This window comes from Spermophilus citellus (genome assembly GCF_964194105.1).
Source record: "Spermophilus citellus genome assembly, chromosome: 13".
Lineage (NCBI taxonomy): Eukaryota > Metazoa > Chordata > Mammalia > Rodentia > Sciuridae > Spermophilus > Spermophilus citellus.
This window is the reverse complement of record NC_138193.1, coordinates 84,498,733-84,642,911: the sequence shown is the minus strand read 5'-3', so window position 1 is coordinate 84,642,911 and position 144,179 is coordinate 84,498,733. Positions and strand designations below refer to the sequence as shown.

General features: G+C 37.7%; 2 protein-coding genes across 2 annotated transcripts in view; one reads left to right on the top strand and one right to left on the bottom strand.

Moving 5' to 3' along the window:
* Positions 1-48,352, top strand: part of TMEM178A (transmembrane protein 178A) — a 60,690-nt gene extending 12,338 nt beyond the window's left edge. Inside the window, exons 2-4 of the mRNA XM_081264963.1 lie at positions 34,498-34,611; positions 37,834-37,971; positions 47,637-48,352. Coding sequence (XP_081121089.1) covers positions 34,498-34,611; positions 37,834-37,971; positions 47,637-47,878 — 494 coding nt within the window. The 3' untranslated portion in view covers positions 47,879-48,352. The remainder of the gene's footprint in view (positions 1-34,497; positions 34,612-37,833; positions 37,972-47,636) is intronic.
* A 19,831-nt stretch (positions 48,353-68,183) lies between these two features.
* Positions 68,184-111,709, bottom strand: THUMPD2 (THUMP domain 2 tRNA and snRNA guanosine methyltransferase). Its single transcript, XM_081264955.1, has 10 exons — positions 111,565-111,709; positions 104,124-104,259; positions 102,436-102,848; positions 101,410-101,487; positions 98,552-98,604; positions 92,810-92,897; positions 85,684-85,755; positions 85,095-85,209; positions 75,614-75,722; positions 68,184-69,226 (listed from the first exon to the last, which is right to left on the bottom strand). Exons 1-10 carry the CDS (start codon positions 111,688-111,690, stop codon positions 68,902-68,904), a joined length of 1,515 nt encoding a protein of 504 aa, XP_081121081.1. The 5' UTR covers positions 111,691-111,709; the 3' UTR covers positions 68,184-68,901.
* Positions 111,710-144,179: the final 32,470 nt, after the last annotated feature.

Here is a 144,179-nt window from a genome sequence, read left to right as displayed (position 1 = left end):
GAAAAAAGGATAGGAAGGCCGGGAAGGAGACAGGAAGGAACAAGACATTTGGCGGGTCTTTGGGGAACAATCTCTATACGATCTTATTTTCTTAAATACCCATTAGATACATTTAACTTTCTAAATTACAGTATTACCATGTCTTTCCTTTGACTAAAACTCTCTGATGGGTTCTCCAATAAGCTAAACATAGAATTACCAAAACCCTCAGCAGTTCCACTTGTAGATATACACCCAAATAAATTAAAAATGGATACTTAAATAAAAACTTTACATAACTCTTCACAACCGTACTATTCACAATAGCCCAAAGGGGAAACAACCCAGATGTCCATCAGCTGAGGAATGGATAAAGAAAATGTGTATGTCCATATACTTTTATTCCTTTATATGGTGGAACCTTGAAAGCATGCTGAGTGAAAGAACTCAGGCTCAAAAGCCCACATATTGAATTATTTCATTTATATGAAATATCCAGAATAGACAAACACAGAAAACAGGGATGGGGAAATAGGAAGTGATTGCTTAGTGGGTATGGGGTTTTTCTTTTAGGTATGAAAATGTATAGGAAAGAGGTAGTAGGATTCGATCACACAAGGTACTAAATATCATGAGTTGTATGCTTGAAAATGGTTAAAATGATAAACCACAATAACAACAACAAAAGACCCCCAAAACTCTTTTCCCACTGCCCAAAGCTTCAAGTCTAAATTTCTTTGGTTTTAAAAAGCTTTTGCCAGGGCTGGAGTTGTAGCTCAGTGGTAAAGTGCTCGACTAGCATGTGTGAGGCACTGAGTTCAATATTCAGCATCACATAAAAGTAAATAAATAAAATAAAGGTATGGTGTCCATTTACAACAAACAAACTTGCCATGAGGCTCTAGCTACCTTGCTGGTTACATGTCCGGCCTTTCTCCATGAAATCTAGGGTCAGGCTACTTTAGGCCATTTGCTGTTTCCTCTGTAAACTGTGCCCTTTCATGTTTCTGTGTCATTGCATATCCTGTTTTTTCTGCCTGAAATACCATCCTCTCTTGTCCATCTGCACAGTGTCTGCTTTTCCTTGAAAGCTTAGGGCCATTGTTATTCCTTTTCTAGCTTTTTCTTGAATCTACCCTCATTTCCTGCAGAATTAATTGCTTTATAGTAGTTTGGTCTTATCCACAGTTTTGCTTCCATGGTCAACTGCAGTCTAAAAATATTAAGTGGAAAATCCAATAAATAAATAATTCATAAATTTAAGTTGTGCACCATTCTGAAAAGTGTAACGAAACCCTGCACCCTCCTGCTCTGTACTGCTCAGCATGTGACTCATCCCCTGGACCAGTAAAACCGTACTATGCTACCTACCTGTTGGTCACCTAGTACCCTTTGTTATCAGACTGACTTGCAGTAGTATCTTGCTTGATGCTTGGGTTCAAGTAATCCTTATTTTACTTGATAATGACCTCAAAGCGCAATAGTAGTGATGCTGGTAATTTTATTACAGTATATCATGGTTGCTTTGCTTTATTATTGTCGTTAAACTCTTATTTGCCTAATTCATAAAATAAACTTTATGAAAGCTTTCTATGTGTGGGATAAAAACATGGTATATGCAAGAGTCAGTACCATTCACAGTTTCAGAAATCTACTGAGGGTTTTGAACCTCATTGTGTGTTATATATCTCTCTATTATAGTAATGTGTACACTGTACTGTAGTTTATTTCCTTGTCTATTTTACTCCCTACCTTAAGACCAAGAATATTTGATGCCATGCTCAGTACTTGGCACATGGAGATCTATTCATAGAAGGGCTATTAAAAAAATTGCATTTGATTGATTCAAATCACAATCATATTGGATCCATTTCTTTCTTACCTACTTCAGAGTTTTAATCCGATTCAAGGACAAGGAGAAGGGAGAATTATTCTGTCTTCAAAGACTAAGACACTAAAAATTCAAAGAAGACAAAGTACTTGGCATTAAAAAATAGTAGTAGATGTTAAAAAAAAAACAAAAAGATGAAAATTAGCATTCCTTGTATGCTTTTACCTCCCAAGGACTCAAAGTTATTAGTATAAAATTAAGAGAGCTTTTTTATGAGGGTTTTCCTCATAAAATGCTCTTAATCTTTATCAGAGAGATTATAATTGTTATTCAGATTTTCTTGTCTTTCTGCTTATCTCTAGGAAGTCCCACTGTCAGGAAGTGTTTCTTTGTCTTCTTTCTTCCACAGGAGCCAGTAGGGTGGTTTTCAAATCATTGGAACTCAATATACTGGTAGTATTTTACCAAGTTCATTTTATGCATGTCCTGTACAGTTTTGGCTTATTAAATATTTTTTTTTCAAGAAGATTCTTGCAAGTCCAACTATATACTTTCCTTTACCAGGAAGCAGAATGGCTGAATGAATTTGAAAGACTCTTGTTTGCTGCCCTTCATTAAGCTCTTAGCTGTTTTGCTGCTGTCAGACCTGTTGGTAGGTAGGTTTCTGTGTGCTGAGAAAAGCCTGTAGTCACGTGGGGTGCAAGAGTGCTCTTGAGGCTCTTCAGGCAGAGGTGGCTCTTCAAGAGATGAGGGGCTTTGCTGGCATTTTGAAGTGAGATTCCTCTAGCAAGTTTATTTTGTGGTTTATGGAGGTAATAGGAGTCAGGATATTTGGGGGCATTTCTTCACTCTGCTCTTAACTAGCCTGGGTGACTATGGGCAAGTCACCTCTTCAGATCTTGATTTTTCTCATTTGTAAATTTAGAGGTTGAACTAGTGTAACCTGTTAGACCTCTTGCAGCATTAACCAACTATAATGATAACATGCCCAGAAAACAGCAGCCTAATTAACTCGGCAATGTGGCAGACTAAGAAAGGTCACTTTTCTCCAGAAGTAGTTAAATGTTAGGACAACCCAAATTTAAGGGCCATTTCCTGTTTCCAAGTTGTTCATCCACATAGCTTTCTTCTGCTCTTTTGCATGTGGCTTGCTTTTTTATCACCGACTTTCTTTTTCATCTCCTGAGAGTTTTAAAGGAGATGTAAAAACCGTCTGTATTATTTCAGGAATTCTATGTGGTGGGAGCAATCTTTGCCATTTGGTTGAAAGAACTGGACTATATATTTTTCTTTTTAGTTTCATGGGGAATTGGTATTAATAAGGCATATCTGGTTTTAGAAAATGGAATTAGAGTTTGTAATGGACAGCAGAGCAGAATTCCCTTTAGAAAATTGCATAGTATGTATGATTTAAATTTTGCTTATTCCTTTCAGATGTCTTTGAAAAACTTTTGAAAAGATTTTTGATGAAAGAAAAAAATCTGCTTTTTTTTTATTACTACAGGAAAAACTTCTAGGTTGATTTCCTTCTTTGCCCAATGAAAGTATTTAATACTTCAATCCACATGAATTCAACGAGAAGCCCATAATTATGTTTCATTTTGTTCAAAAGTTTTAGAGATGTCCTTTTTGAATTTAATAATCCACGGTGTTAAATACCTGGAAGTTGTATTTGATCACTTTCATTTATATTATGAATATTGGTTATTCATTTCATTTCCTTCCTTTCTTCTTTGAATGATATTCTAGGTTGCTTGCCAAATATTGAAATAGGCATGATTGTTAATTTCACGGAAAGCCCTATTTAAAAAACTTGAACATGATGTGTTGACCCCAAATTTTCTCCTTTGTACAAATGAAAGGACGTTGGTGGGTATCCTGCTTTAGTCGACATGGCAATGATCACAATGGCCGATCTGCTCAGCTTCTGATGCTCCACAGGACCATTTGTTCCCTTCTATCTTTCCATACTGGGCAGACATTAGTTAGACAAGCCCATCTTCTGTGGCATCTGATCCAGTCTGGCTGGTTCTTATTGACATGGTCACAGTATGACTTCCAGTCATTTGCATTTTGGTTATATGGAAGACTTAGAGGATTTTCTAAGAGAAGAAAAATAAACCTCTTCAAAACACATTAACAAAACTGCACTGAAGAATGGTGGGGAAGATGGGGGAGAGACTTCCAGGAAGGATGAAGGGAAGAGCCATTACCTATTGGTCTGAACTTTGGATTCCCCATTTGGGAAAGTGTTTGTTAGGATACACACATTTTTTTTTCATTTGATTGGGTTTTTGTTTGTTTGTTTGTTTGTTTTTGTTTTTCCTTTTACAAACTGTAACATTAGGAAAGAGGCTTATAAAATCCATAGATTATTAACTAGAAAACTGAAATTATTCTGTAGCATCTGTGTGATGAGAAATACGTGACTCATGAAATGTAAGAAAATGCACCTTAAGTTTACACAGCAACTTCCTTTCACATAACTCAAAGCAGTTTTTACAAAGAGAAAAAGGAGAAAGGTATTCTGACCAATCTTGTGTTTGGGGAGCAAAACAGTGGAGCTGCTGTTTGTATGTGGTGGGGGTTTCTATTTGGCACAGAGTGGGCAGATCAGGAACCCTGGGAACTGGGGGCTGGTGGCCTGGTCCTGGCTCTCTTGCACCTTACTGAACATTGGCAAATCATTTCAACTTCTCTAGACCTCAGTTTCTCAGTTTTTTTAAAGTGAAGGGTGGAACTTCATACTTTCTCTGAGTTTTTCAAATTATTACGTTTTATGATTTATGCAGAACATCAGGAAATAATGGATGAGTTTTTCAGATAGCTAAAGTCTACCTTTATGTGGGTCAAAGCTTGTTTTTATCTAATTGGATGGATATATTTATTCCGTACATGATGCATATTTCTGCTTTCTGAAACAGCACTAAATTTAACTTTTGCTTAATGACTCAAGGTTTCATTATGAACTATGATGTAATGTGCCCTGAGTGAGCATAGCAGTGTGTAAGAACTCTGTGCCTTAAAACTAATCGACACTCTCTACTCTCCGTTAAAAAAAAAAATGTGCTTGTTCTGATTTGTGTGTGTGTACTTGTTAAGCATTATTTCCTTCTGCTTCTATGTCTGCCTATATCTGTCCCTTTTTATATTCCACTAATGGACTAAAAACAGGGGACCATTGATATTAGGTCTGAAGTTAGGGCAAGTAGTCGTAAATGACATCTCAGGAGCTACCCCTGTGAGTTAAGACTTTGGAACTTCATTGTCCCAGAGGCCTTTGGGGGTATTCTTCTGTGGTGCAGACATACAGTATCAAGGTATATGGCGCTTCCTGTTTACAGAATGATGTAAAGTGTGTGACTATACTTTGTAGAAAATACTTTGGAGAAAATAAAGATGAGAGTAGAGCAAGAATGGCATAGTCCCAGGGACCACAAGATGGCTCAGAAATATAAAGAGGTCATGCAGAGGGCAGATCCTCGGGGTCTGTGAGAGTGTCCAGATAATTGACAGGCATGACTAGATCTCATTTATAGGGCATCCCGAACAGTTATCCTGCAGAGTCCTGGCTTGCCTGTCACCACCTTCTTAAAGTAGATACCAGGGGATTGATAGTGGCAAAGGTTAAACTAGGATCCATGGATGCAGAACTTCTAATTCATCATTGTCAATTGATCCTTAGGACTACTTGCAGTGGAGTAGGAAAATTTAAATTGGTTACTCATTTTCTGTGTATTTACAAATAAAATCCACTTTATTAGCTTGCAAACTACAGTATCGTCCATTTCAGCATAAATTTGGAAGCTGACTAATTTGCACTTGTTTTATCTGAAAAGCTGGCAATTTTGGGAAACCTCCTTCCTCCTCCATCTTCCCTCCCCATGGTCTCACCTCACCCATCCAACAAGGAAGCCAAGAATGTTATTTTAGGCTATGAAAGCCCTATTAAAAATATTGAGTTTCTGTATACTTTTCTGAAATTTAAAATAAACAAAAATAGGGCCAGTCTAATGCCAGACTCTTTTTGTTGCATTTTCTGGGTGCCAGAGGAAGATAAGCAATGTGCCCTGCAGTCAGACCTGGTGCTGTGTTGAGACCACATTTTCCCTATCTGAGAGGACCATAGGTGTCCATCCTGGGCAGGGTAGAGCCTGGAATCACTAATAATACCTGTGGCTGCAGCTGCTTTTAGGGTTATGTTTTTGTAGTTTGTGAAGTTGATGAGGTAGTTGGGAAAAAGCCACACGGCCATCAGCCATCAGAGAAGTAGAATGGTATATACTGCTTATTTTTGCACGGAAGCTATGCATCTCATGGTTATGTGCACTTGGGGTAACTTTTGCCTGTCCTTTGACACAATCAGTGTGGATGTGATGGCCACAGCATGGAGGCAACCTCTGTTTTCTTCCCTTGCAAAGCTGGCTTCCTTCTCACTTCTAGAAAAATACCACCTTAATGGAGCTTAGGATCCTGGAATTATAGTCCCTGTAGCAGTGTAGCTAGCTGGCTTTATTTATCTAAGGATTGGGATTGACTTCGTCTTTATTGATTTAGGCTGATAATCATGCAGTCTATTGGGCTGTTTCTAATTATTTTGGCTATCTTAATTATTGGATTGTGCATGATCTGTTCTGTTCAAATAATTTCTCAGCAAAAAGAATTGAACCAGCAGAAGAGTGCATGTGTCTACCTAATCCCTATCTGCTTCTGCCTCCAGCCCTTTGTGTCATGTTAAATGAATCATTTTGCTTTCCTGTTTTTCATTTTCCTCTCTCTGAGCATAGAGGGAATGATATTTATCCTGTGCTTAAGATTTAGGGTCACTAAATATCAAAATGTAAATTGATGTTATCAGTTTGATAGGACCTTCCTGCTGATTTCGTGTAGTTTAAGTATTTCTTTCTGATTATGAACTTTCAATAAATATATGCTTAGAGTAGAAATTGCAGAAAGCAATTTTCCACACTATAGAAGAACACAAAAATCATCTATAACCCCTAACTTAGTTGTATAAATTTGCTAAAAGATCTGTTTTCATTTAGTCTTTATTCACATCTGTATACAAATATTTGAGATACAATGAAATTTGCTGCTTTGGATTCAATAGTAAAACACAAGAATTCTCCATATTTAATCATTTTTAATATTTTTATATGTGTATTTTAATGTTTGTAGTCATCTAGTTAACTATCTTTCCAACTCCTATATATCCTCATATCCCTTATTTACCAGGTAGACAGAATCATCTGCCTAAAATAAACTTGATCTTATAATTTCCTTGTTTAAATCATCTGTGGTGCCTGAGAACTTGGTGCATGGGGCCTTGTACTGCAGGGGAGGAGTGCTTCCTGTTTGGCCTCTGTGTACCCTTCCTTCTATCTTGTTATTTCTCGACGCTCCATCTTAGCATGTTTTGCTCTGGCAATACCCAACGTCTTATTGGTTCCTATAAACACCCTTTGTTTGCACCCTCTGCATTTGCAATTCCTCTGTCTGGAATGCCCATTCCTTCCCAGTACCACCCCAGACCTGGCTGCCTGGCTCAGGAGGGCTTCCCCAACATCCCTTCCCTGGGAACTGTTTCCTGCTGGCAGTTCTGAGACAGCCTGTTTGTATCTCTATCACTTAAATTTACTGCTGTCCTCACCTACTCCTCTTTGCACTCTGCTTGTTTGCTAAAAAATCAATTCTGATCATGTCTTCCCCTATTTTACAACCTGGGGAGACTTCCACTGAGGCTTATGATAGAGACCAAGTCTCAATGCAGAATTCAGATCTTCCTTGGTTTAGCCTCCCCCTTTCTTTCTAGCAGCATCTTTCATGATGCCCCTCACTTACTCTCTGCACCTGGTCCTGCAGGCCTTCTCATTCCAGGAGTGAGTCTCCACCAAGAAGCCCTAATTTATAATCTTCCTTCTGCCCTGCGAGGACAATCCTGCCCCTCCTTGGGACCTCAGCCTTCTCTGCCTTTCTCTAATCCTCATGGCTCAGGCACCCTATTCTATGATCACAGAATGCAGTGGCTTCTCCTCTATGCCAGAGTTGTAATTTGACATCTTTTTGCCCTATCATTTCAAGAATGCCTGTGTCCTTCCTAAGACTCTAAATTCTGCGAGGGAGGGCTTGTATTTGTTTTCATTCGGTTCACAGGTAGGATTGAACTGGGGGAAATCACAGGTTCCAACAGCTGAGGTTAGATAAGTTCTGCAACCCATTGGGCTGGATAAGATTAATTAAATTAGATGGAACCAAGTAGGGAAAGGCAGGAAATATGGATAAAGAGGATATTGTGCATAAGAAGTGCCTGGACTCTTACAGTCCTTGGAATACCTGATAGGATCAATATTATCAGCCCCCTTTTATCGATTGAATAAGACTCAGAGAATTATTTTGCTGGAGGTCATGAAGCTAATGGGTAGCAGGGCCATCATTCAATGTTAAACCAACCTTCAGAACAGGGAGATGAAGTGGAATGAAGAACTTGTCCAGGCTGTGTTTTAGGACACAGTCTGTAGCTCTCATGTTGGTTTCCTGTCTGAGGCAAACATGTTGGTAGCTGGTCAGCCTGTTGTGGGTCTTAAACTATCCAGGCAGTGAAGTGGAATGACCAGCAGCAGCTGTGAGTGCCTGCAGAGGCTGATTTTTGCCTCTGCACACCTGTGTTCCTTGTGCCTAATGGTACTCTCCAGATATTTTTCGTAGGAGCAGCTTCTGACCTGGGTAGGGTGTCTGAGTCCTCAGAGAGCACTGGGCTGAGTCCTGAGCAGTAAGTCGCCAGGTGTTCCTACTTGTAAAACTCAGGTGCTTCTGAGCCACGCAAGAAAACAGAAGTGAGCTCTAGGCTTCCAGCCCAGGCCTCTTAAGCTACCCCCCTAGGAGGCAGGAGAACCATGGGATGTCCTAGAATATAGGATATCTTGCCTCAGGCTTTGAAAAACAAACAGATTCAAAACAGAAGTCTTCTGTTAAAAGAATAATCCATACAGAATGTTGCCAGGAAGGTTTTTTTTTTTAATGTCTTCAGAATTTTCTTAAATTAGGTTTTTCTTTTAATTACCTACTTATCCTTCAGAAACTTGGAGCAGTCCCATTCCTTATCAACATATTCCTTGTCAATTATGCACAGGCTTGAGCTGATGGTGCCGGGGGTGATGCTGAAGTACAAGGCAGCTGGAAATTTTTCCCCTTGGGTTGAGTGGAGTGATAGGAATGCTGATGTGCTGCAGCTCTAGGCAGACACTTCCACTAAGGGGAGAGCCAGACCCAGCACAGTGCCCGGGGCAGGGTGCGAATGGATAGCTGGGGCTGATCCTATGGCTACTTACTGTGTCCCAAGGGGCCAAGGACCTAGCTGCTGAAAGGCAGGGTGAATGGGGGGCTGGGTGCTAACCTTCGATTTTTGTATCTTGGTAAACTCTGCTTATTCACTGATTCTTAGCACTGAATCCTCCAATAGCTAATTTAAGAGACGCTTAACAAAACTGTCTATTGGCACTTTTCCTCTCTGCCTGATTAGTTATGTCAGTGTGCTGTTTGATGTAAAATTAAGGGTGGTAACATTATGTGGGCATGCTCTGTGGAGATGTAGGCTGAAAGGCAAGGGTGTGTGTGGGTGGTGTGGGGTAGGAAGCAGTGAGTGTGGTCTGGACTGTTTGCAAGTTATCTTGTCCTCTTTGTCCTTCTACTAAGCATTCAGTATGCCCTTGTTAGTACTAGATATGATTAAGATAGGTGGTAGACAGAAAGAGAAATAGTTCCCTTCATGCTGTCATTGGAACAGTTCAAAAATACATTTATTTTTCAGGCTTATGCACCTGATGGCTACTTGGACTGTTTGAAGTATGCAGCAGGTGGGTAATTCTGGAAGGGGGAAACATGGGGAATTCAGTGTAGAGTGTGCAGCTGTGGGGATGGGGCCACCTCCCCCATGGATAGAGACATTCCCACCTGGAGATGTCATTTCCACTTGCTCACCAGGTTTTCCAACCCTCACATTAGAGGTGAAGCCCATCCCCACCCCTGATCAGGGGTCTTATGTGTCTGGGGCTCTGGAGCTACAGAGACGTGAAGTTCCTTCCCCTGCAGGCCCTTCTTCCCCACACCACTTCCCAGACCTTATTCCTTCCTAGTCACTTCTGTGTTCCTTCTTTTCTTTCCCCTCAGCCCTAGTTAGGTGTCTAGTCCTTGAAAACCTGCTCAGCTAGCAGAGAAAGATGTCTTTGGACCATGGTTTGGAAAGGTGCCTTCAGACAGCGGTTTTGTTCCTGCTTCAGTGTGAGTGGAGGGCAGCCTCAGTGTATGGGGACAAGGGCAAGGGGGATAGGAATGTATTGATTGAGATCAGGATGAAAGCAGTGTGGCTGTCAGTGCAGGCCCACGTGCTCTGTCCTGGTCTGCTTAAGTGCATTAGTTAGGTATGACCAGATGGAGTCATTGTTCTTATCAAGACAAAGTCAAGATTCCTATCTGACAGTCTGTTTCAGGTGTCTAGGTCCTAGGTCTAAGAGTTAGTTTTGGAGGTAGATGACAATTCAGTCCCAGTTCTTTCACTTGCTAGTGTGAGTCTTTAGGCAGATTATTTAATCTCTCTGAGCCTCAGTTTCCTCCTCTGTGGAACAGAGGTAGTGATAGAACCTATCACATGGAGGAAATGTGAGTGAAGCTCCTAGCGTGGAGCCTGGCATACAGTAAGCCCCAGGAGGTTATGACTCATCACTGTTTAGTTATGTGGCCTTGGGAAAGCCTCTTAAGTGTTCTGTCCCTTATTGTCCTTATCTGTGAAAGGGAAAAAAATGTCTGCCTTATGTAACTAACATGGATGGTGCGAAGCACTTGGAACAAAGCACATCATGCTCTATAATAAATAAAAGTAGGGTCATCATTTTCCTATAAGTAAACTACTGCAATTCTGGGGGTCTCAAAAGTGTGCTTATCTGGCTGCTGATTGCTGCAGTGATGTGGAGACGTCTGCAGAGCTGTTGGAGGAGCAGGAACACATGGGAAATGGTGATAAAGCTGCCAAAGATAGAGGACCCTTTCCTGATTGTCATTTCCTGCTGCTGCCACTAATGGCTTTGGGATTTGGCTTCTTTCTACCATCAGGCTCTTGACATTGGAAGGTGGGGAATGTCATCCTCAGCTGTCGTTGGAGCACATCCTTGATAATGAAACCAATTTGTAGCTTTTATAGCCCCTTTGCTTCTTTGTCTCTGGCACCTACCAGGCTGTCCCTGAGAGGGTGGACTGAAGTAAAAGGAATGGAAATTCAGGTTTCTGTTTTGCTTGGTCCTTGCTTAGAAAAAGCTGAAAATATAATTTTAAATCAATTTATATTATTTTTTTTAAATCGCTTTCAATAGTCCATAAAAGTCCAGGTGTACAACTTTATCAATTATAAAGCCAGCTATCTAGCAGTCTCTTTTTAAAAAATTTTTGATGGACACATAGTGATTGTAGATATTTATAGGATAAAGTGTGACATTTTAATACATGTTTACAATGTGTAATGATCAGAAGGGGTAATCAGTATGTCTGTCACCTCAGATAGTTATCATTTTTTTGTGGTAGGAGCATTCAAAATATTCATTCACCCTCCCTACTAGCTATTTTGAAATAATTAGTTATTGTCAACCATAGTTATACTACTATGCTACACAGAACATTAGAAAGTATTCCGCCTATCTAAGAGCTCCTCTCTACCTACAAACCATGCTTTCCTCCTACTCTCCACACCCTTCTCAGGCTTTAGTAAACTCTCTCTTTAGATCCCGAAGACCAGCTTTAAAGGACTCCTTGTTCCCATCTATCTTGATGTGTATCAGTGACACAACCTATCATAAATCCAGCAGCCCATCTGGTGAAGAGGACATGAGAACGTTGTTCACCATAGCAAATATGTTTGCGTTTTTTTTTCATAGTCTGAACAAAGCTATTGCCCTTGTCAGTATTTTCATAAATTAGCTGTACTAAATGTCACCTTCCTAATCTCCATATACAGTAGTTACTAGTCATTTCAGGGTTCATTTCATAAAGGGAAATAAACTTTTCAAAGCGTAGCACAATTAGAAGAATTCTACCACGACACTTGGAAAGGACAAAGGGTACAGGGTTTTTAAGGATAATTTGCCCAGGAACATTGCCAGATTCTAAAATGTACAGCCTTTCTCTAGCAAGTTGTGGTCCTGAATATTTGAGAAATTTGCTAGTGCTATCAGTGTTTACTGTTCATCACAAGGCAAGTAAGAGATCTCTTTCTCCCTCCATCTCTTTTTCCTTCCCTTCAGAGTTCTGGGTTAGTTTCACTTTGTTAGTTCTTAGTTTTCGTGGTTCCATATTCTAGATTCAGAAAGTAGGTGCTCAGTTTGAAAGATTATTGAAAAATAAGGTTTGTTGAATGAATGAGCCATTATTACATTCATTTAATGAGTGAAGAATAAATGGTAAGTGATTGATGAATACAAAAGGTAATGGTTGGTGCAAAGACCAAAAGTAGAATGGTAGTTGCCAGGGAGAGAGGATGGGTGAATAGGGAGGTTTTGTTTAATAAGTTTTTTTTCTTTTTTCTTTCTGTACTGGGAACTGAAGCCAGAATCATATGGACAGCCCTTTATACTTTTTGTTTTGAGACAGGGTCTCACTAAGTCATTTAGGGCCTCACTAAGTTGCTGAGGCTGGCTTTGAACCTGTGCTCCTCCTGCCTCAGCCTCCTGAGCAGCTGGGATTACAGGTGTGAGCCACTGCACCCAACAGGTAGAAATTCAGTTTTGCAAGATGAAAAGAATCTAGAGATGGATGGTGGTGATGGCTATATAAGAATAAAATGTACCTAATACCACTGAACTTTATACTTGGGATTGGCTAAGAGAGTGATATCAACAAGATGGCAGAATAAGAGATTCTGACCCCAGTGCCCTGACAAAAATATTGGTTTTGACAAACACCCTTAACCAGCAGTACCTCTGGAATTCAGTGGACCTCTGAGCAAAGAATAATCAGAATAGATGCATCAGAGAAGGTAATAAGAGCAGTTTCATTTTACCCATGCTGCCTATTCTTCAATGTGGCATAGATTGGTGTCGAGAAAGAAGAGTGTAGTGGATGCCCAGATTCCACAACTTCAGAAGACATTGCTTGGGTCTCAGTTCTGCTTCACTCCACCCAGATCACTGAGGGTATCAGCATGGCTGAGTGGCCTTGTGGGGAGGAATCTAGGTGCAGGGAAAAGAAGAAGAGGCTTATAACACGAATGTTGCATGAATCTGCATGAATCTCAAAATCTGGCCACAGATTCTACTAACTCTGTATTCCATCAAGAGGCCTACCCACAAGTCCTATATTATGCCTCACTGCAGTCTTCCTCCTCAACACAACTAGCTGTTGCATGCCCCCAGAACGCTGTGCATATCCTTGAGTTGGTGTACACAAGCCTGTAATGATGATGTGCTCCTGCAGATACCACATGGATATTAGTAGCCAGCTCAACTCTGTGGAATAACAGAAAGTACACAGCTTTGAACACTTAAAGAAAATAAATGGAATCTCTCAGCACTTGGACTAACTCTGTGGAACTGAAAAGTTGCCAAAAATCCTAAGATTTCCCTTGCAAGATAAAATGAGTGGAAAACAAATAAAAATAAATAAAATAAAATGAATGGAATGGGGCAAGAGTGTTTGTAGGAAAGTTCTGAGATCTCTCTCTCTAGCTGGTTAGGGTCATTTTCCTCTGAAGTCAGTCAGTAAAGACTGGAGGAAGGCACTGCTTCTTCAGATCTGAAGACAGCAGCACAAGTGTTCAGGGAACATGAAGAATGAAGGAAATATAACACCACTGAAGGAATAAAATAAACTTCCAGCAGCTAATCCCAAAGAAATAGCGATCAATGAACTGCCTAACAAATAATTTAAAAAAATATTTTAAAGAAGCTCAATGATTTACAAAAGCTCAGTGATTTACAACAGACAAATGAACAAAATGATGAGTTCAACAAAGAGATAAAAAATAAATAAAAGAGAACCAAGCAAATGCTAGAGCTGTAGAATATAACGACTGGAACGACAAACTCAATAGAGCATTTCACAATAGAGGAAAAAGAGAAAAAGAAAGAGTGAAGAATTCCAATGTGACTTTTGTGACACCATCAAAGAAAATAATACATGCATTATGGAAGTTCTACAAGGAACAGAGAAAGGGACAGAAAGCTTATTTGAAGAAATAACAATGGAAAACTTTCAAAATCTGGAGTGGGAAATGAACACTTAGATCTATGATGCCTAAAGAACTCCTAATAGACTAAACACCAAGATTTCTTCTCTGAGACACATTATAATCAAATTGTCAAAAGTCAAAGACAAAAAGAAAAATTTGAAAGTAGCAGTCAACAAGCAACTCATTGCAAACAGGGAAGCCTCCAGAACACTATCAGTGGATGTCTCAGCAGAATCCTTGCAGGCCAGGGGAAAGGGGGATGATATATTAAAAGTGCTAGAAGACAAATATGATCAACCAATAATACTTGACCTGGCAAAGCAGTCCTTCAGAAATGAAGGAGAAATAAAGACTTTCCTAGACAAACAAAAGCTCAGGGAATTCATCATCATTAAATCTGCCTTATAAGATATGCTGAAGAGAGCTCCCCAAGTTGAATAAAAGGATGCTAATAAGTGACATGAAAACATGTGAAAAGGGCTGGGTTTGTAGTTCAGTGGTAGAGCGCTTGCCTAGCAAGTGTGAGATCCTGGGTTTGATCCTCAGCACCACATAAAGATAAATAAATAAAATAAAGATATTAAAGGGCAGCAGAATACAACAGACACTAGTATGGCAGTATGTAAAAACGCGGATGTGTAACGGATGTGATTCTGCAGTCTGTATGTGGGGTAAAAATGGGAGTTCATAATCCACTTGAATCAAATGTATGAAATATGATATGTCAAGAGCTTTGTAATGTTTTGAACAACTAATAATAATAAAAATAAATAAATAATAAAATAAGTAAAAAATAAAGATATTATATTAATCTATAACTACAAAAAATATTTTTAAAAACCTTAAAAATATATAGCTTACTAATAAACGTAACTCTATAGTCAAATTCAGAATATTGTTATGATGATGTATAAATTACTTTTAACACAGTATAAGTGTTTATAGATAAAATTTTTATAAATAACTATAGCTACCATGGTTTATTAATGGATATATGTTATAAAAAGATGTAAATCATGACATTAGAAATATACAATGTACGTGAGGGAGGGAGAATTAAGAATTTTTGTATCTAATTGAATTTAAGTTGTTATCAGTTTAAAACAGTCTTTTATAAGATGTTTTATGTAGACCTATGATAATCACAAAGAAAAAAGTCTTCACAAAAGATAAATAGAGAGGAATAAAAGCATAACACCACAGAAGATCATGAAGTGACAAAGGAAGACCCCAAGAGAGGAAAAAAATGGGGGGGGGGGCGACAAAGGAATTACAAAACAATCAGAAGACAAGATCCTGTGATAAGCTGCCTACAAGAAACTCCTGTTAGTTTTAAGAATGTACACAAAGGGATGGGAAAAGATATTCTATTCAAATTGTAATCAGAAGAGGTGATTATAATTACATCAGATAAAAAAACTTTAAGGAAAAACTGTCATAAGAGACAAAGAAGGTCATTATATAATGATAAAGGGGTTTGTTCATAAAGAAGGTACAGCAATAGTAAATATATATGCACCAAACATTGGTACCTCTATGTATATATTCACAGAATTGAAGGGAGAAATAGACAGCAATTGAGTACAATATGAGTAGGAGACTCAAATACTACACATGGACCATTGAATAGATTATACAAAGAAAAATCCCTAAGGAAATAGTTGACCTGAGGAACACTAGAGACCAAATGGACCCAATTGACAGATACAGAATATTCCATCCAACAGTAGCAGAATACAAGTTCTTCTGAAGCATGCATGGAACATACTCAAGGATGGATTATGGAGTTGGGGATATGGAGCAATGGCAGAGCATATGCCTAGCAAGTTACCAAAGCCCTGGGTTCAATGCTCAGCACCAAAACCACAAGCAATCAAAATCCAGAAAAAAAAACAAACAGAAATAAATACAACTCAAGGAAACCAGGATAGATTATATGACAAAACAAGTCAACAAGTTTAAGAAGATAGAATCATATCAAGTATCTTTTCTGACCCAAATGGTAAGAAACTAGAAGTTAATAACAGGAAATTGGAAAATTTACCAAAAAAGTTTTAGGATGCAAAACCAACATACAAAAATCATTTGCATTTCTCTACACTAACAATGAATTATCTGAAACAGAAATTAAGGAAACAATTCCTTAAAGATAATTAAGCATGAAATAATAATAAAGTCTTAGGAATAAATTTAGCCAAAGAGGTAAAATATCTGTACATTACAAACTACAAAAATTTTAAACTTGATGAAAGAAATTGAAGAAGACACAAATATGTGAAAACATGTCCCATGTTTATGGATTAAAAGAATTTGTGGGGGCTGTGGTTATAGCTCAGTGGCAGAGGCGCATCTGGCACGTGTGAGGCACTGGGTTTGATCCTTAGCACTGCATACATATAAACAAATAAATAAAGGCCTTCTGTCCATCTACAACTACAAAAAAAATTAAAATAAATTTTTTAAAAAAGAATTTATAGTGTTGAAATGTTCTTACTACCCAAAGCAATCTACAAATTCAATGCAATTCCAGTAAAATTCCAATGACATTTCTCATAGAGATACCCCCCCAAAAATCTAAAATTCATATGGAACCACGAAAGATCCTGAGTAACCAAGGAAGTCTTGAGAAGGAGAAACAAAGGTGAAGACATCACACTTTCTGATTTCAAATTATATTACAAAGCAATAGTAATCAAAAGAGTGTGGCACTGGTATGGAAACACACAGACCAATGGAACACAATAAAGAACACTGAAGTAGCCAGGCACGGTGTGCACACTTGTAATCCCAGTGGCTCTAGAGGCTAAGGCAGGAGAATTGCAAGTTCAAAGCCAGCCTTAGCAACAGTGAGGTGCTAAGAAACTCAGTGAGACCCTGTCTCTAAATAAAATACAAAATAGGGCTGAGGATGTGGCTCAGTGTTTGAGTGTCCCTGAGTTCAATTCCTGATACAAAATAAACAAACAAAATCTAAAACTCTGAAGTAGCTACATATATGTGGTTAATTAATATTTGACAAGGGTGCCTCGAATATGCAATGTGGAAAAAAATAGTTTCTTCGTAAATGATGTTGGAAAAACTGGATATCTATGTGCAAAAGAATGAAACTAAACACTTATACCATACACATAAATCAACTCAAAGTACATGAAAGATTTAAATATAAGACCCCAAGCTGTAAAATTCTAGAAGAAAACAGTCAAAACCCTTCTTGATACTGGTCTTGGTAATGGAGCAGGAGAAAATTTTGCTAACCATATATTTAATACGGTTAATATTCAAAATATTTAAGGCACTTATATAACAGTTAAAAAAGAGATAGAACAAATAAAAAATGAGCAAAGGAACTTACTAGGCATATTCCCAAAGAAGACATACAAATGATTATATATATGTTTACACACACACACACACACACACACACACACAAACAGATATGAAAAAGTGGTCAATCTCACTAATCATCAGGATAATGCAAACCAAAACCACAATGAGATGCAATCTCTTACCTGTTAGGGTGGCTATTACCAACAAAAAATAAGTGCTGGTGAGGAAATTTTTTACATACCACAATGATGGTATTGTTGGTGGGAATGTATATTGCAATAGCCACTATGAAATCAATCTGGAAGTTTCTCAAAAAATTGAAAATAATATTGTCATATGATCTAGTAATTCCACTTCTGGGTATTTGTTCAAAGGAGTTGAAATCAGGATTGTGGAGACATATCTACATCCTCGTATTCTTAGCAGCATTTCTCACAATAGCCAAAATATAAAAACAATGTAAATATCCATCTACAAATGAATGGAGGAAGAAAAGTGTGATTAAACATAAAATTGAGTATTATTCTGCCTTAAATCCTGCCATTTGCAACATCCTGGGTAGACTCCACAGACATTATGCCAAGTGAAGTAAGTCAGTGGATAAAGAGGAATACAGAACTGCATGATCTCATATGTGGAATCCCAAATAGCCAAGCTCATAGAAACAGAGAGAGAGAGAGGTGGGCTGGGAGTAGAGAATGGTGTTAACCAGGGCCTGAAAGCTGGGGGGAAATGGGGAGATAGAATGTTGGTCCAAGGTTCAGCTATGCAAGATACATAAATTCTGGAGACCTGATGTACAGCATGATGACCACAGGTAACAGTACTTTATTATATATTTGAAATTTGCTAACAGAATAGATCCTAAATGGTCTCACTACAGGCACACTCAAAAACAAAAACATGTAATGTTTTGAACAACTAATAATAAAAATTAAAAAAAAAAAACAAAAACAAAACAAAAGCTCTGTGTTAATTAACTTGATTATGGCGATTATTCCAATGTATGCATATATCAAGTTATCAAGTTGTACACCTTCAGTATACTCAATAAAAAGGATAGTAAATTTTATGTTACGTATATTTTACCACAATAAGAAAAATGGGGGGAAAAAGATAGTGATTGTGATTTGGCCGCTTAGTTCCTCCCGAATGCTGGAGCTGAGGATTAAAATGCCAAAAAGTACTGCAGTCCCGAGGTTACAGTTTACTTGTGCTACTTGTAGAGAGGTTGGGAAGAGGGAGTGGATGGAAACCAACATTTTTAAAGCACCAAACACGCACCAAGCAGGGAGTTAGGACACTTTGTATGTATTGTTTCATTTGATCCTCATGACAGTTCTGGGAGATGGGGTGATCACCCATTTTACCGATGAGGAAACCAAGCTCCAATCAATACAGGCTGAGTTTATTGCTCTTAGTCACACAGTTGATTGTCCTGAAGCTAATATTCTGGATTACATTATTACATGCCGCTTATTATACACTCATTTTAAATGCAGAGAAAAAAAAGAATGCCTTGTCAGGCTTCTTGCAATATTTGGGAGCACACAGGCTTAACGTTACCATTTTTAACACATTCATTGACATTCACACTAATTGAAAAGTCATAATGGAGAAGTTAGCTTCCCACCTGGACTGAATATCTTCCTTTGAATCCAGGAGATTTTTAAGTTCAGGTTGCATACAATAACTTTAGATCCGGTACTATTAATAAAGCTTTAGTTGTGACTGTCTTGAATGTCTCTGAAGGTAGTATGTTGTAACCAGAACAAGAGTAACCAGCAGTGACCATTGGCTGTCCTGGTAACATGGTATCTCTGGAAAGGCAAAGGCCACGGTGTGTTTCAGTTGAGCATCCACTGAGTTAATGGGTATGTGCAGTTTCACATGAGGCAGTGGTTCAGGGAGCAAGGTAGGGCGGGTGTGTCTGTTCTTGTCTACATGTGTCTTCTTTCCAGTGGTAAGATCATGTCCCCCTTTCTCACCATGGTAACTCTGAGATGTAGAATAAAGAGTAGGCATTGTCTCCTCATTGTGGTTCTTTTGTCTCCTACTAGAGAAGGAAGATAAAGGAAAGGAGGAGATTAGAAAGGGAGAGAGAATCAGAGAGTACATAACTGGGGCTAAAATTCCACACAAGCCACATAAAATCATATCCCATCTTGAGCCACAAATCATAAATACCAACCATACCAGTGAAGCCACTGGCTGTATGCCATGATGGTTCTGAGAAGCCGAGATTTCTTGGTGTTAAAATTCTAAGTATCTCATTACTTTTTATTGTTAGAAACAACATAGCAGCAACATTCAAGGAGATTTCAAAATCATTTCAGGAAACCAGTAACCACACACTACCCTAACCCAGGATAGTTTCCACTTTTGCACAAGATCTTCCTTGTTTGGAATGTTGTTGTTTCTGGTTGGCTCCATTGCCATTTTTGTTTTGTTTTGTTTTGTTTTAATTTCCTTGTGATGACATTTACTGTCTCTGGCATTTTTGAATCTGTCTGACTTGTCATTGAAATCTCCCTCTTTGCCTCAAGAGATCACATGTATGTAGTTTAAGGAACTTCATCCAAATCTGTCTTTAAGAAATAGTCTAGTTGTCTGGGTTTGCTTAGATTAAAAAGCAGCAGTAGTAATGATAATAATAATGGAAGCCAACACTAACAATATAAGATTGTTTTACTTAATCCTCCTGTGAGGCAAATGGGCTATCACTGTCTACCTATTACAGATGAGGAAACTGGTGCTCAGAGAATTTAAGTAACTTGCCACGGGCGCCATTAGCAGGTGAATGGTGAACCCAAAATGCATATGGCCATCTTGCTCCAGAGAGTGTTGAATGAACCCACATATAATTCCATAGCTACCAAGTTGGTTCTTCATAAATACAAACAAATAATTAAGAGGAACAGGAGAGTATATTATGGAGAGAGAACCTAAACAAAGAATAATTTTCCCATCTCTCAGATCCTTCCTTTATTAAACATCTCCACTCTCAGTTGCTTTCACTTTCACTGGAGGCTTATTCAACTTCATCCAAACACCTCCTCTCTGATACAATGGCCACCAATCTCTTGGGACTTTGAGTCCTTGAAGTGAGGCTTGTCTGAAAGAAGATTTACTGTAAGCAGAACACAAACACCAGACTCAGATTTTGAGTACTACTCAGACCATAGTATGAAAAACAAAGTATCTCATTAATAATTTTTGAAGTATTGATTGTGTGTTAAAATATTAAATGTTAAAAATTAAATATTAAATATATAAAATTTTATATTTATACATGTTTACACATAAAATATTAAAACCTCCCATTTACTTTTAATGTGACTATTAGAAAATTTAAAATTTTATACGACTTACATTATAGTTCCACCAGACAGTGCAGCTCAGGTTTACTAGTCTTGTATCTCCTTCCTTTAAATAGTGTGGACTCCATAGATTTGTCCTCCAGGGCTTTACTTTGGGACTGGTTTTGGCCATTGGAGGCTCTAAAAGTCAGTGTTAAGTCACTAAGCTTACTGTACTTGGTTTATTTATTTAAGTGAGGGTTCAATAAAGGAGGAGATAAGGAAAATATTTTCTTTTGTCTGCTTAGTGCCTGATTTGCTCTGAAATTAAATCTCTCCAACTAGAACATGGTTGCTGCCCTGCCCTGTGACCTTGATCTTTCCTTTTAAAGTAGGCTGCATGCTGGCAGAGCCGGCAAGAAAAACAACTCTTTATTCAGCCCATGGGCCAGTTATGGAATTCCGAGGTTCCCTTAAAATGTTTTAGGAAACAGTGCAGACGGCCACCGACCCCTTCTGCTAGAGGACTCCTGGAAGCATCAGTTGTCATCACCTGTTTTGGACCTGTCTCTCAAATGTCACATACCAAGGAGAAGTCACTCCTCCTCTCCCAAGGTACTTGGGTGCTTAATTGGGAGGCAGACTTTTTGATCTCTTAGGAAATGGCAGACTGACTACAAGAGCCGGGTTGTGAAGCTCAAGTTGAGACTTGAATATAAAACCCAAGAAAAGAGTGATCTGCGAGGACTCTGGAGTTTCAGGAGGACTTTTCCGAGACAGTGGGTATGGAGGGCTCAGTAGGTTTGGAGATGTTTCAAGGTGAGGGTTGGAGGGGCAGGGACTCACAGAAGTGGGCTTGACACTTCCATGGGACACTTTTGAGAAGGGCAGAGATAACCCTTAGGAACCAGTCCCAGGTAACTACAAGTGAGGTGGGGGTGCACACAGATGAGAAGTGTTAGTGTCCGGGTTTGATTCAAGGAGAACCCTCTCCTATCTGCTTGGACAGAGACAGATGACCAAGATGGCCTGACAGAGCCACATAGTGAGACCCCAGTCTTAGGTTCTGCTCTGAGGGCCCACGAGTGACTTTCTCACCTTTGGGTCATCAAACTTTGAAAGCTGGCACCTTGGCAAAGCATTAAAGCTATTTAATAAACAATTATGTAGCATTTGCACGTGCCAGGCACTTTGTTTTCAAATGAATACATAATTCTATCACGGCAAGTAAAACTGTTTTTTTCACTTGTAGTCCTTAATTTAAAGCAACCTAAGTTCATGATACTTTAAAAGGCAGGTAGATATAGCAAAAATCTTCATATTTCATTTTACTGATGGGCAGTGGAGGCCCCAGGTTTTCACAACAGCAGATTATGGAGCAGTGGCATAGGGGTGGTTAAAGGCTAAGAGAGTGGCTAGGTCAGCTGGTGATTTTTTTTTTTCCAGAGTGAGGCAATGGCCGTCTTGCACTGAGGTGGCGAGAATAGAGAGAAAAAATGAGAGCTAATAGTTGGGCCTTTGCTATACAGGTGTGTTCATCACTCCGTACACTTGGGTTAAACTGATGGCCATTGAGATTACAGACTTCTGATATGTGGCAAGGATTCTGTAATGAATGTGGGCAGCTGCCAAGAGGCCACTCAGAATCCAGACCTCTATGGAGTGCTTACAGTAGGCCACATCTGTGCTGAGTCCTGCCTTGCCTCCTTCATCCCTCGCAATAACTTCATGAGGTATCCAACACAATTTCCCCTCTTTTACAAATAAGGGAACCCAGGCTCACAGAGGTGGAATAATTTGCCAGAAGTCACACATCTGCAGTTCAAACCCACATCTGTCTGACTGCAAGGCCTTAAAGCGTCACATACACTGCCTCATCTTTGATGGATAATAATGACTTTTTATAGCATCTTCTGCAGCTTCTTCTGTTTCTCCCTCATTGACTCTTCAGTGTGGGTTTCTATGATTTATCTTGGAACTAAAACATCTCTTAGCATTGGAAACAACAGAAATTCACTGAAAGCTCTATTCCTCACCCCTGTGCAACACACATTTATGTATCTTATTCGGTGGTTTATATCATCATTAAAGTGGTTCTACTTGGCCCTTTAAGAAGCTAATTAATCACTAAATATAGACCACAACTTGTTCTTTTCAATCCTCTGCATATTTCTTCCCCCCATTGTGTGATGCCATCTGGTGCTATGAGCTCATGCTTTTTTGTGTTCCTTTTCAGAGAGCCAGATTCACTGCTATCTAAACCCAGAAAGCCGGGTTAATTTCAAAGTTTGCATGTGTGGCTTTGAAAACATTGCGTCTAGTGCCTCCTTGTGGATTTTCACAGCATCGCTCCTTAACAGCACTGCGCGAGCTTCTGTCCCTACCCCAGATACACTTGTCTTTTTATCCAAAGGACCCACTTTTTCCTTGGCAAGCCATCAAGTAGCATCTGGCCTTTTCCTGTGTGATTTTTGTCAGGTTTCATTTTGTCAGTTCAATGTGTGTGCTGTAGGAAGCCAAACCCTAATGATACGCTTTCCTCTTCAAAATCTCTCTGACTTTCTGCTACGACAGGGGAACAACTGTTTAAGATCAAGGACATAAAAAAGCTAATGGCTGGTTTCTGACACTGCTGCTGATCCATCCTTCACCCCCTCTCTCTCTTCTAATTCTGTTGAAGTCTCTCATCATCTTTCCAGGGAGTGGCGCACTAGGACCCTAGGACTTCTTTTTTCCCCCAAATGTAGCTGAGGAGCTTACTATCAAAAATCCCCATTTCCAGGATCTTTGAGCACTGCTTGTTGCTGTCTAGGTCTGACTGCAGGCTAAATCTGGTCACTCCCCTTACCAACTTTCTCTTCTCACTTTAGAATTCTTGGTTTAGCCCCAGATCCCAGTGGGGGAGGAAAGGCCATTTGGTGATGTATGCACTACTTACCTCATTCCTGGCACATGCAGGCTCCCCTGAGAAGAAGGACAGGACCCGTCCAGCTGCCGCCTTCTCCCTGCTGTACTCCCTGCCTGCTGGGATTCTGCCTGTTACCAGCAAGAGGCAGAGGAGGAGATGGGACCTGGGGAAATTTGCGATGATTTGAAATGGGCCACACATTTCCTAGCGCAGAAGTTGTTCTAAGGCCAGGTCCTTTGAGTGTGAGAGAGCCATCTCTTCTCCCGCCACACCTCATCTCTAGCATGAAGTAGCTTCTGCCAGATGCAGGTACAGTGAAGCCATTACGTCAGCCATGGAGCCAGTCACATCTCAAGTAACAGATACAGGGGTTTTGGGTAATATACAGACAGAACTCCGATTAGGTTTCAGATTTGTTTCCAAATGAGCATATGTTGATGCTAAGCTGGAAGAATTGGCATTTTTTTAACTTCAAATTAATGTATATTTTTAGAACTACAGTTTTAGCTACCTATAGAATTAACATATGTTTCTACAAGGTTGAGAATTTCTACCTTTCCTGAGTGAGTAGTGTACAAAGTTTGGATTAAAGCTAGGTTTCCATATTGTACCATGGTCTTAGACTAATTACTGAACCTCCCTGAGCTTCGGATTTTTTTGTTTAGTAGAAGTAATAATACCTTTCATATTTAGCTCTAAGGCTCATCACAAGTATTATATGATCTTGTCAAATGTTCTTTCAGAGCATTGACATGATCAGGTGATTTCTGTCTTCTATTGATAGGGTGTATTGCTTAATTGATTTTATTATATTGAACCAATCTTGCATTCCTGAGATAAATTCTACTTGATCTTGATGTAAAACTCTTTTCTAAAATCATTTTTAGAGTTGGGGTTGTGGCGCAGTGGTAGAGAGGTCACCTGTCACACGTGAGGCACTGGGTTCAATCCTGAGTGCCATATAAAAATAAATAAATAAAATAAAGGTATTGTATCCATCTACAACTAAAAAAAATATTTTTTAAAAAATCATTTTTAATTGGCACATTATATCATACATAATAGTGGTATTCATTATGCCATATTTGTACATGCACATAATATTATTTGATCAATCTTATTCCCCAGTACGTGCCCTTTCCCTCCACTCATTCTTCCCTGTTTCAGTTGTTCTCCTTTACTGATCTCCATTATTATTAGTAGTATTAGTATTTTAGTTTATGCACTATAATTTTATATAAGCAGGATTCATTGGGTTATATTCACACATGGACATAGCATAATTTGGTAGATTTTGTTCCCCAGTATTTTCCCAGTTCTCCTTTTTTTTTTCTTTCTTTCATTCCTCTTCCTCTACTCCATTGGTCTCCTTTCTGTTTTTGTGAGAACGCTTTTTTCTTTCTTTCTTTTTTTTACCTCTCTCTATAGCTTTCACATATGAGAGAAAATATTCAAACCTAGACTTTCTGAGTCTGGCTTATTTCACTTAGCCTGATGTTCCCCAGTTCCACCCATTTACTAACAAATTACATAATTCATTGTTATTCATGGTTGAGTAAAGTTCCATTGTGTATATGGACCTTTTTTTTTTTTAATGCATTTGTTGTTGACAGACACCTAGCTTGGTCCCATAACTTGGCTATTGTGAGTTGCACTGCTATAAACATTTGTGTGCAGGTATCACTATAGTATAATGATATTGGTTCTTTTGGATGGATAATAAAGGGGTGGGATAACTAGGTCATATGTGGGGTGAGGGTGGTCCATTCCTAGTCTTTTGAGAAATCTCCATACTGCTCTTCAAAAGGTTATATTAGTTTGCAGTCCACTAACAATGCATGAGTTTACCTCTTTCCTCAAATCCTCACCAGCATTTATAGTTATTTGTATATATATATTTTTGTACTGGGACTGAACCCAGGGGTGCTTAACCACTGAGCCATGTCCCCAGCCCCCTGTTTTTATATTTTATCTGGAGACAAGATCTCACTAAATTGCTGAGTCTGGCTTTGAACTTGTGATCCTCCTACCTCAGCCTTTGGAGCCACTGGGATTATAGGTATATGCCACCATGAGCAGCTCATTATTTGTATTCTTTCTGATTGCCATTCTAACTGTAGTGAGATGAAATCTCAGTGTAATTTTGATTTGCATTTCCCCAGTAGCTAAAAGTATTGAACATTTAAAAAAAATTTTTAGATGTTGATGGACCTTTATTTCATTCATTTATTTATTTATGTGCAGGGCTGAGAATCGAACACAGTGTCTTACACATGCAAGGTAAATGCTCTGCCACTGGGCCACAACCCCAACCCTTGAACATTTTTTCATATATTTGTTGGCTATTTGTAAATCTTCTTTTGAGAAATTGCCTATTTATTGACTGAATTATTTGGTTTTTCTTTTGATGTTAAATTTTTATGTATTCTGGATATTAAACTCCTACTGGAAGAGTAGTTGGCAAAGATTTTGGTAGATTGCATCACCATTCTTTTTGATTCTCTGAATTAAAAAAAAAATTTCCCTCTCTTTTCTTTTCTTCTACATTTCATTCCTTGCTCAAAAAATGTATTTTTCAATCTTCACGTGTTTTTATGGTTTATATAATCTTTCTTGCTGTTGATTTCTAACTTAATTCTATTATGATCTGATAAGATGCAAGAAATTATATTGCTTTTTAAATTATTCTTTTGTTTTGTTAAATCTTGCTTTGTGTCCTAAAATATGATCTATTTTGGAGAAAGGCTGCATGCATTACTAAGAAGTAAGTGAAGTCAGGAGTTGTTGGATAAAATATTTTAAAGATGTCTGTTAGGTCTATTATATTTATAGACTTTTTTAGGTCTGAAGTGTTTTATTCATTTTATGTCTGGATGACTTACCTATTGAAATCACCCAGTATTATCGTATAATGATTATCTGAGTCTTTGTCTAGAAGGGTTTGTTTTATGTAATTAGGTGCACCAGAATTTGGCACATGGATCTCTACTATAGTTATGACTTCTTGTTGTATTGTTTCCTTTGCCAATATAAGGTGATCTTCCTTGTCTCTTTTGATTCATTTTTTAAAATCTGCTTTGTCAAATCTGAAAATAGCTACTCCTGCTTGTTTTTGGACTCCATTGGCATGCAATATCCTTTTCCATCCTTTTACTTTCAGTGTGTGGATGTCTTTACTCATAAGACGAATCTCTTGCAAATAGCATATACACTCTTGTTGTGTTTTAATTCACTGTGCCTATGCTTTTTAATTGAAGGGATGAGACTGTTTATATTCAGAATTATTATTATTATTATTATTATTATTATTATTATTATTATTATTATTATTGGTACTGAGATTTAGTTCAGAGGCACTCAAACACTGAGCCACACCCCAGCCCTATTTTTGTATTTTATTTAGAAACAGGGTTTCACTGAATTGCTAAGTGCCTCACCATTGCTACAAGCTGCCTTTGAACTCACAATCCTCCTGACTCAGCCTCTTAAGCCTCTGGGATTACAGGTGTGCACCACTGCACCCGGCTTCAGAATTATTATAGAAAGATGATTATTATTTCTTGGCATTTTGATTATTTTATACATTAAATCAGTCTTAATTTTTATTTGCTTAACTGATTTTTTTTTCTAGTGAGCTTTATTCATCCAGAAGCTTAGGGGTTTGTTTTTTAAGTTTTTCTGTATATATTATTTAACTGTTTTCTGTAGTGCTGACTTTTTGGTCACAAATTCTTTTAGCTTATCCTTATCTTGGAAATATTTTATTTTTCCTTTGATTCTGATGGCTAGCTTTGCTGGATGTAGAAATCTTGTTTGGCAGTTCTTTTGTTTTAGAGCTTAGATTTTCTTATTCAAAACCCTCCTAGATTTTAGAGTCTGAGCTGAGAAATCAGTAATAATCCTTATTGGTTTATCTATAAATGTGACCTGATATTTTTCTCATGAGGCTTTTAATAATCTTTCCTTATTCTTTATTTTGGGCATTTTGATTATGATATATCTTGAAGAGAGTCTTTTCTTTTTTTTTTTTTTTTGTTGTTGTTGTTGTTGTTGTACTGGGGATTGAACCCAGGGCCTTGTGCGTGTGAGGCAAGCACTCTAACAACTGAGCTATATGCCCAGCCCTTGAAGAGCTTCTTTTTTATTATTGTTTACTTGGAGTTCTACATAATCCAATATGTAGATGTCCACCTCATTTCTAAGTTTTCTGCTATTATTTCACTGGAAAGGTTCTTAATAACATTAGCCTCTACTTCCATGCCCTCTTTAATGCCAATGACTTTAGTCTCTTAATGCCCCAGAATTCTTGTATATTCTGACTATAGTCTTTTATTTATTTTTCCTTTACTATGTACTGAGTGTTCAGATTGTACAATTCTTTTTAAATGTTTGCCAGTATTTTGTTAAGGATTTTTGTGTGTATATTCATAAAGAATATTTTGTAATTTTCTTGTGATGCCTTTGGTTTTCATATTAGGGGAATGCTAACTCCATATTATGAGTTAGGAGCTAAGTATTCCCTCCTCCCCTCTCCTCCCCTCCCCTCCCCTCCCCTCCCCTCCCTCCCCCCCTCTCTCTCTCTCTCTCTCTCTCTCTCTCTCTCTCTCTCTCTCTCTCTCATATATGTAATATATGTATATATAATTTTTTAATTAAAATTTTTTGGAGGAATCTGTGAAAGACTGTTAAGTCTTCTTCAAATATTTGGTAAAACTGACCAGCAAAGTCATCTGGTCTTGGACTTTTCCTTGTGGGAAATTTTTTTACTAAGTTAATTACTAACTCAATCTCTTGACATATATGTAAGATTTTCTATTGCTTCTTGAGTCAGTCTTGGAGTTTGTGTCTTTCTAGGAATATGCTATTTCCTCTGTCTTGTCTAATTTATTGGCATATAATTTTTTTGTGGTTTTTCCTTATATTTCTTTTTATTTCTGTAAGTTTGTTAGTAATAGCGATACTGCTGGTTATCAGTGACGAGTTCTGTTCCCTCCCATGTTGAAGTTTGAACATTAGAGAAGCAAACGGAGGCAAGCATATAAAGCAGGGTTTACTTAAAAAGGGGTGACAGACTTCTCCCAGGAGGGAGGAGGGGGCCATAGCTGGTATCCTGGTATCCCCAGAAGAGAAGTGCTCTACCCTTTTTATATGTCCTAGGCTTCCTTTGTTCTGGAGCCATCTCCCCCTTATCTTTCTCCTTCCTAGGTCCAGGAATGCTTGTGGGGTGGCCTTAGGTGGGAAACAGGTGGGCTGAAAGGGGAAGGGCCGGATGGACCAGCCCAGAACACATTCATTAGTAACCTTATAGCTCCCTGTAGGGAGGGGCAATTCCTGCGGACAGGTTAACCTTAGCAACGAGTTGGAGTAGGGACAGTTTCTTGATAAGGGTGGAGGAAGGGCTCTGAAGTAATTAACATTTCAGTCCCTCAGGGGACAGTCTTCGACTTGGTGGAATCACTCAAAATTGGCCTCTTTGATCTGACCTGACTCGGTTCACCTATCTATACTGACTGCCTGTCTAATTCTTGCTTCAGTAGCTTCTGTTTTATTCCTGATTTTAGTAACTTGAATCTTCCCTCTTTTTAAAGCTAAAGCTGGTCTTGGTGGTGCATGACTGCAATCCCAGTGGCTAAAGTGACTGAGGCAGGAGGATTGCTAGTTCAAAGCCAACCTTAGCAACTTAGTGAGATCCTGTCTCAAAATAAAATATAAAAAGGGATGGGAATGTGACTCGGTGGTTAAGCCCACCAGGGTTCAATCCCAGGTACCAAAAAAAAAAAAAAAAGGTCTAGCTAAAAATTTGTCCGTTTTATTAATCTTCTCAAAGACCAAGTTTTTGGTTTGTTTACTTTCTCTATATTTCCATTCTTTATTTCATTTATCTCTAATTTTATACTGTATCTATTTCTGCTCTGTGTTTGGTTTGCTCTTCCTTCCTAGTTTCTTAAGGTAGAAAGGTAGGTTATTAATTTGAGATATTTTGTAACATAAATTTCCCTCTAAGCTCTCTATTTAAACTTAGAACAATACTTGAACAATACTATAAATTTAGTATTGTGTTAGCTTCTTGTCACTGTGACTAACAAGAACAACTTAGAGGAGGGAACATTGTTTTGGTTCAGTTTCAGAGGTTAAGTCCATGTTCATCCAACTTCATAGTTCTGAGTGCAAGGTGAGGCAGATATCATGGCAGAAGGACATGGCAGAGGAAAATTGCTTAGCTCATGACAGCTAGAAGCAGAAAGAGCTTGAAGGCAAGGAGCCAGGGATAATAGTTAGCAAGGGCACATCTCTGCTGAACTACTTCCTCCAGCCATGCCCTACCTGCCATTGATTCACTCAAATTATTAATGCATCAGATGGATTAATCCACTGGTTGAGTTGTAGTTCTCATAATCTAATCATTCCACTTCTGAACATTCCTGCATTATCTTATGCATGAGTTTTCAAAGGCACACCTCATATTTAGATATAAAAAGTATGTTGTGATTTTGTTTTCATTAATCCCAACGTGTTTTCTAATTTTCTCATGATTTCTTTGACTCATTGATTATTTAAGAGTGTATTACTTATTATACACAAATTTGTGAATTTTCTGATCTTCCTTCTGCTATTGATTCCTAATTTCCGTGAACTGTGGTGAGAGAACATACTTTATATGAATTTAATTTAATACTTTTAAATTTATTGATTTTTTAACCCTAATATATGGTCTGTGCTGGAGAATATTCTATGTGCATTTGAGCAGAATGCATATTTTGATGTTGTTAGGTAGAGTGTTCTATAATGTCTGTTGCATCTAGTGGTTTATAGAGTTGTTTACATCTTCTGTTTCCTTGTTGAATTTTGGTTGTCCTGCCATCATTGAAAGTAGGTTAGTGAATTCTTCAACTACTTTGTTGGTTGAATTATCTGGTTCTTCTTTCAATTCTGTCAGTTTTTGCTTTTTGTATTTTGGTGCTTTATTGGTAGGTACTTATATGTTTATAATTATTATTTCTTCTTAATGTAGTGATCCTTTTATCATTTTAAAATGTCTCTCTTATCTTCTGTAATAGTTTTTGCCTGAAATCTGTTTTGTCTGATATTAGAATAACCATTCCATCTCTCTTTTGGTTACTATTTCCATGGTATATATTTTCCTATTCTTTTACTTTCAATCTATTTGTGTGTTATTTAAGTCTAAAGTATATATTGTGGACACTAAATAGTTGGATCATGTTGTTTTATCCGTGATGCCCATCTCTATCTTTTGATTGGTATTATAATCTATTTACATTTAATGTAATTCCTGAAGGTAGGATTTGTATCTACCAGTTTGCTCTTTGTTTTCTATATGCCTTATGACTTTTGTTTCTCACTTTCTCCATTACTGTCTTATTTTGTGTTAAATGAAAGTTTTCTAAAGTGCCATTTTAATTACCTTTTATATATTTGTCATCATTGTTAATTTCCAAGTAGTGAACCTATTAATTAGAACTGACATCTTAATTTTTAACAACTTAGTTTGGATTAATACCAAATAAATTTCAATTGTATATAAAAACTTTGCTCCTATATAGTGCCATTCCCTCTCCCCTCCTTTGTACTATTGTCATACAAATTCAATGTTTATACATTGTATGTGCATCAACACAGATTGATAGTTATTGCTTTATTCTTTATGAATTTTAAATCAGATAGGAGAAAAAAATTACAAATGAAGCATGGATTTTGCTGGCTTTTATGTTTACCTATGCCATGGCTTTTACAGCTGCTTCTTCATGTGGATTCACTTACAGTCCTTTCATGTCAGCTTAAAGAACTCTCTTTAGTATTTCTTCATGGGAATTTCTGATAGTGCTCAATTCTTTTCATTTTTGTTTTACTTTTCGTTTCTGAAGGATAATTTTCCTGCATATAGAATTCTTGATTTACAATGTTTTGAACATCATCCCACTCTCTTCTGGACTTTATGGTTTCTCATAAGAAATAAGGTGTTAATCTAGTAAAGATCCTTGTACATGATAAGTTGTTTTTTCTTCCTGATTTCTTCTTGCTCAATCTTTGGCTTTTAACAGTTTCATTATTATGTGTCTGAGTTGGGAACTCTTTGAGTTTATTCTTTTCATATTTTGTTAAACTTCTTAGATGTATAAATTTATTTTGTAAATCAAATTTCGGAAGCTTTGGACAAATTATTTCTTCAAATATTATTTTTGCCTCATTCTCTCCTCCTTTCTGTAGCTCCCATTATACTTAGGTTGGTATAATTGATCTCACAAATTGTATTTGTTTTTCTTTATTTTCGTCAGGCAGGATAATATCAATTGACTCATATTCCAGTGTGCTAATTCTTTCTTCTGCCTGCTCAAAACTTCTGTTGAAGTGAATTCTCGCTAGTGAATTTTTCATTTCAGTTATCGTATTTTTCAACTCTAGAATTTTAGAAAATACTTTTGACCACTTTTCTGATATTCTGGTTTGTGAGGTATCATTTTCATACCTTATGTTTTTGGACATTATTTACTGTAGAGTTTTTAGACATATTTAGAACTACTGTTTTAAAGTCTTTATCAGATAAGTTCAATGTTTGGGCTTCCCAAAATGCCAGTTTCTAGTGACTGCTTCTTCCTACTTCCCTTATGAGCCAATCTCCCTCCCCTCCTTTCTTTCTTTTTTATTTATTTATTTATTTATTTATTTATTTATTTATTTATTTTTTATTGGTTGTTCACAACATTACAAAGCTCTTGACATATCATATTTCATACATTAGATTGAAGTGGGTTATGAACCCCCAATTTTACCCCAAATGCAGATTGCAGAATCACGTCGGTTACACATCCACAATTTTACATAATGCCCTATTAGTAATTGTTGTATTCTGCTACCTTTCCTATCCCCTACCTCCTTTCTTTCTAATTGTGGTGCTTGGAGATCAAACCCAAGGCCTCATGCATGCTAACCATATGCTGTACCACTGAACTACATTCTTAAGCCCTGGACCATACTTTCTTATATCTTTACTTATCTTGATCTTTCATGTCAAAAACTCAGCATTTTAAATAATATAGTGTTGCAACTCTGGGAATTAGATTTTCCCCTTCCCCAAGATTTGTCATTATTTTTGTTGTTGCTGTTGTTTTTTATTGACTTTCCTAAGCTAATTCTGTAATTTGTGTTTTTTGTCATAAGTGGCCCCTGAAGTCTCTGATTAGCTTAGTGTTCAGGTAATAGTTGGACAGAAAAGTCCTTCAATACCTGGAACCATTGTTAAGTCTCCAAGTTTCTGGCAACAGACTGTGTGTGTTTGTTAGGGCTCATCTTCGATTCTACTTTAGCCTTTCATTTTGTGTTTGTGTGGAGCTTTAAGATCAGCCTACAGATGACTATTAAATGGAATGATAGTTTTGAATAATAGAAATGCAAGCTATTATCACATTGTGGTCCTTTAACTGCATTTATTCCTACACCAGATTATTTGCTCTTTGCAAGCACAGGTACTTATAAACATCTAACTTACATAAAAACACCTAACTTATATGCCTTAGACCTTACAACCACGACCAAGGGGCTCATGTTAAAAAGAAAAAGAAAAGAACCTTGAGATTTTGGTGTCTCTGTGGTTTCATGAGGGAAAAAGCTTCCAAAAATCATTGATATTTTGGGGTAGTCTTTCTTAAATTGAGATTCAAGGACTACCTGCCTCAGTACTCAGAATTATATAGGATATTTGTTAAACTTCAGGTTCCTGGTTCCATTTTAAATCTTTTGACTTAGATTATCTAAGGTAGAATCAGGGAATTTTCATTTTTAACACCTCAGATGATTCTTATGCACATTAATATCTGGGAAACTCCTTAGGGAAGATAATCCTGTAGGTGTGTTCACAGGAAGGACTGACTAGCTTATGATATGAACCATGCTTAAATATTAATCTCCTCCTTTTGATGTCTGATTTTCTTTTTTAAAGTTCACTTTACTTTTATGCTTCCTCAAATTCCACCAATTAGAGATTTATTTGCATCTATGAGGACACTTCTGAACTACTGTCAGGGTTAAAGGACTAACATTTACTCAAACCTTTATAAAAATTAGTTTAGTGAGATTGTGTTTATCCAAACAACTGGCCAAAATAACTTACAGTGAAAGAAGGAAGTTTCAATTGTTCTTTAATTTTAAGAGAAGATAGGTACTTTTCATGAGATTCAGAAGCATTTAGAAGAATAGGACTTTGTTCATTTATGCAGTAAAAGCAGAGGAGAGGGTTCAAGATCAACCAGTGAGTGCCCTTGCCCATATCAAAATGTCGTGCCTAGGGCTAGCCATGCAACCAGACGAAGCAGGAAAAATAATTGTTTTCCTTTTCCTTTCCACTTTCAGTATTACCCTTTCACTCAAGATCCATAACTCAAGCCAATAACATTTGTATTGAAGAATGACATTAGCTGAGTGAGGGTTACATGGGCTTTTGACGATAGAGTCACCACATGTAGAAGTTGTCTTAATGGAAAAATGCTTTCTGATTTCAAATTATACACTTCCTAATGAACTTTTCTATATAACCTATTTGAAAGTTTGAGATTGGGTCAAATTCAGACATATAATTTATGTGTTAATTTAAAATTCTGGAACTGATTATTCCTGGCCATCCGTAAACTTTTAGGCTGTTTCTTTTTGGGTAGTTTAATGTTTAGGTCCTACAAACTTGGAATGGAAAACCATTTCGGGTAATACATAGATCCTTGTAAAATTTAATACTTTAAAAAATGAAACATGAGTTAAGAATTATTTCTTGGTTTAGGTTTTTACTGTTCTGACATGCCTCTGTTAATGAGAATCATCAAGATTCCTATCCCCTCTTCCATTCAACCAAGTTTAGGATAAATTATTCTGCCTTAGGTCTCCAGAATTCTATTACAAATGAATAGACTAGTAAATCGCATTTCTTTTTTCCTTCAAGGTATTGCACAGCGGTGTACAGCTATCAAGTACCACTTTTCTCAGCCAATCCGCTTACGAAACATTCCTTTCAATTTAACCAAGACAATACAGCAAGATGAATGGCACCTGCTTCGTAAGTATTTCTGGGAAAGAGAGAAGAATTGGTGTCTTTCTGAACAAAATCCTTTCTTCTTCCCCACACACCTCTCAGATTTGGACTGAAATATAGTATTTATCCCACATGTGCCTTTGGACCTCATGGGATTTGGTCAGAGGCTCTGAGCATCTTTTCACTATGCTGTAGGCTCGGCTTGTTTATAAGCCAGATGTGTGAAAATCAAGTATGAGGCTCTGTGAAACAGTGTAGCCTGTGCCTCTCTGTTTTGGCAGCATCTGTATATACCAGATGACTGAATATTTTCTTAACCAAGTCATAGGGTATAAGGACCTGCCTTTCCACTTGTCTAACAAACCAAGAAGATGATACTTTCTATGCTTTTATATTTGCTTTGTTTATACAATATGTATTTTAGCTACTGTGTTTATCTCAAACCTTTGTATTTCTGCTAAAATATCTTTATGAATGTATGTCATAATTTTCTCAGTGGGTGTCTGTTACCTCTGTATCTCAGTGGAAGGAAAAGCTGTTTTTCACTGTTGGGGAAATGTGAAACTCTACAAAGGACCATGCAATGTGAAACTAAAGAGGGCTGATATTTTTGTGGAAATTATTGACTCAAACTGTCTGGTGATAGATAGCTCCTGAAAACAAAACATTACATTGAATTCTTTTCAATGTGTTCCCAAATTAGAGGTTAACATTGTCATTTTTTTCCGGTGAAATAAGCAACAAGGACTGAAACTGCTTTGGTAGTGAGAGCCACTGCAGAAGTCCAAGCAGGGTCTCATTCTGTATGTAAACAGCTCTGCAGAGCTAAAGACCCTTGGATCTCAAACATATATGTGTTAGCTTTTCGTTGCTGTGACAAATAACTGAGAAAAACAACTTGGAGAGGAAAGACTTATTTTGGCTCACGGTTTCGGATGTTTCAGTCCATGGTCGACTGGCTCCAAGGCAGAAATATCAGGGCAAAAGGGCATAGCAAAGGAAAGTTGCTCTGCTTATGGCAGTCAGGAAGCAGAGCAAGGGGAAGGAGCCAAGGATATGATAGAGTCCCCAAAGGCATATCCCTGAGTGACCTACTTCCTCAGTCCATGCCCCACCTGCCTATAGTTTGTAACACCTCCTGATAGTACATTCAGCTATCAATGGATTAATTCACTGATGAGGTCAGAGTACTCATGATTCAGTCACTCCCTCAAAGCTCCACCTTTGAACATCACTGCATTGGAACCAAGCCTTCAACACATGAGCTTTTGGGGATGTTCCAGATCCCAGTTATAGCAACATACATGGAAACTCTAATTGCCACATTATATTATTGGTATAATACATAATATTGTGAATGCAAACTTTAAAACTTGGAAAAATCTCTGGATAAATTGTGACTTATTTCTTAATAATATGGCTTCTTGAAAGTTCTTTTTTGCTGGCAAATTTTAGCTACCACTTCTCAATAGGTCCAAGTCAGAGTCATACCTAAGTGTTATTAATTCTTTATGAGCATGTTTGGAGTTCTTCATATTAATTATCTGTCCATATGAGCCTCATGGTTACAGGTCAGAAAAGATCATTAGTGGAACCTGAAAAAGAACCTTATCTCTTCACTGTGAACCCAATTGTGGCCCAACAAGGCAATATTTTACCGCTCTTTTAATTTGGGGGGAGGTTCTCATAGAAAGATGCTTTTAACAATCTCATGCATGGCTCTTTCTAAGAAAATCACCTTGGTAATATCTGTACTACATTTGCTGGATAAGGTTAACATGTCTGGTACTAATGCAAATCCCATGTGGATTATATCTGAACTTTGTGTCTTTTAATAGTCTTAGAAGATAGAACTATCACTCAAACCACAGGGAATTTGAGAGGTTGTAAGATAATAGTGGCTGAACTACTATCACAGTTCTCTAGTTCAGATATGAATCTCTTCAAACTCCTTTTATCCATAACATTTAACTCAGTATCTTTAAATTACCACTCCTCCTGATCCCTTGCTCTACCTCCTTTTCTAGGTAGACACCCTGTTTTTACTTGGATGCTCTGAGCTAGAAATGGAGAATCCCTTTTAAGAAGAAGGCTGGTCTGTGTGTGGCTAAGATGCTAAGAGCAAGGCTGGAGGCTACTCCATGTAGCACCTCTAAGATACCAGGAGCTGCAGACAGATAGCAAAGTGGCAGCTGCTCAGGCTGTTCCACATGAGCAGAGAAGCCCACACTTCCAACAGTGTGGTGTGCTGTGCATCTTGTCTTGGTCCCATATGCCCCTGAGTGTTCATGGTCCTTATTATTTTGCCCTCTGGTTGTCTAGCCCTAGGGCAGCAGATGTGTGGTTGGAATCTGTTATAAGAAGCATCATAACATTTAGCATTTAGATAGCAAAATTTTAAAGTTAGCTTTGTTAGGAAAACAAACTTAAAAGGAAGGAAGGAAATAGTAGTATGAAAAAGTAAAATAGGCCAAAGGTGGACACTCTTGAGTGCTGTGTTAATTTAGTAATTGGAGGGAACATGGGTCTGGATAGATGTCACCACTAAGCCTGACTGTTGGGTATCCAGTGGAGACTTGACCCTTGGGAACAGTTTCTCCTTCACCTGGATAAATGGGTGCTTGGCTTCTGGGACCTGTACCTTAGGAGAGAGGGTGTTTATGAGTAGACACCTCCTCTGTGCACTTTGGGCCATTATTTTATTCCCCACCATTGACTTCACTTTCTCAAATCCTTTTCTAAAATAGGCAGATGTAAATGAAATGTAAATGTAAATGAAAAACAGAGTAATCTTCGCCCTTGACACTCAGACAAAACCTTATTTCACTGTAGTTCTCTGTTTAGGCTCTTCCACCAATGACAGATTCATTACAGCCACTAATTAACCTTCATTTGTATTGCTCTTTTAGGGCTAATAAAGGGAGTTCTCAACCCTGCCTCACTCTCAGTTTGCTAAGTCCCTTGTTCTCTGCTACTCTACTGACCTTGTGGTTGCCCTCTGGTGTGCTGTGTACTTGAATGGATTTCTCTGTGCACTTGGAGGGATAGACTCTGCCCCTCCATTGGTTATACTGCATCTAGTCTCTGTGGACAGACACCTGGGAAGAGAATTCCCCAAACCATTTCCCTCCAGCCCAAAGCCTGTCTGTGTAACTGAGTAGTTGTCACATAGTATACAAAACTCTGTTCTCTCTTCATTTACTTTCCTGAGTCGTCTGATTGTGATTATCTCTGTTTTGAGATTAGACTTAAGAAGAATCACTGCTGGCTTCCTGGGCATGGCCGTAGCTGTCCTGCTGTGTGGCTGCATCGTGGCCACCGTCAGCTTCTTCTGGGAGGAAAGCCTGACCCAGCATGTGGCCGGACTCCTGTTCCTCATGACAGGTATGCTGCACACCTCAGGCTGCCTCTCCCAGCCAAGGTGAATGCTGTTCCTGTAGGCAGCAAGCTTCACTTTGGTACATCCCCATTAATTTTATTTTACTTTGTGAGAAGAGCAACCAGAAGGTCATTTGGCTTTGGAGGGAAGTACAGAATTTAAAGAAAACAAAATGCAGCTGTGAGTTCTGCATTGTGGCCTGTTAGCAGGTGAGATGGAAGTGTCCTGGGTTCATTCTCCATGTGAGCCAGGTCTGTTTTTTTTTTTTTTTTCCTGTCTCATGCTTTCAGACATGCACCAAAGCCTGGTCTGGACTCTTGGCAGAGGCGGGCCACGGCTTCTTAGGCACCTCCAATGAGAGCAGAGGCGATAGAAAAGCATAGCTCATTCCTGGGCTGAAAGTCGGCTCAAGGTACATGCCTCAGAGCAGGGACCTTGGCATCGATATTGCAGACAAAGCAATATCATTTCCCCCCACAGATATTTTTTGAGGACTTACTATGTGTCAGACACTGTTGTGGGTACTAGAGATGTGATAAATAGCGTGAGAGCCTCTTTGTTTGTCTGTTTTGTGGGGACACATCAGCAATGGTTTATGATCCTGTTGAAAGCTATGAAGTAAATGGACAGAGTAGAACAGGGGCTCGGGAAGGCCTCACTGCGTGGTGATTTCTGAGTTAAACTGTGAGAAGCAGCCAGTGGTTGGGAGTGTGCTGCAGGCCCAGGAAGCTTAGCACCCCACTCTAGGTAGGAATGTGCTTCTGTGTTTTCAGCCTCAGAAAGAAAACCAGCGTGGCTGGAGAGGACCAAAGGAAAGGAGGGAAAGGTGGGTATCACACCAGGCAGGAGCCACAGGCAGTGGCCAGATCTCTAGGGCGTTCTTGGTCATCATGATGAGTTTGGATTTGAAGCTAAGGGTGATGGAAGCCACTAGAGGGATTTAAGCAGAGGAACTTGACTTAAAGCATGAGACTGGGAGGGGTATGTGTGGAGACATGGCCAGGGAATTTTGGATTAACAAGTGAAGGATATTTTTGTCTAAAAATGGCCAGGAGTTGAGTTGATGGCTAACACAAGCTGAAGGTGGTGGCAGGGAAGAAGTCTTTCTTCTTACCCTTCATAAAAAATTACTGTGTTAATGATGAGTGAATGACATATTAAGTTCCTCCAGGTGTACCCAGCATCAGAACTAATGCCACCTTAGGTGGCCATGTTCAATAAGCTTATTTCCACTTCCCTGGAGAACTGTTACTCAGGTGACCATGATGAAGTTTTTTAGGTCTTCTCACTATAACTGGTCATTTTCTAAGCCTGTCCTCCAGGGCTTACAGCATTTTCTGTCTGTCTATCTGTCACACACAGCCGGCAGGTGGGTGACGCTTTGCTTTCTGGCTTGCTGGCCCTAGGCCCTTCCTTCAACTCCTATCTGCCTATTTTCTAGCATCCTGATAAACTATTCAGAAATCCCATGGACACTGCATAGTTCTGAGCAAAAACCCAAGTTAACTTTTCCAGATTTTGGTGAATGTGCAGTGGCACCAGGAACCTTACACAAGTTCCTGACATTTTGGAAGAGGATTTGAACTCTGAGGTCAGCCACTGGGTGCCTGCCTAAGGGATGTATTTAAAATCCCAATTGTAGAGTGAGCAGGACGGAGCAGCTTAGAAAAAGAGACCAGAGAATTCCTTTTAGTCTTTGCTGGGGCTTAGTGATCATTAAAACTTTCCCCCACTTTCCACCCCATTATCAGTGTCCCCCCTTTTTTCTTTAAGTATATTCAATAAGTGCAGATTTTCCCCCCTCCCCCAAAAGGCACCACATCACAATCCTTTACCAGGAAAAAGAGGCTCTCTAGACTTGGCAAAAGCTTCATTAGGATTATTTTTAGTTAATATGCAATAGTACTGGAATAATTTAGGATGCTTTTAGCATATAAAGCAATTGTTAGCATTAAAATAAATCATGAGGCCATGAAACTCAGGCCCAGTGAGTGTGCTCTGAGAGGCCTGGGGAGGTTGGTCTAGTTTTAAGAAAAGGAAGGTGGATGTTTAGTGTTGATTGGGCACAGGAGAAAGCCTGGCATTTCCTGGGTTCTGTATTCATCTGTGCCTTGCTGTGGGATTTAGAGAGATTTGTCTTGTTATTAAAATAATGCCTTGAAATTTTCTTTATAAACAACTGAGGTAGCTATGTTCTTCCACTGCATGAGATAAATTAGCTATAGAACCTTCACATGCAGTAACGGGGAATGAGAGCAAATAAGGGTTAAAAATTGATTTTAATTAAGCAGACTCTCTTCAGCAGCTCTTGACAACAGCCCTCCCACAGATTTTTGATGCTAAACTTAGCCTCTTCTAATGCACTGGCATCTTCATTCTCTGCCTGAACTTATTAGCCAAACCTTCAATGGAGAACATCAATGATGTGACAGTCTGAGCCTGTGAAAATAGAAACTATTGAACAGTCTTCCTCCTTTTGCCTTGTTTTAAGCAGACAGGTCTTGATTACCCATATGAGGAGCAGCAATGCCATTACTCACATCTGGGAGTCAGGTTGCGCCCCCTTTCTTTTTGCTGGGATCTGTGAGGGTTATTTGAGCAAGACAGGCAGACCTCACATTCCCCTAAGGGCCTTGAATTTAGACTTTTGATGTCACATGCTCTGAGGCTACACACTGACACAGAGGCACACACAGAGGATTGAGGCAATCAATTCTTCTGCCTAGTAGTACTACTCTGAATGTGCTGAGAATGGATATTTCCATCCACATTAAAGGATGCATTCTATGAGATTGCTGTAGTAATGCTATTTGTAATTATTATAATTTAAATTATAAATATCTTAAAGGGTCACTTTATTTAATGCTAACCTTTTAAAATATAATTTTTATATTTCTGTTGTAAGTATTTTAAATATCCCTTAATACACTGGGAGTCTCAAAAATTGGAGCTTGGACCTTCCTTGATGGAGGTCTCCCTGCCCACTGAATGCATTCTCCTTCACAGGCTGTGCCCTGAGTGGTCACTGCCGTTTTGAAAAAGCACACTCAGCATATAACATTCCCATCCTTGTAGCAGATAAAGAGGAGACAGTGCTTAGGAAGCACCATTCAAATGTCAGGGGCAGTTAACATCCACCCTGGGTTGCCCATTTCTTTGCTTTAATGCAGACAAATGAAAAGACTCTGCTGTAGTAGTGTGGTCTGTGTCTGTGTAGTAGGTGTATGAAATTATCTAGGCCATCCATCAATTAGGATCTGAAACTACAGGTCCACAGGGTTTTTTTTTTTTTTATCTGAAACCCTTGGGGCTAGGTTGTGTTTTGTAACTCAAGATTTTGAAAATTTTATTTTAGAAAGGTAATATGGTACATGTATCCAATATTATCTAACTCTCTCAGCAAGGTCTGGGGTAGCATCTTGAAATGAAATACATTGACATTTCTACAGCAAAACTTATGAATATTCACACTAAGCAGGATCAATAAGGACAATAACAGATTATGTTGGAGAAGTTCAGGCTTTACCACTGAAAGACTTGCTATTATCTTTCAGAAAAAGATTGTTCTCCTCCCCCTCGTCCTTTACAAATTGTAGATCTGTTTTTATTTTTACTTACTATTTCCTTGTTTTTTAAAGTTTTGGTCTGTTTCTGTTATCCCTGCCCAGTCATTTAGTTAAGACACTGTAGGCCTAACAGTTTGAGTAATCTATGTGAAAAGTAACAGGAGGCACTTTTTGCTGGAAGGGCAAAAAGACCAGAATGATGGGCAGGTCATCGTTTGGTGGGGGAGGCAATCAATGTTTATGCCTTTGGGTGTTGTAGTTAGGTTATTTATCAAGCAAGCTAACCACTGTGAAGTGGCTTCTACTCCTTTCAACCTTTTAAGCACATCAAAGGAGGCAGGTTAAAAGAATGGGCCCAGTTGCCCTAATTACATCTTACCAGCTGGCCATAGGCACCAGGAAGATTTTAGGGTAGGGCATTAGGTTGATGATCTGGGATAGTAGCATAAATTCACTGCTGTCCTGATCTGAAAATATCCCTTCTAGCCCTGCAATTGTGTAATATTGCATCTTCTAATTAAGAATATTGGCAGAAAAACTTTTAATATTTTATAAGAACAGTAGATGCATATAGTGCTTGTCAGGGAACAGTAATTATTCACTCTTTTGAAGATACTACCAGCAATAGCCAGGAGCAAGCCCAGGACTGGAGAACCTCTCTTTCCTGGGGCCACCAGCTAGCTGAAAAAGTATCAGCTGTCAGGGGAGAAGAGGAAGGGGGAGGGTGACAGAAGAATGAAGGAGAGGTGGCCTCGTTACCCACGGATCTTCAAGATGGACCCTTAGATTCCGAAAGTTTTGCATGCCAGAGTTTCTTATTTGTCCTTTAGCATCCCCATTTACATCTCTTTCATTAATTAGATTGCTGTTGATGGCAATGCAGTATTACCACAAATAACTTGCTACATAGGTAAGTCCTACACGGGGTAATTTGGGAGGACCAGGCCCTTAAGTTGGTAGAATCTCACTGTATGGCAGAATTAAGTTTTGTTCAGCAGGTTTCCTTCACCCCATGTGCTCAGCTCTGTCAGGCATATGTGGAAGTCAAAGAAGTCTCTCCTACCTTTGCCTGAGAAGTAAGATGGAAAGTGGAGTGGAAGGAACACTTCAGTTCCTAACCACATGGGTGTCCAACAAAATATGGCTGTGACCGGCAAGAACTGGTTAAACTAAGTTACCTCTAACATAATCAGAAGTAGGGCTGGGAACAATTATTGACTAACTGATGAACCAACCCTTAACATAGTACAGTCTTACTAAGACCAACAAAAGAGATTGAAATCTACATCATTCACCGGTTGTGTGGACATAATGTTATGGGTTGAGTTTTATGTCTCCCAATTCTATGTTAAAGCCTTAATCCCCAGAACCTCAGAATGTGACCTTATTTGAAAGAAGGGTTTTTAAAGAGAAAACTAAATTCAATTAGGTCGTTAGGGTAGGTCCCGACCGGGTGCAACGCCTGTCCTTAAAAAAGAAGAAATTTGGACACAGTTACAAAGGGGACACCATGTGAAGACACACACAGAAGATGGCCATCTACAAGGCAAGGAGAGAGACCTCAGAAGCAACCAGTCCTGCTGATGCACTGATCTCAGGTTCATAATCCTCTTAAGTCACCCAGTCTGTGGTGCTTTGCTATGGCAGCCCCAGCAAACTCATATACATGAATTTTGGAAGATGTGCTTATGGAACTTAAAATAGAATTCATGGTATAAAAATTAACCTAAACTATCAATCCAGCTACAATAAGCATACTTTCATTATTTAAAACAATGTTTTTTTTTTCTTGGTGTCTTCGAATTTAGAAGGATTTTAAAAATTTGTTCTAATTAGTTATACATGACAGCAGAATACATTTTGACACATTGTGCACTAATGGAGCACAACTTCTCATTCTTCTGCCTGTACATGTTGCATTGTTCCATTGGTTATGCAATCATACATGTATATAAGGTAATAACATCCATCTCATTCCGCTATCCTTCCCACCCACACATCCCTTCCCTTCCCTTCCCTCACTCATCTCTACCCCATCCAAAGTTCCTCCATTCTTCTCTAACCACCTTCCCCATTATGGATCAGAGAAAACATTCAGCCTTTGTTTTTTGGGGAGGATTGGCTTGTTTTGCTTAGCATTATATTCTCCATACTACAGTGACATAGCCACGTCAATGTTTATAGCAACTCAATTCACAATAGCTAAACCATGGATCCAACGGTAGATACCCTTCAATAGATGAATGGATATAGACAGATATTTTTTTTTAAAGTATCTTGAATGGGGCAAGCTTCTTTTACAAAAGCTTATTGGAAAAGTTGGAAACAATGCTTTGTCTCTTCTCAGTACATTTCCTTATAATAATCCCAAATAGCCCAGCCCATCCCACAAACAACAGCTCTGAGAGCTAGGTATTTGCAAATTTCCTTGAGATTTGTAGGTCCGAAAGGAGAATCTTTTCTTGTTCATCTGTCCTTTGCTTTCATCTTACCCCAAACAGCTTCTCCTTGAAAGGAAAAAAGATACTATGGAAGGGCAGCAGCCTGTGAGGGCATTTGTGGAGAGAGGGTAGGGAAGAAAGGGGGTATATTTGTGGGCCAATAGACCTGATTTCCACTCTTTGTTGAGTGAATCAAGGCAACAGGAAATAAAGTAAGTTTTCATCAAAGTTTGCTGAGTGTCTATTAAAAAGGACCCAAGTGGCACAAAAAATATAATACTACATGTAAAATAAATACAAATCAGTAAAAGGAATAGCACAAGGGGACAACCAGATTTGCAAAGTAGATTAGCTTTCTGTCACTATGACAAAATAACCTGAGAAAATCAACTTAAAGGAGGAAGAGTTTGTTTTGGCTCATGGTTTCAGAAGTTTCAAACTATTGTTTGTTGGTCCTGGCTTTGGGCCTGAGATAAGACAGCCTCATGGCAGGGAGAGCATGTGGAGCAAAGCTGCTTACCTCAGGGTGGCAAAGAGAGAAGAAGGGGCTGGAGTCCTAATATCCCCTTCAGGGCAAGCTCCCAAAGACCACACCCCCAAAGACCGATTTCCTTCCACTAGGCACCACCTCCTAAAGGTTCCATGACCTCCTACTATTGCCTCAAGCTGGGAACTGAGCCTTCAGCATGTGGCCTTTGGGGGATGTTTATCCAAACCATAACATGAAGCAAGATAGATCCAAGAGTAAAAGTAGAAGCCAAAAGCATACCAAGAAATCCCACGCTTTTACTTATGGCGGGGCAACAGATTTAGCTTCAAGGAGCTTCAGCTTTCTGGAAGCTTGAGCACAGATTTTCTGTTAGTGACATCATTCAGTGTCCACGGAGAAAGCACACACCAAGTGCCTAGGCAGGGCACAGCCATCCATAACATTGAAGACAGATAGAAATCTTTGCCTGGCTAAGTCCTCAAAGTAGATTGTTTCCTATGTGGCCTTTTCTATTCAATATAAACCCTTGATGTAATAATAAAATTTATTCCACCAATAGCAATTTTGGGGAGCTGATAAAATTGAAGAGAGTACATACAGAAGGAAAAATACACAGGGCACTTCATTTTTTATTTGGTTACATAAAACTGAGGGCTAGATTCACTAAGAAGTTTTAGAAAAATGTATTTTTCCACGTCTTCTATTTGGCTAGCAGAATTGTAGAAATTTGACATCATAAGTGCTTCAGTTACCAAGTCCCCCATTTTTTTTCCCTAGATGAAGACACAGAGACTCAGAGAGGTTAGGTAATTTCAGGGTCACACAATGAATAGTAGTAGAGCCAGGGAACAGAATACATTATTTCTTATATCCCAACTCCATGCCTGCACACATCAAAGGATGCTTAAAAGTCTGTTTGAACTCAAAGATATCAGAGGTCATAAAACTGTGGTATTTGTAAAAAGAAAAAAAAAAGAAAATGTTTGTTGTTAGGCATTCAGCTGTGTGTAAACAGCTAAATGCAAAATTGAGGGTTTTTTTTTTCCCTGAAAATAGGTCATTGTTCTATTATTATATTTTACCTGTTGCTACTCCGGAGATCAATTTTCCCCCACTAATGGCCTTGTTCTATTACTAGCATTCATTAAAAGGGACTTGTTATACATAAACATTGTCTTTTTTATTTTTGGTGCCAGTAAAAATAAAAACATTCCCAGAGATGTCAGAATATTTGCTCTTCATAAGGTCTGGAGAAAGCAATGGAATATTCTTTATTTTTAACAGGATATTCCTTTATGAAAGAATTATTTCCATCTAGTTCTTTCTTCTGGAGAACTCAAAGTGATGGGTCTGCTGTGAAAAAAAAAATGGAATCAGAAGAAAAAAGATGAGATTTTGCTCTTTTAGAAAAATGAAATCACTTTAGAGTTCAAAAACAGAATTAGGCAAAGAGTAGAAAATATCAAATTATCTCAGATCAAGTATCCTTGTAAGTTAGAATATTTATTTTTCTAAGTGCACATTTGGAAAAAAATTTCAGGCAATATATCCTTACATGATTTGAATAGAATTAGAGTTATAACACTTTTAAAAATGGCATTAAGTGATTTTTATTTCCTTCAAATTGCTACTTACTCTGAGTTTGTGTTTTTGTTTTTTCTTCTAGTGTTTTCCATCTCCAAAGCTATATATTAAAGGGAGGGATGGTGATTCTGCTTCTTGTAACTCTCTTTTCAGTCCTAAAATTTGTTTATTTCTAGTGCTGCCTGTATGCCTAAAGGTACCAAAGCAATTTCCCAGCAAGTAGGCCTCCATTGAACACAGGGATAAACCAGAATATGATGAAAAGATGTGTAGGACCCAGAACAGACCAACAGAACTGGAACTGATACTCGACTGGGTGTCAGTTTCTGTTTTCATTACTCATCTCTAATGTATTGGCTGCTATTGTTCTGATCCCCTACTTGTCCGAAAAGAACGTTGGTTGTGTCCCTTGCGGTGGAGTAGAAGTGTCTACATCCTTGGAATATCACTTAAGCACTGAAAATCCTATGGCTTGGGCTTTTGAAGCATTTGTATTGGTTTGGATTTTACTTTCTTGAAGGACAGTTATACTTACATGTATTGATATAAAAAAGTAAAATTTGGTGGTGTGTGTCTACTTATGTCCCTTAAATTGCTTACAGTTTGAATGGTTGAAAGTATATGATCTCTTTATCCAAATTACTAGACTTAATTTATATTATTAAAAAGCATTCATTCTTCATTTAGGAAATTTGTTTGATGCCCCAGTATGTGCCAAAATCTGTACCTTAAAAAAACAATCTGAGCTACTTGTAAGAATTTATTGAAATATTACTATAGGAGACATGATAAATTTTTATTATAATATTTATTGAGAAAGAAAGCAGACTGCGTGTAATGATTGCCACCATATAAAAAAAATTTCAAGTCAGGTATGGAGTAAAGGAACATGATAGTTATTTTGTGTTAGGTTTGAGAAAGAGTATTTCTTTTCCTTAAAAGTTGGGGGCTGGGCATATAGCTCAGTTGGTAGAGTAGTTGCCTCACATGCACAAGGTCCTGGGTTCAATCCCCAGCACCACAAACAAACAAAAAAATAGAATTTTTATTAAATTGTTTGTTTGTTTGTTTGTTTAGTATGAGGGATTGAATCCAGGGGTGCTCAACCATTGAGCTACATCCTCAGCCCATTTTTTGTGTATTTCATTTAGAGACAGGGCCTCACTGAGTTGCTAAGCTGGCTTTGAGCTTGCATTTCTCCTGTTTAAGCCTCCCAAGCTGCTGGCATTACAGGCGTGCACCTTCATGCCTAGTTTATTGAATTGTTTTAAGAATAAAAACCAAAATAAATTTAAACATGCATAATCATTCACACCAAGTAATTCTGAATCATTGAAGTTATCAGAAGTTTCCTGTCTATCTTTTTCACCTGGTATCTCTAGTCCCTAGTGTGGGGTCTGGCACATAGAAGTTTTGTCCTAGTCTGTTGAATGAATTAATTCAAGTAAAAGAACAATAAATTGATCTTTATGAATTTGGAGTGGTTGCCTTATTGGTTGGTCCGATTTTCAGAAAGGACTGCCTGGTGTTGGCCTGGCGGCAGGCAAAGCCGTAACTGATGGTTCTGTTCTCTTTTGTTTTATTTATAGGGATATTTTGCACCATTTCCCTCTGCACGTATGCTGCCAGTATCTCTTACGATTTGAACCGGCTCCCGAAGCTCATTTATAGCCTACCTGATGATGTGGAACACGGCTACAGCTGGTCTATCTTTTGTGCCTGGTGCAGTTTAGGTTTTATTGTGGCAGCTGGAGGTCTCTGCATCGCTTATCCGTTTATTAGCCGGACCAAGATTGTACATCTAAAGTCTGGCAGGGACTCAACGGTATGACTGTCTGCATTCAAGGCCCCTCCATGGTGTGGGCAACTCCTGGGGGAAGTGGAGCGGAGTTCACATCAGGATTCCAAGCACAAAAGCCGTCTTTTACATTCCAACCTGTTGCCTGCAGCCCTTTCTGGATGACTGATATAAAATCATGCAAAACCTCCCAACCTTTCTAAGGACAAGACTACTGTGGATTCAAGTGCTTTAATGACTACTTATGCTTTGAGAAGGAGTAGGAGAAGAGGAACTGCATCGGAAAAAAAATTTGTATGATTTCCATTTATTTCAGAAAGTTTGTATATAACAATTACCTGAGAGTCATTTCTATTTGCAAAAGGATTCGTAACAAAGCAAGTATAATTTTCTTGTCACTGTACAATGCTTGTTAAATTTTAATGCAGCATCTTCAGAACTTGTTCGAATGGTGTCTTGTTGTGTCAGCACCTGATATTTGTGCATTATTTGTGGCTGTTCCTTGTCACAGGAGGATTCTTCTGTTGCCTTATTATTATTATTATTATTATTATTATTATTATTTAATTGAAGTCTCTTCTCTGTCTTTGTAATGGAATCGAAATCATAAGAAAAACAGATCAACCGTGTAAGAGCTAATCCATGACACTATGCAGTATTGTTTGAAGTCCTATCTGTTGTTCAGCTTCCGTCTCTTATGTTAACTGGATTTCTGCATTAAATGACTGCCCCCTTGTTAATCTAGGTGTGTTTTTCTCTTTCAGCTGTGTCAACAAATTTCCTTAGCCACAGGACAGATGAGAACTCTGTTGTTTTAGTAAGACTCTTATGAAGCCTAATTGCTTCATTTTAATTAGGTTGGCCATTATTATTTATCTTTTGTAGCAATCACACACTTGATATTGACGAAAGATTTTATTTTCGAACTTCTTTGTAAACCTTGCTATAAGATTTAAAGTTCTTCCCTGCCTCCTTTACCATCTGCCTTGCATTTACCCAGTGATAAGGGTACCTTGTTCTTGGACCCCTTGGACCAGTGATTTTCAACTTTGGCTACCTGTTAGAATCACCTGGCAAAATTCTTCCAAGGGACCTAAGCTGGGCCCCAAGCTGGGTCCCACCTGAGACCAATTAACTCAAGGTCCACATCTGAGTCTAGGCTTGAATTAAAAAAAAAAAAATCCCATATACTGCTGATGTGCAGCTGGCACTGTTTGGGGCCAGAATTACACTTGCCTCCTTAGCTACCAAGTCGGTTAGCTAATGTACTTAGCTCCTACTACGTACCTGTAACTGGCCTATGCTTTTTTCCAGGTGTTATTTCACTCAGTCCTCTCAAAATATCTATGAAGTAGGTGCTCTTCCTGGAAGCTGAGGAGCACACTTAGCAGTGTTTGCTTCATCTCCGCCTCAGCCTTTTCCTATGTGTGGGCCCAGGACCAAAGCTAAAAACCCTCCATTGTGTTTTCTCATCTTTCAGTGGAGAAGTGAGCACTAGCTAGCTTCTAAGCTTTTCCTTTTAACACCAACATTTTCCCCTCTCTACACATGGTGTATGTATGGTAAAGTTGCTCTATAAAATACAGGAAGATGTCTTATCCCGAATAAGATGCTGTTTTAGATCTTAATTTCGCAAAAGTTTACTCTCTCTTCTTTATAAAAGCTAATTTAGTACTCAGAAGAGGAAAGGGATAATTATCCCCAGAGAGAATACAGTCTGATTTTCAAGTGACAATGTCCACATTTTGTTATGGAAGCTGCTGGAAGAGGCTGAAAAATGCCAGTGGCCACGCAAACTCTTGTCATGGTTCCAGGCACAGCTGAGGCTTGTGAGCACGTTCCTGACAATCTCTCAGGCCTGTTTAATAAACCGGTCCCTCTGGACGGGATCAGAGACATATAGACAGGGGCAATTATTTTCATTTATAACTTATGTGGAAAAATCCTCAAAGCGGGAGAGAGCTCTTTCTTTGAAGTTCTTTTTAAAGATCCCCTAGAAGATGTCAGGACTCTTGAACATTTATATTCCACCCACCAAAGCAGTGTCTGAGTGAGTAACTTTTGAAGTTTCAGGGAAGCTTCCTCTGGGGTTTGAGATGAGAATGGAAGAAAAGCTTCGCAGTGGCAGAAGGTGGAAGGGTTCACACACCAGAAAGATGTGCCCAGAAGCCAGGGGAGTTCACTTAGGATTCAAACGTGTGCTGGCAAGAACTGAGCCTCCCTGCTTTCCAGCCCCAGCAAGCTCCGAGGAAGGAGCCATGTGTCTGGCCAAGGTTCCTCGCTTTCTATTTACTGTCATGGAAATGTGAGCAAACGTTGCCAGTGCCGGGGCATTTGGTCCCCAGTCCTTGAGGTTCTCCTAGAGGGGTTTTCTTAATTGGCTTGTGAATGAAGATGTTGGAATGGTTGCACAGTACTGTGTGGGATGAATAATTTATTGAGAGCCTTTGTTGGTTCTTGTGTTCTCTCTGTCCCACTTCTAGCTGCATGCATGTAGCCAGACTGTATTCTGTGCCTCAGGGCTTTTTGCTGGGCAGAAAGCAGAGGTGACTGAGCTCATTGAAGTGAGTATGCAGTGAGTCCAGGAGAGGAGGGAGGGCAGGAGGGGTGACTTGGCAGGTTAGAAGTGCTCAAGGTCTGAAAAGAGAAAAGGATGGCGACCACAAGATTAGCGGAACAGTCCTGAAAGGGTCAGGGATAACGGGGCCCTTGGTACAATAGCTCTCATATCCCACAAGCAGACTCGATGGTCAGGGAGGGGCCAAGCCTTGGAATGGGGGCTTCTCAGTAGTATCAGTGGGAGCCTTAGAAAATCCAGGGACATGGTCACAAGTGTGTCCATGTGTCCCCAATAATGTTTGAGGGCAATTTCCTCCAATCCTGCAAATAAGGCTCTGGATTTTGAGTGGATTTATAGAACATCTGAGATTGTATATTAAAAGTCATGCTCATCTGCCATACATTTACAGAAACTGGGACTTTCCCTAAAACTTTGATGAGACAGTCACAGACCACACATATGTTCCTTTCCTTTGAACAGTGTTGTCTTTGATATATTTGCAATGTTAAGACCACACTTGCTCACTCCCAGGGAACCCTACCTCCTCTTTTGACCCTTGAGAATCAAGATTCCCCACAGAGCATAATATCCCCCATAAAGTGCATTATGTCTTTCACCAAACATTTATTGAGTGCTTAATGTGTGCCAAGCACTATTCTAGCCACATGGGAAACATCAGTGAAGCAAATTAGGCAAAGGTTCTTGCCCTTGTGAAGCTTTTGTTCTAGTAAGATGCGGTAAAATGCAAGTAAAAAAATTAAAGTCACCCTTTCTGCCTCTAAATAATTGCATGAATGCAGAAATAAATTAATTCAAACAGTTATTAAAATAAGTTTCCTTTGCACATTCTCATTGGTTCTGTGCATTTCGCTTCACAGCGTTCTTATCGTTTGCATTTGTCTTTGGCAAAATGAAAAGTGCATTATGAACTTTTGGGAAGTGTGGGTGGGGAGGGGTGCCTCTTGAAGATCTCCCATTTGAAACTTGAACCTGAGAATGACAAAAGTGGATCTGGCCTTCTGGAGACCCAAGAGCTCAAGGTGAACTACCAGATGGAGGCTGGTGCACGTAGGATGCTCAGGTCACCTGCATGTTGCCTCCAGGTCTTTGCTTAGGCTGACTCCTCTGCTGTGGACTCCCAGCTTGGCTTATTCTGACTTTTCCTTGTGTTTCAGCATAAAACAACCCTCCTGAATGCCATCTTCAAGAAGGCTGTCCTACTTTGACTCTTTTCCTGAGCAGATATGCTAATTATTCATTCACCCCTAACCAGACTGTAGATTCCTGCAAGGTAGAAACTGCCTTGCTCTGCTGTCTCCAGTGCTTGGCTCACCACCTAGCACACAATAGGTGCTGTCCCATCTTTGTGGAATCATTGAATGAATTAAGAGTCACAGATAAACTTTCCTCTTCCTTGGACAGAACTGACTCCCTTAGCACCAATTTTAGAGAAGCCATTAAAAATAGACAGTAGTATGATGAGGCTAAATGGAAAGAGAATATAGCTTGGCAAGCTAGCAAGCCTCATTAGAATAATTAAAGGGACTATTAACCCAAACTAACCCAGACATAATTTGAAATGTGTTATGAACTAAGTACAATGGAACATTTATTTGATGGCTCAAACATTATTACGTTAGTAACCTCAATATGGTTCTACACCTCAATTTAAACTTTCTCACTTATGTGTGGGTGTTTCAAATCTCTAATTGGAATTCTGAAAGGAATGCCTCAGAAATGACTTCCTTTGAATGCAAATAGCTATACTGACCAAGGACTCTTTTAAATTGCATTTGAATTTCTCTAGGGCCTTGTCCTCTGACCAGAAGGAGAAGAAATTCTCCGTGTTGCAGGCCAATCACAAATGCTTGAAGATGCTCAGGGCATCCAAATGCATACTGGGAATATGGCTATTCAATATAGTTCTTCTCAGTTTGCAACCTATATTTTGCAAACCTTCAAAGCAAGGCTTTTTAATTGTTCTAAATCCTATTAGAATATCTGCCTGGAGCCCTTACAAGAGGAAAACAAATTAGTTGGCTATAAAATAAGATACTTTTCAGCCTTTATTTCCTATTTTTTCTCCCTTTCAGCATTCACTGTAAAATAGTGCCTGCTATGTGTAAAGCCCGGGGCTATCCATTTGTTCCTCTCCAGTCTCGAAGTACATGGTATGAAGACAGGAACCAGAGGAGACCACAGGTTTTCAGCAGAGAGAACAAGGGTGCAGTGGTGCAGGTGAGGTTGCTGAGCTAGGCAGGATGGAGGCTGGGCTTTATTCTGGCAATAGAAAGCAATTCAAGGGTTCAAAAGAAGAACAAGGATGTGAACTGATTTCTACTTAAGGATACAAGTGTTGCCACTGGGTGGAGAATGAATTACCACAGGCCAAGACTAGAGGTGGAGAAGCCAATTTGGAGGGAGAATGTCACAGGATTTCAGGAGACTAGATGGTTCCTTGCCTGAGGAGCTGGCTGTGAAGATGGAGACATGGATGGCTACATTTGAAGAGGGCGTTGATGAGCCTTGTGGTAAATTTGATGGAGGGGAAAAAGAAAGAGAGGTTTTCAAGGATGAGGTCTAAGAAATTTTAAGGGTTAGCTTGTTTTCTAAGGAAACTGTGGTTCTTATGCTGAAAAAGGGATACAATAATATGGAGGGGGAAAAAAAACCTTGGTTTGGAGGGAATGCTAACTTTCATGGTACACTGTGTCACTTAGGATGGTATTTATCCTAAACTGAGTGGAGCCTGGGCCTGAAATCAGCAGTTGGGAATATGGTTTAGTGTTCCCAGTACTCTTTCTAATTGATCTAATTTGGCTCCAATTCCTCTTTGATTTCTAGTTGTTCTCCAGAACTTGCCTACAGGGTTGATGATAGTTGATCAATTAGTGACGACAGGGAAGATTTCAGTTCAGGTACAAGGAGAAAATAATGTCGTGATTTTGGGGAGTGGCTGTGAGTGAATGGGAAGGGCAGGTGTTCCATAGTAGCTACTCCAACTTCAACCATATCTGATAGACTGTCAGTCTGCTTCAGGTAAGTATTTCCCTTCTCTGGAGCCTACTGTGAAATTCTGAGAAGTCCCTACTATGCCTTAAGGCTGACATTCCTGATAGTCATAAAAGCATGCATCATTGCATCTTCTCATCTTGAGAGGCCACGATTGACTATGCTACTCCCTCATGTGTGGTTTGTGAGGATGGGGGAATGGTACCCTCAGGTTTTTCAGAATGTGCTGTAGGTCTACACAGGAACTTGGAGATGAATTTCTTCAATATCTGCATGTGAGGAGTGACATCCTATGGGGGTTCAGAAAAGTGCACAAAAGATTTGCTGTGGCAAAAGTTCATGAAGGCTCCACTAGATTCTGACAAAAGGGCCAGGCTCCACTGACCATGTTCACTGAACACAGTGTCCCTTACAATCATAGCCAGATGTCAGGCTCAGGATGTTTCATTCTTAAATCATAAATGCCTTCTATTTCTATCTATGACTTTGCCTATCACTCAGGTTGACTGGGATAAGCACATAAATTCTTGCTTTAGATACTTGGCTATGCCTGAGCTGAACTTCACCCCACCACTGTTTCAGTGGGCTTTAAACTTATTCCCTGCATATAAAACACATGATACCTCATCATACTGGTTGACCCTCTTCATGCTAAGAGCTTAAAATATACCCAAAGACTTAAATAAATTGTTGCGGTTTTCTCCCTTCCCCCTAAAGCTCTGGTTTTTCATTTGTTGGTTCTAAACTCTGTTGGGTGCTCAAAAAACAAAACAAAACAAAACAGAAAAACACAACATCTCATTCCTTTAAAGGACTGTAAGAGGATGGCACTAGGAGTCACATCCATGTCAAGTCTTAGGTCTTCTTCATTCTTGTGAAGCATAAACAGAAGCTCTGGTTCTCAAAGTCCTCTCTTGGTGGGTCTCTTGGCATTAATGAGAGTGAGTTCGTGAATGAGGAGAGGACTCAGTGCTCCTCAGCGATGATTTCAGGCCATCTTGTTATTTCTGCCCCTACTTAATGAATGGAGAAAGGAAGTCGCATAGAGGCCAAACAACCTTCCTTAAATTTCCAGGGGGCAGAGCCAGAATCCGGTATCCAGCCTGCTTCCTCCAAGTCTTCTAAGATGTCAAGCTTTTCCCTAGTAATGACTGAGCAGCTGGCTCTGTGCTGCATGATTCCATACATTCCAATGTCACACAGCATTCTGATCAACTACCCAAGACCCAGTGCACACACCAATACACAGTAATAGTGCATCTTGAATCATATCTGGGCCTGTTCTCAAAGTTGTATACCTCTAGATAGGCTCACATCCCCCACCCCCATGTTAGACCATTCTCCTTGGAAGTTACTGCTTTATAGTTTTTAATCAAGCTTCTGTATTTCTAAGCCAGAGCACACCCTGCCCTTTGTAAATCTGTAAAGAATGCCAGACCTGTTTTCATAATCACAGGATTTCTCCTTACATGACTGACCTTCAAGAGACCCTGTAGTCTGCAGTAGCCTAAAGGTATGACAGCAATTTTAATTACCTTCTTGGCACTTCCCACTCCACAGCATATTATGAGAAATTCCCATGTCACCAGGCCTGCTCAAAGGTTAATATTTGAGTTGGTATGTCCTCCTTACTTTGCCCTGTGAAAGTATCCCTGATGGCTTTTTAAAAACGTTATTAAATGAAAGCAATTACTCCAAAAAGGAGTCTATAAAGCCTCGTGGTTAGAGGTAGGTTAGCCACCCCGAGAGTTAGGAATTACAGTTCTTGCTTCCTGGCTGTTTCTTTGTGTGGTCCCTGACCATCTCTCCACGGGCCCTTCCAGGAGACGTCCATGAACCAATGTACTGTCCAGGGATGTTGGCAATGATGGCACATTGAAGAAACCTGAAAAACACTCTGAACACCTCTGTATACTTATTTTCTTTATCCAACTTGAATGGGAACTAATTTAAAAACATAGCATATTAAATTACACAAACAATAAAACAAAGCCATCTGATGTGGAGTCAATTCAAGAATACCATCCAAGTTAGTTTTTTCTTTTTTCCATATCAAGGAGAGCATTTCATTTTGTATCTTCTCTTCAAGAGAATGGTTGCTGTGTGATGATGTAGGGAAAAAAATGAACAAACAAAACCCCCTAAAACAAAACCTCAGACAGCCTGGGAAGCCCAAGGGGGGCAGTGATTGTCATCCCCATTGACAGGAGAGGAACCTGAGACCCTGAGCATTAACCCCCACATTCCCAGTCGGACCCTGGCAGAGGAGCTAGCTAGATTTTGAGGTGGATATATCTGACCGAGTGTCGATGGAACATCGGCCTCTGCTTTATATGCCTCTGCTGTGACTACAGTAAATCGCTATCATGCCAACAAGTTTCTCAAATAAAATGGACTCGGGAATTGAAACTAAACCAACTGTGAAAGGTAATCTGAGGAGATAACACAAGTGATTAATGCAGTATTGACTCAAAGGATGAGCCAGTTCTTAAATAAAGCATTCTCCAAATAAAGTCACAGTTTACAGAGTGCTCACACAAGTGGGGAATGGTTTTCAGGAGAAATGAAGTGGAGGTGAGGAAGAGAATGGGGGTGAGCTACAGCGAGGAACACGTGGGGCCACACAGAGGGGACACGTGAATGGTCTTCTTCTCATAAGCCTGTCCAAAAGCACAAAAGAAAACCCCAGTTACTGTGAGGAGCCAGATGAGTAAGAATGCAATGGGTTAAGATGAAATTTAGCACAATTTCATTATTTTTTTAAAGCAATCAGCCTGTGGGTCTGTGATACGCCTACATAATCATGAAGGTGCCACAGAAAATGTCAAGCTTTTCCCTAGTAATGACTGAGCAGCTGGCTCTGTGCTGCATGATTCCATACATTCCAATGTCACAGAGAAAAAGAGAAATCTTTCAAGGGAAGAAAATTTTTTCTTTTTGCCTTCAAGACATTGGGATGTGTGGATTTGATCAAAGTGAGGGGAAGTTGGTTTAGCAAGCCAGACCTTTCTGGCTCTGTTCACTTTATTGGCAGATGACCATGGGGCCAGGGGGGTGGAGAGCAAATGCTCAAAATCACATGCTGAAGCAACAAGGGAATAAGTAAGTAAGTGCAGCACCACAGAGATGCTGGTCCTTTGAACTCAAGGAGTAGACTGGCTGCCTCCCAGTCTCTGTTTTTCAGGTTTATATTCTTGTGTTATTTGGAAGCTCCATTTACTATTGTCTGTGGTCTCTTTAAGAGAAGGCCCCCACAGTAGCAAATTGGTTCTGGGACCTCAGTGAAAAGAGGGACATCTCAACGCAACAAAGACATGTGTGGTCATAGGAGGAGTGACCAGCAGTGCTGATCCCTTGCTCACTCATTCATGGGGTCATTTGTTTATCAAATCTATATTGACTGCAGAGTGTGTGCCAGAGACTGACTTGAGTGTGGGAGGTAAACAAGGGACAGATCAGATAAAGCTGAGGCCCTCAAGGAGTTGCTATTGCAATGGCCAAAAGCCAATGGGACCAGCTTGTCTTAGGTAATGTGTGGTGGTGATAGGTGCTACAGAGAGAAAGGGAGGTGCTAGGAGAATCCAATGTGAAGGACCAGGTGGTGGCCATTTAGATAGGCAGGTGAGAGATGGCCTCTCTAACAAGCAGACACTTGAGTCAGTGCAGGCCTCTGGGCAAACAGTCCAGGACAGGGAGCAGCCAATATGGAGGCCTCAGATGGGAAAGAGCTTTGCATGACTCCAGGGTTAGCAAAAGAGAATGAAACGGGGCGGGGCGGGGGGGCCTTCTGGGGCCAGATCAAGACTTTGGGCTTTATTCTGAGTAAAATGGAAAGTTCTTGGAAGATTTTGAGCGGAAGAGTGACATTATCTGACTTGTGTAAAAACCAAGACAAAACACCCTGGTCTGGTGAACCAGTTTTTCTAATGTTAATACCCAGAGGCCAATCCTGGACGTGTGGACTCCCTGGCAAAACATATGGTCAATAAAACTTCTCTTCCACGGGCAAAATCGATTTCAAACCACATGAAGATGTCAAGGGCAGGAATCACAAAAGTGTAGCTTTTTTGTACCAAAGGGTAGAAATGACCTGTGAGCAAGGGGGGCAGGAGGGCAGGGCCTGCCTAACTGCTCTTCTGAGCCCATCCGCGAGGCGGTTCCTGCAGAAGGAACCCATTGAAGACCCACAGCAGTAAACAATTGTGGCAAGATTACACTGCAGATCTCCCGAAGCTCTTGAACAGCATCAATTCATGGAATTTAACTAAAAGAACAAGCTGAGCTCTTCGTGTACTCAGGCATGTTTTCAGTTGTTTCTTTCATCTTCTCTCAGAGGTTTTCCCTGACTCCCTCCATCAAGGTTTTTTTCAGAGAGCAGCTTCAGCCCTCTATTTCCAAAGGTCAGGATTATTTCCTTCTTTCCTAAACCATGACTTCTGGCTGCTGCCCTCCCACCCTCTGCCCAGCTTCCCTTTCAGAGAACTGTCATAGCAGCACTCCAGGTGCTTTCCCCGAGTCCAATGCAAAGCTAGTACTCATACATGCCTGAATGAAGGAACAAATGAATGATTGAATGGATATGGAGTTCCAAGGGGCTGCACACACTGTAGGAAAATATAAGCATGCATGAAAATATTCTTTTGAGAATTCCTAATCCGCAGGAATTTCTCTGTTTAGACTTTGCATCTCTCCCATGGAGTCCAAAGGCTTTCTTGCAAAGTTCCCTGAACAACCATATTTATCCCACATCTAAGTGAGCAGTTCCTCTTGAACCTTGGTTTATTTTGAATTCCTAATGACATGCAGTTTTCTAGGCTGCAAAGGAATTCAGTATCTCTCTAATAGCTGTCTCTTGCATGGCTTCTGAGTGTCCCTTTGATTCTGTTCTCAGATCTACAGGCATTTATTTATTTGTTTGCTTCCAACAACAGTCAGTTGAATTTGGTTTAAGACAACAACAGTCAGTTGAATTTTTTTTTTTAGTGCCACACCCTGAGTCTTATTCTGGAAAGAAAAATAAAAGACTATAAAATACTCCAATTAGAAAATATCCTTAAATTTTGGGAAAATTTCCAAAAGATCTATAGTTGTGTGCATTTTGGTATATAAGATATTTTAGCAGAAACTGAAATCATGATTTAATTATTCAACTACACAGAGATCATCAGAACCGATGCCCCCTTGTGATCGACACCACTGTCACTCAAGTCAGTGAAGAAACACGTTTTTCTACCTGCCATTTGCTGCATCTTGGTCAGACACACAAAGATGTCCACCCACATATGTTTTTTTTTTTTTCCTTTTCTCTTAAAGACGCAAATGAGGCTTAGGCACACAATGAAAGACATCATTTTTAAAATCTTTGAGAGGCCCAAGACATTAAAAGTGACTTAGGGGAAGGGAAATAAAAAATGATAGAACTTACACCTGGAAAATAAAGCCAGGGAAACATGCAAAAACTAAGAAGACACTCAACTGAGAATGAGCTACATATAGCATACATATGGCAGGATAGCAAATGTTCTAGTAACCTCAGTTGCAATCAACAGAATCTACTCGAGGCAGGTCAGCAGAAAGGAAATTTATTAAAAACTACATTAGGATGGGCCAGAAAATTAGTCTAGGGACCTATACAACCGAGAACACCATCCAATCCATGCAACAGGGATGAATGATGCCTCTTCTGCCCGCCCTGCCCCTTGCACCTTGATGCTGCACCCTGAACACCACCCTCTGCCCCTGCTGACCTTTGAGGCCAGATGCATCTGCTGCCACACTTCCACAGAGTAGGTTCGATCGTGCCTGTTTCCTCAAAACAGCTCCTGTCCGAATCAGATGATCACCTGTCAGTGTCTGGCCTACATTCTACCTAGAATAGAGGTTGGAAAAACTGGTGTTCTGGTTTCTGCCTTGGAGAGGTGGGACTCAAAAGCTGGAAAATTCCCCAAATGTTGGAAAAGTGTTAAAATATACTAGGTAGCCTGAAAATATCATAATTTACTATTCTATGGCAATCTTGGATGCCCATTATCAACATCCATTCTTACTTCACATTTGAACTTCCTCTGAACACCCAGTATTTCCATGGAACCTAATGCAATTAGACTTCATGCAAACAAGAGCCTGCTCATTCTTTCTTTTGACAAGGGTAATACATCCACTTCAAGAACATGATTTCTGAGGGGTTTCATTCTTCCTTTAGTTTCATTTGACCTTCTGTAAATTATGGATTAAATTGTGGAGACAAAAATCCTAAAAGTAAGAGGGAGTTGAAAGTCATCCTACTCAACCGATGGGCCTGGGGGATACTTGTTCTTTGGCCCTGAGGGTGGACAGTTCTGGGGAGCATTCTACATAGCTCTTCAGAAGGGCCTACAGGATCAGATTGTAGCTTCTCACAGCCCAATAGGACATTCTTAGATAAATTTCTTTCTCTCCCTATTTTACTCCTTCTAGTTCCCCACTCCCCAAAATAAATTATCTGCAAGGAAATCTTAGTCTTAGTGGTTTCGTGAGAACCTAGGTTAACTCCTGGGTTCCAGACATACTTGTCCCTGTGTAGGAAGAACAAACACATCAACCCACACTATTAACCTCCTTTGTGCCTTTTTGTCCAGTGGGATCAAGAATTCCAAATAATCAATACCTCTTAATTCAATGGTTTCATAGCTGTGTCTGCTAGCAGAAAAATTTTTCTCTTGGGAACGATTTTGTAAAGAGCACGGTTATCTGTGAATGACCATGGGGCTCACAAGAGTTACATGGACAATGAGCAGCTGGGAACTTGGGGGTACCTACCTGTTCTCCCAGAAAGAGGTGATGGCTGCATTCAAACTCAGATTCCCACAGAACCAGTGGCTATCTTTCTGTTTCTCCCTTCTAGCTGGCAAGGAGGACTGTAACATATTGTGGGTCTTCACGGTGAATAGGTTCCCCCCAGTTTCTCAGGTGTATGGAAACTGGCGGTCAGGATCATTCCAATAAAAAATTGGAAGACCAAATCCAGACTGCCTGACACCAGGGGATATATTTCCCCACTGAAAAGTCTCCTTTCTAGTGGTTGCCCTATAATGACGGAGACCCATGGGCTGGAGGTGGCTGGGGTGGTGATGATGGTGGTGTTTGAGTGGTTATTTGTTGCAATGACACTGATCTTTCTATGAGATGATGTGGAGGCCAAGGGAAGGTGTGAAATATGTCCTGAAGATTCCCAAAGAGGCCTTTGTGACCTCTAAACCAGAGAACTTCAGGGATGAGTTGCAAATGGGAGAAACAGCACCATCTATTGGTCCCTGGTTTGTGGTGCACACAGTGTCGGGTAGGGAGGCATCCCATCTCTGAAGGACACTGAGTTCAATAGGTCATCCCCTGTGCCACAGGCCTTCTGTTTCAAGTGACAGGATATATGACAAGAAATCCTAGGAGTGTCTGTTATTTCCCTCATATTACTTTAAAAGGAGATTTTTTGGTGAGAAGTATTATTGGATGGAAATAAATGATAAGTGAGTAAATCAATTTGGTAAGTCCATGGAAAATGTTGAGAGAATTCAAATCCAGAGCAAATGGTTATTCCAGTGAGGACAAATTATTGCCTTCTCCCCAAGGGAAGGGTCTCCAGTGTAATCCCACTCCTGCATGGAGTTTTATAACAAGTCTCGGGGTTGGTCACAACTGCTAAAAAGTAGTCAGTAGTGCTAGTAGCCACATCAGCCTTGGTAAGAAGGCCTGCTAGTCTGGTGAATCATTTCCATCTCTGCAACCATGTCCATCTGTCTGGGAGGCTACTGAGCAAGTACCAGGATGGCTGGGGAAAGGGAAAATTTTGCAGGGGAAAGGGCAGGCAACCTTCTACTACATAGAACCTCCTCTATAGGAGGGCCTCTTCCGAACATTCCATGGAACACCAATTTTCTTCCCTAAGAGAGTAGAATGAATTGGATGTAACTTTCCTGGGTTCACATATGAATACATGACCAGTGTAACTCCACATCATGTATGACCACAAGAATGGGATCCCAATTAGAATAAGTTATACTCCATGTATGTATAATATGTCAAAATATGTCATGTTTATCTTTAAAGAATACATAATTTTTTTTCCATAATGTTCTGAGATGCCCATCTACATTCCTTTTTCCAAGACCTCTTTCACGTCCTTGACCATCCATCCAAACTTAGCTACCCCGTATGCCATGCTGAAGATGTGTCTCTCAGGCCATCTTGCCTTCTAGGCAGGGTACATAGTGGACTACTTCCAGTTCTGCTCCCTGGGAGGACTTCCTTTCCCCCACTGTCCCTCATGCTGAGAGAGTCCGACATTCCTCAGTGATTAGATTCCAGCAGGGACCAACAAAACTTGCTTGCATTCATCTGTAAACCAGATTTGACATCTTCCCCCTTATCAAACTGCTCATTGGGGATTTCTCATGAGACCATCGCTGTGAGGGAGGAGTAGCAGTGAGGTCAGCGAGAGTCATCAGGGTAAAGCACTAACTGCCCCTCGAGCCCTTGAGTCCAGTCAGCAAGTTGGAGCTCAGTGCCCATGTAGACCACTTCCATCTGATGAGCACGTACTGCTGTCCTGGGCCCACAGCACTTTGGGATTCGTGGGTGCAAGCACTCTTAGTTTAAGATAGCAATTTAGGTCACATGGTCACTTAGTGTCCTGAAGTCAAGTCCCAGTGGCAAATTAAGGGTTATTTCCAAAAGGAGAATAATTACTTGCATAAGAAAGCTTGGCTTTGTTCCAAAAGCTAAAAGGCTGCAGCTGTTCTTCTCCTATCGGGATTGGCCACAGGCTCCATGCAATATGCAGGTCTGTCACAGATGCTCTGAGTGTCGCTAGGTCTCCCAGGTCATATGGGCATTAATGTAGAGCTGCTTCTGGTGGGACCTGGACCAGCTGGAGAGCCCTTGCTTTGCTCAGGCCTCCATTAACAGTGAATGAGTCTGAGCAGCAAACTCAAAGGTGACATGGACTGCCTTCAGATGTCACAGAGTTCCATCAAGTGTCTGTGCCTTTCTTATTGGTGGCACTAATGCCTGCAACTCCTACAATCAGTTGGTATTGCTTCTGTTGAGTTATTTTGGCAGGAAGGGGAAGCCTAAGGAATGTGACATTGGCCCTTTCATTAATTGACAGCCTTATTTCATGGGTCAGATGGCTGAGGGGAAGCTATTTCAACTATGGACTCAGGAACTTACCGTTCGTTTTTTCACTGAGAAAACTGAGGTAATCAGAAAAGAACTTCTACAGTCTCCCACTGCCAGATCCGCCCACTGTCCAGCATCTGTTCCCACTTACAGTCTGCTCTCCTACAATGCATGTTCTGTAATGGCACTAGCTCAAATATTATTGCTAAGTAGGGAGATGATGTCACTCCAAGGTGGAAATTGGGTTGGTGTCTAAGTGACTTTTTCCCTTACCATATTCATGTTTGGTGTCACCAGATAAGAGCAGCAGAATAGAAGGGCACCAATGGAACCAGCAGAATGAGAAAGTTGCAGAATAAGGTGCCCACATGGCATGCTCTTCTTGGTTCATTTTTGCCACAGATTGTGCCACAGAAATGCTTTTGGAATAATTCAGCAGTTTATCTTTCTTTATGCCCAATTCTGTTACAGTGTCTTTGCCTTTTCCCTGAAAAGGTGAAGTTCTTTATTTACTGATGCACTTATTTACTAGGAATATGATGTTTTTAAACTGTGCTAATATTTTCCTTCTCTCTCTCTCTCTTTCTTTTTTATATTGCTAAAGCTGGCCTCCATCCTGCCCCTGCTTCCTGAATAGCTGGGATTACAGGTGGGCACCACTGTGCCTGGGTTTGTGCTTTTTTTATATTTATTTTTTAGTTGTAGTTGGACACAACACCTTTATTTCACTTCTTTATTTTTTTTTTTATGTGGTGCTGAGGATTGGACCCAAGGTCATGCATGTGTGAGGCGAGTGCTCTACCACTGAGCCACAACTCCAGCCCCTGGCTTTGTGCTTTTATGTTTACTAAGATGGTGTTAGTACTCAGGTTGCAAAGTTGGATAGATTTGGGGTGGTCTGCCTGACCCATTTTTTCCCCATAATTGCTTAGAGCATGAATTTGAGAATGAAAACCTTTTTAGGAGCACATCTATCATATTTTAGCAGAAATGTCTGTTTGCTGCCTTTCCACCCATAACCATGGATAAATTATTCATGCTCCTATCTAAAGCTAATTCCTCCACTAGTGGACTGCGTTCCATCCTCTTATTCAAAGACCTTGCTCCAGCATTTTACCATTTTCAGCAATTTTTCTAATTTCATCAACTTTTTCTCTCCTGGAACATTCTCTCCACCATCCTTCCCTCAATTAAAAAAAAAATCATTCTCTTGATTCCACTTCTCCTACCAATCTACTACTCCCATTTCCCATTTCTTTGCTCTTCTTTTCCAAAAAATCAGTGGTAAGTGTTGTCTAATGCTTTCTACTTCTAGCTCTTCTCCTATGTTCTCTTGAACCTGTTGCCATCTGGTTTGGTTCACTGCTCTCCACAAAACTCTCATTTTCAAAGCCACCAGTGACCTCCTCATTGGTAAATGCAACGGTTAATTTCCACTCCTTTTCTTACTTGCTGGGCCTGCAGCATTTGTTATGTTGCCCACCCCTCTTCCATACCCATTGTTTGTAAGCTTCCAGGCCGGCACAGTTTGGGTTCTTGTCCTAGCTCAATGGCTGCTCCATCTTGGTTGCCCTTGAAGATTCCTTCTCTAACCCTCTAGAGTATTCCCTCTATACATAATACTTTGGTGATGCCCTCCAGTTTCACGCTTTCTAAATACTGAAATTTCCCTAATATATGTCTCCAGAGCAGACCTTTCTTCTTAAACTGCAGACTCACATATTCAATTGCCTACGTGACATCTCCACTTTGTTTAATGTGCATTTTAAAATTAGCAAGTCTAAAGCTGTCTAGCAAGCAAGTCTAAACTGGATTTGCTAGTTTAGACTGTCTTGACTAGACAAGTCAAAATTAGACTGTCTAGACTAGCAAGTCTAAAACTGAACTTCTGATAGCCCCCACCCACTCTGCAAACCCCTCCCCAATGGCCCCAGAAGCCGTTCTGCTCTCAGTTGATGGGAACTCTGTTGTTCCAGGTGCTTGCCCCCAATTCTTAGCCATTTCTGTCACCTCTCCATCTATCACCCCCCACATCAAACATATCAGCAGATCCTGCTGATTTCACTTGCAAAAACCATCCAGAATCCAGGCACCTTTTGCCTCCTCTGCTGCTGCCATCCTGCGGGTATCACTTTATCTTCCTTCAATTACTGTATAAAAAGCCCTCCCAGCTGATTTCTCTGTGTTTCCACCTTTTCCTTCTTATAATCGATTGTAATACAGGAGTTACGTTGATTCCTAAATGGATGTTAGATTCTCTCACCTGTTCCAAACTCCTTTAGTGGTTTTGAGTAAAAGCCCATCTTTACAGTAGTCCTCAGGCCTCATCTCACCCTAACCTACCATGCCCACCTGCCACCCACTCTCTCGCTCACCAGATCTCCTTCCTCCCTCACTAGCTCTCCTCCAGTCACATTTGCTTTTCTTTGCTCTTCTTAAAATACATCAGGCACTCTCCTGCCTCAGATCTTTGCACTGGCTATTTCTTCTTCCTAGAACATTCCTCCGTCTCCTTTATTTTGGTACCAGGGAGTGAACTCAAAGTTGCTTAGCCACTGAGCCACCTCCCCAGCCCTTTTATTTTTGATCAGAGTCTTGCTACGTTGCTTAGGGCCTTGCAAAATTGCTGAGGTTGGCTTTGAACTTGAGATCCTCCTGCCTCAGCCTCCCAAGCCACTGGGATTACAAGCCTGTGCCACCGTGCCTGACTCTCCATCTCCTTTAAATATTTGCTCAATCCTCACATTCCTCATATTCTCAAGGAGGCCTGACCTATTTAAAATTGGAAAATACTTCTGTCTCCATCCTCCTTACTCCCCCACCACTTTACCTCATTTTCCTCTCCCACTGAGGTTATCATCTTGTAACCTGTCAAATAAATGTCTATTGCTTTCTTTCTCTTCTCCTAGAATATTTGGGTCTTATGAAGGAAGGGATCTTTGTTGGGCTCACTGATCCTAAGTGCCTAGAACAGTGGTTGGCGCTCATGAGTATGCAGTATTTATTGCATGAGTGGTGGATACTGGGTCAAAAATTCCTTTGCTGCCTGAGCACCGCCCTCCCCAGTGGCACTTGGGTTCCAGGGATTGGGCTGGTGTGGGGCAGTAAGCCAGCACCTGAAAGGTCTAGGTGGTCCCTTTCCTTAGTGAGCTGCTTGTTATCTTGTTAAATAGCTGTAGTTCTTTTTTGATGAAGGTTAAGAGGACTTCTTCCCTGAACAGTATCTATCTTCCTGTTCATTCAAAGGGCTGTTGGATATGAAGATTCAGGTCTGGGAATTGGGTTATGGGCTATGACTTTACTGTGGCAAAAGTCAGACCTTCCTTGCTAGACCTTTTTTTTTCTGGGTATATGTGTGTGGGTTATGCACAAGAAGTAGGAGTTTAATAGACTTTATCTACTTGGAGCTTAGTGGCATCTAGGAATATGGTACCTGATTAGCCCTTACGCAAAACCTTGCAGATGAAAACTGCTCTAGTTTAGACACCACTTTGGTGTTACTGTCTCCATAATTCTTTTGTCTCTGGCCTTTACATGCTGTTTCTTGGACTCTCACCAAGGTATCCCATCAACCCCCAGAGAAAACAGGAGGCCCATTGCAGTAGCCATGTCCTACCTGATCCCCAGCCCACAGAATCTACTACAGAGCTTCCCTCCACCCCCCAATGCATTTTTCCCCCTCAGTGCTGTGATGAAGGGCTTTGGGGTACACAGAGTGGGGAAGTATCATCAGCCCAATCCAATATGATGACCTCTTGGAATTTCTTTCTCTATACATCCCAAAGTTCTGGGATTCAGCTCCAGATGATGATGGTAACCAATGAATCCAGGTTGACTGGTTGTCAAACTGTTAGAGCCCCACCCAGCTACTTGGCCAGGACCTTTGCTAAGTGCCCCTGTATCAACAAATTCAATATGATCTAAAATTACAACCAGCTTTTTCTAGAGTGACATAATGGATCCTCTCATATTTGCTAGGATTTTGCCTTCTCAATTAGAAGTATTTGGAATTCTGATATGCAAGCCTTTTTCCTCCACAGGCCCCAAGCCTCCTGGGCTCTGACTTTAAGTTCTAGAAGCAATGAGACATGAAGCACATGAAAAAAACTGGTTTCCCTGTGCAAAGGAATCTAGGCTATGAGCACCTTCCAGGAGAGCCTCATCAGGGAAGGAGCGGAGCTGCTGTTTCTGGCTCAGGAGGCTCCCTGGGCTATGAGTTATTTGAGTCACCTGTGTCTCCATCCCAATTCTCAGGGTCCCCCCTTTCCTAATCAAGTACCAATTTTCACCTTAGAGACCTACTAGGCTGTTAATTCAGCGGATAATTCAGCATCTCACAGGATCAAAGTCTTGAGTTCATTTTTTCAGCTCAGTCCAATGGCTACCAGAAATAGAGGTTCTCTGGAATAATCATTAAGAAATTCCTTGGGCTGGGGTTGTATCTCAGTAGTAGAGCATTTGCCTAGCATTTGTGAGGCCCTGGGTTCAATCCCCAGCACACATAGAACTAAAATACACACACACACACACACACACACACACACACACACACACACACACACATATATATATATATATATATATATATATATATATATATTCCTGGCATGTTCTATCATGAACAAAGCCACTGTTTCAAAACTTGATCACTGCTAACATTCTGAACCAATTAATTCATTGTTGTGAGGGACTTTCCTGTGCACTGTAGGATGTTTAATAGTGTCCTTGGTTTTCCTTAGTTCATTAGATTCCAACCCTCTTTCTTCCAAGATGTAGCAGCCAAAATGGTCAGATGTCCCCTGGAGCAAAGTCGCCCATAGCTGAGGCCATTGCATTAACCCAAGGAATAAGGACTACGGGAATCTTGATCTTTTTCTTCTAGTTGTCAAATTCTGTTAAAAGTAGATAGTTCACCCTCAATCCTGCTTATGTTTCTCAGGTTATTGATGCTTCTCATAGCAGTGGAATAAGCATAGGAATAATGAATTGTTCTACCATCATCACATGCCACACACTTTCTAGAATACTAGCTTAAGTCATCCTTAACCCTAAGCAAGCCAGATAACCAATAACACAATCACCTGTCTGGGGGCATGTTGCTTGAAACCCCTCAGAGTATCTCTACGTTAGGGTTCTGGTTGCTAACAGACAAATCTACACAATTTTAACAAAAAAGGAATGTAGTTGAGGTAGCCAGTAGCTCTGGTAGCTCTCAGAACTTCTAGGAAGGCCAGAGAGGCAAGCTTCAGGACAGGAATGTTCTGGTGACTACTTTTCTGCTGCTCACAGGCACAAATGCCACAGCTTGCACGTGTAATGTAGCTTGACACTGGCCTGGAAGACAGACCATGCCTTGGTTGGAAAGCAAATTTTGGGGCTTCACATAGTAGGAAATCTCCCAAACACAGGTTGTTTGAATGGTATTAAGTCAGGCAAAAAGTTGAGCCACTATATCAGGATGTTGAAAAAAAAATCAGAGCTATATTTTCATCAACTTCCTATTTCTTCTTCTCACAGAATCAACACAAGACACATAAGGCGGCAATTTATTAATGCTGTTTAGAAAAAAAAAGTAAACTTCATTTTCTATCACGTTGGAGGCTACTGGCTTAATTCATGTTGTTGTTATTTTCACTGATATTTTTTATCACGAGCTGTATAAAATGCACTGCAAATAAAAATTATTTTCATTCCAATGGAGAAGAAAATTACAGGTTCAAAAAAATCAGGTTTAATATCAAAAAAAGTTACACATAAAGGTTTCTACATTTCTACAACCTGATAGTTAAAATTTCTCAACCTTGTGTTGACTGAAGGATTCATGTGAACCCTTAGAAATATTTATTTGGAAGCAGAAGTCTCTGCTCATAAATTGTGCATGGCAGAACAGGATTTTCATATTGACAGACCTTAGAACATGAGTTTTTTTCCAAAATATTCAATAACTGTTCTTTGTCAAGAATGTAGAGTGCTTTGGAGCATAAAGCAGAAATTCTTAATGAGAGAGTGCCAATTCACCATAGCTCCTGTCTTCAGGGGAGTATTTACTTGAAACTGTGGGTGCTATAAAGAATCTCAGAGCAAGTGTGGTGGTCTAAGATAGTATGCAGCTACTCAGGAGGCTGAGGCAGGAGGATCAAAGTTCGAGGCCAGCCTATGTAACTGAGTGAGTCCCCGTCTCCTGTGTCAAAATTTACAAATAGCAAGTGCTGAGAATGTAGCTCAGTGGTGGAACAGTCCTGGGTACAATCCCCAGTGCCAAAAAAAAAAAAAAAAATGTCTCAGGACAAACAGGATTCCACCTGGCTCGCTAGCAGCAAGCCCAAATCCATTACAGTCCAGAACTGTGTGACTTCTTATACTTGCATATGAATGCTTCTGTTTTTCCTAAGCTAACTTTGTAGTATTCCACTGGCACCAAAGAGCCAAAAGGTGACATCTTGTTTAAGCACGTGTTGTTACTGGTTTCATGTGAAGATGGGACCATCTCTGATGTGCCAGTGTTTTCTTCAGGATTCAAGCATTTCTTAATTTCAGGTTCATGGGTGTGGCTGCCCTTGGAGTTGAGAGGGCTATTGCCCTCTCTGTAGTCTTTAAGGAGCCTGTGGTGATCTTCATTAAGCAACAAGACAATGGTTCCACCAACATGCAGCACTCTGTGACAAAGAATGGGGTAATTAGGATGAGTACTTCTTTCTTTTTAGACAACAAACAATCCTGCTTTATTTAAAATAGATGTTTTTAATTTGAAATTTAATTTTCTCTATTTAAATACAAGGATTTTTGGTAATTAGGTAGTATCTTCCATAATGCATATTCATTATAGTAATTATTGAATCTCTAGTACAAATCTGCTTTAATTATCTATTTTTACTCTACTTAAAAGGCAACCCTCAAAGTAATTTGTAGTCACATTCTAATAAATGATTGTACAGAGAAAAAGGCGAGTGACAGAGTCTACAGAATCAGCATATTTGAGTAGGCAGGAGGCTGATGGCAGAAGAAAGTCACCAGGGAGGAGTTAGAACATGAACAAAGAGATGGCAAAGGGAAGCTCAGACAAAGCGGGGCAGACCGTGACTATCGCCCTTTGAGGAGGATTCATTTACTCTGCTGAAGTCTGAGCAGCCTCAGGTGGAACCATGACAAGGTGCAGATTTACTGAGCACTGGGGGAGAGGCACGTGAGGAGTGCAGGGGGTGATAAAGGCCACCATGAAGGCACATGTAAAGGCCCTGGAAACACACGAGGTGGGTCCCAATCCAGGCACAGAAGAGGGGAAAATTCCCCAATGATGAGATGTCTGTGTGGTGAGCTGAAGGACAAGCAGGACTGAGCCAGGAAGTTGTAGGCTGGAGCTAGGGAGGTGGCTGGAGGCAGAAGAGGTGAGACGCAGGAAGGCGTGAGGTGGAGGGTCACTGAAAGCCACCAGCCTTATGGGGAAAACAGAGGTTAAGAGGAGGAAGAGTAGGAAGAGCAGAGTTCAGTTTAGAAAGTGCCTGAGGAACGCACAGTGCAGATTCCCAGAGAGCAGGGTACTCAGTTTGGAAGCACCGAGAAAGACCAGGCTTGAGGTAGAGGGACAAGAGCTTTCATTAGTGAAAGGCAGACAAAGCCATAGGGCAGAGGGGGTCATCTGGGTGGCAACAGAGTAAGAGAGAAAAAAGACCAGGGAAGACATAGGAGGTCTAAGGAAGGTCAGGGGAGAGGAGCACAATGAACAGATATCATAAGAGAACAATCTGGACAACTGTGATGTCCTGGAAGCCCAAGATGTAGTTTCAAGAAGGGGATGGTCTCACAGTGTCAAATGCTACAAGACTAACAAGGACCAGGATTATAAGATGTCATCAGAGAACCTAGGGACAGATGAGGACAGGAGCAGATAGACCTGGGTCTGCTGGGGTTGAGTGAGAATGGGAGGTGAGGAAGCAGAGATATCAAGAGTGGACTGTTTGAGAAATTTAGTTATACGGGTAAGGAAGCTAGAGGACCAAGAGTCACAGGGAAAGACTGAAGCGCGAAGGGAGCTTTCTTTCATCGAATCCACCAGGAAACCCAGATAATTCTGTCTCCACACTGTTTCACATGTTCATCTGCATATTCATATTCTGTCTGGACTTAGTAACAATCTCCTGATAGATAGGCCTTATTTCCATTCTTAGTACCCCTCCCACTCTCCTTCCCAGTTTCCACACAGAAGACAGATGCGAATGCCTGCTGACTCCAGCTGCTCTACGGCCCTTCAGTCAGTTCAAGCTCCCTCCACAACCGACCTCACCTAGGCTGCTGCCTGCCTGCCTCCCTCCGCAGTGACCTTCCTTCAGCTGCTCGACCTCACCAGCCGCTGCTGCTCGCCTTGGCACTGCTGGTTCTGCTGTTTGCTGTGCATTTAACTCTCATCCTTTGTGTGCTTTCTCATTAAAGTCCCAGAGTTCAAATGTCACCTCTATGGAGCAGTCTTTCTGACTTTCTACCTGTCTCTGGTAGCTACTACTCTTCTCTCACTCTCCAGCAAAATATCCTATTTTATTTGACTTATGATCTGGAATGACCCTGTGTGTCGACTCATTAACAATCCATCTTCCCACACAGGGCGGTCTGGGGCCTGTTCTGTCCTAGTCGATGCCTGTATCTATCCTCAGGACCTCGTGCAGTGATGAACTGTGTAAATACTCACAAAGTATATGGGGAAAAATGGCTGATTCTCTGGGAAAAAAATGAGGAGAAAATTAAGCTGAAAATAGGAATGAGAAGTGGGCAGAGTGCTATCCTTGAGAAGGAGGGAATGAGCAGGATACCCTGGCCAGAAGAGAGACTTCTCCTGAGACAAGGAGGTGGGATGAAGACAGATGCAGTTGTATACCATGGGACACAGCCAAGAAAACATACAAATGTCTCTAAACACATACATTACAATTAAAATAATACATGAGATATAACCCTTCTACCCACTGTATTAACAAAGATGAAAATAAACAATTGAGATTATGAGAAAATGAGTACTCTCAAAGAGGGAAATGTTTTGGAACAGTAACTATCAATAATGTATCAAAAATACAAAATGTACATAACCTTTATCTATCTATTTCACTTCTAAGAAATTATTCTAAGATATAACAGCAGTAGTAGAATAATATTGATAATGTGATGATAGCAAATATTTATTGAGCACTTATCATGTACTAGGCACCATTTAAAATATTTTGTATTACATATTATTTAACACTCTGATTTGTCCTTTTATGTATGGCTGGTTAGCACTGTAATTTTAAACATGAAGAAACTAAGATACTGGTTTTAAGCAACTTGATCATATAGTAAGTTTGAAAAACTGTAAAAATGTTCAAGGCATTGTTCTTTATTAAAATAAAAAAAATTGAGGATTACCTACATCCATAAGTATTGGTTACATAATGGTAACACATATAATACTGTGACAATTATTGGAAATTATAAGGTACAATACAACTGATCATAAAGGAGATTCATGACATACTGCTGAGTGGGGAAAAAAACAAGATACAGTAAATTAACAATGATTCTACTTAACAAGTATCTATTTATACCGAAGTACAAGGCAAGATGCTTATCACCAACTTATTTACTATAATTTTTTTAAAATAATGGAGGCAAAAAGAAAGTAAAACTCACATGGAAATTTAACATTTTGTAGGCATATTTTCATTTACATATAATTTCTCACTAAGAAAGCTATTCAAAAATTACAAAGCAATATTTCCCAAACTGTATCCCTTTGAACACTAGCATATGGGGTATTTGATGATGATAATGATATTATTTCTTGAAAAGAAATTTTGTGGTTCATAAGTTGGGAACACTCTGTATCAAACAAGATAAAAGAGAGACCTGCAAGACCAGAGTAGATGACATGAATAATTCTAAATTATTTGACCATGAAATATAGTAGGTCTTACCCACGTACTAAATCTCTGCTCCAGGCGGTCTGCAAAACTCACAGTCCTTGAAAACACCTTTCCTTCAGTATTCACTCAAACATTTTCCAAACATCTGTGGTCTCTTTTTATTCTCTCTCAACTTCTAAATTCACTGAAATTTTGCTTCTTCCCTGATCATCTCATGTCTTTTTGTCACATAGGACTGCCTCCACCTTCAAGCTGAGCAAGCTGAATTTCTAATTTTGCTCATATATTTTACATGGCTATATTTAGAAAGAAAACCCATATTAAACTTCCCTAAATTCCTCAAAATGCTCTGTATTCATGAAATGGGTAATATTTAAATGAATTAAAAGAGGAAATAATTGAGCTGAGAGTGCCTAATTCAAGTCAATAGAGTAATCATTTGTCTGAAAAACTTTAATTCTGATGCATGTATGATACTACATATAGGATCAGCTATTTCCACTGCTTATAATGAACAGGTTTACTGACCTCTTGTAATTTTTTCTTCTTTTTATTAATAAAACTCTCCATCTCTTTAAATTCCTATATAAGGCCTTAAATCATCAGTAAATCACTGGGAGAAGTTATGTGTACTTAAATTTTTATATGTACCCCCACTTCCTTCCCAAAAGATCTGAAGTAGTTTACACTAAAAAAATCAGGCAAGAGCTAATGGATACTAAGCATTTTCTAGATGCCCAGCATTGTTCTAAAAGCTTTAAATCTACTGAATCCTCTGAACAAGGCTGCAAGGTAGGTGTTAAGATTTAAAGATTATGCACAAGATGTGAAGTCAGGCAGTATGCCTATGACTGAAGAACTATGAGGAGTTAGAGCCACGACTAGAACCCAGGCAGCCTGGCTCCAAAGCCTGTTCTCTTAACCCTAGCATCCTGTCTTTTCTGTATCAAACCTTAAACCATAAGAAGTTGAAAGTCAGATCACAGAGGTTGGGGCAGGTGGCAAGGAAGCCTGGGTACAGGAGATGGAAAAGTCCCTTATATTCAAATGCACACACTTTGAACTGGTCCTACGGAGGTGCTCTAATTATGCAGGAAATGTGACTATTCATCTTTTGGATTCTCAGGTAAATATTTAAATTTACTGCCATGGTAAAAGGGTAGTCAAATCTATCATTATTTCACTTTCAATTACTTGGAATAAAATAAAAAACCAGCCTAGATAATGTCAGGCTGGTATAATTTACTAGTGCTGAAAGGACTGTCTATTCAAATTCCTACCCGTTCACTCCTGACTTGTGCAGATATATAAAATAGGCAGCACTAGATTTTCAGTTAGGTTGAGTCAGTCATCTTTGTTCTGAAAAGGTCCAGGTTAAATGCATGTCACTGATCACATATTAATATCTCACTGTGAATCGGTTAATGATATAAATGGTGAATTACCTTATTAGGCTCAAAGGTTTAGTTATTAATCCTGCTTGCACAACAATTATACTAGGAGTTTTTAAGAAGTACTCACATCCAATGGAGTTAGAGAAGATAATGCTAAGTGAAGTTAGCTAATCCCAAAAAACCAAATGCCGAATGTTTTCTTTAATATAAGGAGGCTGATTCATAGTGGGATAGGGAGAGGGAGCATGGGAGGAATAGACAAACTCTAGATAGGGCAGAGGGGTTGGAGGGTCATGGGGTAATTAATGATGGTGGAATGTGATGATCATTATTATCCAAAGTACAGGTATGAAGACACAAATTGGTGTGAATATACTATGTATACAACCAGAGATATGAAAAATTGTGCTCTATATGTGTAATAAGAATTGTAATGCATTCCACTGTCATATATAAATAAAAAAAGAAAGAAAGAAGTACTGACATCCAGGTCCTACTTCAGATCAGTTAAATTAGGTAGAGGGTAGCTGGGAAAGTGGGGCATAAATATTAAAAAAAAAGTTCTGCAATGATTTTAAAATGCAAAATTTTAAAATGCAAAATATGCAATGTGAAAATGTAGGGGAATGTGATACTAGGAAGCAGGGAGTATATGGGTTTCAGGAGATATCTGAATTAAGAGTTGGTGCTCAGAAAGAAAGGTCCCTAAAAGTTAGGTAACTGGGCAGGAGGGGAAGTGGCTTAGAAATAAGACAATTCAAAAAGAAGTGTGAAGCACCCAACCTACAAGACACAGTGAGATGGCTCTGACTTGGGCTTAGACTTTGAGTCAAGCTTTAATTTTGTGTACTGTCATCCTTGGCACTGAAGTTTCTCTAATATGTGTTCATTTTTTAAGAATATGTGACACATTATTCACATGGTAGACTTATGACATTTATTTATTTTTTTTTAAAGAGAGGGAGGGAGGGAGGGAGGGAGGGAGGGAGAGAGAGAGAGAATTTTTAATATTTATTTTTTTTTAGTTATTGTCAGACACAACATCTTTGTTTGTATGTGGTGCTGAGGATCGAACCCGGGCTGCACACATGCCAGGTGAGCGCGCTACCGCTTGAGCCACATCCCCAGCCCAACTTATGACATTTATGTTATCCTAATATATCAAATAAAAGCCCATATGAAACAACTTAACATGAATTGATCTTTTTTGGTGTCTATTCATTCCTGTAGCATTCTAGGTTCACGCCTTTACCAACTTAAATAATGAGAAAAATACATATCTAGGTCTCACTGTTTGAACCCCTCTATTAAATTATATTCCCTGATGTCAAATTAGAAGCCCTGAGATGAACAATGTCCTGTGCTGCACTTTCATTTCACAGCCAATGCTGGCCTTGTTCACTGTTTCTTGTGACAGGATTCCTTTCAGTTGTTTTAGCATCAATGTGATCATGAGGAAGTTCAACTTTCTGGGATTCAGTTTCTCATCTGTACAGTGTTGGTTTTTGTGAGGATTAGAAACATATATGCAAATTATGCAGCCCAGTGAATGAAATAGAAATTTTTTTTTCTGAATAAAATTTACAATACAAGATGATATGGAATAACATTTATTTCAATTATAAACTTCTGACTTGAAATCTTAAGAAATTAAACCATAAAAATCTGGGAAAAATAATGCAATCAGATGTTAAGAGCAATGATATATTTTGGTTTAATGCCCAGAAGCTAAAAAATTATGAAAATAAATTCAACAACTCACCTTTCCATTTCCTGTAGAATGCTTTTGATGTCTTTTCCTAATTTAAACTTTTTTCCAAATGGAATGTCAGAAATAATAATATCGACACTGTCTGAAGGCAGTGGCAATTCTGAAATACAGAAATCAGAGAATCCTATTATAGTAAGGTCAAATATTGTAACGTAGATAATGAGAAAACTGAAGTACACAATTAGTTTTGCATGTTGAATAAAATTTAGGGTTGGTAATATTGCTTCGAGGTAACCACATGATCTTAAAATGCTTTCCAAATATCTAAAGATTAATAGTTATTTACTGTATTTTGTCCTTTGAAAAAATGGGTTTTCAAATGTTATAAAATGATGTAAGTTTAGTGGAATTTTAAATTAACCATAAAAACTCAATTTTCTAGACATATTACATGCATAGAGAGTTGTGGGATTCAGGAAGAAATATGTTGTCTAGAAAATGTTTTTACAACATTATATTCTATTTCCCTTTCATTATTATATATAAATTTTTGTAAGATAGGTTTCAGTTTCTAAGAGAGAATCCACAACTATCATTATATTTTTCAGGGGGAACTTAAAAAGTTAAAAATATCTATAAAAGCCCTAAGATTAGAGAAAAAGCTATAAGATCAAAAACCAACACCATGAATATCGTCGCTAAACAAAACTAAATACGGTATCTGATCATTAAATTGAAATTTCCTGCTCCTCTTAACATTTTCTTCTCAGCATTACATTTATATAAGGCAATATACCCAACCTTTGCACCCAGGTTTCCTGTGTGTGTCTTCCCCTTTCCCACCCATCAAGTCAATCAAGTATGCATAAGGTAGAAGGGTTCTCAAATTTCAATGCAAAAATGCAACCTAATCCTATAGAAATGCAATAAAGTTTAAATAATCTTTGTTAAATATCATATAAATTTTGGTTGGCAGGAAATTTAAAAACAAAACAAAAATTCCTCTTATCTGGCAAAGTCTAATGACCACTTGCTGGCTGTCTCCTAATCCTAAACCTTGTGAGAGAGCAGCAGAAAAGCAGAGTGTTAGAAAAAAGGCAGTAGTATCTTTTAAACCTAGGCAGGAAATTAAATCCCAGGTAAGCATTCTATCATAAGCCAAAGCCCACCCAAGGTATGTTTCACCTCATGTGCTGTGTTTTAGGGTGCTGATACTGAACACATCCATTTCAGCCTTTCTATACTTTTTGCAAAATGACTAAAGTCAATAAATAACGGAGGAAATCACAGTGATCAAATGTTTTACATATAAGGAACTACAAGATATACTCAACTTTGCTTAATTAGAAGTCTTTCTTCTCCTGATACACACACAGCACCTACCCATAAATTAGTTTATTAGCTGCCCAGTTTGTCCAGGTTTGGTAATCTTCTTCTTCTTTTTTTTTTTAGTTCTGGTTGTTCTCCATTTTTTCTATATTATATAATTTGCTAAACTGCTTTATAAATAACTTTAGAAGGAATAAAATTCACATAGGTAGACAAGACTAATTTTTTAAAAAGTTCCAGAATTAAGCAGTGACATCTTCCAACCAAGGACGAAATAATCTGAACTTCGTTGCTGTGGTGTGCAGTGCAGGCTGACAGCCTGCTGTGTTTGGCTCTGTGACTAGTTACCTATGGGACTCTGGGAGGCTACTGCTTCAGTTTCCTCATTGTAAAATGGAATGGCAGTGCCTACCTTAGAAGTTAATAAATGGGGGAAAACATTTAGAACAGTGCCTGGCACATGGTGAGCACTCCATGAATACTAGCTATTTTTAAATTATTATTTACAGTGTCCTCTCTGATGTCTATATGAGATGACAGTCAGGTGGAGCCCAGTGGGCCAGAATCCTTCAAAGAGTTCAAAAAAACTTCTAAAACTCTGAGCACCTAACCTGTAGGACTAAATACATAGTAAAGGCTTTTTAATTATTAAATACTTTAAACTGCCTATGAGTATGCCTGTAACTAAAGAGAAAAGACTAAAATAGAAATAGCTCAAAATAAGCAAAAATCATTTTTTTAAACATCTCTTCAGGATGATTGAAAAACATGAAAAAAAAAGTTTTAAAATACTAGTTGCTTTGAATAAAAAAACTGCCCCATTTTCCCCTTTTCTGAGAAAAAAGTGGGTAAAAATTGCCTAAAACTCATTAGGGCACCCAGGTATTTTCTTTCAGAAGGTTTTATGGGCCTTCCAGGTATCTTTTTTATGTATATACTTAACAAAGACTAGGTTGTTTGAGGGCTTTTATAGAATTGATTACATTCTTCTTCCTAGTTTCCTTCCTATACTTTCTGCTGTTTGTTATTCTTTCCAGTGTCCAGGTTTATTACTTTGATGTCTGTCACATAACAATAATTCCCATAGTTATTTAAAATTAGTTCTATATTTAAATTAATTCAATCTCTGTTCCTCTGCTGATTCATCTCTTAAATGTCTGGATTTTATTAAAAATTCCCCCTGCCAAAAGCCTATTACTGAAATGTTGCCTGAACTGTTTCATATTGAAAATGTCTCCTCAAAAATAACATTTTAGTTATGTATAATATTTCTGCATCACATTCTGCTTCAGTAACCTTATAAATAGGGATCTCAGAACATTATAAATAAACACTATTCTATTGGCAATTGCTCTATAACTTTGCTTATTTCCATTGTGGCCAAAATAAAATTAAGTTCACTGCATTAGATCATTTTCCCTTCTTTAGTTGCTGCTGATAGATTTTTTCCTTTATGTTTATTATTCTTTTTCTCATTTCAATTAAGTGTAAGAGAATGAAAAGCCTTCACTGAAATTTTAATCTGCCATCTTGATCCAGAAGTCTATAATAATTAAATAAGCACCATATAGTGTGGCATGTGGATTGGTTGCCATACAATAGTACAGTCAGGAACACTGCCAAGAATGAGGATGCTAGAAAGAAAAGTTTATACTTATGAAATACTTACTATTGGTTTAATATGGGGAACCTAAAAATAAGGATCCATGCACTTTTAAAATAGTAATAGGCAAAATAGTTGTGGTATATATTCACCCACACACTGACCAGCTTCGTACACGTATTAGTTTCTAATCCCATGTCATCACTGGTATTTTTCTGAAGAATACAGTGTTTTTAAAAATAGGAACTTTAAGTTGCCTTTTTAATAAAATGTCTGTGATCTTCAAAGCTTCACTTTCATGTTTAAAAACTTCTCTTAAATTACAATATGTTTATCTGAGGAAATACTTTGTTTACATGTGCTAAAGTAACTCTAGAGATCAGAGCAAATTTTGCAAAATGGAAGATACTCTTGACTCTTCTCAATTCTATTTTTTTTTCATATAGATAATGTAAAGATTTCAGTCCTCCAGTTCACAGTCCTTCCAGAATGCCTTTGACAAATATTTCCACAACACAAAATTCAAGTTGACTCTACTATTCTTTTGTTTTGCCAAATTTAGATACTGCAAAATTAAGGCTTTCTCAATCTCATTCCATTCCATTTTAGAAGACACAGATGTCTAATTAAAATGATGAAAGTCATCAAGAGATTCTTCCTACAATATATCCAAAGTACATTTACACAATTTGAGAATTAAATCTCGAAGATTACTGAGCTTGCAATAATGTGTTCATGTCTTTCTTGGTGTTTTTAGAGATAGATTTAAATGTCTTCCTGTTGCCAACTTTGTTTTTAATAACTGCAATTCACAAAAAAATTCAAAAGCAACAGTTCTGTTAGTCCATTTGCTGAAATCTTTGATTACAGATCGTCAATGGATTTTGAACAAAATGAAAACAAAATTAGGCAACTTGTTTATCTTTTAAGCAAAGCCTATAGCACTACCGTAGGACTGCTTTACAAAGTAGTTCTTCAAATGCTTCAAATTTTAAACCCAACTAATGACAGAGAGAAAGTGTATCACTACACTGCAGTATAGTTTTGCATTCAAGCAAAACTTCATTACAAATAGCTTGCAGTCAATTACTCTGTGTATGTTTAAAAAATAAAGTGCTGATTATTTTAAAAACTTAAAGTTTCTATATCAATTGACAGAAGGCTGCAAACCAGAGGTAATTACGAGTTAATATGGTACCATGTTAAATTTCAGGTACTTTTCTCCGTAGGTTTTAGCAAGATATGAATTTTTCTCCTGTGTTGGTCTACCAAATTAATGCATAAGTGGAGACACATGCAATGCTGAACTAAATTTATGGTAACATTTACAAGGATGTTTCATTTTTCACAAGGAAAAATCTACATTTCCAAGAATTAGGGGAGAAAAGCTGAACTACTACTGGAATTGGCTTAATTTGATTTTGTTTGGAAGTATCCAAAGATGTTGCTACAAAACTGGCAATATTTGTCTGCAAAGGTCTTCTAGTGGAGCTAAAAAGATATCAATAGCCATAGTTTCATTTTGCTTATGCGCATGAGAAAACTTGGAATTGAATATGAGCAAAATTAATTTAGAAGAATAGTTATTTAATCTAAATGAAAAGTTATGCTTCATGGAGTGATACTTAAATGCATTTTCTTCAGCTTCATGTGATAAATAATTGGCTTTGGCCAAGTATCCTTAAAATAACTGCTAGGTTTTGAAGTAAATGCTAGATGCTGCCATGCACAGATTTCTTTCATTTATGCCCTCATAGTAGATGGTAAATGTCAACAGACATTTTACTCAAGTTATGTGTTCATCATTAGCTTTCTTGAGAAATGGAAACTCAGTACTTTTTAATTTAAAATGCATGTTTAAAAAATTTATTGCTGCTAAAAAAGTTTATTATAAAACAGAAGTGCTACTGAACAATAAAATGATACCATATGATCATCCAATACACACAATAACAATAGTACACAACAAAGGAAAAGACCTTTGCTGCCAGGACACTCTCTAGGTGGTGAGCTTCTTTCCCCTATTTCCTACACATACTTCATGGACAACCCAATAATCAGGTTCCACTTGCCCTGACTCTCCAAATCAGGTAATCGGGCAGCTTCACAAATCTTGTAGAAGACGGCATGGGCCACGAGATGCTGTGCTGAAAGAGTAGGGGCCAAGGCAGCGTGGGCAGGATGAGCAGCAGGAAAATGCACTAGCATGAAGGAAAATGTAACCATGCATGGTGCATGGACAGATGTGGTGGAAAAAGCCCATCCTACTACTGGCAATAAACGCCACCTGAGAACAAAGTACAGTAGTTGCAATAATCTTGTTGTTTTATACTCTACCACTGATGTGACGTGTGTAGAATGTCTAATCAGGAATGCTGAAAACATTCCTTTTTACCTACCTATCTTGTTTTTTTTTTTTTTTTTTTTTGTACGGGGGATTGAACTCAGGGGCACTTGACCACTGAGCCACATCCCTAGCCCTATTTTGTATTTTATTTAGAGACAGGGTCTCACTGAGTTACTTAGCACCTCGCTTTTGCTGAGGCTGGTTTTGAACTCACAATCCTCCTGCTTCAGCCTTCAGAGCTCCTGGGATTATTGGCATGTACCACTGTGCCCAGCTCCTACCTATGCTGTTCATATTTTAACTAAATCATAAATGTGTTTATCTGGCTCAAATCTGATTGTTACAGCTTTCATCTTATATTGAGAATGTACATATATCCATAGATTAAAACCCAAACAGTGATGAACTGTCATTTCCTAAGATAACTTATAACGTAATATTCATTTGATTCTTAACTGCCATGATGATTAAAACTCAGGAATAAATACATACAATTTCTTTTTTATAGTAGTACAGAGTTATAAAACAAAGTGAATATTACTTTAAAAAGTAGAAAAAAATAAAGTCATTAAAGCACAATAGAGAGAATGAGATTGTGTAGAAACATAAATAATGATGGGTGTTTTAGGTATAATGTGTTTGTACGTCAAAATCAGTGATCAAATAAAAAAGAAGAATATAATGTTGCAGGAAAACAGAAAAATTGCTCATTTGCTATACTTGAGGCACATGAGAAGGGAGGTATCCCAGTGCACAAGTGGTGAGACATGCTCTGGGACTGGAGAAGGCAGACGGGAGGTCAGTAGTTTTGAGAGAGGTCACAAACTAGCAGCAGAGGTTAGTGCACATTTCCACATATCTTTGACATAACCACACATAACAGAGGTCTTTAATTCACAATATGTATTAGGCACTATGCCATATGGATTAATGTATAAATCCTCACCAAAGCCTCAGAAAGTAGGTATTATTATCATCATCTTGTAAATACAAAGAATACAGAGAGGTTCAGATTTCTCAGAAGGCTACACAGAAAAGAAAAGAAACAACAATAAAGCCAGAATTCACACATGTTCTTAGTTACAACAGTCAATAGGTGTGAGATCCTGAAATCTGTCAGTGTTAAAAAGGGATTCATGGGTCTCAGCATTCTAAATTGTACTTATGATGAGAACCGTTAAAGGCAGAACCAAACAGAAAAAATAATTTAGTTAGAATATCCACCTCTAACATAGAGATATGAAACAGAGGGCTGATAATTAAAGAGTTAATACTGGCTCTCTTAGTAAGATCTACAGATCTCCAGACTAAAATTCACCATTAAAGTCTATGATGATAAAACAGCTTACAATAGATGCTTTAGTCTTTCTTCTTGAAAGCCATTCTAAAAACAAGTAATTCACAAAAGAAAAATCTATAAATGACATTACATGAAAAACATTCAACTCAGTAATAGTCAAAGAAAGGCATTTAAACAAACTAAATTTGCAAAGTTTTAAAAACTGTAATAAAAATAGTGATACATCAACAAAGGCTTCTAGAAAGGTGCACTAACCTCTGCTGCTAGTTTGGTGTGACCCATCACAACTTTACTGTCCTCCTCTCTGCCTTCTCTTGTCCTAGGAGTGCATGTACCACCACTTGTGCACTGGGATACCTCCCTTCTCAGGAGCCTCGAGGATGGTAAATGAGCATATTTTTTTTTCTCTTCTGCAATGCTATATTCTTCCTCTTTATTTTATCATTGATTTTTGACATACAAACACATTGTACCTAAAATTAATTTTGGTTTCTATCTTCTAAAAAAATTCTCATTTAAGGTTGGGGATGTAGCTTAGTGGTAGAGCACCTGCCTGGCATGTGCAAGGCCATAGTTTTGATCCCCAGCACTGAAAACAAACTAACAAACACACTCTGTTTGATTCCCAATATTCTTCCTTTCAGTTACTACCCCATTTCTCTGCTCTCCTTACCAACTAAAGTGCTCCTGAGAATGATCTAAACTAGCCCTCATGGGGGCTCTGTGATTTGCCTTGCATGCTCGAGGTCCTGGGTTCAATCCCCAGTCCAGAAAAAACAAAACAAAACAAAACAAAACAAAACAAAAACCACAGAAATTCAACTAGCCATCTCTAAGTTCTTCTCTCCCACCTCTCATGCCCACTCCAGGCAGGCCTATGTTCTTGCTGCTCCATAGAAACAACCCTTGGCCTCAGTTTACTTCACCGACTGGCAGTGGGTCCCACAGCTGGTTACCCTCTCTCTTCCCTGGATCCTCTCACATTATTGGCTATTCCTCTACTAGATACTCAGTTCTAGCACTCAAAGCATCTGAGAGTGCTCAAGAGCGCAGTTCTTTCCCTTCACTGTTTATACTCACTCCCTAAATGATCTCATGGATTTAAATGTTATCTGTACTCTCCAACTCCAGATTTGCATGCTGGGCTACTAACCTGACATCTTCTCTACACGGTATCTGATAATCATGTAAAACTGAAAAGGTTCAAAACTCTTAACTTGTTCTTCCTTCAGGCTTCCCTGCACCCTCTGAATGCTTGTCAGAAAGTTATTATTCTCATTCTTGCCCTCACACTCCATTGCCCAATCCAACAACAAATCCTGTTTGATCTACTTTCAAAGATAAATACTTGACCTCTTTTCTGTCACCTTCAGGTACTCCAATTCGGCCCAAGCTACCATCTTTTCTTATTGGACTACTGCTTCCACCCTTGCTCCACTAGTCTATTCTTACCATGGGAGTTAGAGGGATACTTTCAAAAACTAGGATTTGTTTGGTTACCTGATGCCACAGAGAACTCCTTTTGTTTTGAAAACAGTGGAGTGCCTTTGCTTTTTTTTTTTTCCTTAAAGTAACACTTCATGGGAAATGCCTCCAAAATGAAAACAGATAAACGTGAAGGGGTGTGGTGGGGGTCTGGTAGGCAGCTCTATGCTCCCTTCCTTGTGCCTACAGGGTGCTCTGGCAAATATAAAGGTTCCAAACCACTGCTCTGGAGCAGCTGATGAAATGATTCCAGTTTCCTTAAAGGTCTCAGAAACATTTTTAAGGAAATTAGGGTCTGTGAAAGCTGATTTCAGTCTGATTGATGGTCTCTCAGTTTACTTTGGAAACTTGTGTCTTATGCACAGAGTCCTATTGGACTACTGGCAGAATGTCTAAAATGCAGTCACTGGCCACAATCAACTATGAGATCTCAATGAACTTGGCTGCTTTATTATGCTTTTACACAAAAGTTATCCTCATGTTTTGATCTGTTGATACTCATCTTTCCTACTTTTCCATTTTAACAAAAAATTTTAAACGATATTTTGTTCCTCTTGATTATAGGCTTGATACCTATCCAGTGCCAAGAAAACTCAAATTCCTTAGCTGGAAATGAAACATGACATTTTTAAAGAGAGGTGTGTTAAAGAAACAGAAGAAATAAGAAATGTGAGGTTACTTTATAATAATCTGAATATCATGGATATTAGAGAAATGTTATTTTGACAGGACTCTACAGATCTGATTCCTAGTCAAGTCTGTCACTGCTGATTTCATATCAGTAAAGAAGCAGCAATTGTTTCTCTACCTCACAGGTGACCAATGGTCCAGGGTCCAGGTTTGCCCCAGGCCTTCCTGGCTTCTTGAAAGTACTAGTTTTGCAAACTGTGACAGGTAGTTACTTATTCCTGTATATATCAGGGGTACTATCTAATGTGAAGTAGGAAGAAGGAAAAATAATTCAGAACAGTTCATATAGTTTATCTGAAAGAAATTAAAATTATTACTATTACTATTATACTATTATACTGCTGTCTAATGCCTATATTACCTGGTCCCAGATTATGAAATAAGAATAATTGAGATGCAACAAATACTACTTAAAAAGGCACGGGCTGGGGATGTGGCTCAAGCGGTGCGCGTGCGGCCCGGGTTCGATCCTCAGTACCACATACCAACAAAGATGTTGTGTCTGCCGAGAACTAAAAAATAAATATTAAAAAAAAATTCTCTCTCTCTCTCTCTCTCTCTCTCTCTCTCCTCTCTCTTAAAAAAAATAAAAAATAAAAAGGCATGCTTTTACTTACATGCTTATGTTTTAAATGTTGGTTCTCAATCATAAACCTTTTGAAAAATTAAAAAGTTACAATTCTGGAAGTAATCTGAGTTTTAGCCCCATAGATATATTATAAGGTACGGAAGTTAAGCCTTTATATATTGAAAAATGATCTTGCTTTTATTATCTTACCTATAACAGAGACTTTAAGCAACTCAATTTTATCCTTAAGGCCTGCAGCTTTCAGATTGTCACATGCGCCAAGTAACTGTGAGTCGCTGACATCAGCACCCATATAGTACGCACTCTATGGGGAAAGAAAATCAGGTTTTCAGTATAAATACAACTGTTAGATATTTCAGTAATTAAGGACATCTTGTGTTTTCTCAAATGGTGAAAATTATATCAATAATTAAAAAAATTCAAGTTATAACAAAATTTATAGTGTTCTTTTATAAGAATACTATATAAATTAAAAATTAAAAGTTTTTATTAAAATTTTAAAATCTATTAATGTTTTACCATTACAAATGTCTAAACACTTTGGGGATTAATATAATCTAATCCCCATGATTAATTATTGGAATCCTGTCACAGAGAAAAGAAGTAACACAACAATTTAATCAACTCTTCAGAATCGATTTTAATAACAGGGAATGGTACTCATATAATTAAAAATAATCCCTAAACAGACAATCTACTTGTAAATAACTGGCAAGAGATCACACATGCTGATTAAAGTAAATACATTACTTAGTTTACACCAAACTTTACAACTTACTGGCCATTCTTTAGCAGCTTCCAAAAGTATTGTTCCAAGTCCGCACATTGGATCTAAAACAAATGCACCAGGCTATAAACAGAAATACAAATTAGGTATTATTAAATCTACCATAATAGGTCTACCATAAAACAAGTCTTCTTCCAACCTGGAGAGTCCATATTTCAGGAGTAAAGATTCCTTTTTATACTTTTAATAGGCATTTCAGGTAGTTAAAACCTTAAAGCAGGAATGTGTTTGCCATGTTTGAAGATTAGGAGGGAGGCCCCTGTGGCCAAAGCAAAATGAGAGAGAGGAAAAAGATGACGATATCATCAGGGAAGTAGCCAGGGGATGCCATCCAGGAGAGCTGGATGGGGTATGCTGCAGGTACAACAACCCCCAAACCTTAGAGGTCTAAACCAACATCTAGCTCATATTACACACCTGCAGTAGGATACCCAGGGCCTCTGCTCCTCACTCTGGAACCCAGGCTGATAAAGCAGTCACTCTCAGAGTACTGCCAGAACCATGGCAGAGGGAGGGAAAGCATGACAAATTGTGCCGAAAGGTGCCACATCATTTCCACTAGCACTTAAATGGCTGAAGTCAATGGACACATGGTTTCAAGGATCCATGAAAGTAATCTTATCTGTACTTAGGAGGAGAATAGGAATTTGGAGGAACAACTCATCACTCCCACTCTGGAGATCACATCATGTCAGATCTAGTAGGTACTGTAAGGATTCTAGTTCTATTTTTAAGGATGAGCAACTAGTAGAGGGTCTGAGTAAAGGAGTCACATGATATTAGGAGACAGGATATTTCAAGGGGATCATCTGTCTGCTCTGCCAACCACAGACCATAGAGTGCTAAGAGTGCTAACCAGAAACTAGTTAGGGAGTCCAGGCAGGAGACGATGGTGGCCTGGATTAAAAGCAGTTGGATTCTGAATATATTTTAAAAGGTAGTACCATAAGGAAGAATCAGATGTGGAATATTAAAGAAAGATAACAGTATGGAATGACTCAACTTTTTTCAGTTGAGCAGTGGAGAATAGCTGCCTGTTACCGAGACGGGAAAAGAGTTGGGGAGGAAAAGATTTGGAGGAGACAAGAGCACACTTCTCTGGACATGTTAATTTTGAGAAACCTCTCAGACCTTCAAGTATAGACATCAACTGAGTCAGTGGATGTATGAATCTAGAGTTTAAGGGTTCAAGTCACAGATATTAATTTGGGAACAGACTATATGAGTGCTCTTTTTACAAAACAGTCTACATTTATAAATGGTATTTAATACAGTGGAACTGATGGGATCATCCAGGGAAGTTAAAAGGGAAGACTATATGTTAGGTCTTGGAGACCTAAATACTGATGTTTAGAAGATGAAGATCTAGATCTGCATAATGAGAAGCATCGTATATGAATGTAGGAGGGGAACCTAGAGTGGAGGTTCTGAAACAAAGTGAAAAAATCTGTTTCAAGGACAATGGTAACTTGCTAAAAGAAGATGAGCAGGTTCAGTGGCATACTGGTGATGAGGCCTGATGGAAATGGGTGTATACAAGAGAATGGGAAGAAAGGAAGCAGAGGCAGCACATTTTTTTCTTATATAAAAGGAGGCAGAGAAACATCCTCAGTCCACAAGAGGAAACAGAATCCAGTACCCAAGTACTGGAGTCAAATAGACAGTTCACTCCTGTAATGACAACAAGGCAGAATGTGTGGGCACAGATTACGATATGCTGGTAGGTTTGGTGAGCAGAACATGCTGAAGTTCTGTCCTGATTCTAATATTTAAGTTAAATAAGAAGGAAGAGTTACTAGGGATAGAACCACCATATAACTTAGCTATCCAATTTCTTGTTATTCATCCAAAAGAACTAAAATTAGCCTACTATAGCAATCCAGCCACATCTATGTTTATAGTGGCACAATTTGTACTAAGTAAAATAAGTTGACTGAGAAAATCAAGGGTCAAATTTTTTTTTCATATGTGGAAGCTTGAGCAAAATAAGGAGAAATGTGTGTGGGGGTAGAAAAGTGTGTGTGGGGGAGCAAAAGAAAGATCAGTAGAGTCAAGGGAGGAGAATAGAGGGAGGAGGAGACAGAAAGTGGGGGAAACGGGGACCAATATGGAGTAAATCAAAGTTCATGCATGTATGATTTTGTCAGAATGAACCCAACGACTGTGTAACCATAATGCTCTAACAACAAGAAAAAAGACCAAAAAAAAAAAAAAAGAGGAGTTATAAGTGTGGATAAGATAATATATAATGACTATAATGACAGAGCATAGAATATAAGCTATAAAGAAGGGAATGAGGACAGGTGGTGAGTGACAAATAGTAGGTCAAATGACTGGAGGTCCCTGGTGAAATCCTTAGGGAACCAGTGGAAGCAAACAGGAAAGAGAAGGTGGTTAAAAGCAGAATCATAGCTGGTCTTACTATGTTGCACAGGCTGGCCTTGAATTCCTGGGCTCAAGTGATCCTCCTGCCTCAGCCTCTTGAGAAGCTGGGATTATAGAAGCATACCATCATGCCAGGCTAAAAACAAGAGTTTGGGGAAATCTGGAAGGGATATTGTTATGGATATGATAAGGCCTAAGATCCACCTAGAGCAGATTCTTAGAGGAAGGGAAACCAAAAAACTAAGAGGCAGGTTATTGACTTGCTATGAAGATCATAATGAATTACAGATCTGGGGATGTAGCTCTGCTGCAGAATGGATATTTCCCTAGATGCAGGAGGCTCTGAGTTTGATCCTCAGTACCACACACACACAAATTATGACAGGAATATGGTTTATACTCTAATAAGATGACAGGGAGTGAGATCTTATACATGACTGGGATGCTCTAAAGGCATGTGCTTCAAGGGCCCTGAGAGACTCTGGGCAGAAAGAAGGAATCAATTATCCAAAAGAGGAGATAAGGAGCAAGCAGGACACCTACCCCACCTTCAGGCCTAGTGGTACTCAGATGTGGGAGAAAAAACATCCATCACTTGATATGTCTATAGAGGAAGCAGGGTCCTCAGTGGACAGCCAGGTATCGGTCAGAGTCAGAGGGTACCTAATGGAAAGAAGCAAAGTATTCTTCAGGAGAGAGAAACATTTCCCTGGCACTAAATTCTAAGGAGAATATAATATGGAAGGGGAGTAAGTTAACAAAATAATGATTTATATGGCAATTTATTTAAAATTAATAAGATGAGAATGAATTGTGATCTTAAAATGTGTCAGACATTGTGTTCTTCCTCCTCCAAGGTCTGTGTTCAATAAGGTAATCTGACCTAAGATAGCTTTAAGTATCTTTATTTTACCTTAATATCTTTTCTACTCATGTCATTTGTAGACACAGAATACTCCCAAATCAGGGTATTTCTGATGCTCACAATAACCACCAAGACTTACAGAACTTGATTTTCCTTACTTGTTAAGGTATATAAAAAGGAGAAACACTTATGAGAAATGTGAAAAATACCTGACATCCCTATTTTGAAATTAAATATTTAGTTGCATTGGCCTACCCAAGATTGAGCTGAGTGGGCACTGCTCTGGGTACAAGCTCCAAGGGGGCACTGGATCAGGCTGGTATTGAGTTGTGCTTCCTCTTACTTCTTACATGCTTTCTCAGACCTCCTTTGTTGGTAAGGAGACATTTGGAGGAACATTTCTAACTCTTGGTACAAGCAAGACAAACTGACAGTAAGGAAAAATTCTTATCAAGCATTATGTTTTTATATTTTTGATCATTTGTTTTTAATTTTTCTGAAACATGTATATTTATATTAAGATAAAAGTAACATTCCAAATTTGTAGGTGGTTATATAAATTTATATTTAAATATAAACTATTGGAACCACTAGCAGTTTAGAAAACAATAAACTGTAATCATTCTTCTTTCCTTACCCTAAATGAAATTTGAGATCAAGATTTAAATCAAATAAAGAAAAGCATGGGTTCTGGGAACATGGTAATCTGAAAGTACATCTTCTACTTCTAACTCCATTTCTGCTGAACCAAGAGATGCTCAGTGATACCATTTACAGGATTTCAACCACTGAAAATACTTTAGCAAACATATTTTGGCCCTAGTAAGTCAACAAAGAAAAATAATAGGATATCTAAGGGGCTGTGGCTCCCTTCTTAATGTAAGAGAGCTAGAGGAACCACATAAGATTTAAATAAAGAAAGTAAGAGAGTGAAATGTGACACACATATTCTTCTAAAGCTAAAATATTATGATTTTTAAACTAAAAATATTAATAAGTGAACTAAAGTAGAACATATCTCTGTGATTTTTGTTATAACTTGGATTATAATGTTCAAGAATAACTTGAAAAGCAGAGCTAAAATACAAAGAGATGGAAATTATGTAAAAAAGGATAAGTGACTTGGAGGATGGTCAAGAAGCTTAATATATTCATAACAGGAATTTCAGAAGTAGGAAAAAAGAGAAGAGTTCAAGGTTAAATTCACTAAATACCTGAAGCAATAATAATTAAATAAATAATGGCAGAAAGAGTACCTGGGCTGGAGAAATAATAAATGATAATAAATAATTATATACTTCATATTGTTGCCATAGCAGTAATGAAGAATTATACATTTTGTATATGTCAGGCAGGCACTGTTCTAATTGCTTTTATTAATACTAATTCATTTAGTCTTGACAAGATCCTATATATCACTTTCATCTTGCAAATAAGAGACTGAAGCACAGAATGGTCAAGTGTGCCTTAAACTTCACAGCTAGTAAATGCCAGAGCTGGAATTAGAACCCAGGCAGTAAGACTCTAGAAGGCAACTCTGGGCTGAATAGAAAAGACACACAGAAAAGGAAATTCTAGTAAGATTCCTGAACTCTAAGATTAAAGAGAAAAGTCTTACAAGCTTCTACATGTAAAGAACAAATTGTCTATAAAGGGAAGAAAAACCACAGTGGCATGGTAGGCTCATCTATGGAAAATGAAATAGTACCCATGGACCCTGGAGGGAAGCACCACAACTCAACAACTCTGGGCCCTGCTGAGATGGGTGAACCAGGATGAGAGGGAGACACTTGAGGACAAAGGAATGCAGGCAGTATCTTACTCAAACACTATGTGTGAGGAAAACACCCAAGAAAAGACTAGCCAAGCAACAAATAAAACCAGAAAACAGACCTGGAACAAGAGAGGCAAAGAGAACAAAAACAGGAAGGAGCAATACATCTGCAGTACATCCTTGTGTGTTAGAACTTCTCTGTAAATGCTCAGGCATAGACTGTGATATTTAAGTTCTAGGAAATTTTGAAACAGAAAGGGCAACATTAAGGGAAGCTCCTATATACAATAAATAATTTAATTTAATCTAGTTGCTGTGGTTGGTAGAGAAAGGGGGTAATAATGTTTCAAAGGTCTCATTGTAGGCAGGAGTATAGAGAAAAGAATCCTCTAAAGGTCTCACCTCACCATGGGGGAGAGGGAGAAGTTGGTAAAAATGATAATTTTTACCAAATGTTTAGGGAGTAAAAAACAGTGTGTCTTAGCAGCTGAAGCCAGTTGATATATTGCTTTAAAGTACCAGTAGAGCTCTATATGTTTAACTGAGAGAGCTGGGAAAAGGAACTTCATAGACTAGCAAAATAAAATTTCCAAGTGTGGGAGAACAATGGATTAGCAGGTAACTTCATCAAACCAGCAAACATGAAAAGTAAACATAGGGGGCTGGAGATACAGCTCAGTTGGTAGAGTGCTTGCCTCGCACACACAAGACCCTGGGTTCGATCCCCAGCACCACCAGGTAAAAATAAATAAATAAATAAATAAATAAAATAAAAAAAATAAAGCAAACATAGCTGGACATGGTGGTATGCACATCCTCACAGCAGCTTGGGAGGATGAGGCAGGAGGATCCTGGAGTTCAAAGCCAGCCTCAGCAACTTAGTGATGCCCTAAGCAACTCTTGATGAGACACTGAGATACATACAAAAATAATATACAAAATAATAATATAATATATATAAAAAAGGGGCTGGGGATGTGGCTCAGTGGTTAAGCGCCTCTTTAGTTCAATCCCCAGTAAACAAAACAAAATGAAACAAACAAAGTAACCAGATGAATTAAGAAGTTTTGAATGGAAAAAAAAAAACACAGAATATAGTCAAGTCTGAAAGACACAGACCATCAGAGTGGGACAGAAAAGATCAAAGCAGTTGTATGTTGGTAAAAAAATACTTAAACTTGAAAATAAAGTAGTAGGAAAGAAATTTTAGGCAAACACAAAAAGAAAGGAGTAAAAAATATTAATAAGGAATAGTGAAAGTTAAGTTTAAACTTACTCATCAAGATCAAGAGGATTTTATGTACAATAAAAAGGCACAATTTTTAAATGAAGCAATAATGTGTATGTACCAAACCACATAGAAACTAAATAATGCAATAACTAATAAAAATGCAAAAACAATATAAATACAATAATATGAGATTTCAAAATAGCTCTTTCAGAAAGGAGCAGATAGTAACACAGTAAGTAAAGGTCATAGAGAACATTTCTTTTTTTTTTATTGGTTGTTCAAAACATTACAAAGCTCTTGACATATCATATTTCATACATTAGATTCAAGTGGGTGAGAACATTTCTTAATCAGAAAATAAAATTATCAGGCTGGGGCTATAGCTCAGTGGTAGAGTGCTGTCCTAGCACATGTGAGGCACTGGGCTCGATCATCAGCACCCCAAAAAACAATAAACAAATAAAATAAAAGTATTGTGTCCATCTATAGCTAAAAATAAATAAAGAAAAAGAAAATATTTTTTTATATTCATAGAACATTTACAAAAATTGATCAAGATCTTAGTTATAGAGAAAAATTTTAAGATGTAGAGACAGACCACACCTTTGGACTATCACACAAACAATTAGAAATAATAAAATGTGGTTAACTTTTCACTCAGCTTCTTCATAGCCAAAGTACACAGAAACATATCACTGTAGTAGTTTTAAAGTGTAATGGCAATAACACAAAGTAAATAAATGAATAAATAAATATGAGAAAAAGAAAGCAAGCAATCTCTTATTGTCCACCAATAAGAGACTATATAAGTTAACTACGGAAGAGACTGTGCTAATAGCAAAAATAAAAACATTTTCATTACCTTAATTTCTGCAAGAGATGCCATTGCCCACGCGATGGTGGATCGAAGTCCAGCAGTCTTGATGTAAGTTCTGCTGGCTAAGGGGATTCTACAAAGAAAAGAAGCTGTTTACATACCAAATATTACTATATATTAAAGAACAGGATATAAATAAAAATGATGAATCTGTCTGTATCTAGAACCACTTTAGCACATTCATCTAACATATCTCAAGAATTATCTAAATTAGAAAAATTTTAATCTTATTCAAAATAATTCTCTAATGGACACTTTGTCTAACCAGCCAATGTGGTACTTAAATTCTTTGGAAACTGAAATTTAAACTCTCACGTTTAATTTATAAAAATTTAATCACACATGAGAGAAATCTTTCTCATTTAGTATTTCCTTATCTTCCCATGTACAACAGACCGTTCTTTTCTCTCTGGAGTCAAGAGGAACACAGTTTTTTGATGTAGGTATAGTTGGCTGAATGGATACTACCCTTCAAACCTGTTTTCTACCAAAAAAATCCCTTTTGTAAATTTGCTTTTTGCTTATTTGCATCTTTCTCAAAAGATGAAATGAAGCATGACAATCCACTGTCTAAAATAACTTACTGAATAAAGGGATGAAGCAGACATCTCCCAAATGAGTTTACTGGTCTCTGTTCTATATCATCATTGTTACTAATCACCATTGTTACTATTGGTGTTTCCAGAATTGATAGAAATTCTCTTAATATGTTAAGATATTGTCAAAATATATTATTTCAAACTTTCTAATGTTATAAGCAAACAACTTGGAAATTAAAGTAGTTATGATTTCAAGAATTTGTGATGGTTTGTTCTGGGGTAGGCTTGTTCTGAAACTACTAAGAGGGCTCTTCTATAACACTACCCAAACACACAGTGTTCTCCACATTTCTTAAAGATTTTCAACAGAATTCCATGTATATAAATTTATTAAATATTGATTTCTTCCATGATCTATTTCCTCATCTTTCTTTGATTTTAAATTATCCTGTCCTGGTTTATACTAACTGCAAGCCCCTTATGTGCTTAGAAATAAGATGATATACCCCTTTCAAATAAAACAGTGTAGTAGTATGCCACTATAATGAGAAAGTTCTGCATGGCAAACCCATGGGAGCTTTGCTTTTTAATAAAGTTTTTTTTTCAGGAAACATTAATTCATATTATAAGTAATACTGCATCTATACATTTGAAATCAAGAATGTAAACTGGCAGGTGAAAAGGCTATAAAATATTTCAATCAATCACTTCTACAGGGTAAGTTCTACTGGTAATTCTACAGGCAACTGTCTTGCTAGAAAACATTTTATACTTTAGACACCAAAAATACATGAATAAATGAATAAATAAATAAAATAAAAATAAAAATGACACAGTATGGAAGACCATTTTTTTTTGGTCTCTAAATGTTTATTTTATTTTTTATTGATTCTTTTTAGTTACATAAAACATTAGGATATATTTTGACATAATCACAAAAGCATGAAATATAATTTGCTCTAATTCAGCCCCCAGCACTCCCCACTTCCTCCACTCCCTCCCCTGCTCCTCTCCCTTTACTCTGCCAATTTTATGCAATTTATTTATAGTTTTTTAAACATTAGTGTCTTGGGTGTATAGCTGATATTGGGATCCACTGTGGGGTATCCATGTAGTGCAAACGGAAGTGTAGTCACCTTCACTCTACTGTTCTTCCCTCTTTCAGACCCTCCTTCCTCCCCCTTAATCCCCTCTCTACTCTACTGAGCTTTCCTCTATTTTGATGAAATTCCCTCTCCCTTTTCTGGAAGACTGTTTTCATGTGTATGTATTACAAGTTTATATTACCAACTTCTAAGTAGCAGGGATTTATGTGGAACCTTCAAATTTTTGACAATTATGTATACATTTTTTACCAACACAGCTTTTATTTTGTGGAGCTAACTCTACTAAAATGTCATAAATGTGAATGTGTTTTTACTTTGCTGAAAGCTAGGTGAAAGTGATCTGCTATTATTCCAATAAATGGTCCCTATTAAAATCAGTATAATAAAATTATTCAGGGGAAGACAGTATTCACAAACTCCTTGCAAATAAAAACAATGCTCTACTTTCATAGTGTCTGACTGATGTTTTAAATCAGATTGTAGCTGGTTTTTATGTAGTTCAAAGTAAATGTGGTTTTTGCCCCCCTTTCCATATAGATATATTTCTTTTTTATTCTCTTGCACATCACGACAACTACACTCTTACCTACATCTCTAGCCTGGATTTGAGCCCCAGATTTTTATCTTCAAATACCTGCTTGGGCATTTTTACCTGGAGGTGAAGTAGTGTATGTTCAACAGCTGTAAAGTGAACACACTCTCCTTTCTCTCTTTCTTGCATATACGTTACTCTTATTCCATTTGCTATCCATATATTGGTCACCCTAATCTATATCTTCAGTCTAGACTTGTCACCTGAACTTCAGAGCTGTAACTTTAAATATCTACTTGGATGTGTGTCACTGAATACAGTTTCCTTTCCCTATATTTTGTATCTCAGTGACTAACACTAACATCCACTAGTTGCCTAAATCAGAAATATGAAGGTTTTCCCAAGACTCCTTAACTTTTCCATGAATTCAGTCCTTCTGTTACCCCCAATTTTTGCTTTGGTTCAGTTCTTCATCATTTATTGCCTGGACAGAGTTTAAATCCTCTCTCTTTTCCATTTTAAAATATAATTTCCTTAGTAATTATTTTAAATCACAAATATGATCACATTACCCTTGCATTTCAAATTCTTATGGCTTTTAGAATGAAATCCAAATTGTTTAACATGGCTTACAAGACACTTTGTGCCTTTTCCTTAATTGTTCAGTCTAATTTTTGACCACTCTCTGTACGTACACTTGGTCCCATCTGTACTGGGACTACATATCATCCCCTCATAACTCAAGCTTCCTTACATCTCTGTGCCCCTGAATACACTACTCCTTGTCTGTAAGAGCTTTTCCTTCTTGTGTCTACTAACGAGCCCTTACTTATTCCCTTCAGGACTCTGCTTAAGTGACACTGCTCCATGTTCTTTTCCTCATGTCCTCCTTTAGCTAAATCCTTTTTTAGTTGCTCAAGCATTTATCATATGTCTGTTGTACCACTAGACCAAATTCCTTGAACTTTGGGTGTCTGGTACACAATTGATGTTTCAAAGGAAATTAATGGGGTGAATTAATCTCACTCTAGTAAATGCTTCTCCTCTGATTAGCTGCTGACTTAAAGAAAAAAAAAGTTGAAATTTATTCAACACTCCCTTATCCCAGAAATAGTACCAAGCATTTTCACATGGAGTATCTCATTTATTTCATTCAATTCCAACCACAAAGCTATAAAGTAGGTAATATTATTTTCCTGATTTTATAAAAAACAGAGAAATGATAAACTGCCCAAACTTGCAGTTAAATGGAAGAGAAGGGAGAATTCAAGTCCATAGTTCTTATCCATTATGCCATCACTACTAGGTTATATGTTCAGTGAATGGCCTATGAGGCTAACTAATACCCCAATAGTTCTTTTCTTTAAAGAAAGTAAGGCTCTATTATGAACAATGTCTTTAGGAACTACTAAAATATACATTTTGATGTAACCTTCAAATTTTCTGTCTGTTCTATACTGTTTGATCACTTCTCACTTTTTTTTTTTTCTGTTTTCAGGATCACCAGTTTGTCCCTTCTTTTGTCAAATGCTATCTGCTCTTCATGTCTTCATGTCACTTTTTTTGCTCATACCCAGTAAATTGTTCTTTTTAGCCAACACATCATCAAGACCATTTCTTCCTTCACTAGCTAGTAAAACTGACTTATCACAAAGCATCTATTAAAATCTTATCTACAATCACTGTTCACTCAAGATCTGAGTCTTAATTTTCAGGTATATACTTTGTATCTGTAAATTTTTAAGTGTATCACCAATTAATATTTAAAATGCCATAAGCCTGACTCCTTGAGTGTTTCTATGAACATAAAAATAATTTGGAATAAGAAAATATAATGTCTTTAAAATGCTATATAAAGCTATATATGTTTGTTACATAAGAGTATTTAACACTTCTGTATATAATTAAAATTTTTTTAAATTAAAAGACAGTAAAATAAATCTAACATAATTTTCCTATGTACACATATGAAAACGCCCATCCATAAGAATGGGGTCCTAATTAGAGTAAGATATATACCATGCTTGTATAATTTTACCAAAATGGATTCTACCATCATGTATAACTAAGAAAAACCAAAAAAATAAAAAATAAAAAAAATGTTTATATATGCACACACATAAATTAATTAAAATAATTTTTAACTACATTATAAATTCTATTAAAAACATTTCATATCTTGCTTGTTTTGTTAACCTTTCCTATCTTTGTTTTGGTGATCATCAATATTATTCTGACAAATGTGATCACTTCTTCAGTCTCCCCATCCTTCATGTCAGTTATGAAATCTTAAAATGTAAGATAGGCAAAAGTATTGAAATTAAAGTCAATCAGTTTTATAAATATTTTACAGTGATTAGGGCCTGGAGTTATAAAAGGTACACAGTAGGGCAGCCTAGAAATGGTTCAAGTGTAGGTGTAGGAGAGCAGGATAGGTTTGATCTGCAAAAACTTATAAGGTATTGGAGTAGGTGGGGTCTAAGAGAAATGAATAGGGCATTGACATGTGATGACCTCTCAGGACTTATGGTGCCAAGAAATTTTACTTAGCATGTAATGTGATCTTTGTTGGTCATGGAAATGCTGGTAGAGCCTACCCTACGGCTGGCACATAGCAAGGTACTCAACCATTCACCATTCTTAGATATCTACAATGTTCTCAGCATTGTGCTGGTTAAATACTAAAGCTCACCCTTAAATAAAAGTTTTTAATATTAACATAAAATTTAATAATCTTAAACATTTAAAAATATATCCTGATTTAAAATTTCAGATACATAAATAGAGCTTAAGGTAAATGCGTTATTCTCACAGGATTTTCCAGATCTTTAAAACATCCTACTGCCTAAAATCACCTAGGAAAAGGGTATTTAAGTCACTTATATAAGGAGTTATGCATATAAAATAAAGTTTTATTAATATTTGTATTAATATTTACATTCTTCCAAGAAACTGGAAATCAATGGTTTTATTCAACCAGGTCTTTCTCCCCAGAACACCTAGACAAAGTACCTGTTACACAGGAAGAATTCATTAGGTATTTATTAAAAGAAACAAATCATTTGTATTTATTATTATTTAGTAGTCTACATGACTAGGGAGACCCCTGAAAATTTTAAAAACTAACAATAACCTGTTACAATAAAAGAATAATGGCAATAAAATCTGGAGAATATTCAATATGAATTTAAAGAACTACATTATATTTTCTATATATTTCTAATATGCCAACAGACTAAAAATTTTAGCTTAAACATGGGTTTCAAAAAATCACTTAAAAAACAGAGATAATTAGATGTAATTTTCAGTATTAATCATGTAATCAATGGATGATTGTGACAAAATTTTTCACAGCTCTAAATGGTCAGATCAAGTCACATCCACTAAGCTCCATGAAAACATTTTCCTGGATTAAGCAAAGAACTCAAAATGCTTTACCTTTTGCCTCCTCTGTTTTATCATTATTTCATATTATTAAAAAAAAAACACACAGTTTTTAATTTCACAAACTCTTAAGGGACAAACCTGAAGCTTAGAATATAATAGTTACCTGAACACAGGAATCCCCACCACAAAGTAAATGTCATTTAGATGTACAAAGATCTGAAACAGCAAACACAGGAGTTCATATGGAACAAGAAAATACATGACCTCCCATTTTCACCCCAAATATAGATTGCAGAATCACATCTGTTACATATTCACATTTTTACATAATGCCATATTAGTGTCTGTTGTATTCTGCTACCTTTCCTACAATTTGAGTCTAATGTATGAAAGATGATATATCATGAGCTATGTAATGCTTTAAATAATCAATAAAAAATTTAAAAAAAAAAAGAAAATACATGACCAAATTACTGACAATATGAAACTTCTATTTTGAATTTATGTAACAGATATTTTAATAGGAAATTCCAAGGCTTATTTGCCATATCTGGAAAAACGTTTCATAATCTTTTTTTTTTTTTTTCTAAAAGAGGAAAACGAAATTTTAAGAACATTACATAGAAAAATTCTGAGGTCAATTTTGTACATACATTATATGGAGAATCATGTACAAAGAACTCAAGATCTTTTTCCTCAGAGATTATTTTATCACAAGGGAATTAGACTTTTCAGAATTTTGGGTTAGAAAAGACTTCCTAAATATACCACAATTCTAACCTCAAGTAAGACTTGAGCCCACACAAGGTTATCATGAGCTACAAATACTTGCAGTGTGATAGAAAACTTTCTTCAGGCCAAATGTATGGTAGCAAGAGTGTCCTTTCTATCTACAATCTCTAGGTGAGTTTTTGCCTCTTTTATTTCCTTTCTTCTGTTAGGCCATGCAGAAAATGTAAATGCTTCAGATACTAGTAACCCACATGAATTAAAAAAGTTAGAATATCACTTTTGTAGTCTGATAAGGTTTAAGGAATATTTAACTGCCACTTTGAACCTTAAGAACATTTGATCCCTGGTACTGCCATCCCAAACTAAGGGCAGTATGCCAAACAAGTGTTCTATCACTAAGCTATACCCTCCAGCCCCTCAAAGTTATTTTTAACATAAGCAGTTTAGTCAGAATTTTTCCAATATTGATACATTTTCCTAGAAAATAATTATCTAAAGTGACTCATTTTAGAAACTTAATTGTTTGATCAACTGAAACATCACAGTTCAACTTTCCAATTTTTACACAGCATGCACTGTAGCAATATTATTTATTAAAATTCTTTTCTATTTATAATTTATACCAAAGATATATTTTTGATTGATCTTCTTTTTACATATCAAATATTAAAAACAGCTTCTCCATTATAAAAATTTTTTCTATCAACTTGACAAACAAAATTTGTTAAGATTTGATTATCCTGTCAATTTTCAGTCACAAATTTTATTACATGTGATTTTAATGTTGTCAATTTTGTTTTGTGTGATTGTTTTTTATAGTTATAGCTATTATTGATTTCATTAAGGCTTGTAGAAATTAAATTTGCTATTTTTATAAGCTAAGCTATGAGAAAACAGTAATTCTGACAGTAAGATGGGGAGACAAAAAAGGAAAGTGGGAAGAAGAAGGAAAGAGAACTGAAAAGGCAGGATGGATATAAGACACCTTATTCAGGGGCATCAAAATATTTTTCATGAAAAGATGGACATATACCAGGTGTTATTTTTTAAAAATTGAAAAATATCAACTAAAACTAAAACTATAGAACTATAAAACTGAAAAAAAAAACCATAAAGTGTTCTGATTTGGCTAGTTATTACTCCATTTAGAGCAATATAACAAGCAATTAATTTATGAATTAATGCTGAGGGCCATTGCCAAGTAGGAATGACGCATCGATATTTCCTTGCCAGCGTACCCCATGTTAAATGGACTTGCCTTGGAAATTCGCTGTTGACATTGCAAGTAAGGTGACCTTGCTCAAGGACCAAGGCGGATCCGGGTTTAGAGCTGATCAGGTTTGAGGAAGTATCCCGGTCCTTGGGTTTAGGGCGTTCCCGGTTTAAGACAATAGGGGTTTTAGGGAAGTTGGAGGTTGAAGATTATTGCTGCTGGGATTAGGGTGTTCCTGCTGCTTGTTCCCGTTGAGTTCTCGTGAGATTCAAATGGGATATTGGAAAAGAAAGCCTCGTGGGGTAGGTGAATTGGGCGGCAGCAGAACTTGGATTTCCCCAGAACGTGTGTAGAGGCCGGTGTGAGTTTGGGAATAAAGAATTGCTGTTTGGGGGCTGGGGATGTGGCTCAACTGGTAGCGCGCTCGCCTGGAGTGCGTGCGGCCTGGGTTCGATCCTCAGCACCACATACCAACAAAGATGTTGTGTCCGCCGAGAACTAAAAAATAAATATTAAAAATTCTCTCTCTCTCTCTCCCCCCTCTCTCACTCTCTCTTTAAAAAAAAAAAAAAAAAGAATTGCTGTTTGAATCTACAAAGCTGTGGTGGCTCGTGATTCTGTGCCCAGCCAAGACTGCGGCAAATTAATAAATCATGAAAATGACTATTTGTCAAATTCATGAGATGGTTTTCAAAACAAAGAGAAGAATAATTTCTGCTACTCCATGTAACAATACTATTAAATTTTATGCAGGCCTTCTTGTTGCTATTGACTTTAAACAACAGCTAGAATTTCTTATCAGAGACTTGTTACATATTATAGCAACTGTAGAGAGCATCTCTGCAACCTCACAATGGGTACTTTATTCTTTAGCTGTGAACAAACAACTTCCTTGTCTTTTCTTTTTAAATTTGGATAAAGCATTTTCACAGTGAAACTACTAGAAAAACTGTTTGCACTCTTCTACTGTTAAAGACAAACTAGACTATTGAATCTGTACAGACATGGATTTTAACAACTGAAAAGTATGATAAGAATAGGTTATATGTATATAAATTAAAAAGAATATTCATTACCTCTAAATTTGGAGTCCTCAAATCTGTTTTCCATCCAAACTGCTTCATAAGAGCAATTCCAATTACTCTTCCTATCTCCTGCAAAGTAGCAAGTTATAGAAAAGAATATATTAAAAATGAAAATCTGAAATTTAAAGAGAAGCAAAAATTTATAGAAAATCAAGTGTTATAGAAAAATCAAGTCAGATTATCTGATGATAATTTAGGATCCCAATATTAAAATGTTACTATGAAGCATTTTCTATTCAAGGCAATAAGGCTATATTTTGTCTCCCTTACTCCTCAATATACCTATGGCATTAATGTCTACACATGAAGAACATCTATTCTTGCAATTTTACGTATACAAAATCACAAGATCATGATCTGATGAATACGGTCATTCTAAGTTGTAGGAAACGAAAGCAAGATGAAAGATTAACCATTTCAGATATTATCATCCTGTTTACAAATTACCAGAACAGTATCATTAAACCCCACTTTTACGATTTGATTCTAAAGTTCACTAAAGAACTCAGACCAATGCCCTTTGTATCACTGAACTCTGTAAGGGTCAACCAATAAGGTTCTGTGGAAACCGTGGTGTCCACTCTTCCCTGAAGTGTGGAGTCCTCCTGTGTATTTGTGGTTGTAGGTCCTAAGGAAAATCCCACTTATAGTACCTAGTGCAAAGTAGACACCCAATAAGAAAAAAATGTATAAAAGAGAACCCCTACAAAGCTGAAGACCATGGCATCAGGGTTTCCAAATGCAAAGGACATCTATGAATTTAAGAAAACCTTTAGGCACAAAATAAAAGGAGGTCATTACATGGAATGGCATGCCACTCCTTTTAGATACCTAGGGGTAAGTTAAAAGGGGAAATGCAATCTTGAAGGTATTGAGTCAAGGAAGATTAAACCTAATTAATTATCTGCTGGGCTTATTTATCTGTCCTATGGGAGGGCTGCCTCTCATTGTAAATCTCAGGAGTGACGGATTCATTCTTTTAGAAAAATGGGACCCCGCCTCAGGAGGTAAGCATACCTGTGCAGTAAAGGCTTTTCCGATAGTTCCACTGCAGCGACAAGAAACCCGGAAAGTCAAGTCGTCCTGGTTATGAGCATCAACTGCTTTCCCTACATCATTCTGACATCCTTCTTCTTGAAGTGTTTCTTGGTCAGTGACAGAATCTCTTTGCTCGAGTGCATTTTCTTTTATTTGTTTTTCCAGCTGGCATTCCTTATGAGTTGTTTCAATCTTTTGCATTTCTTCTACTTTTAATTTCTTAGCAATAATTTCATTTTCTCCCATTTTTCTTTTTAGTGGGTTAGAAGCCCTTTGAGAAAGTTTTTCCTTTTTTGTATCAAGTTCAAGAAGATTTTTCCAAACTGAAATGGTATCCAACCAACTTCCTGGATCATCATTTATAAGTTTTTGTATTTCATTAAGTATTTTTCCTAAATAAATAAAATCTCACTTCAACCCATATCCCTTTAAAGACCATTTATACACTCACTACTCCCAAATCTCATTACTTTCTTTAAAATAAGTTTATTGAATTGTTACATGAATAAAATTTCACTTTCATATGGAACTTATATAATTTGTCGTAAGAATATTATGCAGATTAAGTTAATTCTTATATATACAGCATCAATATTGCATTAAAATTCTCATATAATTACCATGTACTACTTTAACAAATTCATTTATCCTATGATAATAAATATATGTATCTCATGAATAAATACACAGACTAGAGTCTTTTAAATAATGGTGATCTTGCCTATAAAAATTAAGGTTTAAAAAAAAAGAATAAATTGTAAAATACAGAGTTCAGAAATTGGAGCAGCTAAATCTTGGGGTTATACAACATTAGCATGTATCTTAAAATGAGTTTTCATAAGTGAAACTTCATATACACGATCCATTCAAAACTTAAGGACTGCCAACATGCTCAGTAAAATTTAATCTTTTCTTGATGAATAAGGGTCATCAAGATGACCCAAAAGTAATTACTGCACTTCCCTAAAGATGAAGGTAGGTGGCAAACTGGGATGAAATTATATTAACCCCACAAGATAATATCTTGGGATTTGCTTTAAAATATTTTTTCCTGCCCAGTCTTGATTTCTTGTCATTTGTATCCTTCTTGAAGTAGTTTATTAGAGAATATATAATTACATGATCTCTTGTGCACATCAGCAACCAAAATGAAGTATAAGGCAGTGTTTATTCCTGCAGTGTCTGGCCCTTTTTGCTGCTTCGATCAAGATTCTTAAATTGTTTTCACAGCATATTTATAAAATATAAATGGGTAGAAGTTTATTGAAATAAATTTAAGGTCCTGTTACTCAATTAAAATTTATAAGGTGACAGTTTTCACCAACTTATTATTAAAATAATACATTCGGAGTTATTGCATACTTCTAAATGCAAATAAATGCAAATGACCAAATTTACATCTAGAGAAGTTGCTTGACCATAATTCCCAAAGAAAAAAATATGACTTTGGACATAAAAATCTCAGGAGACAGATAACAGATTGGAAAAAGGAAAAAAATAGATATCACTATCATTCTGTGATAATGTCAGGAAAAAACAACATAACTAATGATGCCATTTGTATGAATGACTTATAAATGTGAAGTTGTTACATATTAATTATTACATAGAAAACTTTGGAGTTCAATGTATTAAGTGGATAAAAAGCAAATAGGCATACACTGTACCTTTACGTGGAGAAGAAACAGTAAATGGAGACTGCTTTTTAATCAGCAAAAATAATCTTTCTGCAGATTTTAATTTCTTTAGCATATTCAAATCAGAAGAGGTGGTGAAAAAAACCTTTCCTGAAATATATTCAACCTAGAGACAGAAAGATATTAATATGGTAAGAACTACCCTTTTCCCACTTAATTAAGACCACAGCCTCTAGACTAATAATTAAAAATGTCCATTTCCAAAGCATCTTTTATTTGTTAAGCATTACACTAAGAATTCTGAATACATATTTTTTCCCTTTGTGTTCCTAACACCCCCCTCTAAGGTAGATTTTATCATGCTTAACTTACAAATCAGAAACTGAGGTTTAGAATAGGTTAAATAACATGTTAAGTAGTTTTCTATAAGGTTACACAGCCAGTGATCAAGATCATAGTCCTTTCATGTTACGTTTTAACACATACACATGCACATACTACTAGAAAAACAGAACATAAAATACTTAGTAATTACATAAATCTTAAACACTATTTAAAAGTGGGGGAAAAAGTTAAAGTGGGTATTTATAAAACACCTGCCTGTGGTCCACCAGGAAGCATATGCCATAAATCCTGAATAATATTATAGTAGATATTATCATTAATAATGTGATAGATATATACTGGCTGTTGTGGTTTAAAAATGAGGTGTCCCCAGAAGCTCATGTATGAGACAATGCAAGCATTTTCGGAGATAAAATGATTGGTTTATGAAAGCCTTAATCTAATCAGCAGATTAAACTACTGATATGGATTAAATGGACAGTAACTATAAGAAGATAGGGTGTAGCTGGAGGAATAGGTCTGGGGACTTGCCTGTTTTGTCTCTGGTAAGTGGAGCTGTGTTTCCTTAGTGCCATGTCCTGAACTGCTTTCCTCTACCATGTCCCTTCCACCCTGATTTTCTGCTTCACCTCAGATCCACAACTAGGGACCTGACCATTTACAGACTGAGATTTCTGAAACCATGAGCCCCAAATAAACTTTCTATTTAAGTTGCTCTTGCCAGATCTTTTGGCCACAGAGATGAAAAAGTTGATTAAAACACTGGCATGAAAATTAAAAGGTAAACTGTATAACCCAAGAACTAGAAAAAAAAAAAAGAACAAGTTTTAATATTATAAAGTACTGATAAGCTATCTATACAATAAGTAGCACTGAAGGCCAATGTCACTTAAAGCACTGGGTAAGAATTCTTCAAGATTTGGGAAGAAGGCTAGTAACAAAAGAACAGGGAGCAGATGCAGAAGCAGAGAGAAAACCTGGCTGAAGTCAACTGTAAGTTGGCTTGGCAACTTTCACTGCATTATGCTGACTGATACTGTCGAGTGGATAGATGGTGCGGCCTAGGCCAGCTTGATGTACGGTCATGAAATTTTGAGTACCACGGATGGTAATGGTCAGCCGATATAGAATTTTGATGAAAACTGTGACAGCACTGAATTAGCTGGCAGAAAAAATTACTTTGGAAGAGACATAAAGGACTGAGTATAGAATGTGATGCTGGAGGGAGAGGTAGATAACTGAGATAGAAATGATGAGACATTGGAAAATGGACAGAAGCAAGATATACACTGTTTCAAACAGAAACAGGCTTTGAAGACAGGGTATGTGGTAAAAGTAGGGAAGAAAGGAAATGAAAGAGCTCTGACTTGTAGGAGCCTGATGTGGCAAATGGGGCTCAGTACCAGTGGAACCCTAAACCTCATAGGGCCGACCCAGCTCGCTTAAGTTTAAGATGGATGTAGACTGTGTTGGAATTCTCCTTCAGCAGTGGCCATGGGCTAACAGAGTTCTAAGTTATGTAAGAGAACTAAGGCACCAGGAAAAGAAAGGTACCCATGTGCTAGGGTTTGAGCCTGTTCTTCAAGGGTCCATGTGCAGAAAGCTTGGTCTATAATGTGGTGATTCTGAAGGGTGGTGGAATCTTCAAGGCCTAGTGAGAGGAGACTGCGTCATGACAGCCTCAGAAGCGATTCATGCTGCTCTTGCTGAGTGGGGAGTGTCTTGCAAGCTGGACATTATAAAACAGCAAGCTTGGCCCCTCCCTGCTCTCCTGCTTCCTTGCTCACTATACCTGCTCCTTCTATGTGCAGCTGGTTCCTTTTCTGCTTCTCTGCCATGTTGTGACTTGGACAGGGGTGACCCTTGTCAGACACTGGCACCATGCTGCTGGACTTTCTATCCACCAGAATGGTGAGCTAAATAAGCTCTTTTATGTATATCCTGTCCAGTGTCAGGTATTCTGTTATAGCAATGCAAAACAGACTTAAGATACGATGTGTTTAGGCAGCTACTAGACATAGGAACATAAAACCAAAGATTTGTTTTGTTTTGGCTCTAATTGAACATCTGCAATGGCAATTTCTAGAGTTACTAGGTTGATGAAAGAGGATTCTCTGCCCAGGAAGCCCTAGGTTGGTACCAACTAAAACTCAAATAGCTTAGGTATCAGCAATGTAGTTGATCAAAGCAGATGGAGGAACATATGATGACATTATGGGAAAAAAACAAAGAATGAGAAGAATATTTAGGAATCAATATTTAGGGGGATAGTGAAGTAACCCAAACAAGATTTAACTCCTTTCTCATTACATAGATGACATTTTCCAAAACTAAATATTTACCTCAAAATGCTTAGACCTTGAAAAGAGAGTTTTAAAAAGTAAACTTTTGAAGTAAGATGTTACCCAGTGTAAAAATATATCTGATATCAAAGTCCTCCCAAGTCAATTTCACAGACCTTGCCAAGATTCTGGGGAAACTGAACTAAATATTTTACTGAAAATGTATGGTTTTAAGAATTAAGTCCTAAAAGCAAGAAAATGAATACAAACACTTATATCAAGGACTATACCTTCGTAGTCAGTGATCTGGACATTTTGGTTCCTTAACTATACAAAGATGTTATCTTTTCTTATTTGAATATTAAAGGAAATATTTTAAACAGTGAAAATATCTTCTAAAAAGAACATGACTCAGTATTGATTAAGAGAACCGAAAAAGAGTTTATTTAGGGTTTTAAATCACAAGAATAGTGTATGTTGATGCACTAAATTACCAAATATATTCTCAGAACCAAAAAAAAAAAGCAATGTTACTCTCTTTAAGAATTAACATAAAGCCTGCATTGTTTTTATGAGTAATAAGCATATAATTGGAAGTAGTTTACTAAATTATGAGATAGTCCCTGTGAGAATAAAATAATCATATATGTGGACACACAGTTTACACTTCTTGAAAACTGGATTTCATCTTAAAGCAATAGGGAGACAGAATTTTGATGCTTATAATTTCATCAACTGCTAAGGCCAGTACTTCTCTTTTTCTTCAGTTTATTGCTGAGAATTGATCATATTCACTTACAGTAGAGATAAATGTAAAATTTTAGAATATTTCAACCTAATATTTGTTACTTGAAAATTTATATATTTTTTTTCTCCTTGGAATTAAACTATATCTAAGTGTTAAGCACTGGTTTATGCCTAACATTTCTGAAGATTAAATAACAGCTCTATTATCTGCTAGAATATTATTAATCAGCATTTTTTTCTTTTTAAAATTCATGGATTCAAGTCTAATCCAAAGATTAAATGTTTAGATCTAGGTAAAATCATATGATATTACAGGGAGGTAATATAGTCTTCCAGGACTGTAAAGAGTCTGTTCTTTATAAAATACTCAGTCTGCAGTATTCTATTAGAGCAATACAAAAAGGACAAAGAGAGGAACATGCTAAACACCACCATGGAAATGGTATTGCAAAATCTAGACCAGGGAAACTATCAGTGCTGTCCAATAGCTTTCTGCAGCAATGGAAATACTATATAACTCCTGCTGTCCAATATAGTAGCCACCAACAGTGTGGTTTCTGAGCACCTAAAGTGTCATTAATGCAGCTGAAATAGTGAATTCTTATTTATCCAACTTTATTTTTAATTTAAATAGTCATTTATTTTTAATTTAAATTTGGTTAGTGGCAACCTTATTGGACAGCACAGCCATGTCAGAAAACTAGGCCTAAAGGCTAAGAATGGCTTTTATATTTTTAAAAGGATGTAAATATAAAACAAAGAAGAATATATGTAAAGAAGCCACATCTGATTTATAAAACCTACAATTATAACTATCTGGCCCTTTATAGGAAAAAGTTTTCTGGCTCTGGCAATCCAACTTCTTTAAGACACAGTTTGCAAGGGGGAGAAAGGAGAGAGATGGAGGGGGTTAAATCTGTAGATTAAATTGCTTAGAGGAATACTGACCAAGGTATGGAAAGTATTTGAATCCTGATTCAAATAGACAAACTTAAAAAACAAAAGTGATGTTTAAGAGACAATTTGAGCATTTGACTAGATATTTAATAAGGAATTATTTTTATCTGTGACAATGATAATGTGGCTTACATTTTTTAGAGCCATTATACTATATTGTATTATATTATGTAGTGTTATAAAAGATTCCTTATTATTTAAAGATAAATAAATATTTACAGATGAAATGATTCCTGGAGTTTAATTCAAAGTAACATGGGGATAAAGAGTGGCAGGAGGTGTGACTGGGGCAGAATTCACCATGGGTTGATCTTTTCATAGTTGGTCGGTAAGTATGTAGAATTCTTTATACTATTTACTTTTATATCTGCACAAAATTCTCCATAAACATAGCTAAAAGGAATACACAGGAAAATTTTCTACTGTGCACTGAGCAGTTTGTTGGCGGAGTCACCTGGGAAGGAAGAGTGTTTCATGTTCAAATGTGAACACCTGTGCTTATCAGCAGCTCTACTGAAAGAAAACCTTTTGAGGTGCACACCCGGGGATATGGCATTTTCAACAAGCTCCCTCGGTAATTCTTATGTTCACTAAAATTGGAAAAACACTGATTAAAATTGAATGATTACTTTCTAAAAGTAAACAATCACTTCTGAGTTAATTTGTTTTATAAATTCCTGGTTTTGAATATTAATTTTTCTTAAAGCAAACCAAAGTTTCTGACAGACTCTCTTGTCACTACAGGAATGGTCTTAAGTATTCCTGTGCAACTCCTGTGGGACCTAACATTCACTGAGCACTAACTGTTTGTCATGCACTGTGTTACCAATCTATCCTCATTTGAATGACTGAATTAATCCTGTAGGTACTACAAAAAATAAAAAGTGGGTACTATCACCTTTTTTCACCTCCAAGAAAACAAGCTTAGCAATTTGAGTAATTTGTGCAAAGATACAAATCTATTACAGGAAGATGTAAGGTATGAATACATGTCTTTGATTCTAAAGCCCATATATGCTGTTTGCCAAGGTGTTATGGAAATAACCTATACCCAATGTTACAGGGCAATTTCTCACATGACAGTTGGAGCTCTGTAATGCAGGTCTCCTATGTGCCAATTCAACTAATCTCAGATGAAAAATATTTGGAATAAAAGCCTATGTTTGAACATACATCTATAGAATTCCTTCTCATCATGATACCCTAAACAATATAGTATATGATCAGTATTTGTAGAGCATTAGCATTGCATTAGACATTATAAGTAACCTAGAGATGATTTAAAGCATGTGGGGGATATGTGTAGGTTAGATGCAATATTACACCATTTTACATAATGAATTTGGGCAACCATGGATTTTGGTGTCTGAGCAGGGGTGGTCCTGGCACCCATCCTCTCTCAGATACTAAGGGACAACAGCAATTGAGCTATCACATGGGTTACAAAGCTAGAGAGATTCTGATACAAGTCCCCATTCCACTATTTTGGACTAGTTTTCTCGCTGCCATGAACTCAGTATCTTTCCTCCATCATGCCCTTCAGTCAAAATGTTCTGTCTCAACTTAGGTCCAAAGCAATGGAGCTGGCGGACCATGGACTGAAATTTCTGAAAATTGTGAGCCAAAATAAAAAATTTTCTACTTTGTGTCAGGTATTTTGGCCACAGCAACAAAGTTGACTAACACATCCCTAAAATATACAAGAGCAGAATATGGAAATTATCTTGGCATTTAATTACTCTCATTGTCAAGAAGCTTTCCCTATACTTAATTGAATTTTCTAACTTCCCCATCTTATTTTGTCTCTAAAGAAGACAATTAAGCAGTGAGGGTCTTTTCCTAATAAGCCTATGTAACTAGATTGGATCAAGCCTTCTATTTTTCATACCAAGCATTCCTGGTTAATATTAGAATAAAACAAACCAGTGCAGGATTACATATGGCTACATAATTGGCCTGGATTGAATATGATTATATACTCGTGCTTGATTTCACAGGCAGCTTGGGTATGAATCTCACCTTTGCCATTTTCTGGCACAAGACTTGAACAGATTATTAAATCTACCAGAGCTTTATTTTCTTCATCTGTTAAACGTAGAACACTTACTTCATAGGGTCATGAAAATTAAGCAATTAAATTGAGGGTAAGGACCTAAGAGCATGTGCCTGACACATTAAATGCTTGAAAAATGCCAGCAATTATTATTACAGAGTGACTATTTTAGATTAGCTACATTCAATACTTTATTAAATTCTGTGACCCAAGCCACCAATGGCAGGTGGTCTAATAGGGCTGATGACATTTTTGTGACTGTCCACCCACACTTTAAACCTCCACTGCAGAAACTCTTTTATGGGCCTCCAACACTGTAGGAGCTCCCTGAGGGAAGTGGTCTACTTGGTTTGCAAGCTTTCCTTTCCCAAGACTACATTATTCACAATGTCCTATATACCCCATCAAGATGCCTTTTCTAATTACATCTTTTCATCTTTACCTTCTGGTTTCAAGAACCAGCTCAGCAGTTCTAGACCAAAAAAAAAAAAAAAAAAAAAAAAAGTGTTTAAAACCTTGTTCATTTCATTGAAGTTAAAAACAGCTGAGTATGAGGCCTGCAAGAGCATATTATTTTTCCAGCTATTGTTGTTGAATGTTTAAGGTGTACTTTAAATACCCTATATCGTTTGATCCTCACAATAATTCTAAGAGGTAAAACCAATTATTGTCACCAAGCAAATTTCAAATAGCTGAACCTGAAGATTATGTTTGCATTTAGAGGAGGAAGAAAGGATACTGACAGGTCTCAATCTAGTTCTTGGTCCTATGTAGTACTTCCTTTGAAAGAATCCAGGAACTTGGCTCAACACCTCTCTTTTAAAAACTTTAGCCATGGCAGAGGTCGGAGGTGCAGAGGTCGGAGGTGCGGGAAGAGGACTGGGTACTTAGGAAAAGAAACAACCGCCGGTTCCTCCCAGCAGTAATTAAAGGACCGGCCAGTCAAGTTACGCCGTCTGGGACCTTAGCCTCGGTCACTCCAGGGTCTGGGAACCCGAGCTCGCTCCTAAGACTGCGCTGGCGGGGAGTGGGGACCGGGACCGGGTACGGCCGCCTGCCCTCCTGGCGCACAGCGAGGCTGACTCACCTGCGTGGCCGCCAGCCGCGCGCGCACCTCCTGCATCAGGAACCGCTCCAGGCCCCGGCCCGCGGTGCAGAAGAAGCGGACGCCCCCATCAGGCCCAGACCCCGGATCTTGGCGCGCAGCCGCCATGACGGCCCGGGAGCGGCCCCGCGGCCTCGTCACGTGGCCTGGGACGCGAGCGGCGCGATCCCGCGCTCTCGGAGGCGCGCGCCGAGATGGCTTTGGCCTGGGCCTAGGCCTGGGCCTGGGCGGGAGCTGGACCCCGAGACCCGAGGGTCTGCGGGAGCGGCCCTTGTGGCTCTCCTTAGTTAACTGCACGGAACCGCATTGAGTTTAGAATTCCGGGTGAGAGGACTGTCATTAATCACTTAAGCCACTTGCTTTATTTTTCAAATTGAGGGAACTGATGCCCAGAGAGGTCAAGGGACAGCATAGCTGAGCCTGGAACCTAAGTTTCTCAATATCTAGTATAATGGATTTTCTTGCGTTCCTTCCACCTCCTTTCTCTCCTTCCTTCACCCCTTCCTTCTAAGCACTAACCTCAAAGAAGGAGGCGCGTTGTGTCCACCAAGACTCGGTCCAAATCTGCCAATCCTGGGCCCCAAGAGCAGAAATTCATGTGCTCTAACACAATGCCTTTATATTCCTGAAACACACCACATTTCTTGCACTACTTAGTTAACCATCCTGGTAACGAACAAATTTCTCATCCGATTTGAGCAGCTCATAATGGTATTTGAAAGTTATTTAAAACAAATAACAAACAACCTCTGAATTTTAAAATGACAACGAGAATCCTATTTGCGAAGAATAGAACCCATATCACAAAATGGACAGCTTTAAATTAAATCTATAACTACATATTGAATCAGATACATAGAAATTGTTAAATCTGTTTATTTTGCAAGTGCCTCCCACGTGCTTCACAATGGGACACCAAATGGAGAGCAGAATTGTAAAAATTCTTCATGGAGTCTTGAGATATGGACTTTTCATAGATTCAGTCCTAAGACCTTTCAGAGTTCCATTTTGATGAATTCTTTTCTCCCCCAAACTGTTCTTTTGGGTTCTGACTCTCAAGTCTGTCTTGGGAGTATCATAAAACCTCTTTTTTTTTTTTTTTTTGTTACCAGGGATTGAACCCAGGATCACTCATCCACTAAGCCACACCCCCAGCTTGTTTTTGAATTTTATTTAGAGACTATGTCTCACTGAGTTGCTTAGGACCTGGCTAAGTTGCTGAGGCTGGCTTTGAACTCACGATCCTTCTGCCTCAGCCTCCCAAGCTACTGGGATTAGAGGGGACACCATCGCATCTGGCTTATAAAATCTCTTTATTACTCCCAACATCCTATAGCTAAGAGGGTAAGCACACAGATAAGATGCATCCTGTTCTGTTCAATAAATCCTGAGCAGCTATTCTCTGCCATTCACCAGGCTGACCTAGGGATTCAGAAATGAGCAAGGAAGGGTCTGGACCGTCAGAGGCTCAGAAGATGATGAAGTTCACTGACTGACCATTGATTCTTCCAGGAAAGCTATGGCAGCACTGACAAAGAGGAGACAGGGAGATCTTCCTGAAGAAGATCACTCGCGAGTTCAGCTTGGAGGATGTGGGAGAGCGAGCAGCACATGCAGATGTCTGAGGTAGAGTGGAGTGAGGCTGAAAGGCTGAGAGCTCTTAGGAGGTGTTAGAGAATCAGTTAGATGAATTGAAGAGTAAAGGCAGCGGGCTGGGAGTTTGGATCAGGAATGATCATCAAAGGCTTGTGCATTGAAAACTTGGCCCTCAGTTGGTGGCACTATTGGAAGGTGGTAGAAAATTAAGGAGGTGGGGCCTAGTTGGAGGAAATAGGGGGACATGTCCTGGAAACGTGTCCCCTTCTTCAATCTCTCTCTCTTTTTGCTTTCCATCCTCCATGAGGTAAGCACCTCAACTCCATCGTGTTCCCAGCTATAATGCTTTGTCTCACCAAAGGACCCAAAGTGACAGGGTCAACTGGCCATAGACTGAAGCCTCTGAAACCAGGAGCCAAAATAAATCTTTCCTCTGGTTAAATTGTTTATCTCAGGTACTTCATCACAGTGACAGAAAGCTAACACAGGTAAGGATGGGCCAGGTTATGTAAGTACCACCCAAAGCCATTGAAGAATGACTGTCCAGCCCAGCACTGGTCAGCAGCTTCTGTTCCTGGATGGGACTGCAGCTGAGTGAAGGCTCCAGTCTCGCAGAGTCAACCCTCACTTTACATTACCTTCTCCCGCCTCCGTTTGATATCTTTCTTCCTCCAGTAGCCTCGGGTCAGCAAGGTCAGGGATTACTTTTGTTCCAGTCATTTTCATGTGCATTTGTTCTCCTCTGGACCCTGCTGCAGCTTGTCACATCCACCAGTACCTTTCACATAATGCTTGCAATGAGTTGGAATAGGTGGGGTTCTGCCTCTTCTGGAAGAAAATAATTAGTTTTCTGGAAGGAGAGTTGCCTGGAATTCTTTCTCCCATTACTCCTTCCTCCATCATTTCTTCTTCTCATTAGCAAAATGTCTCTACTGAAAAAGAACCATTGATTCCTATAGATGAATTTAATATATCCATCTGCGATTTGCTATTTGAATGTTACATATGCAATGTGCAGGAAGTTGGAACTCCACAGGAACAACTTTTAAGTGAGAGTATGTTAGGAATAGAGGACAAGACCAGTGTTTCAAGAAGTCTTCTTATTTTGATGCCACTGGCAATTCCTTTAGTTCTTAAAAATGTTTAATGTATATTCTTAGATATTAGAATGCAGATGCTTTAGATTGTGAGATCCTTGAGAGGAGGGGATGACTATTCATCTGGGCATCCTTAGTGATAACACTGGCTTTCATGTGGTAGGCTCCTAGTCAGGGTGTGCTGCATTAGATGGAATGTTACTGAATGGATCAACACTGAAGTCCCCCTGAGCTAAGAGGATTGCTATAACCATCATATTGTGATAGTAGGAGCAAATGTAACTCCATTTTGTTTTATGACTTCATCCTGTAAAACAACCATGCCAAGTAGAAGAGTCATGACTGAAGCAAGATGTTCTTTTCCTTTTGCTATAGAAACCTTTAAGAACACGGAACTACCTAATGGGGTATTGTTTCTGTAACTAGGGTAATGGGGCTCTGTTTCTGTAACTGGGATGACTGGGCTGTGATTGATTAGGCTTCCCTCCGCTTGACTGCACTGTCCCGCTTCTGTAACCTGGCTTGCTTTCATTGGCTAGACCCCGAACATCCTTTTTGCGGTTTTCAGGCTTATAAGGAGTGCCCTTGCAATTGTTTGGGGCTGATCAGGGGAACAGCTTTATGTTCTGGTTAGCCGCCACCAGTGTGCTTCAATAAAGGCTTGATTTGATTATATGTGAGTGGTCTGGAAGTCAGTTTATGAAACCCTGGGACGAAGCTTTAACTATAACAATATCAGCAGGGAGTTTGTAGCAGGATGTGGGAATATGGGTATGATAGTGAAGCAAATCAGGTGTGAAAGCCAGGGAATGGGGGAATGACCTGAACCTTCCTCACTACTTTGCTTGTTATTTCCCCCTTCCTCTTCCTCTTCTCTGTCCTCCCCACACACTTATTAAATATTTTTTCTTAGGAATATTGCTCAGAATTACCTGAGAAGGCCTTTCACATATCCTGTGTTATGGTTTGGATGTGAGGAGTCCCTCAAAAGCTCATGTGTGAGACAATGCAAGAAGGTTTAGAGGAGAAATGATTGGGTTATGAAAGCTTTATCTCAATCAGGGAATTAATCCCCTGATGGGATTAACTGAGTGGAAGTTGAAGGCTGGTAGGGTGTGGCTAAAGGGGGTGGGTCATTGGGGGCGTGGCTTTGGGATCTATTTTTTGTATCTGGTCTGCAGAGTCTCTTTTTCTGTTTCCTCAACATCATGTGAGCCACTTCCCTCCACCCTTCTGCCATGATTTCCAGCCTCATCTAGAGCCCTGAGGGATGGAGCCTGCTGTCTATGGACTGAGGCCTCTGAAATTATTAGCCTCCAAGTAAACTTTTTCTCCTCTACAATTGTTCTGTTTGGGTGTTTTAGTCACAATAGTGAAAAAGCTGACTAAAACATCTTGCTTTCCATTTCCCTCTCCTGTAGTCTGGTACAGTGGAGTGGGGTTGATGACACACCTTGGCCTCTTCTGTGCAGGAGATTAACAACCTGCTTTATACCAACCAGTACCAACTGCTGACTTCAGAATGCTATTGTTTCCCTAATCCCAGGCCTTATGTGTGCCTGTTTCCTTTGCCTGGAACACTCTTTTCTTGCATTTTTTTCTTTAATAGCTAAGCTAGAATAATATGCCTTTCTTGTACCCTTTTACTTATATAATATTTATACTGTTATCATTTGTTCATTCATAAATATTTATTGAGTACATGGCAATATATCAGTTAATACAAGGCACCAGCCTATGAGAAACTTCCAATTTAATGGGAGGTCATGGTGATAACCCTGGATTGCTGAGAGAGACAAGAAAACAAGTTTTATTTAAAGGATAGAACAGGGGCAGGGGAGGGAGAGAGGGAGAAAGAGAGAGGGGCCCCTACTAAGAGGAGGGGGTCCAGAGTTGGTGCCTGAGGGAGTGGGGATGTCTTGCCCCTTTATAGATTTCAGGTTTCCTTTCTTCTCATGCCCCCTCCTCCCTTTATCCTGCCTATGTGGCCAAAAGGTGGAGTGACTTAAAGGGCAGGGGGAGAGCCATTCTGGGGCTGATCGCCTGTATTGGAAAGTGCGATCCTTCCTCTTCCCTGGAGGCTGTTAGCAACCAGGTGATGGGGAGTGCTATCTACCCATTTCCTTTTCTTTGATATTCAGCTACTTATCCTTTGCCCCAGTCTCAAAAGTATATCAGTACATTGGGATATATGGGAACTAAGAAAGGCAATTGGGACTGGCATATAATTGCCATTTTATGAATGAGGTAGAATAAATGAACTTATTCTGAAGTTAAGTGAGCCTTTATATCTTCCCCATTTGAGCATCTTTGCCAATTCTGGTATATTCTCTGCTTTATGAGGTCCATTCCTCAGGGGAGAGAGACTCTTTTGTCCTAGAGCATAGTCATGTGATCTAGACTGCACCAAAGAGACTCACATAACTCAGAAATGATCCACTAGGGGGCAAGGGCTCTTCTCAACATTCATTTTACTTCCCTGGGTGCTGGCAGGATGTCTGACCTTCAGAGACAGCTTGTTATCAGCAGGCAGAAGTATTGCTGGTAGAAATGTGGCAGGAGCATTAGTTTTCTGGTTAGGTTGGTTTCTGAAAGTTAGTTTCTAGGTTGGTTTTCCAGCCTGCCCAGCATTTGAGACACATTATTTTTTTAAAAAAACAAACTCTCCTTTGCATAATCAATCAAAATCAGCATCTATTTATTGCAACAAGAACCTTGATTGATCCATGCACCCATGAAGGTAGTTGCTCCTACACAGGATGAGTGGGTGCATGCATCAGTCAAGGTTTTTAAAAAATGTATGAAGCCCTCCTCTTGACAAGAGAGTCTGTGGGCTTGTATAGGAAAAAATTCATCAAACCTTCATGGTGCTTACAAATAACTGGTGTGATTTGTGTTAGCCTTCATCTCTTCCCCACCATTTATTTTTTAAAAATATTTTTTAGTTGTCTTTGGATCTTTTTTAAAATTTATTTAATTAATTTATTTATATGTGGTGCTGAGAATTGAACCCAGTGCCTCACACATGCTAGGCAAGTGCTCTACCACTGAGCTACAACCCCAGCCCTCTTCATACATTTTTTTTTCTGAAATTCAATTGCATTGTGATATTGTGGTAAAAACCCAGAGATAGACACACAAACTTGTCAGACACACTTCAACCAAGTCAGTGAAAAAGAGAATGAACATATTTTGATGACTGCGACTGGAAGCCATTTAGGAAATAGCTACTGGTCACATACCTATCATATAAACCAATTATATATGTAATCACCTCAAGTGGTGCTTCTTTGAACATGCAGTCAAAAAAGAGAAAATTCAGCAGAAAGTTGCTGCATACTGTATGTAAATACTGTCTTTAAAACACTACTTGCTAATTAGTATTTTTATTGCTGCAGTTTAAATGTAGCATCAAAATTCTAAAGAATGCAATCTTTATGTGCTGATTTAGAAGACAATTCTTTTTTAGTGTGTGTGTGTGGGTTTTTTTTTTTTTTTTTGGCTTTGGTTATACAGCACATGAAATTATTTTGATGTACAAATACAGTTGAGTATTTCCAGCGTCTTTTCTGAAAAGTTTGCCGTTTAATGCAAATTTCAAAACACTAGGCTGTTTGATGTGATTTTATTTGTTTGAATGTATTTTGAGTCCATAAAACTCTATCTACATCCGATAGACATTCATAATGCCTCAGTTGAAAGACAGTGTGGAAACTGTTTCTTCGATATATTTTTTGAATGAACAAATGACTGAATCTGCAATTTACTTCAATTTACTTGAAGTGTGTTGCCCAAATAAAATAAAGCCATTTTCTTCCTGCAGTCTTGACACCTTACTCGGACTGTTATTTTAATATTCCTGTTCTCTTGTTGCATTTGTGATTATATTTATATAAATTATTTTTTTTAAAGGTTTGCTATTACCTTTTCCTTCCTCTGTCTCTTCCTTTTATTTTGCTATGCTCTTGCTATATTGCACAGGCTGGCCAGGAACTCCTGGGCTCCAGTGATCCTACTGCCTCAGCGTCCTGAGTAGCTGGAACTAAAGGCACTCATCATTGAATGGAACTCTTTTTCTCTTTTTCTTAGTTCAATGACAGTGACAGAATATCCAAAACTAGCAAGGATATCCATATTTCGATATTTCCTCCTTTTATTTTCCTGAAATTCTTACTCCTTCCTAATAGATGGAAATTTATTTTGCAGGTTTTCTTAATGGTAATTGAAAAATATTCACCTTAAAACTCAAGCATATGTCATCTGCATATAAACAAAACAACCAAATGTGGGTTTTATTTTCTTAAAATAAATAATTTTCATTTTTATGTGAATGGTGTTTGGCAGAATAGAATAGGAACAATTTCTCAGAATACAGATTTAATCTAGCCAAAGTTTTCCCATGGCTGGAGTTAAGAGCTGAATGAAGAATATGGAACAAGCAAATGTGCTCATTATGTAGTTATTCATCTTTTTCTGTTGTTCTTTTTGTTTAAGGTATACAATTCCTTGCTACTCACAGACATTTGTGGTGTTTTGAAAAATAGATTTTGGCACCACTGGAAAGTTATCTGATGCACATTCACACATAGTCATGGTTATCTTCTCACAATCTTCTTTTTAAAATTTGAATTTAATAATTATACTATTTGTATTTATACTTAATACTGTAATTTTGTATTATAAATATGAATTACTTGGCTAGGCAGAAAAAAACAATTTGGTTACAAAATAAAAGCATGCAGCATAAGTATAGGCAATCATTTGGTTCTTCCAAAAAATACCTTTAGAATAGGATATAATACATAAAATTACTGGATACAAGTTGAGCTTCTAAATCACAAATATGTTTGTGTTGAGAGCCACAGCCCAGTCGGGATGGCGCCTAGCATTTTGCCAGTAGGAGTGGTTAAGAGATGACGCCAGCGAGCCATTAAGATAATAATTGCTGTGACTGGATTGAGTTGTATATGGACCCTGCAGTCCACAATAGGGCGGCTCAGGGAATAGGGTGGCTCCTGCTGCCTCAGGCGCCCGCCCGCTACTTTGGAGTTCCCGTTGAGTTCTCAACGGGTTCCTGTGGAGTTCGTGGGAAGCCCGGTGGAGGGAGAGAGAGTTGGGGAAGGCACGTGGAGTGCTGGTGGAGTTCGGGCAATAAAGTTGTTCCTGTTTGAACCTACAAGTGCCTCGGGGCAGCTCGGCTATTTTGTGCCCAGCCAGACTGTGGCATGTTTGCATCTTCAATCACTATTTGTGGCTTTATTGTCCTTTCACTGAGATCAACTTTGTATGGATCTTCTGCTTCATGTTTAGAGCCTTTGAGCTCCTCTCCTTTGGTTCTTTATAAAACACATAATAGGTCACTGTGAACTCTAGTCCTTCTATGTAACTCTGCATTGGTCCCCATTCTCCTGACTCCTCTAGTTTCTCCGGCCCTGTCCCCTTCCCAGCTGCTAGTAATCACCATTACAAAATCAGTTTGAATTTTTTAGCTTTCACATATGTGACACTCAGATGTTTAAATTATGGTATTTACTATTTCAGTTATGGCATTTACTATTTCAAACTGGGTACATATATACTTTAAAAATTCCTATTTATAATTTTTTTTGAAAACTGCTTTGGTGATAACTTGATTTGGAAATCCCTTGCTCTTCTTCAAGATATAGTTGGCCTCCTATGCAGATACTGTTGAAGTGATACTAAAAAACTAGAGAAAAAAATTCTCAATAATAAAATAAATCCGATAAATACAAGGGAAAATATGGGGAAAGATTGATAAGGCATAAGATTAATCCAAATTATCTGTTATAAGCCTAAATACTTAAAAGTGGACCACAAATTGTGTATTTATTAACTGTATATTTTTCTGACATTTATTATAACAATTTTCTTTTTGACATAGATGGGAAAGTTGAGAAGTTTAGGGAAAAGAATAAAAATAACTAAGAAAAGTAAATTTTATGTGAATGGTTAAAGGAATTGAAATTATTTAGCTTGTTGAAATGAAAGCTAAGAAGAGTCTTAAATATTTTCTTATTAATGAATAGGATCATTGGTAGAATACTGACCTATTTATAAAGGGAATGAAAAAAAAGACAGGCTCAAATCCTCTAAGCCTTTTGAGACTTCTAAATCCCACAGTCTGATGTTCTGGCCCCCTAGACTGTCGATTCTTTCCCACTAAGGTGATTTCTGGGTGTCCCAGAGTGTAATAGATGCTTATTTACCATTTGTTTATCACATTCTAAGGAAAGTTAGTGTTCCCAGATCAGGCACAAAGGGTTAAATTATAGAGCAAAGACAGATTGTTGTTGAAAAGCTGGGCAATAATCTGCTTCCAAAGATTTTGATAAATGAAAAAATCCTGTTTTTTTGTAAGCTCTTCAGTCTTATTCCTCTATTAGGGATTAACAACTTACGGTTTTGTTGTTATTATTTTGTACTGTGGTTCAAAAACAGGCAACATAAAATTTATTATCCTAATCACTTTTAAGTGCATAGTTCAGTAGTTAACTACATTCACACTGCTGTATAATATCTCTAGAAATTTTCATTTTGCAACACTGAAATGCTACACTACCAAATAAATCTCGCATTCCTCCTCCTGACTTATTGGGTTTTGATTTTTTTTTCATGTTTGTCTTTCTTACTAGACTCCAAGCTATGGAACTTATTAGCATGCTCTCTCTCTCTCTCTCTCTCTCTCTCTCTCTCTCTCTCTCTCTCTCTCTCGCCTCTCTCTCTCTCTCTCTCTTTGTCCCTAGTGCCTATTACCTAGTAGGTGTTTGATAAATGTCTACTGAATGTGAACAAAATTTTCTGTCCTTTCAAATGCCCATCTTAGGGGGTGGGAGGTGGAAATCGGTGGTAGAGTGTGTGTTTATGTACAAAGTCCCAGCATATACACCTGCATGAGCACATACACACACCCAAACACACAATGTTTGTTTTGGTTAACTTTACAGTGCTGAAACATAATACCACAGAATAGGTAATATATAAAGAAAATTTATTTATTTCTTGTTGTTCTGGATGCTGCAAAGTTCAAGATTGAAGGGTTGCATCTGGTGAGGGCCTTGCTGCATCATCATGTGATAATAGAGAGGAAGCATGCTAACTCAGGTCTCTTTTCCTCTTTTTATAGAGCCACCAATTCCATTATGGTGACCCACCACTTTCATGACCTCACATAACCCTAATTACATCTTAAAGGCCACATCTCTACATACTATCAAAATATGAATTTAGAGATTAGTTTCTAACATATGAACTCTGGAGCACACATGCTGGTTTGATACCTCTGTGACATTTACACTCTAGTTGAGAGCAAGCAAGGTGAGAAAATCATCACCATCATCATCATAAATAAGAAGGGTGGTAAATTAGAAGGTGGAAGTGCCTTAAAAAAATAGAACAGACTAAGGGGATCAGAAATGTAGGAGAGGGCAGGGATTTCAGTTTAAATCAGGTGGAGAAGCTGACCCTCCTAGTTTACTCTGGACACTTGAGGTATCTTTAAATACTCAGATAAAGGCATGATTACAGAGAATGAAATGACATAATCTCAAATACTGGATTCATTTTCTGAAGGTATAATATAGCCAATATATGTTCTGCAAAGGGCAAATAAAGTTTAATACTGTTAACAACAGATAAGGCAGGGGTTGAGTTGAAGGCTGATCCTTGATTATGCTGTGATTACAAGGCCTTCTGTCTATCTCGTATTCCCATTAGACATTTTTACAGTGTACAGTCTTTGGAAACCAAAAGTTAACATTAGTTTCTGCAGTTTGAATTTGCAAATTAAAAACAATGATTTTTTAAAAAAATAATAATTATGTGTGCTCTAGGTGCTGGGGTATGTATATGAACCAGCATAAAGAGGCCTAAGCACCAGGAGCTAGCTTTCTAAAAAGAGAGAAAGAAGGTCTTCTATAGATTAATATGTATGTGAGAGCTCCCCTGATGCTTTTGTGATTTGTTTTAGTGTTCATTAAATATTTAATGAATCACTGAGGTGGTTGAATGTGTTGGACAGAAAGGTTATAGTCATTTTTGTTCCTACAATAGAAGGTAGTGAAGATCATAAAGGTTAAATGAATTTCTCCTTTTTTGTCACATTTAATAATAAGTGGTCTGGTCTCTACCCTGATTTTCTGTGTTTTTTTTTTTTTTTTTGTACCAGGGATTAAACCCACAAGTGTTTAACCACTGAGCCACATCCCCAGCCCTTTATTAAAATATCTTATTTAAAGACAGGGTCTCACTGAGTTACTTAGGGCCTCACTAAGTTGCTGAAGCTGACTTTGAATTTGGGATCCTCCTACCTTAGCCTCCTTAGCTGCTGAGATTACAGGCATGCACCATACCCAATTTAATTTTTTGATTTAACCCGGTGCTATTTTCCTTCCTTTTTTTTTTTTTTTTTTTTGCTGTGGGAAGAATATGGAATATTCTCTAAACAAAATTTTAAATGCACAATATGCATTATTAACCATAGAGACACATTGTACAACAGTTCTCTAGAACTTCATTGGCTCATTGATTAGCAAAACTTTCCTTTACCTCCTGGCAACCATTATTTTACTCTTTTATTCAACTAGTATATTTTAAGTATCTCATATAAATGAAATCATATGGTGTTTGCTTTTGTGACTGGCTTATTTCATCTAGCATAATATCCTTCAGGTTTATCCATGGTTGTTGCATATGGAGGATTTTGTTTTCTTTCTAAAGGTTGATTTGAAGTTTGGTTTGTTTTAGTAAGATTTGACATAGTGGGACATTGCAATGGCAACATGTTTCTCTATTTAGAAACAGGAAAGGGGGGGCTGGGGATGTGGCTGAAGCGGTAGCACGCTGGCCTGGCATTCGTGCGGCCGGGTTCGATCCTCAGCACCACATACAAACAAAGATGTTGTGTCCGCCAAATACTAAAAAATAAATATTAAAATTCTCTCTCTCTCTCTCTCCCTCTCTCTCACTCTTTTGGAAAAAAAAAAAAGAAAAAGAAAAAAATAGAAACAGGAAAGGGACATAACCAGTAGGGGGCATTTCTCTGGCTTATGGCAGCTGATACCCTTGTTTTCTTGGCTTTCTGGCTTGCTTTGGTAGACTTAAAAGCAGTATGAGTTCCCAAACCCCATTAATCATGAAAGCAAAGAGATGGGAAAAAGATTGATACTGGAATGAGTTTCTCCATAATCTTCCTCTGATTTTACTTCTATTATGTTTGAGGTATTTATAAAGATCATGTACATAATTATTAATTATTTGGGGAGGGTATGCTAGAAATTAAACTCAGGGTTTTGTATGTGCTAAGCATACACTCTACAACAGAGCTACATCTCCAGCACATAAACTATTAATTGGTGTGTAAAGCATTTTAAAAGGTTTTCAAAATTATTTTCGAGACAATGGTAAAGCTATCTATTTTCTCAGCAAAAGAAACAGTCTGTGAGGTCAATAGAGAGCCTACATCTTGGGAGCAAATTTTTGCACCTCACACATCAGATAGAGAACTAGTCTCTAGAGTATATAAAGAACTCAAAAAGCTAAGCACCAAAAAACCAAATAACCCAATCAATAAATGGGCCAAGGACATGAACAGACACTTCTCAGAAGAGGATATTCAATCATTCAACAAATATATGAAAAAATGTTCATCATCTCTAGCAATTAGAGAAATGCAAATCAAAACTATTCTAAGACACCATCTCACTCCAGTCAGAATGGCAGCTATTATGAAGACAAACAACAATAAGTGTTGGCGAGGATGTGGGGAAAAAGGCACACTCATACATTGCTGGAGGGACTGCAAATTGGTGCAGCCAATATGGAAAGCAGTATGGAGATTCCTTGGAAAACTTGGAATGGAACCACCATTTGACTCAGCTATCCCTCTCCTTGGTCTATATCCAAAGGATTTAAAAACAGCATACTACAGGGACACAGCCACATCGGTGTTTATAGAAGCACAATTCACAAGAGCTAAACTGTGGAGCCAACTTAGATGCCCTTCAGTAGATGAATGGATTTAAAAAATGTGGCATATAAACACAATGGAATATTACTCAGCAATAAAAGAGAATAAAATCATGGTATTTGCAGGTAAATGGATGGTGTTGGAGAAGATAATGCTAAGTGAAGTTAGCCAATCCCTCCCCCCCCCCAAAACAAATGGCGAATGTTTTCTGTGATATAAGGTGGAGTAGGGAGAGGGAGCATGGGAGACAAACTCTAGATAGGGCAGAGGGGTAGGAGGGAAATGGAGGGGGCAGGGGGTTAGCAATGATGGTGGAATGTGATGAACATCATTATTCAAAGTACAGGTATGAAGACATGAATTGGTGTGAACATAGTTTATATAGAAACAGAGATATGAAAAATTGTGTTCTATATGTGCAATAAGAATTGTAATGCATTCTGCTGTCCTGTATTTAAAAAATAAAGCAATTAAAAATGCCAAGATATCCATATTCCTTGACTAGAATTATTGATATAATAATTGGCTATTGTCATCTAACACTGAAGTCCTTTATAGGTAGAAGATGATATAGGGGAAGAGACCACATCTTAGAGTTCTCAGCTCCACTCAGGGCTCTCAACACCCACCCAATGGTCTACCTGAAGACCCTGCCTGTGAGGAAAAACTGAGCCATTTTGCCATTCAAAGAGGAAAGTCGACAACAAGAGGAATTAGAGAACCTGAAGGGAAAATCCCCAATCTGGAGCATGCATAATAGTCCAAGGGACTAACCTAAATTTAACATGTTTCCTGTTGTCCTCTCATTAGCATCGCCAGTTGTTTCCGCTGTCTGCATTTTCTGGAGGCAGGGTTGGAAGGTAGTCAGGGAAGAAACTTATGTATGGGCAGTAGGGAAGAAACTTATGTATGGGCAGTAGAGAAGAAATTATGTCAAATTCGGCTGTCAAACAAGGTGACAGTCAACCTCAGATCCATCTAGTGGATAAGTGGGGTGGGAAACTAGCACAGCCCCAAAATAACCAGTTCCTCTGTGGCATCAGGGGCTTGAGTTACTTTGCAGCTCAACCCACTGCTTTCCCAGGGTGTTTGCTTTGGCTTTCAGGAAACCTCTGCCTGGCCTGCCAACCTTTCCCAACATGCTCGATCATTTGCTCTTAATGCCAAAAACCTGGACCTGGGACCCCTGCTCTCGTGGGAGCTCAGTGGGGAAATTCTTCATTAGCTAACCCTTGTCTTATTTTTCTAAAGAAAAGCCTTATTATTATTATTATTATTATTATTATTATTATTGTTATTATTGTTATTATTATTAATTTTTAATGTACTCGGGGAGTGAGAAATAGAACAAACACTGAAAATCAAAGGAAGGCTGTTCTTTTTAAAAAAATAGCCAAAAAGAGGGACACAGCTTTACCTTTATCCAAACAGCAACAATAGATGGAGACCCTTGTGTCCTCATTAGGCAACTGATAATCATGAACTTTTGCTTAAGAAAAAAAAAATCATGCAGAACAAGCAGAAGTTTGGAGGTCAGGGCTCCCAAGGGACATGGTCTAGGACTGGCTGATGGTTCATAGCTATGTGTTTTCAGTTCTGTTTGGCTTATGAAGTCAGAGGAGAGTAAAAAAATGTTTTGTCTGGTACATTCTGTGTTCTGTTGTTATCCCCAAGTTATTTTGATGGCCTTCTGATCTAAAGTTTTATGGCACAAATTGAAAACTGTTTATTTTACCCAGGCTTGAACACCTGACAGATGTTGAAAATCTTACATCCAATCTTACATCCTGGATAAAGTGTAAGCAGGAGTGTGATAAGATATAACCCAAGGAACAAGTTTAAAAAATAGTAATCACCATTGGAAACAGGTTTTTATAAGCTTTTTTCTGTTTATTCCACTTGATTGTATTAGCACTAACATTGCCTACAGAAATGAGATTTTTATGGTATGACTTTTTTTTTCAGCAAATACTTCAATAAATAAATGTCAGAAAGAAATGTGTGTTAAATTTCAAGTTGCTTAGTATTGCTTCTATGATTTTGAAGATGAACATAGCTATATATTTTGTGCATGTTAGGCCCACTTCAATAAAAATATTTAGAAGTCAAAGAAAAATTTTCCCTTATACATACCAGGAAAAGGTAGATCAGTAGATGAAGTGTTAAAATGAAATAGTTCTGATTATTTTTCTTTGGAGTTGATAGTATAATTTATTTAAATAGAGGTTTTAATATAATCAGTCTGTCATTTAATGAGAACAATGATACAACTTCAGCTATTAATTTTTCAGAATTTATTTTGGGAATACTTTTAGATCATTATTTGAAATGACCAATGCTGGTAATTACAGACAAGGCTTGATGAGTTAATAAAGCAGGCTGCTCTATGAAGATTTACAAACATGAAGGGAAAAAAAAGCTATAAAAAGATACTGGGTCTAAAGATTTCCAATGATCACATAGGAGAGATTTTCACATTTTACAGAGTCCCAGATCACATGAAGCCCATTACACAATTTCAGCTTTGTAACTTTGTTATAAAGTAATTTTGTAACTATGTACTTTTTCAGCAAAAAATAACAAAAATTTTTTACTGTTTATATTTAAATAGATAAATGTTGACATTCCCAATCTTACAAAAAAGATGTGCAACCTTGTGAAGTTACTTCATCTGAAATGATAAAGTATTCTAATCTTCCATTTTAGGTTTCCCATGTTGCAGAAATTTTAGTTATTCTTTGGGTTTGAATGTTCAAATTAAAATGTTTATCCAGACACGTGTAAACACATGTTCAACTCCTCCCACCCAAAGTGTCATTATTATACATTCTAGATCCAAGTTCTGTTCTTCAACCAGATGGTTGAGTCATAAACTTTGCAAATTTTTCTTGCTCTACTTTTTATTTTTGATGCCTGGATATTAAGAAATGGATCTCCTACATTTTGGTGAAGTTTGTTATTTTTTAAGTTTGATAACCCTGTTTTCTGTTTTCTTTTCCGGAATGAGATATAGCCTTTTGATCTTCAGCATTATGGTTATAGACTTTCAGAGAAAAGATTCTTTGCACGTCTATTCTTAAAATTGATTTCCCACTGGAGAAAACCTTAGCAGTAACATCTTGCTTTCTATGGTATTGACCGTAAAACTTCTGTGCTAACATTCATGCCAGTCATTATTAGGATGCATTCCCAAAACAATACAACATAACCCCTTAAACTTGGATTTTCTTACATTTTGAGCTCTAGTCTCTCTTTGTCAGAGATAAGGGCTCTTTCTCTACCTCCTTCCCCACAATGTTCTTTTTTCTATACATGGACATTCTTAGTAAGCATGCGTACCCTGCATTCAGCTGCTGTATCAGGAAAAATAATAAAAGAAATTGTTCCTGGAGTCCTGGAGGTTTGTCACTTATTTGTATCTTATATTGAATAGTGTCTATGTATATATATAATATTAATAGTATCTATTCAATTGAATAGTATCTATTGAATAGTATCTATTGGATATCCTGAAAGATACTATTCAATCGCATCTGCCCTGAACTTTATTTGCTAGGAATGATGCTAGGCCCTTTTCATTATATTATCTCACTTATTACTCTCAATAACTCTATGATCAGGTGGGTATGATCATTAGCCTCATTTGACAGGTCAGGAATTGAGGCATAGAGCAATTGTGTGAGTCCCCCAAAGACATACCGAGCTAAGGGACAATGTATGCTCAGCTGCTCCACCAAATGCCCAAGCTCTTAGCCACTTGTATCTCACTCTTTCTTCTTCAAGATGTGTCCAGTAGGTGTTTCAAGTATCTGTTTAGTAAATGCTTATTAAAGATTTGTTGACAAGTATTCACAGTTGCACTCAGATATTTTACTGATACAGACCTCTAGCATTAAAGATCCATGCATTTTTCTATTACATTCAAATGCCCTTTTTTTTTTAAAAAATATTTTTTAGTTGTTGATGGATCTTTATTTTTTTTATTTGTATGTGGTGCTGAGAATCAAACCCAGTGCCTCACACATTCTAGGCAAGCGTTCTTCCACTGAACTACAACCCCAGCCCTCAAATGGCCTTTCTTAAGGCACAATTTCCATCTTATTTACCCCATCCTTATATTTGTTTATTATCTAAATCTGTAGTAAGGGTTATTTATATTTTGGATAGCTATGATATAGTGCAAGGAGGGTAGAATTAAGGGCTTTGCAGTAACGAATTTGATGCTGTTTTTGAGAGACGTGTAGACTCTGCCTATAAAATGCTCCATATATTAATAGTTGAGGTGGTTAAGTTTATTGCTTAAATCTTCTGCAGTGGGTACTGGCATCTTTTTCTGAAAGGACAAATAATAAATATTTTAGGCTTTGCAGAGCATATGGTTTCTGTCATAACAACTCAGCTGTGTGCTAATGGAAAAGCAGTCACAGAAAATATGTAAGTGAGTGAGCCTAGCTGTCTTCCAATAAAATTGTATTTACAAAAATTGGCAGCCAGCTTGTAAGTCATAATTTGTTGTTCATGTTCTATCACTTTGTTTATTCATTGTCTATTAATCTAAAAATGTCTTTAGGGTATGATAAAATATTTTTAAAACATAATAATTTATTCTTGATTTATCTCCTTCAAAACCTGTCAGTTGTTACTTTATAATCTAGAATAATTGCAGAACATAGAGGATGAGAATGTGACTTCTGAGTTAGACTGTTAGTTAGATCATGCTAATGTAAGTCTTAAGTTCTTTTTTTCTACTCCATTGTCTTTATTTTTTAAAAATTATTAGTTGTTCAAAACATTACAAAGCTCTTGACATATCATATTTCATACATTTGATTCAAGTGGATTATGAACTCCCATTTTTACCCCGTATACAGAATGCAGAATCACATTGGTTACACATGCACGTTTTTACATACTGCTATTATGCCATAGTTCCTTTCTCTGTAAAACGAAGGATAACAATATTCACCCGCCAGGGGTACTGAGGATACAATGAGTTAATACATGTCAACTTTTAACACAGCACTTGAAATATGGGAAGCACTCCATAAATGTTAACAATTATTATTTGACATGATGTTGTTTGGTACATTTATATATGTCATCATTGTACCTTTTTGATTTATATTTTTTTAACATAATATTTATATTTTCTCATGCTATCTTGGTTTTGAATTCATTCTCCTCTGATATTAAAATTGCTTTTGTGGCTTTCTGTTGGTACATACTTACCTATTATACCTTTTTCCTTCCCTTCATTTTTGACTTTCTATATTTGTTTCCATTGATAATTTATTCTTTCATCTTACTTTTGTTTTTAAAATGAATCTGATACCCTATTTCTTTTTACTGATTAGTTTAACTATTTACACTTATTTTAATTATTGAAATATTTGGGTTTTTTTGAGATTATCTAATTCATATTTTCTCTTTATCGTACTTTTGTCTATTTCTCCTCTCCTTCTTCCCGTTGAATAAATCAAACTTTCTTTGAATGATCAGGTAGTTAAACATTTCAAATTTTTATCTCTCTCTTGGCTACCTAAGACCAATTAAAAACATGCATTTATGTTTGCTTTTCCTTTCACAGTTCCTGCTTTTCTAACTATCCGTGTCTTCCACCTGAAGACTATAAACTTTGAGTCAGGCTGTCTGACTTTGAGTCTTGGCATTGTCTTTTGAAGAGGTTTCTTAACCTTCCTAGGCCTTAGTTTCCTCATCTGTGAAATAGTCTCTCTTCTCTCTGATTGAAACTTTTACTTTCCTCCTCCTTCTAGAAATTCATTTTTTATAATTTAGTTTTACTTCTGGATTATTATGGATATTCATTTTTTTGTTCTTACTGTTTTAAATAAAATAAATTTTACTGAATTATTTTTCTCACTCTAACTTCCATATATCTGGCTTTATTTGTTTATTTTGCTTCTGGCCAGACTACTTTTTCTGAGTATTTTTCACAGTAGGTCTTTGAGTAGCCTTCTGAAGCTATACATACAAAGAATATCTTTATTGCCTTCTATATTTAAACCATAGCTTTACTGGACATAAAATTCTGTGTCCAGTGTTCTTTTCCTGAAACCCTTTAAAAATATTTTTTTGTCTCAGAAGACTGATAACAACCCTAGTTTTATTCTTCATAGTTGACTTGCTCTCTCTTTCTGGAAACTTGTTGCTTTTTCTCTTAGATTTTGAAGTTCTTGAGTTTTCCCCACTGATGTCTAGATTTTGGATTTCTTTTTCTTCTCTCTTTTGTTTGGTAATCTGAGGTAATTCACCGTTAATTCTGGGAAATTGTTAGTCATTAGTTCTTAAAATATTTACTTTTGTTTAGCCTGTTTACTTTTGTTTAGCCTGGATATATGATGATACAGATGGTAACACTCCCATCTCTCTTGTATGTATTTGTAATATGCCACATCTCTTCCATCTGTTAATCCATTCCTGTGTCCTTCAGGGATGACTTGTTTCACTTGGTTTTCCAGCTACCTAAGTTCATTTTCTGCTGTATCCATGCTGCCTTTCAGAGGTCTTCACTGGTTCTTCAAAATTCCTGTTTCTGTATTCTGTAATCGATTCCTGATTTTATGCTTACCTTAAATTCTTAATATGTTTCTTTCATCAACCCATCTCTGTCTGCTATGTGTCATTGGTTGTTGTCTCCTGATTTATAGCACCATGCCCTTAAAATGCCATTTTCCCCCCTCTGAGCTCATATGCCCTTGGGGGTTTTTGCAACCTTGCTTTATAATGAGCATCCAGGGAGAGGAGTCAAACTCAGGCACTAGTTTGTAAGCCCCTTAGTAAATTTGGGCTGACCACCTTCTGAATCCTTAGGAGTCTTTTATGAATTTCATGTTAGCTTTAAAATGCATATGATTCTGGTTGTTTTTTTTTTTCCACTTTTTTTTCTTCTTTAGGATTAGGTCCAATACAGCCAGCCAGCAGCATGGGCTAGTTCAGTGTCACACTATCAGTGTGTGTTCTTTATATCATTGTCAGTTGTCAAGTTGTACTGCTATGTTTGAAAAGAACAGTGTATAACATGCTTGCTTTCCAAATTTCAGTTATTTGATAATTGATGCACATTGCTGTCTAATTGACTTGGCCAGACCAATCATCATTTCTGGGGATGCTAACATGAATGCTGTAGTGCAGTGTGGTGTGCCTGGGGTTTATGGCATTGGTTCAGTTTTTCTTTTCTTGATGAGTCCTAAAGGACCAATAGTCTACTTGCAAGGGCATAATTCATGCACTTGAATGATGGTTTTCTGGTTCTACCTCTAGTAATCCTTACTAATATTAATGATTTACTATGACAGGAAAGGCATATCTTAAATTTATGTTATTTTAATAAAAAGTTTAAATTGAGTTTTACTTTCATTGATTTCCACAAAGTCAAGCAATTCACTTCAGCACTATAAATCTTGCACTGACACCAGGTCTGCCCAGCAGTGATGATGAAGAGCAATTGCTTTTCCTGTTCTTTTCATTTTCATACAAATTCCTATTTTTGTAAATCTTCTTGTGGGGAACTCTGCTTGAGAGTTCAACAAGGCGTCTTTCCACCAGCCTTATGAAGCTGGTATAATACCTGTTTACTGGGAGGAAAATTAAAAAAAATGCATTTAAGTTATAGGGTAAATTACTTTAGTTTTTCTTTTAGTTTTTTTTTTAAAAGAAACTCTTGTTAAGCTTCTGAATGATAGTTCATTTAATGTATAAAAGATATAGTGTTAACTGCTGAAGTTAATCAACAAGGTGACATATAAAATCTTTCTCTGGAGGTCTTTAAAAAGAGGCTATATTTTTCTCTTTCTGAGGTGACTGCTTTAGGGGTATTTTAAAAAATGGACAGATTGAGATGTGATCTTAGTTCTAACTCTATTTGAGCACTTTGAAACTGCTTCCAATTTTAGCTGAAAAATGCACCCTTTAAGAAAGTGCTTTTGTGAAACATATTTTTAGGTCTATGTGGGTAGATGGACAAACAGCATTGGAAGAATTATATGTCACCTGAAATTTTGTATTAATCAGTTCTTTTTCTCTCTCTCTCTCTCAATCATTTGTATTTTCTATTGTTCTTTATTTTTGTCTTAACAACTCCCCAAAACATTTCATATATTTTCTTCACTCTTTCCTACTCGCATAGATTTTATGGCTTTATTAAGATTTGCCTTATATGGCCAAGTGCAGTGGCTTGTGCCTGTAATCCCAGGGCTCAGGAGGCTGAGGTAGGAGGATCATAAGTTCAAAGCCAGCTTCAGCAAAAGTGAGGTGCTAAGCAACGCAGTGAGACCTTGTCTCTAAATAAAATACAAAATAGAGCTGGAGATGTGGCTCAGTGGCTGAGTGCCCCTGAGTTCAATCCCCAGTACAAAAAAAAAAAAAAAAAAGGGACTTGCCTTATATGTATTCTCACTTTTTTCTCTTTCTAACCTCTTCTCTCACCCCTCAAACAAATATATTGCAAGGGTGTACACTAGAATGCTAAATGTTTCCATGGGAGTGACCTGATTTTACCCTAGTTTTATAAATTATTGTTATACATATATATATATATATATATATATATATATATATATATATATATATATATATTTATACCTTTGTTTTATTTACTTATTTTTATGAGGTGCTGAGGATCAAACCCAGGGCCTCTCATGTGCTAGGCGAGCACTCTACCGCTGAGCCATAACCCCAGCTCCAATTATTGTAATATTTTTGACCTACATTTCTCCCACATCTACCTGAAAGGAAAAGTGAATTGTTATTATTTTCTTGGTATTCTTGGTAACAGGAAGTGGGCACAAAAAGTCCCTGACCCTTCCTCTCTCTTACTCAGTTGACCAAGTTGCTCCAAGGAAACACACATTTTATTCTGTTCTGCAAAACTTGCAGGGCAGCATGCCTCCATTTGTGCCCAAAGGAAGCTTGTGATTTTTCCATCACTTCCTGTGACTGGGAAGGAAGACTTTCTAATGAGAGGTTCAGTCCATTTACAGAAATTTCTACTTTTAAGATTTAAAGCTATGATCTTATTTTGTACCTTCTTTTTGTCTTACCCACACGATTTCTGTTCTTTTCCTTGTTGACTTATTTTGTATTCATTTTTGAAAAAAAATCTATCAATTGTTTTTTCTTTGTGAATCTCTGAATTGAATTCAGGGGTCTTATACATGCTGGACACATGTTCTACCACTGAGCCATATCCCAAGTATCTACCAACCATTTGAAAATTACACATTTCATTCTTTTAGTGATTACCCTCAAAATTAAAGAAATACATTTATAGTTATTAAAATAGTAACAATTTATGAAAGTATAATGTTAGCCAAGATTTTTAATCTTTTCCCAGATAATGTAGGAATCTTGGAATAGTTTAATTCCATTTACTACTCTTCTAACTTGTATGCTATTGATGCCAGGTAATTTTATTCTAAATATTTTTAAATGCCATATTGTTTTTATTTTATACAGCCAATTATTCTGTCATACTTATAAATCTACTTATTCTTTATTCTTTGCTGCATTTTGAAGCTTCTACCTTGCATTTTTATTTTACATGTAGTATATATTTTAGAATTTCCTTTGGCACAGGCTTTCTGGTGACAACTCGGCTTCTTTTTATAAATCTGAAAATGTCAATATTGTCTCTTCATTTTGGAAAGATTTTTTTTCCTGTATATGAAATTCTAGATTGGTATTTGCTTCCACCAGCATTCCCATTTTGAAGACATTCTACTGTCTCCTGGCTTCTATTGTTGTCATTGTGAAGTCAGTTGTAATTCTAACCTTTGATCTTTTACAGGTCCTTTTAACCCTGGCTGTTTTTAGATTTCCTCCTAGTCTTTCCCCCTTCCTTTTATTATGATATTTTTAGGTTTTATTTCTTTTAATGAATCCCCCTTGAATTTTTCTTCTTGAATCTGTGGATTAATGTGTTTCAGTAGTCTTTATTCTCATCTTCTCTCTTTTTAAATATCACCTCTGACACATTTTTATTCCAGTGAAATATTTATTATAAGTTCTTAACCTATTCTCTAAGTATTTATTTTTTTCTGAATTTTTGGTACATTATAGATAGGGTTTTTTTTTACCTGTCTTATAATTTACTTCTTTCTTTCTTTAAAAATTTTTTTTTAGTTGCCAACAGATCTTGTATTTATTTACTTACATATGGTGCTGAGGATCAAACCAGGGCCTCACATGTGCCAGGCATGCGCTCTACCCGTGAGCCACAACTCCAGCCCCTACTATTTTCTTTTTATCTTGATTATATTGTTTAAATCACCCACTGAAGGCTATTAAATTTTTGTTCTGTTTTTGGTTTTGGGGATAAAATTCATATCTGCTTGCTAGGCAGATATGCCTGTTAGGTTCTTAATTTTAGATATTACATTTTAAAATCCTAGATTTTTACCTGTTTTTCTTTTAATCTTTTTTTTAAACAGTTTCCAGTTTTCTGTCTCAATTTCATTGTTGACTTTTATTTCATTAGACATAACAAATGCAGTTTTATTTTTAAAGTAGTCCATGTGTGATACTTTCAATACATCACATATCAGTAGGTTGTTTGTATATACTATTTTCTACTTAGGATGTTTTGTTTCCTTTTGTTCTTGTTTATTTTTAAGAATGTGCAGGACATTATATTTAAAAGATATTTGGGGACCTATTTTTGTCTCGGAATGATGGTGTCTTGTCCCAAAGAGGACTTTCATTTGGTTCTCTAGATGTTTTGGAAAGCTTCTTTTCTGGGACTTCCTTAGTCTTGGTTCAAAACATAAGATTCCTGGTCATGCAGATAATGGGAGGCTAAATTGAAAGTCCTTGCTAGGATATTTTCAGTTCAATTCTACCCCGAGGACATGCTTTTCATAATTCTAGTTGAAAATGGGAATTAATTTATAAGTTCCACCTTTTGGCAGTGTCATAGCTTTGATTTCTTTCTTGCTGGTTCAAAGAGAACTCCAAAACACAAATGCGCTTCATAATTTATCTTTTATCATAAGCAAATACTTTTGGGAAAACTGCAGTTTTGAGTGTCTATACTTACCCTTGGTTATTGTCTTCCATTCTTGATCCACCAAGAGGTCAATACTTTTAAAGTTTTGTTTATTTGTTTATATAGCTTTCTTAGTTTTTCTTAGTGAAAGGGTCAGTTCAAATGACTTAGTCTGTTCTTCCTCTGTTCCCTGAGGACACCCTGCCTATAGGGATCAGGAGATTGGTCATCTGACTAAATATGATGAACTTTATTGGACTTCTCTGTGATGTATGCTAATCTACTTTTCTCTAGGCATTTGTTTCTGAAATGAAAATAAGTTCTCAATCTAGGTAATTCATCAAAATTCCATTGGCAGGAATTTTTATAATAAAGTCAGTGGAGAGTCACTGAAAGATTTTAGGAGCTAAGGAGAGAGATAGGAGGTCAAGGAAGATACGGAAAAGTATTAATTGAATTAGTCAAGAGTACATGGGCTACTTGGGCAATGAATGAGGTAGTAAGAAGAATGAATGGAAGCTAAGGGAGCAGAGGTAGCATATATAGCATGTTTTATAAACAGACTGTAAAGGAATGAAAAAAAGCAGGGTAGTATTCTGAAGGGGGCATGGAAGCAAACAACAAAGATGGAAGAAATCAACATAGTTTTGTGTTGAGAAGAAAAAGCTAATATAAAAGGGGAGATTGAGATTATGAGAAATAATAAATAGAATTATGAATTCCATCAATTTTTATGTGGGATGTACTAAAAAAGTGGAGGTAAATTAATCCTCTGAGCAGAATTTGAACCCAGCTTCCACTGAGCTTGTTTCAGTGAAGGCCTTCAAGAGTCAGTCTCAGTGTCAGCTCCTAGGATAAATATTTTAGTCTGTCTAGGCTTTTATAACAAAATACCATAAACTGGGTGGTTTAGCAATAGGAAAAATTTATTTTTCATAGTTCTTGAGGCTTGGAAACCTAAGATCAAGGTGTTTGCAGATTTGATGTTTGGTGAGAACCCATATTTTGGTTCATAGACAGAGGTTCAATTTTGTCCTCACATGGATAAGAAGGCAAGGGAGTATTTTTCTTTCTTTCTTTTTCTTTTATTTTTCTTTCTTTATTTTATTTTTCTTTATTCTTTTATAAGGGCTCCAACCTCACAACCTAATCACATCACTTGGAAGGAGATCAGTTAAATGAATTATTAATATTTATTAATCAAAATATTATTTGGCTGAATAAAAACAAAATATTACAGCTCTTTCAAACTATGACATGTTTTATTATAATTTTAATTTTAAACAACCTAATCACATCACTTCCACAGGTCCCACCTTCTAATACTATAACATTGGATGTTAGGACTTAATGTATGGATTTTGAAGGATACCCACTATTGGTCTAGGGTAGTAAGCCTCCTTACATATCCCAAAAATAAGTTAGACACTGCCCCTTTTCCTATAAGCCTGCACACATTCCCCCATTGAATCCTAACATAGGGTTATTTATCCTTTAACCCCACCAGAATCTGAAGTCCTTGAAGTTAGTACTTTAGTCTCTATATTCCCATGATAATAGCCATTCAGTTGTTTTCTGATGAAGGACTACTGTCCTTTTGTATGTGTACATATAGTTCAAAAGGATGGATCAGGATATTTTTTTTAATTTCCCTGTGCTATGAAGCCTTTTAGTATATATTTGCACCTAACAAGTAAGGATATAAATGGCTGCCCTGGAGTGCCTTACCAACTGATTTGTACTTTCATTTAGATTTTACTTGTGGTAATGCATCCTTTGGGGGTTCTCTTTGCTCTTGAAATAACTGCATAAAGCTATGAATTTAATGGCTTCTTATATAAACACATTTCTATCTGGCATTGAAAACTGTTGCTTTAATTTGTGGCCAGAATAAAATGACACCTCACTTCCAAATTTACTTTCAAAACAGCAAAAGCAATTATATAAAGTTTTAATGTTTTTATTTTTCCAGTGGATAATACGTTCCCAATATTTAAAATTCATGAGACACAAAGGTTATACAATGAAGTTCTCCTTCCAGTTTCATTCTTAGTTACCCTACTCCCATTCCCCAGACAATAGATTGTGTGTTCTTCCAAAGGCGTTTTTTGCACCCATAATCACATTTTAGGTATTGTTTATGCCCATATTTACCCAAATGGCTTTCTTTGTATACTGTTCTATACATGAGTCTTTTCATTTAGTGCATTTCAAAAATAATAAAGTGCTCCTTTTTTCATATTTTAATACCTTAAATTAAGATGAGACTTACATTCAATGGCATCTTACAATCATTGTCAATAAGCAGCAGTCATGGTGCAATTAACTCTGTCTGCATTCATGAACCAAAGAATTGCAACTTCTTGGTATTTCAGTCAATAGATCATATCATCTATGTCTATAAGCCTTCCAATTTCTTCTAATAAAAATATAGATGGTTCTAGCATCAAAACTAATGTATCATGTATCAGCATTTTTGAAGATTATCTTGAAGATAGTAGTAGAGCACAGAGGATGATATCCTATGGCAAAATATAAATTTCTTCAACTCCAAACCTAAAAGTGATTCAGAAAAGTTGAAAATTGAAGAATCCCTTAACCAATTTATTTCATTTACCTTTTATAATTTTAATTTTAAACAACCTAATCACATCACTTCCACAGGCCCCACCTTCTAATACTATCACATTAGATGTTAAGACTTAATATATGGATTTTGAAGAATACCCACTATTGGTATAGAGTAGTAAGCCTCCTTACATATCCCCAAAATAAGTTAGACACTGCCCCTTTTCCCATAGGCCTGCACACATATTATATATGCATAATAGTGATTAATAAAATTCCACGAGTCAGTCTGAAAAAGTGCTCTTAGTTTAAAAATTAAAATTGTAGTAAAACGTCATAGTTCAAAAGGGCTGTGATATTTTGTTTTTATTCAGCCAAATAATATATATTTTTTGTTTTTAAAAATGTTTTTATTAGTGCCTTATAGTTATACATAGTATTGGGGTTCATTTTGGCATAATCATGTTTGTTTGGAATGCATTCCATTTCAGTCCCCATTACTTTCTCTTTCCTTCCCCTCCTCTCTTCCCTTATTCTCATTTCTCTACTCTACTGATCTTCCTTTCATTTATTTGCTGTTTTTAATTGGTGCTTTATAGATATACTTAAAGATAGAATTCATTGTGGTATATTCATATATGTAAAAGCATAATTTCATTCCACAGTTGATAAATATTTAATTCATCTAACTGGTCTCCTTCCAAGTGATGAGCACTTAGATTGTTTGTAATCTTCTGCTTTTTTTCCCTCTCAGTACTGGGGATTAGATTCAGGGCTGCATATATGCTAGACAAGTGCTCTACCACTGAACTACAATCCAGACCCCCCAGCCTGCTTTTTAAGCTTCTTATTTTGTGACAAGGTCTCTCTAAGTTGCCCAAGCTGGCCTCTAACTTTTGATCCTCCTGCCTCAGCCTCCTGAGTAACTAGGATTTCAGGTGTGCACCACCACACCCAACAGTCTTCTGCTTTTATAAACAGTGTTTTGGTATAATCATGATCTAGTAGACTTGGAAGATAACTTACTAGAAGTGAAATTTATACGTCCATTTAAATTTTTTATAGAGCTTCCTACTTAGTTTCCAAATATATTGTTGGTGTCTCTTGTTTGTCTGGAGCTTGACTTGGATAAATCTGGAAGAGAATTACCATTATTATTGACGTTGATTTTCCTTATTTTGAATTTATCTTTTGGTTCTTTTAAAATTTTTAATATTTATTTTTGAGTTGTAGCTGAACACAATACCTTTATTTTATTTATTTTATTTTTTTTTATATGGTTCTGAAGACCAAACCCAGGTCCTTGCACATGTTAGGTGAGCGCTATACCACTGAGCCACAACCCCAGCCTTATCTTTTTGTTCTTTTAGGAGTAGTCTCTCTTTTAGTATGTGCTTTGCATATTATTTTTGTCTTTGTAATTGCTTTTTTTTATTGATTCTTTTTAGTTGTGTGTAACATTATGATTCGTTTTGATGCAGTTATAAAAAGCATGGAATATAATTTGCTCCAATTTAATCTCCAGTGCTTCCTCTTTCCTCCCCTCCTCCATTCCCCATTTCCTTTCCTCTACTCTAAAAATCTTTATGCTACTCTAGTTTTTTTTTTAAATTAGGTTCTTGTGGATATACATGATGGTGAAATTCACTGTGATACAGTCCTATATGTACATAGGAAAGTTTGGTAGATTCATTCCACTATTTTTCCCTTATCCTGTCTCTCTTCCCTGCCCATCAATCCCCTTCATCTAGTCCAGTGATTTTTCTTCGATTCTGATAGAATCTCCCCCTTTTCCTCCCCCTCTCTCTCTCTCTCTCTCTCTCTCTCTCTCTCTCTCTCTCTCTCTCTTTATTTTGGACTAATTTCTGCATATCAGAGAAAACATTCAACCTTTGACTTTTTGGGTCTGGATTATTTCACTTAACATGATAATCTGCAGTTCCATCTATTTATCAGCAAATGACATAATTTCATTTTTCTTTATGACTGAGTAAAATATCTTTGTGCATATATACTACATTTTCTTTATCTAATCTATTGTCGATGGGCACCGAGTCTTGTTCCATAATTTGGCTATTGTGAATTGTGCTGCTATAAACATTGGTATGCATGTGTCACTATAGTACGCTGATCTTAGTTCTTTAGGATAAATATCAAGGAGTGGGATAGCTGGATCATATGGTGGTTCCATTCCTAATATTTTGACGAATCAGCATACTATTTCCAAAAGTGGTTGTATTAATTTACATTCCCACCAGCAATGTATTAGTATACTTTCCTCCCAAATCCCGCCCTCTTCGATTATTATTTGTATTCTTGATGATTGCTATTCTAACTGGGATGAAATGAAATCTCAGTCTAGTTTTGATTTATATCTCTCTGATTACTATAGATGTTGAACATTTTTTTCATATATTTTTTGGCCTTTTGTATTTCTTCTTTTGAGAATCTCTCTCTCTCTCTCTCTCTCTCTCTCTCTCTCTGTGTGTGTGTGTGTGTGTGTGTGTGTGCTCACAGTATGAAGGTTTTTAAGTTCTTTATATATTCTGGATATTAATGCCCTATCTGAAGAGAAGGTATCAAAGACCTCCCATTCTGTAGGCTCTCCCTTCACACTCTTGTTTCCTTTATCAAGCAGAATTTTTTTAAATTTGATGCCATTCCACTTATTGATTTTTCATTTTATTTCTTGTGCTTCAGGCATCTTGTTAAGGAAGTCAGTTCCTGTGCTGACATACTGGAATGCTGGGCCTACAGTTTCTTCTAACAGTTTCAGAGTTTCTGGTCTAATTCCTGGGTCTTTGAATAACTTTGTGTTGACTTTTGTGCAGGGTGAGAGATTGGGGTCAAGTTTTATTTTTCTATATGTGATTTCCAGTTTTTCCAGCACCACTTGTTAAAAAGGCTGTCTTTTCTCTGGTATATGTTTTTGGCACCTTTATCTAGTATCAGATAACTGTATTCTTGTGGGTTTGTCTCTGTATCTTCTATTCTATTTCATTGGTCTTCATGTCCGACTTGATACCAGTACCATGCTATTTTTGTTACTGTAACTATGTAGTATATTTTTAGGTGTGATATTGTGATGTCTCCAGCATCACCTTTTTTTTTTCCCCTCAGGATTGCTTTAGCTATTCTGTGGCTCTCATTTTTCCAAATGAAGTTTAGGACCATATTTGTATTCTTGATGATTGCCATTCTAACTGGAGTGAAATGAAATCTCTTTAGAAATAAAATCTCATTTCTAGTTCTGTGAAGAATGTCATTGGTATGTTGATGGGGATTGCACTGAATTTGTATAATGCTTTTGGTAGTGTGGTCATTTCGACCATATTAATTTTGCCTATCCAAGAACATGGGAGGTCTTTCCATCTTCTAAGGTCTTCTTCAGTGTTAAGGTCTTCTTCAGTGTTCTGTAGTTTTCATTGTAGAGTTCCTTCACCTCCTTCATTAGTTTCATTCCCAAGTGTTTTGTTTTTTAGGTTACTGTGAATGGAATGGTTTTCCTAATTTCTCTTTTAGCACATTTATTGTTGGAGTATAGATAAGTGATTCATTTATGTATGTTGATCTTGTGTCCTACTACTTTACTAAATTTATTTATTAGCTCTAGAAGTCTTCTGGTGGAGTTTTTGTGTCTCCTAAATATAGGACCATATCTAAATATTTCATCATTATCTTTTTTTATTTTGAAAATTCATTCTTTTTCTTCTACTATAACTTCTAACTGGTTGGGTTTAAAGGTAATTCTTAAAATACTACAAATCATTTTCTTTCAAACTTCATTGAAAAAAGGTACTCATAAGCCTCCATAAGTATGAGAAATAATTTCTGTTCTTTATGAATTTTGCAGTCTAGTTTAAGCTATATTATTATAAAATTACCTTAGAGAAAAAATAGGTGAGTTAAGCAACAGAAGGCAATCTTCCAACTTTTTTAGAGGAAGATGTTGATTGGTACTGTGAACAATATGTAATGACATGCATTTATTTGGTTTCCTTTATGACTGCTAAACAGTGAACAGATTTGGATGTCTTATTCTGCTCTTGTGCCTGAATTCAAGCTTGATGATATTGTACTGAAGTGTAATGTTACTTGGGAACCCCTGATCCTTACTCTGTTGATCACCAAACTTTCCTGGACATTGAGTATCATCCAGATTATTTCATAACATTCATACTACACATCCAATTTTCCTGATGAGTCTTTGGTAGGTAAAATGTTCAATTTCATTAAACGGATTTGCAAAGAGTTCTTAAAATATCTGGATCCCTCTCATTGCTCTATTTCCTTCCCTACCCCAGCTTCATATTCTCATTAGGAAAGTGTGTTTTCAGCTCTAACATAAATCCATTTGAAAGGCCACATGCTGTCATATTGGAGATCTGCCATTGATTGCCTGCTACTTCAGCAGGCTGGAACCTGCAAGCTTTGTATGAAGAAAAGACACTTTCATTTTCCTTTACAAAATTGTATTCTGTACCAGCATGCACAGCTTGTGATCAATGTCAAAGTGAAATTTTTGATTATGAAACCATCAATGATTCATGCCATCAAAAGTAGTAGTTTTAGCATAGTAGTACATGTGGTTTTTCAAATAATGTTTATTAGGTTTTCTTTTAGTACAAAACCCATAAAGAACAAAGGAAAAATGGCCTATAGTTTTATCATTCTAGTAATCTTTATTGTTTAAAAGAACACAGGTGTGATTAGAAAATTTAAACAATCCAAAGGGGAATGAAAAAATAAAATTTTCTTTCTATCTCAAGACTCTCTTTTAGCCTTAAGTTACATAATCCTTTGGTATTCCTACATATTTCCCCAAATATTTTTGCAGATATACATATAATTTTTCATGCATATACATACTCTCTGTCATCTCTTTTTAAAATGAAAATGACATAAAATAAACCACATTGTACAAATATTTTGCTCCTTACATATTTCACTTAATATCTTAGGTCCCTTTATGTGAAAACATGTGGATCTAGCTCATTCTTTACTGATACTGAATATAGGGGATATGGACAGCTATTAGCGAACATTTAGGTTAAAAGCAGGATTTTCCCCATTTTACACAATCTTGCAATACACATTCTTATTTAAGATTACCTTGAATATTGCTGTAGATTAAGACAGGTATCATTGCACAGCACAATAATTAATTACCTGGATTCAGTGCCAGACTGCCTGGAGTTTGAATTCATTATTTCCTCCTGATTCGCTATATAACCTTGAGTCAGTTATTGAAACTTTCTGTGCTTTACTTTTCACCTTGTCAGATGAGCCTAAGGGTAGTGTAAGCCTAAGAAGGTGTCTTAGTCCGTTTTGTGTTGCTGTAACAGAATACCACAGATTGGGGAATTTTTAAAGAACAGAAATTATTTCTCATAGTTCTGAAGGCTTGGAAGTCCAAAATCAAGGTGCTGTTAGGGTTGGCTGTGTTCTGAGGGCTGCAATCTGTTGCTGTGTCCCCCTGAGAGGAGGAATGCTGTGGCCTCATGTGACACAGAAAGCAGAGGGCCAGAGAGCTCTTTTAAAGGGCTTTAGTTCCTCCATGAGGGAAGAGTCCTTGTGGCTTAATCATCTTTTAAAGCCCTAACTTTTTAGTACCACCGCACTGGAAATCCCTGAATTTTGGCGGATACAATTCAAACCATAGCAGTTGGTGTGAGGAGCAGCACATCTAAAGAACTTAGATTGATGCTTGGCATATGTAATGTGGCCACTAACTGCTAGCCATTGTTGTCAATGTGATGGTAAAGTTTGTGATGATATATGTTAAAAACCTTCATTCTGGGAGAGGAGAAAAGTTAGAAATACAGGGGAAGAAGGGAGACAAAGGAGAAAGAGGGAAGACGATCAGAAAAAGAAAAGAAAGAGGAAGAGGGAGATAAAATAGAGATTGGAAAGAGAATACTACAGAAGGAAGAGGACTAAATGATGAAGAGGAAGAAGAACAAGCTAGATGAAGGCCTTGCAAACGAGGGTGGAAAACAAGGATGCAAGGTTTGGAATAAAATTAAGACTCACACAGGGAATTCTTTTTTTTTTTTATTGATTGTTCAAAACATTACAGAGCTCATGATATATCGTCTTTCATACATTAGACTCAATTGGGTTTTGAACTCCCATTTTTACCCCCAGATACAGATTGCAGAATCACAACTGTTACATACTCACAATATTACATAATGGCATATTAGTGACTGTTGTATTCTGCTTCCTTTCCTATCCCCTACTATCCTCCCTCCCCTCCCCTCCCCTCCCACCTTCCCTCTCTACCTCCTCTGCTATTGTTCAATTCTCTACTCTTTTTCCCCCCCTCCCCCTTGCCCCTCATAAGCTC

What these genes read in the sequence shown, in the direction of transcription:
- THUMPD2 (XM_081264955.1), bottom strand. Translation starts at nt 111,690, where the DNA reads ATGGCGGCTGCGCGCCAAGATCCGGGGTCTGGGCCTGATGGGGGCGTC. An exon ending in TGAGGACTCCAAATTTAGAG is followed by an intron (nt 98,605 to 101,409) that starts GTAATGAATATT and finishes TTGCTGTTTCAG; the next exon opens with ATCTTTGTACATCTAAATGA. An exon ending in CATCTCTTGCAGAAATTAAG is followed by an intron (nt 85,756 to 92,809) that starts GTAATGAAAATG and finishes TTCTGTTTATAG; the next exon opens with CCTGGTGCATTTGTTTTAGA.